General features: G+C 45.9%; 1 protein-coding gene, 1 long non-coding RNA gene and 1 pseudogene across 2 annotated transcripts; 1 reads left to right on the forward strand and 2 right to left on the reverse strand.

The window, feature by feature from the left end:
• Positions 1–38,521: 38,521 nt before the first annotated feature.
• Positions 38,522–71,817, reverse strand: NLRP12 (NLR family pyrin domain containing 12). Its single transcript, XM_004470227.5, has 10 exons — positions 71,465–71,817; positions 66,238–66,318; positions 56,703–58,398; positions 52,430–52,600; positions 50,599–50,769; positions 44,850–45,020; positions 43,774–43,944; positions 42,466–42,636; positions 39,674–39,844; positions 38,522–39,134 (listed from the first exon to the last, which is right to left on the reverse strand). The coding sequence occupies exons 1-10, from the start codon at positions 71,739–71,741 to the stop codon at positions 39,047–39,049; spliced, it is 3,168 nt and encodes a 1,055-aa protein (XP_004470284.2). The 5' UTR covers positions 71,742–71,817; the 3' UTR covers positions 38,522–39,046.
• Positions 53,241–53,753, forward strand: LOC111766995 (ubiquitin-ribosomal protein eS31 fusion protein-like; annotated as a pseudogene).
• A 13,980-nt stretch (positions 71,818–85,797) lies between the features above and the next one.
• Positions 85,798–116,670, reverse strand: LOC105747264 (uncharacterized). The gene is made up of 3 exons (XR_001119343.4): positions 116,484–116,670; positions 88,545–88,663; positions 85,798–85,985 (listed from the first exon to the last, which is right to left on the reverse strand). It is a non-coding gene; the product is annotated as an uncharacterized lncRNA (long non-coding RNA).
• Positions 116,671–128,989: the final 12,319 nt, after the last annotated feature.

Consider the following 128,989-nt stretch of genomic DNA (forward strand, 5'->3'; position numbering starts at 1 on the left):
TCGCCTACCATCTTATTCAGCCATGCAGTTTTCTCTCTTCATACTCTGAGTTTAACGTGGGCAATCGGTTTGTCCAGAGGCAGATGGCACCTCACTGGCGGAGCTGGGACTCCTCTTAACGAAGGAGAGGGGACCTGGGTCCCCACCTCCTATCTTAAGTGAGGACACATTGTTAAGGAAGTAATGTTCTCCCAAGGCAGAAAAAAGTGAATATTAAACCAGAATGTTAATATATCACAGGCAATTCAAAAAGATGTAAAGCAAGAAATTTCACCCAGTTCTAGCCAGGCAGATTATGTACGCATGTTCTCAAGATGAACTACCCCTCAGGGTGAGTATTTGACAGCATGTTAATTGCTTTAAGCCAACGGAATAAAACTCTGGGACAGGTAAGATTGTTAGAATTTGGAGCCAGAGTCCTAAACTTAAAACAGCCCTGGAGATGGAGGAAATAAGAGCGCTATTTTCCTAGACAGATTTCAGAAATGGTTCCCAGCACCTTGAGAGAGACTTTTGGGTTGAAAACTGGCAAAAGGGTTAAGTTTATTTTATTAGAGAAGTGAGTTTACAAAACAAGCATGCATCAGGATCCCCATACATTCCCCCAGCAGCAACGCTTTGCATTATAGGAACATTAGTTGGAAATAAACAGAGGAGATACTACATAGCCCATAGTATTTTTTTCCATGAACCACCCTATTAACATCACGTATTGATAACATTTGTTATAGTTCATGAAAGGAAGCTCTAGTATTTGTACTTTCATGTACATATATATGTTGCAGTAAAAATAATGAAAAACACTTCAACCATTTTGATGATTCAGAACAGAAAAGAAGGGAAGGGGAGAGAAATTACAAGGCCTGTTTTTATTGAGAAAAGTTTCCTGCAACAGCTACCCTTCTAAAGTGTTCGAATCTGGTGGTGTGTTTTTAGTGCTTTAAAAAGGTTGGACACCAGCACCACTGTCTAGTTTCAGAACCTCATCAATCCCAAAAGAAGCTTCACAGCCCCCACCGGCCGCTCCCCCAGCAGACCATCTGCTGGCTGGATTTGTGTGCTCTGGCCATCCCACGCAAGTGGAGGCAAGACACGCGGCTTTGTGTGTGTCTCCCTCAGCATCCTGTTCGTTGCTCTGTTTCTTTTAGGGGATGTGATCTCCTCACAGGAGGTAGGAGGCAAGTCCGGGGAAGCATGTGCCCAGGAGAGTGATGCGGAACGTGCCACCCGGGAAAGTTAGGGTGCAGATGGCTCCCCTGGAATAACCTTGCCTTCCCCAAAGAGGGCGGAGTGGGGAGCACCTCTCTGGAGTCGCCTTGGGGTCTGATGGGACCTGAGCAGGCACTTTTGGGGGAGAGCGAGCAGCCTGGGGTTTCTACGCACCGCCTCTCTCAAATCGGCAGTCTTTAGGATGCTCAAGGGCCTGCCAGAAATCAGACAAAAGCGTTCCTAAAATGAATTTGGGGGGAGCCGCGCTGCCCTGCGCCATGCCCTTCGGTGATTTTTCTTGTGGTTGGTGACTGAGGTCAGACCTCAGGTGGGACCGGCATCACCATGCTGACCGGACGGCCGGGGCCGAGTGCACTTAAAGTTCCTGCGGCTGAAGCCGGGAATCTGCCTCCTCCCAAGCTGACCCACCCGCGGCTCCTCCACGCGCTTCCTGGGCTAACCTGGCTGATTAGGCAGCCTGCAGAGCCGCTGACGGCTGGCTGGCATCGTCCGCTTCTGTTTTTGTTGTTGGACATTATCTTTTAAAACGTCAAGAATGTATGGATGCGGTGAGGAACCGTGATAGCTTGCACATATAAAATCACATCCAGAGGATTTTCCTGAAAAAAAGATATGACAGTGGAAATCTCGAAGAATTCCATCCAGTGCGTTGAAGTATCCAAAATACCTGCTCCCGTTTCACTGATTCTTGTTTATGAATGTTATGGAACATGTTTCCATGACATCTGGAGTTTGTTAATCGGTATGTTAACCCTTGTAATTAAAACGGCCATCCTGGGGGGTAGGGGTATATGGGACCCTCTTATATTTTTTGAACGTAACATTTTAAAAATAAATAAACAATAGAGAAAATAATCAAAGCCAAAAACATAAAAATAAAATGGTCGTCATGAAAGAAAAAACAATAATAAAATAAAATGAATTTGGAAGGCAAGTAGATGTAGCTCAAGAGGTTGAGCACCTGCTTCCCACGCACGGTCTTGGGTTCAATCCCTGTTACCTACTAAAAACTAAAAGAATTTGGCAAATGTAGAATCACACAAGTTTATTTTTCTCTCCACACCCTTTGGGACACTAAGATGAAGCACTGTGAATTTCCAAGAGGGAAAATAGAGGATACAGCATTTCCCAAAGTCGTTTTCTGTCATCCTACCTTTTAATAAATAAGTGGATATATTAAATTGAATTGGTATCAAAATTTCAAAAAATTTTTAAATGAACATTGACAAGTTTCACTCCTATACTTGTCTCAGCCTCAGAACATGTTTCCCCATCACGGCTACAAACTGCAAATACAGGCCGTACAGGTCACTTTGTTCATTGGTGTCCTGTGAAATTGCTTTTCTCCATCCTACATGCACTTTTCTGCATCTTAATTTTATTTTATTCAACGGCATATCCTGGAGATCTCTTTCCAAATCAGAACAGAAAGAACTTCCTCATTTTGTAGAGTTGGATACTATACCAATTTATATACATATCAGAATTATTTCCTTAGGCCCCTGTCCTAGGGTTACTGCTATTTCAAACAATACCACAATGAATGGCTTGTGCCCACTTAATTCCATACATGTGTAATAATAGCTATCAGATAACTAGTTGGAAATGGTCAGTGGATCAAAGCTTTTGTAATTTTATATCTTATTTAATTTTACTCTTACTATTTTCACTACAGGCATACCCCGGAGATGCTGCAGGTTCAGTTCCAGACCACTGCAATAGAGCGAATATTGCAATAAAGCAAGTCGTGTAAATGTTTTGGTTTCCCAGTGTATGTAAAAGTTATGTTTGCACTTTGCTCTACATGTGCAATAGCATTGTCTAAAAAAAAAAAGACATCCCTGAATTAAAATGTGACACAGAGACACGAAGTGAACATATGCTGGTGAAAAAATGAGTTAGACTTGCTCAAGACAGGGTTGCCACTGAATTTCAGTTTGCAAATCAAGTAGTATCTGCAAAGTGCAATAAAATGAAGTATGCCTGGATAGCAATAAGAATCACTATTCTCGCTCTTACTATTTTATCAGTTTTAATATTATTAAAGTATTGAAGTATGGCTACTATTATTACTTGTAGTAATACTACTACTCTTATTTGAATTCCAGTCTTGCAGACCTCTGGAAGCCTCTGTGCCATCCACTGAAGGTGCTGCCTTCTCTTTTAAGTGGAATCCCTACACCAGCGCTTCCTTGCCATTTGTTTGGCTCTTGGCAGGATGGAGGTTTTCCTGCACTTTCTCTGGCCACGGTTTTGGAGATGCAAGGCATGCCTTTGGCTGATAGTTACGGACTTCCATAGGCTTGAATTAAGGATACAAGGCAACTGCAACTCAAAACCCCAGCTGGTACCAGCGCCATGACTTTGGGCAAATCCCTGGACCTGTCTGCGTCCTCAAGTACACAACGAGAACAGCAATAGCTACTACCCTTCCTCCCTGTGGGGATAAAAAAGGTGAAAGCCGGCTCATTAAGCCGCCTCCGGACTCCCCATCTCTGCGTGCCAGTCCCTAAACTAAACGAGAACAGAGGCGTGTCTGGCCCCGGCTGGGCCTCTGGCTCCCAGCCCCAGGTTGCTGAAGAAATGTTCAGGGCTAGTCAGATTCATACCAACTAAGGTGTCAGTCCAAAAGGAAACCCCAGACACATTGGACTTTCTGGAGCTTTACACCTCTTTCTCAAAGTCAGTGTACTTTTGGTCTATCTGGTCCTTCTCTAAATTCACGCTCGTCAAATAGAAAATCAGGGCCTAGTTAAATGAGACTATTTGAAATAATTCCGGCAAGGAGTAGGGGGAAGGGATTATTGCAGTAGGGTGAATGAAATGCACCGGCCTTAAGATCAGCAAGTGTCTCAAGGGTCAGGCAAAAACGACTTTTCTTTTAAAGAGGAGTAAAGAATTGCTGGGGGCGGGGTAGGATGAAAGGATAGTCTGATCAGAGTCTAGATTAGAGGAACTTTTTATGGTGAAGTTGATGTGAGCTATGGGTGGGAGGCTCTTTATCTCTGGAGATAACCTCAGCTGTCGGTCCTGACTTGGTGTGGGACGGTTAGAGGCTGCAGTCCTGCCCTTGGTGACCGTGGCAACGACTCCAGTCCAGGGAGGCCATTTAGCAATGCAAACTCTATATACCTCCCAGTCAGTCCAGGGAAACTGATGGTGGTGATGCCGAAGCTTAAGGGAACTTGGACTTGGTCTCGAATGGGAAATATAAGATAGCCTGTGCATAAATTCAAAATCATCTAATTCTGTATCCAAGTGTGCCTAGTCTCTAGAAATCCAGTTAAGTGATAAGCGCTTTGAATGTTCAGAAAGGATGTAAGGCTGAATGTGTATTCAAAGTTGCATCCAGATGGAATGTGGGCAAGATGCTAATTCAAGCTCACCTGAAATGTGGGCGATATGTTAATTCAAAACCTATCTGGTACTCAAGCAAAGACTTAACTAACAAAGAAAGTAGTTTTCTTTGATAAAGGCACCATTTGACTCCCCACCCTGTGTAAAAGGAACTTGAAAATCTTGTTCGAGTTTGAAACTGAAAGCTCCTGAGTTGGGCCGGCCGTCGATAGACTATTTTTCCTTCTCAAAATCATTTGTGAGTCCTGGCCTTTCTTATACGCAAATAATTGAACCTCTCAACTTCTACAACAAAGTAGCCCAATTTCTGGGAGGACCCCTTTGAAGTTCAAAGACCTAGAGAGAAGCTTAACTGAAGTTTGCTTAACTAGTTTTTTGTGTCGACTGATCAGTGGCAAGCAGTTCAGCTAATCATTTATCAGACAAAGAACGGGTACTAGGGGTCTCGTCCAAGCCACGTGGGGAAGAGTGCGTCTTTGCAGTAAGCCTCTTCTGGGACATCGGGTGGGAGGATTTCTTAAACGACTTTGTTTTCCAGGGTCCTGGGGCTTGTCACCTCGTGGTGTCCAGTCCTGTTAAATGGGTTGAGAACTGGGTCCTCAGACTGCCCGGGAATAGTCTCTGGGTCTCAGTGTGCCCAGCTGGTGAATTCTAGGTCAGTATCCGACTTAAGATACTTCATTGACTCTGAATAAGATAAAGTATCTTATTCAGTGTTCACTTATGTATTCATCAAATATCATTGAGCACCGATGGAGCGGCCAATTCCGAGGTGTCCCCTGCTCTGTGGAGCTCCCATTTTGGGGAGCAGGATCCCAACTGGAGCCTCAGTTCTCCAGGGCCCAGTTATCCCCTCCTCCAGCCTTCCTTGGAATTCTGCCCTTGAGAGTCTCCCGACTCTGGAATGTTGTCTGGGGATCCGAGAGCCATCTCTTTGAAAAGGAATTGCCCAGGCAGATAACACTCTTATCTTCCTGTAGTATCCAACTTCAGCAGTCACCCAACTCCAAATTACAAACCTATCTCCAGGCCTAAAAATAGGATAAATTCCCCATTTTATTGTGAAAACGTGACTGTGAGTTGTATGCCCTGAGGTCTGTTAAAGAGGGAGATTTCATTCTATTGTTGCACTCCTTTTAGCGACTGCCTCTGGAGACCCGGTCCCAGGTTAACGCTTATTCAATAACAAGGTGGCTTTTATTTCTCGTCTACCTCTGTGGGCAGGTTTTCTGGGTTGGGAGAAGATTTTGCCATTTTGCCACGGCCTTCTAGAGAATGCTTCTGTAATGTTCCGCCTGCCTGTGATCTGGATGGGCCGCGAACCGGAAGGAATGTATTTCCCCTGCTTACCATTGAATTCGGAGAGGGCAAATAATAGTTTTCAACTAATAATCCTTCCAGTAGAATAATGTAATTGTAATATATATAATGTGTTCTATAATGTAATTACATTATTATAATTAATTATTTTGATGTAATAAAATAATTAAACCAGTTATTCAGTGCCGAGTAAAAAGAATAAAGTTTCGTTAATTCTTTCAAATGTTTAAATATTAAATTATGCATGATTATTAAATCAGTTATTTAAGTAAATAACTTATTAGTTAATTAAAGAATAATGAAAGACTTCACCAGCCTCTTCAGGAATACCAAGTAAAAGAGAATTCTAGAAACCAAAAAAGAAAAACCCAACCTAGTAAATTTTCAACAGAAAATGAGGCCGTGCCCCACCCCCTTCCCCTCTAGGGTTTCTGCTGTAATTAGAAGAGTTTTCCATTAACTGATCTTTCGCTGCTCTTTGTCATTAAATATTTCCTGCCACAAGATCGACAGAGCCTGTTCTTTGGCGTGAATGGTATCTGCAGCCTCTTTTCCTGAGTCTGAATTGCAGGATCTTGCCTTGGAATCTAGTCACTTTTCGTAGCTGTCTCCCCCTGCTCGGCCCTCAGCTCGGTTTCGGTTCTCAGTGATACCCCTTTGCCCCAGGCCTGAGCCCCTCCCTAGAAGCCACTTTTTAAATCAGCCTCTGTCCGGTGAACTTTCTATGAGGATACAAATATCCTCTATCTGCACCGTCCAAAACGGCAGGCCCTAGTGAAGCATGGCTACTGAGCACGTAAAATGCCGTTAGGCTGAGGCAGGCTTGCCAGAGTCAGTAATGAAAGGTACAGTTAAATCTGAATTTCAGAGGTGCGAGCACTATTTGGGACATATATTAAATGATAGTTTATTTAAAATATAGTTCTACATTTATTTATTTATTGAGCAGTTGTAGATTTACGAAAAATTATGCAGAAGTAGAGTTCCCATATAACCCCCTCTCAAACGCAGTTTTTAACGTTTTGCATTAGCATGGTACCTTTGTCATAATTGATGAGCCAATCTTATAATAATAACTAAGCCCATAATTTACATAGTGTTTACTCTTTGCAACGTACAGTTCTATGGGTTTTAAATATTTGCTGTTAACAAATTAACAACATAACATCTCCCATTTTGGCCACTTTCAAGAATACAGTTCAGTGGTGTTAATTACATTCACAATGCTGTGCTACCATCACCACCATCCATCACCAAAACTTTTCCATCACTCCAACACAAACTACCCAATTCTGAAATTTAAATTTAAGTAAGCGTCATGTATTTTGTCTGGCAATCCCAGGTTTTGGAGCTGAATTTATAATTTTAGTAATTTAAATTGATTTCAGTGTGAAGAGTCACATGTGCTAGTGGCTGCCATATTGGAGAGAGCACTGTCGATGGTAAAAATATTTTAAAATATGAGTCCAGATGACCTGACCCAGAGCAATCAGCATTGGTTTCACAACGCTGACCAGAAAAATGTCTGAGGGCCCTCCTCTCCCATAAACATAAAAGAGATGTTTAGTCTCAACATCCCTTTTGCATGAACTCTCCAATTTTGTTTTAACTGGCATTCCACCAGTAAAACATTTTTGAGCATAGAACCCTAATGCACTGTTTAGCAGTGCAGGTTTGGCAACCCCCTTCCCAAGCCGCCCCTGGACTCTCTTAGTCCAGTGTAAGGTAGCAGACTCTGCCGAGTCCCCCCCAGGGAACCGGGGGTGCCGAAAGTTCTGGAGGAGACCCTGGGAACGAAGTAGAGGAACTCCGCACGGCGGATGGGTAAGTCCCCAGGGGGCACAGTGTAGGGAAACCTTGACACTGGAAGTCAGAGGGGAGCCTGATCACCTCCCAGGAAGACCCGAGTCCTCCCGGGAAGGGAGGAAACCATCTTCTCCAGGTCTGGGTAAGAAAGGGCAGGAGGGTGGTTGTGTATGTAATTGAGAGGTGAGAACATGTGAGACGCAAAGCACCTTTGCAGGGCGAGTGCGGAGTCCCAGTCCGCAGTTCTGTAGAGATCTCATACGGTGAGAGGCAGTGGAGGGGCTCTGTTAAGGGCACTTCATCCGAGATGGGGGTGTGTACTGTCCTGCCATACTAAAAGGCTCTCTAAGTCCCACGAGGGGAGCAGCCAAAGACAGACAAAATGAAAGGCTGAAGGTGTGTTGCCAGCACCAACGCAGGGCAGGAACATGGGAAACACACAAAGTAGGACCCCACTAGTTTGCCTGCTGAGAACCTGTCCCTGAGCATTCCACGGGGACGTCTATGGCATAAGGTTCCAACCAGGAAGACTCAGAACCCTTTGTGAGCTAGAATGGTCAACTTTCAGCATGGGCCAGGCCCTGGAGGGCACCTTGGACCCCGGATCGTCTGTAAGGTTTACGATGTGGTGACCAGAAAACCAGGGCACCCTGACCAGTTCCCATACATCAGTGCCTGGCAGGACGCTGTGACTCAAAGTCTGCCCTGGTTGAAGAAATGTATGACTAAAGAAGCCAGGATTTTCCTAATTCCAAGGCCCAGGGGTGCTGTCCAGGGGACCAGATCAAACAAGCTTCAGCAAAGGGTCTAGAAAAAGTGAGCTCGAAATCTAGACCCGGACCACCTACTCTGAAGGGGTCAGATGAAGATGACCTCCTGCCACCTTATGCGGTTACTCCTACCATGCCAGTGCCAAGAGTTGAGGACAAGGCACCTTCTCCACGTAGTGCAGCCTCATCGCCTCTACAACCACTGTCTCCACCAATCTTGTCCCCTGGCAGCATAGTGTCATCCTCCCAGGCACAAGCACCGACAGTCAGTCAGGAAAGAGCCCCTGAAAGATGACAGCTGAGACCACGGGGAGCCCTGGAAACAGGTGCAGCAGGGAGGATGGCCGCCCTCAGCTACCTTTCTGTGAAATCCAAGCTCCAATTTATTATGACACCGATGGCCAGCTCCAAGGAGGAAACCGAACGTTGGTGTACCAACCCTTCACTACCAACGACCTCTTTAACTGGAAAAGTCACACTCCATCATACTCAGAGAAGCCTCAGGCCATGACAGATCTCTTCCAGTCCATCATACAAACCCACAGACCCACCTCGGCCAACAGCAAACAACTCCTCATGACCTTACTCAACTTTGAGGAGAGAACACGGGTCACACAAGGAGCCCCAACCTGGCTCCAAGAGTACCCACCTGTGGGAGCCCTGGACAGTGACCAATATGCCTGCACCCCTGATGGGATCCCAATGATGCGACCGAGCTCAACCAACCAGAAACCTTCCACAGGGCCTTAGTCAAAATGTTCAGAACTGGGAGCCAAAACACAGTAAATGTGGCAAAAACCACCCAGGTCCTCCAGACTCTTGATGAAAGCCCTGCTCAGTTCTATGAGTGGTTATGAGAGGCATTTCATGTATACACACCCTTCAACCTGGACGCCCCTGAGAGCCAAATGATGGTCAACAAAGTATTTGTCGCTCAATCATCCAAAGGAAGCTACAGAAGTTGAATAGGTTTGCTGGTATGAACATCTCCCAGCTCATGGAGATGGCCGCCAAGGTCTACATCAACCGCGATGTAGAGACCAAGAAGGAGGAAGACCAGAAAATGAAAAAGAAGGCTGACCTTCTTGAAGCAGCAATAGTCAAAAGAAGTGATCCCATGCCAAGAAGTGTGAACCAGGACACCCAAACCCCAAGGAGGGGCCGCCCACCCCTAGGACAAAATCCGTGTGCGTACTGCAAGGAGGAAGGACACTGGAAGCAGGAGTGCCCCAACATACTGCTTGACTTCATTGCTTCCAAGAAGGTGGCCAAAACATTGGCCAGGAAAGCAAATGAGGCACCACAAACTAAACTCTGGGCTCACATAAATTCAGAAGGAAAGCCTGCAATCAACTCATCGGACTTGCAGGAATAGAGGGTTCTGCTGAGGACTATTAGGACAGTTCAGGTTCCCACTCTCTTGGCCCCACAGAGCCTATGGTCAGAGTCTGAATTGGGGGCTGCACCATATATATAATGGCTGACACTGGAGCCCAACACTCTGTGATGACCAGGCCAGTAAGGCCATTATTGAAAAGGCAGGCCACTATCGTAGGGGCAACTGGTAGAAGCACCCAGCAGCCGTTCCTCCAAACCAGAACCTGTAATATTGGGAGTGAAGAAGTCACTCACGAGTTCCTGTATCTCCCGAGATGCCCACTCCCCCTGCTGGGTCGGGACCTGCTGTCTAAACTACAAACTCAGATTAACTTTGACGCCACAGGCCAATCCACGCTATCACTTGGAACATCAAAGCCTCCAACAGTGGCACTAACCTTCCTTCTGCAGGAAGAATGGAGACTGTTCTGCCTCAGTGAAGCCAGACAATCAAAGGCTGCATAGCTCCCCTTTGAAGATGTGCCCAAAGTATAGGCAGAAGGCAACCCAATGGGGATGGCACACACCATTCTCCCAACTGGTGTTGAAATAAAGCCCACTGCCAGCCCGGTAAGCATAAAGCAATATCCCATTCCACATGAAGCACAAGAAAGAATTCGGTTACATAGTCAAAGGTTGGTAAATGAAGGCATACTGAAGCCGTGCCAGTCCCCATGAAATACTCTTCTTTTCCCAGTTAAAAAGGCCGATGGGGATTATCACCCAGTCCAGGACCTGCGGGTGATCAAGTCACCAGTAGTGACCCTACATCCAGTGTCCCCAACCCTTACACTCTCCTCAAGGCTGAGGAGACCCCAAGGATGCCTGGACCCCAAGGATGCTTTCCTCTGCATTTGGGTGGCACCCTGGAGTCAACCAATCTTCACCTTTACATGGGACAATCCAAGCTCCGGCAAAAAGCAACAACTCACCTGGGTACAGCTCCCTCAGGGATTCAAAAATGTGCCCATTATTTTTGACAAGCACTGGCCAAAGATCTTAAGTCCTTTGAACCGAAAGCCATAATTGTTTCCTCCTCCAGTATGTAGATGATCTCATCCTCAGGAGTTCCACCTACCAAGACTATGCCAGTGGAACCCATGCCCTCTTAGAGCATTGGCAATAAAAATGTTATCAGGTGTCCAAAAGGAAAGCCTAACTCTGCCTACCTCAAGTCAAATATCTGGGTTACAGGATAGCACAGAGGATCTGCAAATTGAGACCTGAAAGAAAAGAAGCAATCTGCAGCCTCCCTGAATGGAGTACTCACCTAAATTATGAGAATTCCTTGGAGCAGCTGGATTCTGCCACATTTGGATCCCCAATTTTGGAGTCATCACATGCCCTTTGTATGAAGTCACAAAGGAGGGAGATTGTGAACTCCTGCTCTGGGAGAGCCCACAGAAAAATGTTTTCACCGCTCTCAAGTGGGCTAATGGAAGCACAGAACCTCGGGCTTCCAGATCTCAGTAAACCATTCTACCTCCACATCCATAATCACCAGGGCATCGCAGTAGGCATACTCACTCCATACCTGGGTTCCTGGCAAAGACCTGTAGTCCTATCTGCCCAAACAATTGGATACTGTAGCCCAAGGCTGGCCCTCCTGCCTGCAAGCTATAGCTGCTGCAGCAATGCTAACACTAGAAGCCATGAAATTAACTCTTGGGCAGCCTATGATTGTTTAAGTTCCTCACACAGAGGTCACAATCTTAGAGACCAAAGGAACACACTGGCTTACCAACAGCCTCCTAGTTAAATATCAAACCCTATTATGTGAAAATCCATCTGTCCAACTGGAACTCGTAAAAACTCTGAATCCTGCTACTCTCCTACCTGTCGAGCCAGGGGTTCCAACCCATGACTGCCTAAAAACTTTGAAAGAAGTGTATTCCAGCAGGCCGGACCTCCCTCCAAGACCAACCACTACCGAATCCCAGCATGGAGTTCTTCACAGATGGGAGTAGCTTCATTCAGGGCAGTGATCAGCAAGTGGGATATGTAGTAGTTAACCTCCAAGACCACAGTAGAGGCCAGCATCTCCCGTATAACACCTTGGCGCAAAAAGCAGAATTCATTGCCCTCACCCAAGCCCTACAACTTGCAGCTGGAGCCAAGGTTAACATCTACACAGACTCCAAATATGCCTTCCTTACCCTGCACACACTGGAGCCTTATACAAGCAAAAAGGTCTCATCAACTCAGGCGGTAAGGGCATTATATACAGCACACAAATTCTAGAACTACTAGAAGTGGTTTGGGAGCCCACCAAAGTAGCTATAATGCACTGCAAGGGACACCAAACAGGCCACAGCCCCATCGCTCAAGGGAATCAGAGGGCAGATGCTGAAGCAAAAAGAGCAGCAAGCGAGGGACAGCCACCCGAAAGTTTGGCCACTGCCCTCATTTCCCAACGTTTAAACTACCAAAAACTCCAGTATACATAGTCAGCATTTGTTTCTCAGTCTCTAAATTATTAAACGCCACAATATACACAAGCCGAAAAAGAATGGATACTCACTGAGAACAGGATCCAGGGAACAGATGGATGGTGGTCAACTACCTGATCACAGAACAGTCATGCCCCAAATATTAGCCACAACCGTGGTACAAGACTACCACGAAGGGACACACTTGGGGAAAACCCATCTTAAAGAAGTATTAGAAAGATTCTTCTACATCCCAAGTCCGGCCGCTATCATCCATGCTGTATGCCAGCGGTGCATGACATGTGCAAAAATAGCCGTTGCCAGGGACCCACGGGAGACCCAGGAATCCAACAAATTGGCAACATGCCTCTTGAAGATCTAGTAGTTGATTTCACCAAAATGCCATGATCCAGAGGCTACAGATACCGCCTAGTCCTCGTCTGCACCTTTTCCAGCTGGGTAGAGGCCTTCCCCACCTAAACTAAGAAGGCTAAAGAAGTGGTCAAATTTCTGCTCAGGGAAATCATCCCTCACTACGGGCACCCCTCTCAATTGGCTCTGACAATGGACCCTCCTTCATCTCCAAGATCACCCAAGAGATTGCCAAAGCACTGTACATCCAATGGAAACTGCACACCGCTTACCATCCTCAAAGCTCAGGAAAAGTAGAGCAAATGAGCTGCATAATAAAAACATATTGCTAAAATCTGCCGAGAATCATGGGTGCAAATGCTCCTGAATGCCCTCCTCCAAGGTCGAGCCAGCCCAAGCTGAAAGCTAGGCCTAACCCCTTATGAAATCCTCTTTGGGAGCCCCCTCCCTCCTGCTTAATCCAAAATATAGAAGGGGACCTCAGTAAATGATATAGATGATATAGCTCAGTAAATGATCAGCTTAGGAAAAACCCTATAAAACCTGCATCACTGGCTCCATGAAGGGGTCCCCATTAGCCTGAACAGCTTCATATACTCATACCAACCAGGAGACGCAGTCTGGGTCAAAGACTGAAAATCAGTCCCCCTAATCCCTTGATGGTGAGGACCCTGTCTCGTAATTTTATCCACCCCCATTGCAGTTAAGGTGGCTGGAATCACCCCGTGGATACACCACAGATGGGTCAAACAAGATGACCCAGAGCCTTTTTTTTTTTAAGGTTTATTTTATTTATTTCTCCCCCTCCCTGTTCCTCCCATTGTCTGCTCTCTGTGTCCATTTGCTGTGTGTTCTTCTGTGTCCGCTTGTATTCTCATTAGGTGGCTCTGGGAACTGATCCTGGGACCTTCCAGAGTAGGAGAGAGGCGATTATTCTCTTGCGCCACCTCAACTCCCTGTTCTGCTACATCTTCTTACTTTCTTTCCTCTGTGTCTTTTGTTGCATCATTTTGCTGTGCCAGCACTCCTACATGGGGTGGCTTTCCCACAAGAGGCAGCATTCCCACGCAGGGTGGCACTCCTGCGGGAGCCACATTCCCACACAGGCCAGCACTCCGCGTGGGCCAGCTCACTGCATGGGCCAGCTTACCCTCACCAGGAGGCCCTGGACCTCCTATATGGTAAATGGGAGCCCAATTGGTTGAGCCACACCCATTTCCCTGCCCCAGAGTCTTGGACCTGTATTCCAGACACCCACAACTGAACCAAATTCATCTTAAGAAAGAACAAAATGCCAAGCCCTGCTCCAGTCACACCTTGGAAGCTGACTGGTCCATGCACAGCCAAAGGTTGAGGATGGAACACCGAGCTCTGCTCCAGTCACACCCGGGAAGCTTACTGGTCTGCGCACAGTTGAAGATTGGAAGTCCAGTCCAACCTCGATTAGAAATGTCCCATTGCCTCCTCCCCCTAATTCTAACCCTGACCCTCCCTTGGTCCCAGGTTGATACCAGAGTGTGAGCCGTGTATTCAGCAGGTGCAAACAGGTGCCCATGTCAATAACATGTTAATATATCATAGCCATTACAACTGTAAGGGCCATACCACCACCTGCCAGGTTCAAGGAGTCTCCTATAGTGTCTGTAACATATCTCGCCAAATAACCTGCTTTGTCCCTGAAGCCCCAGCAGTCTCCCATCAGTGGGAAATAAGAGTGTCTAATCAATACGGGAAGCCACTTAATTCTATCCCAGTCACAAGCCCAAACCAAAAAGTGTCCCTCCTATTGGATGCCTGTCAAACCATAAACTCTGGTAAATGGAGCAATCGTGGAGGGCTCAGGTGGGAGCGAGAGTATACTAATAATGATGAGTACCTGCTCCCAAGGAATCACACAGACTTGTCAAGCACTAAGCCGTTCTATTGTCCCTACTGGACCTGTGTCACATGGGCAACCTGGCATCCAAATGGGGATGCCTGGTACATGCCCAGCAAAGGGCATAAAGCCATCCTCAGCAAAGGAACGGTACGACCCAACTGCTCCCTCGGACAATGTAACCCCTTAAACCTTATCATCCTAAAGACTTCCACCAAACTTAGGGGAGGAATTCAAATGGGACTCCTCATTTACCGTAAAGGAGTAGATTCAAGAGTTTATGTCTGGGTCAGATATAAAGAAACTTCCTTCCACAGTCAGACGCATTCCGCATTCCATTCCTTCTATGATGAAATAGATAAACCCTTTTCCATTCTGCAGGTGGCAAAGAACTTCTTCATAAGCCTAGCTGAAACTATAGGAGCAACCCTAAATGTCTCCTCATGCTATGTATGCGGAGGCAGTAATATGGGACCAATGGCCCTGGGAAACTAGAGAATATAATTACAGCCAACCATGTAACGAAACTGGCCTCCCAGCCATCCCCCAAGATGGTATGGGGTCCTTACAGACTTCTGTTATAGGAAGATATTGTGCTTCAAGGGTATGCCTAAACTCCTCTATATCTGTTGGAAACCTAACATGTATAGGGGAAGGTTTCAAAATCACACCACCAACAGAATGGGTCCTGGGGAAAATGCAATGGATCCGACTTCATTGTCATAAATTGTACTTTCCCCAAATTAATTGCAGTGTGGAACTCCACTGCAAAAGGCCCCTTTACTGCCCCAAACTGTCTGTACTGGATTTGTGGAAAAGTCATATTTTGAGAACTTCCCCAAAATTGGTGTGGCACTTGTATGCTTGGTACGATAAAGCTCTCCTTCTTCCTTATTTCCCCAGCAGAAGGAGAAAAGCTAAGCCAATCAGTGTACCAAAACATAGAAAGGGAAAAAGGGCTGTAACTACCTGGGCAGATAATGAATGGCCCCCCAAATGCATAATCCAATACTATGGGCCAGCAACTTGGGCAGAGGATGGCATGTGGGGTTACCAATCCCCTATCTACATGCTCAATCAAATCATCCACTTACAAGCCATGGTGGAAATAATAACTAATGAAACTGCCCATGCTCTAACCTTTCTAACCCAACAGCAAACCAAATTCAGAAACACCATCTTGCCCTAGACTATCTCTTAGCAGCTGAAGGAGGAGTTTGCAGAAAGTTCAATCTCTCTAATTGCTGACTTGAGCTAGACAGCACTGGAAAAGTTATCAATGAGATTATGAACAAAATGGTAAAAATTGCCCATGTTCCAGTGCAAACCTGGAATAGTTGGAATTTAAGTAATCCTTTTTGAAATTGGTGGTTAATAGCAGAAAATTTGAAACTTCTAATAGGAATAGTTGCCTTACTTGTAGGAAGATGCACCATAGTCCTTTGCCTCCTCCCTTTCATCATAAACAAGGTACGCACCCTAATAAATAGTATGGTAAGAATACAAACAGCTGCCCATCTCATGGCCCTGTATACATACCAGCCAGTCCAGGGGGACTCTAACAATAGTGATGCTGAAACTTAACGGATTTAAGCAGGCATCAAAGGGGGGAATGATATGGGCTGCGTATGTATCCAAGCTCATCTACCAGTGTGTATATTCAAGCTTATCTAGTTTCCAGAAAGCCCCCAAACACTGAAAAGCTGAAACATAAATCTTTCATGCCAAATGCTCCTTAACCCCACTCCTCCCATACTCTCTTGTATAAATGCAACCTGAAAACTCTGCCCGGGGCTCAGTCTTTGAACATAAGTCTGCTGGGCCCAGCCAGCTGTTAATGAAACTTCCTTTTCAGAAGAGTCTTGCATCCTGGTCTTCAATACTGCAATCACCAAATCCTCTCGACTGCTACAACACTCCAACCCAAGTTCTCAGGTATCTTTTCCTCTCCAGAAGTTTCCAAGGTTTTTCCAAAGGGTCCTTTTAAATAACATGTTGGCGAGCAGCAAAAGAACTAATAGATAAATGGGACTTCCTCAAAATTAAAGCCTTCTGCACCTCAAAGGAGTTTGTCAAGAAAGTAAACAGGGAGCCAACACAGTGGGAGAAAATATTTGGCAACCATATATCTGATAAGAAACTTATAACTTGCTTATATAAAGAACTCCTATATCTTGAAAATAAAAAGATAAACAACCCATTTAAAAAATGGGAAAAAGATTTAAACAGACACTTCTCCAAAGAAGAAATACAAATGGCCAAAAAGCACATGAAAAAATGCTCCAAATCTCTAGCTATCAGGGAAATGCAAATCAAAACTACAATGAGATACCATCTTACTCCCATAAGATTGGCAGCTATGAAAAAAACAGAAGAATACAAATGCTGGAGAGGATGTGGAGAAATGGGAACACTCATCCACTGCTGGTGGGAATGCAGAAGGATCCAACCATTCTGGAGGACAGTTTGGCGGTTTCTCAAAAAACTAACCATAGATTTGCCATATGACCCAGCAATACCACTGCTGGGTATATACCCAACAGAACTGAAAACAAGGGCACAAACCGATATATGCACACCAATGTTCATAGCAGCATTGTTCACTATCGCCAAAAGTTGGAATCAACCCAAATGCCTATCAACAGATGAGTGGATCAATAAAATGTGGTATATACACACAATGGAATACTACTCGGCTGTAAGAGCAAATACACTACAAACACACGTGATAACATGGATGAATCTTGAGAACCTTATGTTGAGTGAAGCAACCCAGGCATTGAAGGACAAATACTACATGAACTCAATGATATGAAATAAGAAAGCTGCCTCAGAGAGCTAGAGACTGAACGATAGGCTTACAGGAAATCGGGGGGTGGAGGAAGGATGTGAGCCGACGTCTGCAGGGATGGAATTTATGAGGAGCTGGCGGTAAGTATGAACACAAAAAAGAGATAAAATGGGGGTAAGGGGTTGCCTTTGGATGGGGCTTTGCGGGTTTGAGGGGGGCTGGGGACGGGCGGATGGGTAATATTGCCCAAAAAGTGGGGGGAGGGAAGGGTAGCATACGAACATAGGAGAGTGTCAGGTGTTGGTCGAGAGTAAAAGGCTGAGAAAATCGTATCAAAATATAATTAAGAGAATTGCCTGTTTAGGATGCTCGGAGGGGATGGTCGGATGCGGGACGGGCTCCTGGGGAATGTCTGAATGCTCATTTTGCCAGAGTGGGTGGTACCATTGGGTAGAGACCCAAGTAATGAGAGTGGGGGTGGACCCACATCCTGGGGAAGACTAATGCCATCAGATAGAGGGAACTGTATCTCTCGAGAGAAAGGGTGGCTCCCAGGGCATTGGGGTAATTGAGCAAGTTAGGCCCTGAACAATGTTGCAAGTGTCTCTGGATGGGTATCCTTGGGAAACGGAGGCTGGCTGTCACTGTGGGCACCAAGGGGATGGGAAAATGGATGTTAAATGTGTGGAACCAAAGTAAATGTGGGGTAAGAGAGGACTTTCACGAGAGTACACAAGGATGGATATAAAACATGTAATATTACACTATAAACATATAGGGGATGACAGACTAATAAAGTAAACCATAATGTAAAACATAGGATAATTAAAAATTTAGAAAACTGTATATCCTAAAGTATGGAACACAATGTAAGCACAGATGTCACCTTGTTTGAAAGCTATTGTCTCAGAGTCTGTACATCACTTTAAGTAAATATGATATGACTAAGTTATAAGAATATCGCTGTGGAAAGGAAAAGGTTTAATGGTAGATGTGGGGGAGTACTGTATATTGTATATATGAATTACTGTGGTCTAGGGCTCTTGTGAAGAGAAGTTCAATAAATAGGGGAAAAAAAAGATAGGATGTAGAATTTTTCCAAGTCAACATGTATTCTTTATCTAACCTTTAAACCCATCGCTATATCCCATTTTACTAGTAAGGGACCCTGACATTACACTGGACTTCAATTTTCAGGAAGTTTTGGATCACAGAGTGGTTCAACAATGGCAGCGGAAGAATACTGGTATAGGATACTATTGACAGGTGATATATGGCTGACAGCGAGCTGTACAGGGCATATGCCCAGGGTGCATGATAATGTTTGAATATACTCATAGTGGCAACAATTAAAAACTACAGCTGGGGGGGTACTGAGTTCCTGGCCGGGGGTGCTCTGTCGTGGTCCCTAGGGGAACAGCGGCAGTCCCCCAGGTGCAACGGTAAGGACCAGGAAGGAATGAGGTTCCAACAGTGAGAGCATGATAATAATGACTATGCTTGTGAGCCCATATGCCTGAAATAAGAACAAGGCCTAGAGCAGCACTGTGCCTGGGAATTTCCTCCTGACAGCCTTCATGTTACTCAAATGTGGCCAGTCTCGAAGACAAACTCAGCATGTAGATGCAGTGCATTCCCCCCAGCATGGGACATGACACCCGGGGATGAGCCTCCCTGGCACCGAGGGATCACTACCAAATACCAGCTGAAGATGGAACTAGAAAATGACCTTGAATTAAAGGTTCAATGCGGATCAGCAGAATATCCCTGTCTACATATAATAACATGACTTTAAAATGCTGTTTGACCTAATGTAAGGGGGAAATGGAAAGCAGAAATGAGTTTATATGGCTATGAGTCTCTAAAAAAGAGTCTGGAGGCTGTCAGAAGGATTGCCCTTATGCACAGCTGAGCAGAGTCTAAGAGACAGATAAAGTAGATACAATCACCAGGTATTGGTTCCTTTGAGGGCTAAAGAGACCCACGGGTTCTATGGTCATGGCAGACGGGGTTCACTGCCATGTCAGATGGCCCTTCTTTGGAGCTGGTGTTTCTGAGTGATGGAACTGGACTCAGATGGGATCTCTTTTCATAAGACTTTCATCCTACTTTACTGGAATTGTAGTTGGTGTTGGGGTTTAAGATATATTTAGGGGATTTGAATCTCTGGACTGACAATAGGATAGCCAGGCCCTAAGCGTCAACAGACTCCAGCTCCTACAATCTGATTTATTGGACTCACCTCACTCAGCTAAGATGGAGTTGAAGAAGGACAACCACCACACCATGGAGCCTAGAGTGCCTACAACTGAAAGCAGGAGGATTGCATCCAGTATCCATGTGGAATCTGAGCCTCCTCCTGACATAGAGGTGCAACGGACACAACCAATCCAAGGCCCACAGAGAAAAGGTGGCATTGCAGTGGGAAAAGTGGACATGGTGGCTGATGGATATGGGGAGTGGCAGGAAGAGATGAGATGTGGAGGCGCCTTTGGGACTTGGAGTTGCCCTGGATGGTGCTTCAGGGACAATCACTGGACATTGTAAATCCTCCCAGGGCCCACTGGATGGAATGTGGGAGAGTATGGGCCATGATGTGGACCATTGACCATGAGGTGCAGAGATGCCCAGAAATGTACTTGCCGGGTGCAATGGATGTGTCATGATGAGGGGAGTGAGTGTTGCCGGGGGGGGGGGGGGGGGGGGGGGGTGGTGCGGAGTGGTGGGGTGGGGGTGGTGGGGCTGAATAGGACTTCATATATATATATATATTTTAATGTAACATTTTTACAAAATCAATTAAAAATAAATAAATAAATAAAAAGAGAAAAAAAAAATAACATGTTGGCATATACCCACCTTGTCTTAGTACACAATTGTAAGTTCTATTTAGCATAATGCTTAACAACATGAGCTGTAGATTGACTGGCCCGTGTCCTCAGCCTAGTCCTGGTACTTCTGAAGCAGGCGTACAAATGCTCTTCTGTAAGGGCATATTTCAGGGCTTGCCAGTCAAAGGGCTTTTCTCTGTGGTTGTCACCTGAATGCAGCCAGAGACAAAGGGCAACAAATGAGCATGGCTGTACTCCAAGAACTCCTCAGTCCCCTGAAGGCACAACCACCAGGAGGTCTCCAATTCTAGCACTAAAATCCCTGCTTAGCATGCCCCCCCCAGCCAAGAACACTCTTGGTGAACCGGGTCAGTGGTGTGTGGTGTGCGTTCATGGGGCCTCAGAAGTTAACAGGAATTTCTTTTTTTTCTTTTGTAAACACTGGTGGTCTTTGTTTTAGTCTTTGATATCAATTTTAAGAATGGGAGCTGGAGATCATGTAGACTTGATATTACAGACAGATGCTTAATTAAATTTTCTTCAGTTTTCAACATTCCTGGGATTAAGATTTGAACAGAAAGGTAAACTTTTATTGGATTTATTTTTCCCCATATACCAGTATGTTTTTTACATTATTAGCAAACTTGAATTAGAGTGGTACATTTGTTATGACTGATGAGAGAACTTTTCTCACCATTAAAAAAAAATGGTTTTATTTTGAAATATTTTAAAATTTATAAGATATTTACAAAAATACTGTAAACCACATACAGAGAATTCCAACATATTCCTGGGCCACTGGATTCCCAGGTCAACCAATTTGAATATTTTGCCATATTTGCCATATCTATCTTTCTTTCTTCCTACTTATCTATCTAATCAATCCATTTTCTTAACACTTGAGTGTAGGTTGCCTACATCATTCTCTTTGAACATTTAACATCGTCAAGTGCATTTCCTAAGAATAAGGATATTAAACTGTACTTGTGAGTTCCTCTGGGCAGAGAGCCTCCCCATACTTAAAAAAAAATTTCCCCTACATTTTTTTTTTGGATGGGCGGTGTACTTTGTTCTTTTCCTAGTTCGTCCAGGTATGCTGTTGGGTCTATGATTTTAGTTCTCTCTCTCTCTTTTTAAGATTTATTGACTTATTCATTTCAAAACTCCCCCCACCCCACCCCCACCCAGATGGTTCTCTTGTCTGTCTGCTCATTGTTTGCTCCCCTACACCAGGGGGCACCAGGAACCCAACCCTGGACCTCCCATGAAAGGCGAACGCCCAAGGGCCTGAGCCACATCCACTCCCCTCCCCCCATTCTTTTTTTACCCCTATACTTTTAATGTAACCTTTCTGTAACTAAAAACTTCTCTAAAAATAGTTTATTTTACAAAAAAAATTTATTTATTCACACCATTAAAGCCAATCCATTATATGGTATCTGCTGGAACAGCTAAGTAAAGTAGAATACCCATTTACCCCTAAATATTACATTTTCTTGTCTTCCTACCTAAAACAAAAGTTCCAGCAGGAGAATATTTATAGTCAATTCATTAGCTTAAAGCTGTGACATGAAATAGCACATTTTGCCAATTGTGCTATTAACTATAGTCAGTGATTTGCATTAGGGTTTGTGTTGTATAATCCAAAGGGTTATTTTTTAAAAAATTGTATTCTAGTAACATATACCACCTAAATTTCTAAATTTCCCCCTTTTAATCACACTTAAATATATAATTCAGTGTTATTAATTATATTCATAGTGCTGCATTTCTTATACACATGATGTACAGGATGCTGAAGGAAATGCACATAAAGGAAAAAAACAGAATAGAATTCACAAAGATGTGTGATAAAAGATTTTAAATGGCAGCTGTTTCCTCAATGCCCAGCACACAGGAAGCAGGCTTTAACTCTTATCTCTTATTATGATCAATCTCTGAAATAGCTTGCAAAGGTTTCTAAATTCTCAGTTTGTGTTACTAAAAGCAGAGGTTTACTTTTGTGTGTTAAAATATATTACTAGCACAATTCAGAATCAGATGGCAAAGTTCTGGTTGCCAGGAGCTGAGGCGGGGCGGCGGTGGGGGAGGGGATTGGGGAGAAAATGCTTATTGGATACAGCATTCCGGTTAACGAAAATGCTTGTATCCATAGAGTGAATGGTAGTTGCTCATTATTGTGACAATACTAAATGCTAAGTAATGGTTCACTCCAAAATGGTTGATGCAATGCTATATGAAGTTCATCTCAGTGTTAAAAATTATCATCATAAACATAGCATATCCACATGGAATTCCTGTTTCTAGTGTTCTCCCACATTTTATTCCAGAGTTTTTTTTTCAGTTGACAGAGTCACACATTTATTCCATCAATTTTTCAAGAGTTAGCTTTGGTACCATGTACACTTTAACCACTCTCAGGTACATGTTCAGTGCTGTTAATTATATTTGTTCTGGTGTACTAGTATCATCACCATCCATAAGAAAAAATTTCCATCACCCCAAACAGAAATTCTGAATCCCTAACTCCCCACCCTTCCCCTGGGCCCTGGTAGTCTGGAATTTTCTTTCTGGGATCATTTTTACCCAGTTTTATTGCAGCTCTTGGACCAAGTCTAGCCTATTTTAGGCGATCAGTCTATATTTGTTAAGCGGTATATATTAAATCTCTGGGAGCGTCAGGGAACAGAGGTAAATAAGACAGGCAGGCAGGAGCCTTCCCTAAGCACTTTAATCTAGGCTGGAAAGAATCCGGCCCTTACTTTTTCTTCTTAAACTCATTCCAAACAGTAAATTTGAATAAAATGGTACGATTCCCTTCCTTCTACCCACCCAGTGGGCCCTCCATTAATACTGAATGCTGGGATAAGAAGAGTAAATACAGTACTTGAAAGGATTTCAAAACGATTGTTGAGATGGTCCCAAAGGAAACTCTTTTTATTGCTATCTGCAAAGAACCAGAAAATGCTAAGTGCTGCGGGGGAGGGCGCAAAGTCTGAGGTGATTATAATGATAACAAGCTCCAGTGACTTGCAAATAAGACCCATCTGGTTCTAGAAGAAGAATTCCTGATTAGGCCCAAACTCTGTCTATCCATTCACGTACTCCCCCAACCACCTCAGGCTATGGAAATTATTTGTAAGTCTTTGGAATTTCTGATTCCTTTTGTTTCTATTCCAAGGAATGCTCTTTGAGCCTCTAGTTTGTGGCGCTGGGGAGATACAGTGAACTAGATGCCCAAACTTCTCCATGCCCGTCCCCTAAAGTTTGGTCTAGTGGGTAGTCAAGTTATCAGACAAAACTTAAGAGTTCTTCTAAGTACAAATATGAGGAGTGCAACAAAAAGGATAGGATTTGCACTTACTTGAAATACTGAGAATATGCAAATTCGGAGACAGAACAGGGACAAGATAGAGGTGGGGAATGGGGAGTTAATGAGTAGAGTTTCTGTTGGAGGTGATGGAGTTTTGGTAATGGATGGTGGTGATAGGAGCACAACATCATGCCTGACGTTAGCATCATTGAATTGTATACTTGAAAGAGGTGAAAAAGGGAAATGGAATTTGTATATTTGATACACAATAAAAAGTTTAAGCAGTTAAAAAAAAAATGCTGCAGGATGCCATCAGAAGTGCATGGAGAGTGTCCAGAAAAAGATAGGAAAGAGCCAGCAACGCTGAGACCGTAGCAAAGACAAAGCTAAAGTGAAGGGAGAGAGCTTGCCAAGCGCTGGGAGGTACCAGGGTCCTGGTGGCTCAGGTCCAAGGGAAGCGAGAGCAAACAGGTTAGTAGTTAGTGCTAAATGTGCCCTGCTGGGCATTCTACAGGAACCTTGACGAGACTAAATCAACCTTAACGAGACTAGACCTTTGGAAACTGGTCTCTAGACCATGGTTTGGCTCTACTTGAGGGTTCGAGTCCATTCACTCTGGCTGTGTTTTCTCGGGCAAATAACTTCATCTCAGTTCCTCCACTGGGCAAATAAATGGACATGATATTTGGAGAGTCAACAGAGAAAGAAGAGGCTGACAGCATGGAGCACAAAGTAGTCCATCCATTCACCTGAGAAATAAATGATATTTATTCACCATTTGCTTTGTACCCAGGGCAGTATTGGGGATACAGCAGAAAGCAAGGCAGATATGGCCTCCAGGTGGGTCGACTAGAGCAGGAAAGTATCTACCTACTCAATACCCTTTAGCTCCTTAAGACACCGCAGGCACCAGGTCTAAGTTAACTAGACAGAACGTTGCTGCTCTTAGGAAGTTTTCAGTTCCATGCAAGAGGCAGGAAACACAAGTTGACAATAAACAGCAACAAGTCCAGGGTGTTTCTGGAAGAGGAAGGAGGCCCGGCAGCAAGGAGCGTGCATGACGTTGGAGTTGGGTCTCTTTGGGCTGGAGGGTGAGCCCTGGCCCAGTGATTGTTCTGAATGAGTAATGGGAATAAGGGGCGAAACCTGATGTGTCATTATAAGACCATCACCTTTGACTGTTGTGTCCAGAAAGTAGTGTCGAGGTGGATGCCTGTGTATATTCACCAACACTAGGTGCCTTGATGATGGCTGTTAATCCCGTCACCCTTAGGATCAGGGCCTCTGACCCTCCACGGAAAATGGTGCCAGGAGAATATGGCCCTCTAAATGCTGTCTCATGGAAAATTTAAAAAAATCCTAAGCAGTAAGTTTTGGTTTTCACTTCACTGATGAGGGAAGTAAGGTTTAACAAGGAATGCCCAAGTCCAATCACAAAGTCAGTTAGGATTTTAAATGTGAATGGATCTTTCTCTTTCCTAAGTCACTCCTTATTTTGAGCACTGATGGGTTTTACAAAGATTGCATTGGATGTAAAAGGTCAAGGAGCTTTCTATTCTTTTATATAGTAATAAGAGTTACTCTCAAAAATGTTCATAGCATAGTAAAACCTCATGTGAAATATGAATACGGGTAATATTGCATTTATAAGACTTTTATTTGAAATATAACATTTGAAACTGAACAAATGTTATGTAGGTTAATGTTATAAGAAGTCAATATCAGGGAAAAACAAAACAAAACAAAACATGCTAAATGAAAGAAACCAGACAAAGTAGTACATATTGTGTGATTCCATTTATAAAAAATGTAAATATAAAACCATTATAAAAATGGATTTAGATTAGTGGTTGTATAGGCTGGGGAAGGACAGAGGGATTGAGAGGTGACTGCTATGGGGTATGGAGTTTTTCCTTTTAGAGAAATGAGATTGTTCTAAAATTTTCCGTGGTGATGAATGCACAACACTGTGATTGTACCAAAGCCATTTCTTATACACTTTAGATAGATCGTATGGTATGTAAATATATCTCAATAAAACTGCTTAAAAATGTTCATTGCAGGATTATTAACAAATTATTACAAATTAATACAAAGTGAAAACATCAACAAACTACACAGATTGAATTAAATCATGGTCAAATACTCTGGATTACCATTCAGTCATTAAAACACATTTTAAATACTTTTCCACAGACATATTGACCTTTTAAATACACAGCAAAACAAAAAATTTTGGTGTGAACTCAGTTTAGAATTACATGGAAGGTGTATACATAAGTCAAAGACATTGCTTTTAAAACATTTTTATTGTGGTAACATATATAAAGCATACCATTTCATATTGACTTTTTGAATATATATACTAATAGATATATTAGTAATGTCAAGTCCATAGTATATATTAGGGCTCACTCTTAAACAGTTCTATAGGTTTAAAATTTTTTAAATCATTGTAACATATATACAAGATAACATTTCATATTCATTTTTGCTTTTTTATATTGATTTTTAAAGAACACAGAAGTATAATCATAGGAGATTGAAATAAAACTTAATATTAACCTTTATATGTCTGTGTGCCTGTTTGTTTTTTTCTTGTTCTGCCCACCACTCTATTGCTAGACCTGTATTTTCCAGACCCCAACCCCAGATGTACAAACGAAAATGTCTCCAGACACTGCCAAATATCTCTTGCAGGGGGAAAACCACCCCCCACCTACCCCCAGTTGAAAACTGCTGCTCTAAACTGTAAACTCCATGCTCTTCTTATTCAGCTTTCTAAGCTAAAGAAGTAGCAAAGTGTCTCCTATGTCTTACTTGCTCCATAAAGAGTATAAATAATCATACTATATAAATATCTGTTGAAGGAATAAATGAGTCCCCAGGTGGTGGAATTTCTTTCTTCTAGGTATTTTCCAAGTTGCTCACATTTGTTCTGATAACAGGCAGTAAAATAAAAAATGTGAAGCTCTGCGGGACCTTGATGAGCTAAGGTCAAGGTGGGGCAGGGTGGGCCTGGTCAGAAGCCCGGAAGCCAAGTGGAGAGGGGGAGGGAGGGAGCTGCCTCCAATCCTTTCAGAAGCCGGAGGGGATAGACCCTATAAAAGAGTCCCGCAGAGGCAGGCGCCTGGGTCCTGAGTACCCGAGCGAGTCGCTGGTGTTCATGGAGCTGCCTGGTAAGTATGTGCTGCTGCCCTCTTTTGCCTCTTTCTGGCCTTTTACTTGGCTTCTTGGATCTACAGTTGGAGAGCTGCCATCTGCCCGTCTCATCTCATCCCTCTGGATTTCCCCGTTCTTCACCCATCTTTACAGTACAGGCTGTCTCCTCTGTCCAACAGCTCTGCTTGGTTCCTGAAGACGCAGTTGGTTCGTGATGCAGTTGGACATGGGTTTCCGTGGTGTCTGATGCCTGCGTGTGTGGGGTGCTGAGTGCGTGTTGTAATCCTGTCGGGAGGGATGCAGGCCGTAGTCGGGCTTTCTGCGTTGGTTGGATCGCCTGGGACGGCTTAGTGTGTGGGAGTATTGAATCGCCGAGTGAGTGCTGGTGTTACCCCAAAACTGCTAAATCATCTAATCCCAGAAGGTTGCCGAAGGGTTATTGACGAGACGTTGGAAGACCTCTCAACCTGTGGCACTCAAACTATGGGGGCACTTTCTGTTCTATGCTGGAAAGTGTCGCCGATTTTTTGAGCGCTACCGGTTGAAGAAATGCCTGTGATGCCACGTGGTGGCTGGGTTATTTCGGCGGCACGGAAACTCCCGCCTGTAGCTTCCGACTCGGGTCTCCGGTCTAACCTGGAACTAACTGCCCAGCCTGTGGTCCTCAAATGTGGAGGCACTCTTCTGCTATCTAAATGGAAAGTGCTGCCAAATTTGGGTGTCACCGGTGGACACTTTTACATCAAGCAACCAAAGTTTTTTCAGATTTTGCTCATTGTCTTAAAGTGATAATTGATTGTGGGCTATATGGGTGGGAGGCTCTTTGTCTCTTTGGAGATAAGCTGTCGGTCCTGTCCACACTTGGGGGGGGGGGGGACTTGGGGGGGGGGGGACTTGGGTGGGAAGGGTAAGAGGCTGCAGTCTCGCCCTGGTGACCATGGCAATGCCTCCATTCCCGGGAGGCAATTTTAGCAATACAAACTATATACACAACAGTCAGTTCAGGGAAACTCTGGTGATGCTGAAACTTAAGGGAACTTTAACTTGGCCTCGAGTGGGAAATATAGCCTGTGCATAAATTAAAAATCCTCTGATTCTGTATCCCAAGTGTGCCTGGTCTCTAGAAATCCAGTTAAGTGAGGGCTTTGAATGTTCAGAAAGGATGTAAGAAAGACTGAATGTGTATGCAAAGCTGCATCCAGACAGAATTGTGGGCAAGATGCTAATTCAAGCTCACCTGAAATGTGGGCGATAATTACGTTAATTCAAAACCTATCTGGTACTCAGGCAGACTTGAAACTAACAGTATAAGCACTATTTGATAACCTGTATAAAGGGCACTTGAAAATCCGAAAATCTTGAGTTCGAGGCTCGGGTTTGGAACAAAGCTCCCAAATCCGGCAGGCTGTCAATAAAAATCATTTTTCCTTCTCAAATCATTCCCGAGTCCTGGCCTTTTCTATATGCAAGTAATTAAGCCTCTCTATTTTAAGCACTCTGCTATATTTTAAGCACTCTGCTAATTAGGTATTTTATTACCACATGCATGAACAAATAAGTCCGTTTTATTAAGTCACTATCAATGTGATCAACTAAGGATTTCCCAACCAGGATTTCTCTTGTTCCCAGAGTTCCTTGGGGGCGGGGGTTAAAAACAAAAAGTGTGGGACTATTTAGCATTAAAGTTCTAACACCCTAAGCAAGTTGTTCGTACACAGTTAAAAACTAGTCTCAATTTTAAATTAGAGTGCTTGCTTAGACCTTAGCCCGCAGTACTTCGAATTCATAGTTTGAAATAAAGGCAAATTAAAATGACAACTGGGTCATTTTCTTGGAAGGGGGCAGAGGGCAGCTTATAATTTGCTCTCATTTTTCTAGGCCTTCAGTATGTACAACTGCCGTGAACGAGGGAATTCCTACCGCCAGTTTACTTGCGGGTCCAGTTAGCTCTGGATTGTTTTTCCTTAACCATGTGACTCGCGGAGAACCCTCTTTTGCCATCTCCGCTTCTTGGCACAAGAGGGCACCATTTCTGGTTGCGGTATGAGCCCGTCTGCGCATGCGCCCAGTGCCTCGTCGCACCTGCGCGGTAGCCTTCCCTGGCATGGAAGGGCGATTCAGTGAACCCCAATGGTTTCTACCACCCTGAATTACTTTGCCGTCCCCGCCTCCCTTTGTCCCTAGCCCATAGAACTTGGTCAGGTCCCCGAGTCGAGGGACACTGGTTTGGGCGCGGTTCCCTTGGCTGCTTCACAATAACACCCCAAAGCCCTTTTTTCCCCAAGGCTCTGCGGCCCCCTTTTCCCAGAGGTTCTGGTCAAGAGCTTCACATTTTAGGCTCTTGGTGAAGTTTAATTTCAAAAACGAGTTTGGGAACCAACCTGGGTGAGCGAGCTCGTTTGGCGAGTTTGGGAACCAACCTGGGTGAGTGAGCTCGTTTGGCGCGGCTTCTGTTGTGACTTCCAAGGGTGGATTTAGTTTTCAGCTCTGGCGGGCGCGCGGTGTAACTGAAACTATGGGAAATGCTATTTAAAAATACTCCATGTGGCTGCGGTCCTTTAAAAGTCCTGCTGGGTAAGTGGAGCCTGTTTAGGTGTAAAACAATGAAAAAGGAAAGGATGAGATGCCTTTGCAAGAAAGTCTTGCCCCAGTAGAAGTTAGAAAGTGAGGAGCAGTGGCTCGCAAATGGGTCTGGGTCTCTTACGTTGGAATACTATATTACAATTAGAATTATAGGTCAGGGAAGTAGGAAATCAGGGCTTTATACCTGAACTTCAGGGAAAACGAAAAACGACTGAAGGCACTGCAGCTCCAGCTACCCCTGAGCAGGGTCCCCAGCTTGGCCAGGGAAGTAGCCAGAAGTAGCCAATCCCCAAGCAGGAGCTCCTGCCCTCTTAAGTCTGGGCATCGCCAGAGGGTGTGCTTTAAGCCCCTCGGACGAATGCAAGTGGTAAAGGTGTATGCCCATGGTTTCAGATTTGTCCTTGCCATTTGACTAGATGTCAGCACGTGCTAAGGGTCTCCCTGACTTCCGGGGAGTGTAGGCTGGTTCTGGGAGTCCAAGGAGGCGGGGGTGCCTCTGCGCCCTCCTGCCCCCGCAGCCCGCCGCCCTGGCCCGCCCTCCTGCCCTGGCCTGCGCCCTCCTGCCCCGCAGCCCGCCGCCCTGGCCCGCCCTCCTGCCTTGCAGCCGGCCTTCCTGCCCCGCAGCCCACCGCCCTGGCCCGCCCTCCTGCCCTGGCCTGCGCCCTCCTGCCCCGCAGCCCGCCGCCCTGGCCCGCAGCCCGCCGCCCTGGCCCGCCCTCCTGCCTGCAGCCGGCCCTCCTGCCCTGGCCTGCGCCCTCCTGCCCCGCAGCCCGCCGCCCTGGCCCGCCCTCCTGCCTTGCAGCCGGCCCTCCTGCCCTGGCCTGCGCCCTCCTGCCCCGCAGCCCGCCGCCCTGGCTGTGCCCTCCCTCTTCCCCCCCCCCCCCCCCACAGACCCCCGGTGCGCCCCTGCCAGGCTGGAGCACTGCGAGCGGTGTTCTGGGCACGCAGAAGGGGGCCAGGAAGGCAGTGAGGTCCGACGAGATTGACGCGGTGTGCAGGAGTCGGAAGCGCACCCGGACAGTTTCTTGCGCGCCTGCTTGGGGCGTTCTGGACCTTGGGCACCCCGGTAACGTGGTGCTGGTGAGCGGGACCTTAGTTACCCAAGGGCTCCGGCCGTCGGGAGGAAGTTGGAGAAGGTGGCGGGGCCGTGGCGCCTCCTGGCGGAGCTGCTGGGCATGGCCATCGCCGAGGCTGGGCTGCGGCGCCCGGCTGCGCGCGACCCGGCCTGGGTGAGGCAGGAGCCGCCGGGGCTCGGGGCCACCTCTGCCACGTGCAGGGTAGAGGGTCCCTGGAAGCGGGTTGCCCGATTCTCCTCGGAAAGCAGTCGATGGGGAGGGGGGAGCCGTTGCTTGTGAGTACTAATGTAGCAGTTAAGAGAGGTTCAATTATTTGCGTATAGAAAGGCCAGGACTCAGGAATGATTTTGAGAAGGAAAAAAGGTTTGACAACCGGAAGGACTCAGGAGCTTTCTGTTTACACCCAAGCCTCGAACAAGATTATCAAGTTCCTTTTTTATACGGGGTAAGGGCTGAATGGTTCTTTGTTTCAGTTCTCAATAGGCTGGAATTAGTATATATCTTCCACATCCTAGGTAAACTTTGAGCATAGACTTCATACATTCTAGATAAGCTTTTGGCACATTTGGTTTGCATTTTCCCTGAATATGTAAAGTTTATAGAGGTTGCATTGCTAAACTGTTTCCTGGGACTGGAGTCGTTGCCGTGGTCACCAAGGGCAGGACTGCAGCCTCTTACTGTCCCACATCCACAGGTCAGACAGTTTAGGTGATCTCGGAAGAGATAAAGAGCCTCTCACCCTTAGTAGCCCACATCAGCAACCTTTTTTTTTTCTTTAAGATTTATTTCTCTTCTCAACCCCTCCCCCAGTTGTCTGTTCTCTGTGTCCATTTGGGGTGTGTGTCCATTTGGTATGTGTTCTCCTTTGTCCGCTTCTGTTGTCAGCAGCACGAGAATCTGTCTCTCTTTGTTGCATCATCTCGAGTCAGCTCTCCGTTTGTGCAGTGCCATTCCTGGGCAGGCTTTCCCTGTGGGTGGCTTTCCTTACGGGGCACACTCCTTGCTCCCCCACGCAGGGACACCCCTATGCAGGGGCACCCCTGTGTAACGGCATTCCTTGTGTGCATCAGCACTGCGCATGGGCCAGCTCCACACGGTCAAGGAGGCCCCGGGGTTGGAACCGCGGACCTCCCATGTGGTAGACGGTCGCCCTATCCACTGGGCCAAGTCTGCTTCCCTAACCCTTTTATTGTAACACCACGGCAGCCACTCAACTTGATTTTTTTTTAAACAAAAATCAGTTTTGAAATTAATAAAGCATACAGTTCATCCAGAGTGTACAATCACAAAACAAAACAAAAAGAGTGTACAATCACAATGGTATTTGGTATCATCAGAAAGGGCTACCCCTCATGAACCCCTCGTGTTCTAACTGGGCACTAACTTGACCTATGGCCTCTCTGCAACCTGAGCCCCATTAAACTGATTTACCCCAGTCCCATCTATAGTTCTAGCCAGACTCCCTACTAACGTGTTAACATGTCTAACCTTTAAGCACTCCTACTAATTCGTTTTTTAATGTAAACATTTTGAACAGACAAGGAGAAAAATGGGAAATTTCAGAGCAATGAATTTTCAAATTAAATCTGATCCATTAACCATGACCCTTACTGAGACACAGCATTATTAATACCCCAGAAGCCCCCTCGTGGCCCTTTCAGTCATCACCTTCACTCCAGGCCATTATCCTCAACTATATTACCATAGAGATTAGTTTAGCTGTTTTACACTTGGTATGAATGGAACCATATGATGTGTTTTATTCCTGGCCTCTTTCAGTCCATTGTTTTTGAAGGCCATGTTGTAGATAGTTTGCATTGTTGTGTTCCATCATGCAAATCCCTACTAATTCTAACCCAGCCTGGCCCCAGTATAAATTAGAATCTAAGTAACTGGCCAGAGAATAGTTATCCTAAAATGCCATATTACAACTAAACCTGTACTTTTTAAAGGAAGGAAAGTAGATGAAGTCCCATGTGTACAATTGTCCATGTATTTTTTCAGAAAAAGGATTTGCAGAAAGTGAAATCTGAATTCAAACTAGAGCGGACCCTGACCCCTTTTTAACTCTCCCACCGCCCAAATAGCTCCCTCCATAACTAAGTTGTACATAATTTTCATTTCTCCTTCTGACCCAGTTCTTTGCACAAGTTTGAGAAATTCAAAGCTGCAAGCACACTAGCCTTAAATTAGTTCTTGAAAAGGTGGTAGTGAAAAGAAAGCTAAAAGAAAACACTAATACAACACCGTATTAACCCACTAGAACAGAAAACCTTTTTAATTGCCTCTGAATAATGAGGGGTTTAGCTAATCCAAGGACAAGCTCCTGCTTTCTTTCCCCGCAGAGTTTAAATAACACTGAGACAGAACGTAAAACATTTGGGAAAGAAAATCCAGATCTGAGCTGAGATTTTAAGTATGGGACAGCTGATGATAAAGCCAATTTGGAATCATTCCTTTGAAAGCTTACTAACCAGTCCCAGCCTGCCAGCCACCCAAATCCCTATCTCCAAATTCCTTTGTTTAAATCTAATAGCCCTCACCTCTTCCCTGGGAAACTTATCTGAGGAAAACAGTCTAGTCTTCCGAGGCTAGCTTGCTTTAACTTTTCCCTAAGTCCCCTTGTCTACTGATTAAATCACGTGAGGCAGTCTTGCATATTTCAAGAGCTCTGTTGAAATTGCAGCTGAATGCTTAATATTTCCAATGTGAAGTTTTTATAGAATTAACTGATAAAAATGCAAGTGTTGGGAAGCGGACTTGGCCCAACGGGTAGGGTGTCCACCTACCACATGGGAGGTCCAAGGTTCAAACCCCAGACCTGACCCATGGATGAGCTGGTCCACGTGCAGTGCTGATGCGCACAAGGAGTGCTGTGCCACTCGGGAACCCGTGTAGGGGAACCCCATGCACAAGGAGTGTGCCCCATAAGGAGAGCCACTTGGCACAAAAAAATCGCAGCCTGCCCAAGGAGTGGGGGTGCACACACGGAGAGCTGATGCAGCAAGAGGACGCAACAAAACAAGACACGGATTCCGGGTGCCACTGCCAAGAATAGAAGCAGTCACAGAAGAACACGCAGTGAATGGACACAGAGCAGACAACTGGGGGAGGGAGGGGCAGGCAGGGAAGGGGAGAGAAATTAAAAAAAAAAAACTCAACTACAAGTGTCTCACCAAGGTTGAAATTCTTGATACCCTCTAATAGGTTCCAGAGTTTAGGATGGTAGAACCTTTAAGTAAGTAAAGTGCCTTTCAATGCAGGTGCCTTACAGTGTGAATCCTAAGCTGCCCTGGGCTTTTCGGTTGTTCACATCACATCTGATAATTGGAAAATGGATAAAAGGGCCCTATATCAGGGCCTCTTTTGTCTACGTTAAATACGGTGGTCCTCTAGCCGTAGCCCTGGAAACAATTCAAGTAGTGGAAGTATGATCCACTTAGGGCAGTATGGGGGAAGGGCTGGGTGGAGGACTGGCTGAGGTATAGGTTTGGAGTTGATTGCTACTAAAATTTTGAGGATTGAGGGTAATAAGCACAATGAATGTTGAAAAATAAGCCACATTTTGCATATATTTTTCCTGTAAAGAGAGTTTTCAATTACTGTGAAGTTCCCAGGGAATCCCCAGTTTGGAGTTGTTTTTGGTGGTAACCTCAATAGACAAGTTTATTGGATGGCGGTGGTTGAAAAAATCCAGCATTACCAAATTTCAGAAGTTCCATTAAGTAAAGGGAAATGTCCCTGAGCTATGGATTCTTCCTGGATTATGCTTGGGACAGTTGTATATTTTCCATTACTTTATAGTATGCTTGGTTTATTTTTTTAGGCGGTACCTGGGATTGAACCCAGGGAAGCGAGCATTCAATCCACTCATACATGGGAAGTAGGCACTCAACCACTGAGCTACACCTACTCGTTGGGGTTTTGTTTGGTTTTTTTTCAGGAGGTATGAGGGCTAGAACCTGGGAACTTGTACATGGGATGTAGGCACTCAAGTCACTTGAGCTACATCTGCTACCTGCTAATAACGCTTTTGAGATCCAACATTTTGGAAGTTTCTTTAACTTGCAATAGAGGAGAAATTGCTAAACGTTACAATGTTACCAAAAGTTTTGGCTATAATTAAAACTCCTGCACATTCTTAAGCAAATATGAAGCAAATATGAAGGAAAACACTGGTAAACGACAAATTTTTTTAAACATTTATTTTATTTACACTCCCCCCTTGTGACTTGTTCCATTCTTTGCTGTCTCTTCTCTGTCAATTAGCTGTGCGTTTTTTCTGTATCTGCTTGTCTCCCTTTGCTGCGTCATCTTGCTGCACCAGCTCTCCGTTGCGTACAGGCAAGCCTGCCTTCACAAGGAGGCTCTGGGACATGAACCCAGGGCCTCCCATATGGTAGATGGAAGCCCAAGTAATTAAGCCACAGCCGCTTCCCAAGCAACGACAATTTCTATTCCTGTTTCTGTGACTTGAGATACTGGGGCCTGGGATTGAGCCCAGGGTCTTGTGGGAAGCCAGCACTCAACCACTGAGCCACATTGGCTCCCCTGAGTTGGCTTTTTCATTTGTTTTGCTTGCTGCTTGTTTTTTAATTTTAGGAGGCACCCGGAATGGAACCCAGGAACTTCCATGTGGGAAGCAGGTGCTCAACCACTTACGCCACATTCACCCCCCTATAGTGACTTAAACCAAAAACAAATATTGGGAAAAAATAGGAAAATATGGCTGCTTTGATATGCCTGCAATTAAATCCTAGCTTTAGCCCTAATAGTAAACCAGTCCCCACTACTTGCCTCCAGAAAACTTGGATATTTCTTACTGTAATACTGATAGAAGCTAAGGAAAGCAATACTTCTGGAAACCATTCCCTAAAATAGCAACAACTTCAGAACTGTCTGTGTTAAGTATAAGCATACAGTTTTTTTTTTTAAGATTTGTTTTTATTTTTCTCCCCATCCCCTCGTTGTTTGCACTTGCTGTGTGCTGTCTTTAGTAGGCACTGGGAACTGAACCCAGGACCTCTGATGTAGGAGGGAGGCACCTAATCACTTGAGCCATCTCCATACTCTTCAAGCATACAGTTTTATTCTTAAATATGTTCTCCCTAATTTTAAGTCTTAAAGATGAAGTGTGTAAATTTAACAAAATTGCATTATTTGGTAAACTATTAAGGCTGTTTAGTAAGATGCTTATAAGGACAGTTTCAAAAATCTTTTTTTTTTTTTTTTGGGGAATGGACTCGGCCCAGTGGTTAGGGCGTCCTTCTACCGCATGGGAGGTCCGCAGTTCAAACCCCCGGCCTCCTTGACCCATGTGGAGCTGGCCCATGTGCAGTGCTGATGTGCGCAAGGAGTGCCCTGCCAAGCAGGGGTGTCCCCACGTGCAAGGAGTACGCCAGTAAGGAGAGCCGCCCAGCGCAAAAGAAGTTCAGCCTGCCTGGGAATGGCGCCGCCCACACTTCCCGTGCCACCTACGACAACAGAAGCGGACAAAGAAACAAGACGCAGCAAATAGACACAGAACAGACAACTGGGGGGGAGGAATTAAATAAATAAATAAATCTTTTTAAAAAAACCTTTTTTAAAAAGGTTTATTTTTTATTTATTTCTCCCCCCACCCCCCCATTCTCTGTGTATTCTTCTGGGACGGCTTCTATCCTTATCAGCAGCACCAGGAATCTGTGTCTCTTTGTTGTGTCATCTTGTTGTGTCAGCTCTCCATGTGTGCGGCGCCATTCCTGGAGAGGCTGCACTTTTCTTTCGTGCTGGGAGGCTCTCCTTACAGGGCACACTCCTTGCATGTGGGGCTCCCCTACGCGAGGGACACCCCTGCATGGCATGGCACTCCTTGCATGCATCAGCGCCCGTGCATGGGCCAGCTCCACACGGGTCAAGGAGGCCTGGGGTTTGAACCGCGGACCTCCCATGTGGTAGTTGAACCCCGTAACCACTGGGCCAAGTCCGCTTCCCAGTTTCAAAAATCTTTATGCAAAGATGTGCTTTAAGGAAAAAGGTTTATTTTGTGGAAATGACTGGTTTGTGAAAATACAATGATAATCTTTCATCAGTATATTCATGGAAAACTAGAGTTTGGTTTTCACTGTTAAAATGATGGAAGTTTTCTCTGATTATTCTGCTCTTAATGAGGTACAAGGTTCTTAACCATCTGAGAATTCTGCCTAGACTCTTGTCATCAGAATATCTGATGTTTATCAACCTTTGTTTTAGAAAACAAAGTCTGACTTTAAAAACTAAATGTTTCAGTGACGCAGATCTCCTATTTATGTTCAAGCCTGACAACCTATGACATTTTGCCTTCTCAAACTTGGTCTTTTAAATTTCAGACTCAGGTTTTTCTAGGGGCCTCTGGAGAATTGCAAAGGATTGGTTCTTTCACCTTGTACAAAGAGGTGCTAGAAGTAGCTGGGTTCATTTGATAAGTTATGAGTTGCATGGGAAATGTCATTAAAAGGGATTTCTAACCTCTTGAATTTGTGAGTGAAACGTATATATATTATTAGAGGTTTAATTGGTGTTTTCACTCCATGAAACATCCTGATACTGATTTGCATGATAAAACTGTTCTACCTGTAAAATTAATCCTGTTAAAAACCTTACGCCCCTTTTTGGACATCTTTAAATGGACTTGACTTAGCAACAGGTTTATGGGGTATGAAATGTGTCCTTGTATGTTTTTTTTTTGATGGATAGAGGCTCCTGTGCTTCTAGCTAAGAATCCCCACCTGGGAAATTTCTGCTGGTCTCTCCCAGTTTAATCATGATGTCAGGAAGCTTTGGGGTCTCAACCATCAACCAGGGGTTTATCTGTACCTACCATTCTCAGTTGTCAAAGGTAAAATGGAACAAGTGGTATAATTAAAACTTTCAACCTGGAGGACATTACATTGAGCAAAAGCAAGTCAGACACAAAAGGACAAATACTGTATGATTGCATTACTATGAACCAAATGTATTGTGTAACATTGGTTTAAGAATTTGCTATCTATTCAGTACATTTAATTGAGAAATGTTTTTATTAAAAAGATAACAAAAAAGTTTCATAGGTCTTCCTATGAAAAGAAACTCTAGCTCTTCATAAAAGGAAATATACTAAGAAGCCAAGCCCTTGATCTTGAACTTGAGACTAATTTATGTAATGAAATGAAACTATAACTCTAATTATAATGCCTAAGTCACTTCCTGAATACCTCCTTGTTGCTCAAATGTGGCCCCTCTCTAAGCCAAGTTGCAAATCTCACACCCTGTGTGGGACATGACTCCCAGAGTAAGCCTCCCTGGCACTGAGGGATTAATAGCAAATGTTGACACAGCAGTGCTTTTGGAGAAACATGGCTTGATCAAAAGGGTGAAAAATAGAAGTGTTTCTATGGCTAAGAGATAGCAAATGGAGTTGGAGGTCATACTGGATGTTACTCTTGTGCAGGTGTCAGCCAGATACCACAAACTTGCTGCAATATGCAAAACCTCAAGCAACAATATATGGTTATAGTCATTTGGTCTTTATTAATGTATAATTTTCATTAAGTTTATTTTTCAAGCCTCTGGATTGTTCCTATGCTGGTTGATACTTGAAACCCAGGAGAACTAGTCCTTTTAAGAACCAACAACCAGGATCTCCCAGCTACAAGCAACAATTCCATTCCTCTGTCCCTCCACATGCTTGAAGCAGCCAAAACTGGTCATCGCCCCATATCCTGTATGAACAAAACTGAGACTGAAGCAGACTTAATGTTATTTTATTATAACCAGATACTTTCTTAACCCTTCCTATTGCCTCCCTACAACCCTTATAATCAGTTTACCCCAGCCCCACTGTAACCAGACTTCTTAACAGCAGTTGTGCAAAGGTTACTAGACTTTAGGTAACCAAGTCTTTGAGGGGCTCAGTTATTAACACTTAGGATTTCAAGGGACAGTTATGTGATAGTGGGTGGGGCGTTCATTGATGCCCATAGGAATAAGAGGTCTGGATGGAGAATATCCAGATGCTTTCTCATCCATCTCAATTTCCTATGCTTTATGTTCCTAGGAACTTAATTCCCCACCGGTCACGGGGCAGGTGTTAAACCGTGATCCAATCCCAGTGAGGGCACACTGGTAAAAATGTCTTCCCCTGAGCAAGGATGGCTAGTAGGGTCTTTTTTTTCCCCCTCTGGTTGCTTCATCGTCTTTTTGGTGCACCTCTCCCCACCAGTCTGGGATACTTTTTTCCTTTTTTTTTTTTTTTTTACCAGAAGGTCCTGGGGAACTAACCCAGGTCCTCCATCTGGTAAATGGGAGCTCAGCTGCTTGAGCCACAGCTCCTTCCTTGTAAGATCTTAAGGGGGAACTTGACGAGGAGTCCCCAGCTCCTTAGGCAGTTTTGTTAGTCTGGGTACAGTGGCCACTTTGGTTGGATAATCTTGGGGCTTTTATATACATTGTTTAGGAGCATCTTTGGCTTCTACCCTCTGGTTGTCAGTAGCATCTCCAAATATTGTCAAATAGCCTCTGGGAGGTAAAATTACACACCCACTACTGCAAGATTTAGAATTTTACATTCCATGTTGGCCCTCTTAATCATATTCTCATATCTGCTTTTAAGTTCTGAGTCATGCCCAGTAGCACTAAAGTTGGATTACGCTTTGGTTACTTAGATCTCCCGCAAAATTATTCTCAGTCTGTATGGTTTGGCTGTTCAAAACTATCTTCTCATTAGGGTTTTTGTCTTGAAGCAGCAGAAGTGCCAATCAGCAGCCAATATCTAAGTAAGGTTTCTTCACACGAAGTTTTGCCAGCTCTCTGTGGGTCATTATATTCAAGTCCATTCCAAATAACCTGAGGAGACAGTGGAGAATATAGTTAGCTTTGCTATCTTGTGCATACATCCATTAAGCACTGCCAAAAATTCGTCATCCAGTAGAGTGCACGGTGTCCCAGTTGGAAAAAGGGAAAGGTAGCACCTTGACCTAGAGCATATTTTTGTACAGAGCTTGTTAATTCTTTCCCCTTTAGAGACATATGTAGAATTTGGCAGTTTTATTCCTTTTTCTAGAGGCAGTTAATAAATGTCCCCACCCCTGTTACTAGTAGATTTGTCAACTGATAAATGTTGCCGTGCCCTTACTAGTCTAACTTTCTATGCTGCCAAATTGCCTGTGATTTATTGCTTGTTTCGTGCTTATTCAATAAAAATTTGTTTTGCTCTGTCTTCTACCTGTGGAGAGTTTTTCTGGGTCTGGAGAATTTTTTTATATATCTTCCAGCACTATCGTTTTAAGCCTCTAGCCTGGGCTAACACATTTAGTTTGCAGTAACTTATACCAAAGGCACTTCCTTCCTTCTAGGATACCCCAGAGAAGCAGGCGCTAGCTCACCAGAGGACTTGGAGTTTGCAGCCAGGATGACAGAGCCCCTTGCATAGCAGGTGGACACCCCTGTCCCGCAAGGCATTGTGGGTCAGGTAAAGCTCCATCAGGGTCTGGTTGGCCTCCAGGGTGGAAGCGAGGTCCTCACAGGCTTTGGCGGTGAGGCCACAGCTGTCCAGCCTGTTGCAAGTATGAGCGGGTGAAGCAGCATTAGACATTGTCAAGGTAGTTGTATAAAACCACTTAGAAAACCATTCCCTAATATGACTAAAATGGTGATGGAAGGCGTTTTAGAAAGGCACTTCGTGTTCCCCCAAATTCACATCTCCATCTAGAATGGGTACCTGCTGATTTTGCAGTCCATTCTCCCGGTCATTGTACCCCCAATTTGTTTAAAGTTTTTCTTTAAAGTGAGCGTCAGAAAATTTCCCAAGGGAACCACATCAAGTATACAGTTCAGTGCTGTTAATTCTCATCCATTGTCAACCCCCCACCCTTGAAATTGTACCCCACATTTTCTTGGACACTTCCGAGTCAAGCCGTCTCACCTGGTTGGGTTAATTTGGCCTGATGCTAGGGATGGATGTGAGCTCCAGGCTAAGTCAGTGGGTGCATCCCATATCCCCACCTCCCCAGAACAGATGGGGTACCAAATGTAAGTGAATCTAAACCACACTTTTCTGAACCCAGCAATTTTCGATTACACAAGTCAAGGGCTCTCTCAAAGATGCCATTATGAATCTGCCACCTCAGAACGCTGAGAGCAGGCCATCTGATTTTGATTTCTATTAAGTTCCCCCTCCCCACTCTCCATGTCCATTCACTGTGTGATCTTCTGTATCTGTTTCTTTTGTCTTCTCATTTTTTCTCCTAGGAAATACTGGGATTTGATCCTGGGGACCTCTGATGTGGAGAGAGTTTCAGCTCTGCCACCTCAGTTCCTGGTCTCTGCTGTGCTTCATCTTGACTCTCCCCTTTGTCTTCTCTCTATTGCATCATCATCTTGCTGCATGACTCCCTTGCACAGGCACTGGCTCACTGTGTGGGCACTCTGCTGCGTGGACACTCAGCTTGCCACGTGGGCACTGGCTCACCGTGCAGCAGCAGCATCTTGCTGCATGACTCCCTTGCACAGGCACTGGCTCACTGCGTGGGCACTCTTTGCTGCGTGGACGCTCAGCTTGCCACGTGGGCACTGGCTCACTGTGCAGGCACGCCCTCTCTTCTCTTTCATTGGGAGATCCAGGGATTGGACGCAGGTCCCAATGGTAGGCAGAAGCCTTATTCCATGAGCCACATCTGCTTCCCTCTATGCTGTATTAAAATTATGTTTCCTACATTCACCTCTATTAAAGGGAATAGGTACATTAGTTGAGGACTGACAGTGGAGCAGCCTGCTTACAGCTTCATTGATTTTTATCATTGCTTTCTCCTGGCAGTCCTTTGGAATAAAAGTATCACAGCTGGAGCTTTAAATTGAAATATTTTTTCTTTGTTTGACCTGAGGCCCCAAGGCAATAGATGCCAGCTTCCAACTGAAGGTGCAAAATAACAAACAAGGGGTTTACAAGGCAGACAAAAAGTCAACATGGCGATGCCACAGCCTGCATCATGGGCACTAGATGGTCATAAGGATTTTGAGGAATTTTATGCTATAATAATATGTACCAAAATAAAAATCCAAAAGGGTTAGGGTGAGCTGTGGAGGCCTTTGCTGGATTACTAACCCACGTCCCACCCGGGAAGCAGGACAGTGGGGGGCCTCCCGTGGGATCACCCTGAAGAGCCAGCGTCTGGACGCTTGGCGGGTGGGGGTATTAGCCACGACGGGTCTCACCAGCACCAGTCACGGTGGCTCTAAGCCCACCTTCCAGCGCTCCAGCGCTCCAGAGGAGCGGGAGTCCCGGACAGGACTGAAGACGGCCAGTGCCACATCACCTAAGCCCGGGCTGGATGCCGGGCTGGTATCAGGAGAGGGGAGGGAGGAAGGGGTCGTTGATAGCTAAGCTGGACTAGCTTTACTGAGGTTACTGAAATGCTGTGGACCGCCCAGGTGAACATCAGGGGACTGCAGGAGATTGTACAAAATGTTTATAGCCAATGACTGCAGGAAAATAAAAAAAAAAAACTGATAAAATGAAGTAACTACAGAAAGCTTTTGTTCAAAGTAACCAGTAATATTGATGGATAAAAAAACAAGGAAAACCAAAGCCCTCTCCCAAAATCTTAGCTCCCCCGATACTTCCAAACAAACATCAAACTTGATTTCCATTAGAATGTAGTTTCCCTTCACAGTATTAAATCAGGAAACCAAGACATAGACATATAAAAAGAGCAATGGAAACAATTATTGAGCTTCATCTTCTGGACAAGAATGCCCAGTTGGTGTCTCAATAAAAATGGCAGTTTGATGCTTCACATTTGCCCTTTTTGTCCTCACTAAACCCGCCTCATCTGAATCCTCCCATTGCATTAGAAATGTCAGTTCTCCACCGCTGTCTGTGGCACCCATTGTGCATTCAGGAAGAATGAAGCAATTTATTTGGATTCCTCCAAGGACAAGTGATGAGGTAAATCAGAGCATTCCCTTTCCACCTCTATTCTCTCTGTATATGTACATTTTTATATATTTTTTTGGAGGTACCGGGTACTGAACCTGGGACCTCATGTGGGAAGCAGGTGCTCAACCACTGGGCTACAGCAGCTGCTCCTGGTGTTTTGCACAGTGACGGAGGGATAACCCTTAAATAGGACAAGAACACCCCACCCCCACCCCCCCAGTGACCACCCCAGCCGCTGACCACAGTTTCTGGAGCCTGCAGGTAGGGTGCTGCAGCCCCTCGCTCAGCAAATGCATGCCTCCGTCTCCCAGGTCGTTGAAACTCAGATCGAGCTCCCGGAGGTGTTGGTTGGTCTGGAGCACAGCGGAGAGACCCTCGCAGGCGGCGGGGCCAAGCCTGCAAATGCCTAGCCTGGAAAGACGAGGGGGAACAGAGCTTGTGGCGATCCTGAAGATCCTGAAGACGAGTCTGCAAGCAAGGTGCCGAGGTAGCACAAGAGTCAGGCTCAGTCTCTACCCTCGAGAGGGGAAAAGAAGGGAGGACGGAGGTAGAAAGTTGGAAAAATGAGGCAAATAGAGAAATGGAGAAAGGAGGGAAGCAACGTTGAAAAAAAGAAAAAGGAATAAGATTTAACATGTATTGAGCATTTGGAACATGCTTAACCCCCCTAATGAGGAGAAAAGTTCAGTTTAGAGACATATTACACGCACCAGAGTTTCAAGAACAGAAATTTGACTAGCCGTAAAGATGCGGGCAAACAGGAACTTTCTTAAATTTGCTGATGGGAGGGCAAAGGACTGCGGTTCCTTTCCTGAGAGCAATTTGGGGTTATTTTGAGATATCAAGTGTACAAATTCAGTCTGACCCCAGATGGATGCCCCAGAGAACCGTACAAGGATTTCAGAAGGACACGTGGACAAGAATATTCATTGCAACACTGGGGAACAAATGCCAACAAGTTGGGAACAACCCAAAGAACTCAAGAGGGAGCTGGATAAATGACATTAGATAATTAATGGCACTGTAGTACAAACCACAGCCTCCACTCTGGAAGCTAAAATGAAAAAGGTTTCTGAAAATTCATAGCCCCTCTCATACACAAAAATGTTCTTTCTGCATTTTCTTTCCCTGTCATTTTTTCACTCAGGCACCTGGTGGTTTAAAAATATATGTATTTTTAAGCACTTCTGAGCCAAGTCAGACACTAGGCACTGGAATAGAGTTGATTCAGTTCCTGCACTGCCTTTCGAATATCACACACCCCACAAATTCTGATAAGTGATATCAAGGAGAAATATGAGGTTCTCTAGGACGATAAAACTAGGAACACAGAAATAGCATTTGTTGTGAGACCTAAAATAGGAACCTGGGGCAAAAGAGGGACAGCAGAAAGTCGTTGTGGGAAGAAATAGCTGCCTGTGCAAAGGCCCTGTGGCAGTAAGTCTTTGAAAGGGGGCTGATGTGGCTGGAGCTCGGAAGGGAGGCGGGGAGCATGGCCCAGGGAACCCACAGAGGAGCAAAACTGACGGTGAACAAAGCAGGGCTCACCGAAGACTCTGGATCTTGCACTTAGGATGCCTGAGGCCCTCGCACAGCAGCAGCACCCCGGGGTCTCCCAGTTCGTTGAGGCTCAGGTCCAGCTCGCTCAGGCTCTGGTTCACCCCGAGGGTGGAGGCGAGATCTTCACAGGCAACAGCTGTGAGGCGGCAGATCTTCAACCTGCAGAAACCCAGCCCCACAAACGTTAGTGTTTCCTGTCCTACGCTAATTTTATATCCACCAGTCGTAAAAGTAAAGTGCCGTATTGGTAGAAAATCGGGAAAATACCTAAAAAGGTTTCTGTGGCAGTGGCGTGTGACCCCTTGGCCTCCAGACAACCCCACCCCGTACACTAGGAACGCGTTGGGCGGAATTCACCTCAGCTCGAAGGGGGAGCTGATTGGTATGACGGTGACCCCATCTGCCTGGGTTTCTAGAGGGACCCATGACCCAGCCCTGGTCAATGACATGGAAGAGTCTTCTGGAGACTTCCGAGGAGGCGCCCCCTACTTTTGAGAGACAAGGCCAGGGGCAGCCAGGCTCATCTCGGCCAACGTGAAGGAAGATGCTGGCCGCCGTCTTGGAGTTAGAAATGAAAGGAACCTGAGGAGCGAGCCAGAGGACAGAGCAGGACAAAGAATCTTTATGGAAGCCTGCCTTGCCTATTTCCAGTCCATGAGCCTATAAAATTCCTTATCGCTTTAGCCAGTTCAGACTTATGTTTCTATTCCATGTCACTGCAAGCATTGTAACTGCTGCCAGCATAAAGGAGAAATTAACTATCACCCGTAACCTCACTATCCAGAAATGACCTCCGTTGATAGCTACAGTTATCTTCCCTGATGCATAAAGGGGAGACCGTGAGATGGAGCCCCAACGTCCGCATGTGAGCATGTGGATTCAGGTGTGCTTGAAGCCAGCATACTGCTGGACTTCCAGCTACATAAGCCGACAAATCCACGTTTTGCTTCAAGCACCTCGAGATGGGTTTCTGCCACTGGCAACCCCAGGAGTTTCTGTGGATGCCCGGTCACTCCCTCAGTAAGAGGAGAGTCGCCCATCAGGTCGGCCCACGAACAACTCACCACAAGGTCCGGAGCCTGCAGACGGGATGCTTCAAGCCCTGGCACAGCAGCCGCAGCCCCCAGTCCCCCAGGGCATTGCCCGTCAGGTCCATCTCCACCAGGTGCCGGTTGGTGCTGAGCACAGAGGCCATCTCCTGACAAGCCCCGGCCTCCAGGTGACACTTCCTCAACCTCGGGAGGAAAGAGGGAGCCATCTCACTCTCTCAGATGCCCAAGGCTCTTCCCCTGGCCCATTTAACCACCCAGCGTGAACCCGTTCATGTGGCTAAAGCTACAGAGATGAGCACGACCTAGTCGTTTCCATCACAAGGGGCTTCCCGTCAAACAAGACAAGCAGGTAAGGGGCTACAGGTCAGTGCAGGTCGTACCAGGAGGCAGAAAAGGGCCTTCACCGCAGAGTTAAGAGCGGAGACCTACAACCTGAGTTTGAATCCATCTCCACCACCCACTTAACTGTGTAATCTCAGGCAAGTTTTGCTTTTTTTAAAAAAACTTTTTGTTGTAATAACATATACAACTAAAAATTTCCCATTTTAACCCCTTTCAAGTGTCCAATTTCGTGGTATTGATTATATTCACAGTATTGTGCTCCAATCACTAACATCCTGTACTCCAACTTTTTCATTGCCTCAAACAGAAATTTTATACCCAATAAGCAATTACTCTTTTTTCCCCTATCACATCCCCCAGCCCCTGGTAACTCAGACACATTTTTATCAGGTCTCAATTTTATGTTTCCTGTGCTGCCATGCTTGTTTCATTACCTGTAAAATAAGGATGATAGCAGTACCTACCTCGTAAAGTCGTCGCAAGGATTAAATACTCTAGCAAAAGGAAAAGATATGGAAGGGACTGACCCACAGTGAGAGTTCAAGAAATGTGACTCTTGGGGGAAGCGGACGTGGCTCAACTGATAGAGCATCCATCTACCATATGGAGGGTCCAGGGTTTGATCCCCAGGGCCCCCTGACCCATGTGGTGAGCTGGCCTATGTGCAGTGCTACTCCATGCAAGGAGTGCCATGCCACGCAGGGGCGCTCCCACATAAGGGTGCCCCACATGCAAGGAATGCGCCCCGCAAGGAGAGCTGGGCCGCATGAAAAAAGCACAGCCCGTCCAGGAGGTGGCACCGCACACACACAGAGCTGATGCAGCAAGATGATGCAACAAAAAAGACCCAGTTTCCCAGTGCCGCTGGATGATGAAAGTGGATACAGAAGAACACAGAGCAAATGGACACAGAGGTGGGAGGAAGGGGAGAGAAATAAATAAATCTTTAAGAAAAAAAAGAGAAATGTGACTCTTGTTTATTATAACCGCTGCAATGGAGGGGCCACTTAACTCTCCAGTTAGGAGAGGCTGCCAGGAAGCTTTGCGCTGCTGCTTGTAGGGTAAGTAGGAGCTCACCCAGAGGAAAGGGATGAGTGTGCATTGTTGGCAAAGGGAAGTTGCTCAACAAGATCTCACTGGGACTCCAGCAGTGGAAGAAAGTGTATCACTGATGTGGAGACGGTGGCCACGGGAGTTGCTGAAGGCAGGGAGAGGGAGGAAGAGGTGTGATATGGGGGCATTTTCGGGACTTGCCCTGAATGATATTGCAGGGACAGATGCAGGACATTGTTTATCCTGCCATAACTCACTGGATGGACTGGGGGAGAGTGTGAACAACAATGTAAACTGTGGTCCCTGCGCTGAGGCAGTGCTCCAGGGTGCATTCACCAAATGCAACGAGTGTGCCTCACTGATGAAAGGGGATGTGGATGTGGGAGGAGCGGGGGTGGAAGGGGTGGGGAGTGGGGTATATGGGAACCTCTTAGGTTTTTTAACGTAACGTTTTGGGTGGCCTATTTATATTTTTTACAAGACAATATTAAAAAAAACTTTTTAAATCTCCCTGGGTGGTCCGCTCTGGGGTCCTGACTACCCCAAAAGAGCATGGTGTGGTGTCCGGGTGGACAAGTGGAGTCAGGAATTTGGCCTCCAGAAAGTGGTCCGGCCTTTGTCCCGGCTCCAGGGAAGTAACCTCTAAATCCTTGGAATTCCCCGTGATCGTGGTGGCTCCAGGCCACACCTGGTAGTTTCTCCTAAGGTGATGACCAAGGCTGGGAGCAGCACACCAGAAGAGCCAACCATGTGATTAGCGCGCTGGGGCTTGGAGGTCATACCACCCTCACACATGGGGAGGGGAGAGGGGCGAGGGGTCGAGCTCAAACCCTCGGGCACAGAGTCCATCAATCACGCCCATGTAACAGAACCCCAGTGAAAGCGCTGGCAAGCTCCCCTGATTGGTAATACAGTACACGTCAATGTGACCGGTGGGTGTCTCATCCTATGTGTCCAAATAAATCCTATATGGACTAAAGATTTAAATGCAAAAAATGAAGTTCTAAGAGTTCCATAATAAAATATGGGTGAACATTTAATGGTGGAATCAGGAAAGGTTTTTAAAAAATCATAATATCAAATCACTAAGGAAAGGAGGAGGGAAGAATGACCACATAAAAACTAAAAACCACTGGGTGGCAAAGAAATTTAAAAGGCAAGGGACAAGCTTGGGAAAGGCAAGGGGTATGCTGGCATTATGTAACAGAGTAGTAAATATATATAAAGAGGGCTTACAAATTAGTAAAAAAGGACTACTATCTCAATAGTGAAAAGGCCACCGAACATAAAGAAGTAATTCACATTAAAAAAAGCTCAACCCCATTTATCAGAGAAAAGCAAATGAGACCAAGATGGTATTTTTCACCTGTCAAACTGGCAGATGAATCAATAGCTAGTACTTACTGAGCACTTTCTGTGTGTGAGACACTGTTACTGTTTTACCTTTAAGAGTTGCCACCGCTCTTACATATGTAAAAATTCATCAAGCTGTACATTTAATTTAACATCTGTGCACTTTTATGCATGTAATAACTTAATTAAAAATTTTTTTTTGATGTACCAGAGATTGAACCCAGGACCTTGTACATGGGAAGCAGGTGCTCAACCACTGAGCCATATCCACTCCCTTGTTTTGTTTTTAAGCAGTTTACTGTCCAAGCTATTACCAAGTAAATCACTATTATACTCGGATGGTCCATCTCTGCCCTTGCTGTGTCTGATTGCTAGGTGTAAGCTGATGGCAGTCATCTGGTCCTATTCCTACTAAGATGATGAAATGTTCTCTTCAAACACGTGGGGCTCCATTTTCTATGGCTTTATGACCGTTATGCATCAGAATATTAGATTTAATGGTCCTTAAGCAAAATTTTCATTCTGGGTCAATCTTCCATCTCTTCCCATAGTATTTTTTTTTTTTTAGATTTATTTTTTTATTTCTTTCTCTCCCCCTCCTCCTCCCCCCAGTTGTCTGCTATCTGTCCATTCATTGTGTGTTCTTCTGTGTCCGCTTATATTCTTGTCAGCAGCCCGGGAATCTGTGTCTCTTTTTGTTGCATCATCTTTTTTTTTTTTAAAGATTTATTTATTTTTATTTATTTCTCTCCCATTCCCCCCCACCCCCCGCCCCAGTTGTTCTCTTTGTCTATTTTCCTGCGTCTTCATCTTTTTCCACTTCTGTTGTTGTCAGCAGCTTGGGAATCTGTGTTTCTTTTTGTTGTGTCATGTTGTTGTGTCAGTTCTCCGTGTGTGCGGTGCCACTCCTGGGCAAGCTGGACTTTCTTTTTTGTGCTGGGCTGCTTTTCCTTACAGGGCACATTCCTTGCACGTGGGGCTCCCCTATGCGGGGGACACCCCTGCGTGTCACGGCACTCCTTGTGCAGATCAGCACTGCACACGGGCCAGCTCCACATGGGTCAAGGAGGTCCTGGGTTTGAACTGCGGACCTCCCGTGTGGTAGACGGACACACTATCTGTTGAACCAAGGCTGCTTCCTCCATAGTATTTTAATTGTTCATCAAGGATGATCCTTGTGAAAAAGTGCCTTGCAAAGTAGTTTGTATTATTGTGCCTGTATCCACTATGATGGTTTTAAAACGCCAAGAAAAATGGTCTCACTTTCATGTGTATTTCCTACAGGGTCTAGAATAATGCATTTTACTCAGTTGAAATAAACACTGTTTATTACAACATGTTTATAACACTGTTTAACAGTGTTTAAAACACTGTTTATTACAACATGTTTATAACATTATTGTTATAAATAATAAATACTGTTTAAACTAAAAAAGAAAATGGGGGGAGGACTAGAAGACTTCGTGTGTGAGACACTCCCAGATCTCACCTCCTCTCCTTCGTATCCTTTTCACTATAATCAAACTGTAAGCGTAAGTATAGCACTTCCCTGAGTTCTCTTGAGTTGTTCCAGAGAACTTTCAAAAGTGAGGGGTGGTGGGATACATATTTAGACATTGAGATCTGCAAATTATCAGCATTTGGGTATATTTCAGGTCCCAGGAGACAATGAACTTGCCTGGGGAGATCATGCAGATTAAGAATTTATTCTACAGGATGTTTAGGATGTATATATTATAGAATAAAAATTAAAAGATAAAGCATAGGACTGTGCAACACAGCAAGCCCTATTATAGACGATGGACTATACTTAATAGTGCAAGTATAAGAATGTTCTTTCACGAATGATAACAAATGTGCGATACTAATTACACGGTGTTAATAATAGTGTGGTATATGGGAAAAAATACACCTAGTGTAAATAATGGATGATGAAACTATTTTTATAATCTTTCATCAATTGTGACAAAGGTAACTACTGTTAAAAAATAGTGCAGGGAAGCAGACTTGGCCCAGTGATTAGGATGTCCGTCTACCACATGCGAGGTCTCCGGTTTAAACCCTGGGCCTCCTTGACCCGTGTGGAGCTGGCCCACGCGCAGTGCTGATGCGCGCAAGGAGTGCCCTGCCACGCAGGGGTGTCCCCCATGTAGGGGAGTCCCATGTGCAAGGAGTGTGCTCTGTAAGGGGAGCCGCCCAGCGCGAAACAAAGTGCAGCCTGCCCAGGAATGGCACCGCACACACAGAGAGCTGACACAGCAAGATGATGCAACAAAAAGAAACACAGATTCCCATGCCACTGACAATAACAGAAGCGGACAAAGAAGAGCACTCAACAAATAGACACAGAGAACAGACAACTGGGGTGGGGGTGATGGGGAGAGAGAGAAATAAAAAAAAAATAGTCCAATTATAAAAAGTGCTGTCATCAATTGTAATATGTTCCACACCATCGCAAGGTGGTGGTGGGGCAGTGTATGGCAATCCTGCGTGTTATGCATGATCATGTTGTAAACTCACAACTTCTTTAATAAAATAATACTAATGGGAAGCAAATGTACTTCAAGCAATTGGGCTCCCGTCTACCATATGGGAGGTCCAGGGTTTGATTCCCAGGGCCTCCCAGTGAAGTTGAGCTGGCCCACATGGTGAGGTGGCCCGAGTGAAGAGCTGGCACAGCAAGATGACACAACAAAAAGAGACACAGAGGAGAGACAATAAGAGATGCAGCAGACCAGGGAGCTGAGGTTGTACAAGAGATTGAGTACCTCTCTCTCACTCCAGAAGGTCTCGGGATCGGTTCCTGGTCCTCCCTAAAGATAATACAAGCAGAAGAATGCACAGCAAATGGACACAGAGCAGACAGCGGGGGGTGTGGCAGCGGAGAAATAAAGAAATAAATCTTTAAACAAATAATAATAATAATAATACTAAAAGAGAGGCAAAGGAAATTCCCAGGATGATAGCCTATAGTTTTAATTTTTAAAAAGTGTTCGTCAGGATGGAGACTCACTGAATCATCTGCAACCTGCATTTGGGGTGCCGGAGCCCCTCACACAGGAGTCTCACGCCTGGAAGCCCGAGGCTGTTGCTGCTAAGGTCCATTCTTATCAAATTCTTATTGGCTGTCAGGGCTGCCGCAAGGTCCTGACAGGCAGAGCTGGAGATCTGGCACCTCTTCAGCCTGGAATGAAGAAGAAAAGGAGAATCCAGGTCACTTCCTTGGAGGCAGTTCTGGGGATTCTCTCCCTTATCCTTTTTCTCTCTCCCTCTTATGGAATGTACCTGTTTTTTCCTTTTTCTGAAATGAAGGAAAAAGCCTCTAGTTTCCAGAGGCTGGGTTGGGGGAAAGGGAGGGACTGCTAATGGGTGTCTTTTTGGGGTGATGAAAATGTTCTGGAATTAGAGAGTGGTGATGATTGCACAACCCTGTGAATATACTTAAACCATTGAATTATACACTTTAAAGGGGTGAATTTTATGGTATATGAATTATATCTCAATAAAAATAATAAAAGCAACAAGAATAATATATAAATGGTTTTGGTGCTCTGCAGTCAATGAAATGCTCTCATAGAGGTTGCCCTTAAGGGAGGAATTCAAGGTCCCTCACTTTCCCTCTTAGGGAAGGAGGAGATGTCATGTCCCAAGCAGATCCCTGGATGCTCACTGGGCTACAATTGTGGGAGGGCATTGGGCCTTAAAAGCTCAGCACCAGCATGTGGCTATATCTTTACTCTTCTTCCTGCCAGGTACTCAAGATAGAGAGGTACCTTTTTTTCTTCCTTTTTGTGACTTCCTTCCAGAAAGCTGACTGGTCTTGGGTAGAACATGAGATTTGACCTGCCTTACTAAAATACCTTCATGGTAGTCTGGTGAAAATGAGATGTATGCAGGCTATGGGACTCAGATTTGGAGTTGGAAACTAACTGTGCCACAGAGTATGCACAGAATCTTGTTCAGATAACTTCACCTCCCTATAAACTGCAGTAAAATAGAATTGACAGTATTTACCCTGTTGAACTGATGAAAGAATTTGGTGGCATGGTTAATGTAGAGTACTTAGCATGGTAATCTACACACAGAGGAAGGGGCAGCAGCCCCAGAGGGGTCCTGTATCTGGTCTTAATGTTGTATTCCCAGTATTATTACTGTGCTGGGGATAACTGGGTTTAGCGCAGAGGTTCTGATGGAGAGGGGTAGGGTGGGGAGAGGGAATTGGTTCCCTAGGAGTCATGTAGCAATGTCTGGAGACGTCTTTGGTTGTCACAGCTGGGGAGGGGGCCTACTGTTATCTAGTGGAAAGAGGCCAGGGAGGCTGCTAGACATCCTACATTGCACAGGAAGCCCCCACCCAACAAAGAATGATCCAGATGTCAGTGGTGCTGAGGTTGAGAAACCCTGTGTTCTGTGTCAAACTGTGTCTCCCCAAATGACATATTCAACTCCTAACCCCCAATCTCATGAATGTGACTTTATTTGGAAACAGGATATTTGAGGATATGATTAGTTAGGATGGGGCCAGACTGGATTACGGTGGGGCCCCTAATTCAATGTGACTGGTATTCTTTTTTTTTATTTTTTAATTTAATTAAAATAAACAAATAAAATAAATAAAATTAATTAAAATTGATAATACACACAAAAGAGTTTTTAAAAATTGAACCTGGTATTATGGTCACATTGGAGGAGACTAGACTGGAGACAAAGAGACTGGCAAGGAGGAGAGAGAAACACTGAAAGGGAGAGAGAAGCCCGTCAAGGGCCATCCTGTGACCTTTGTGTCTCAGTTCCACAAGGAGATGGTGGGGTCCACAGGCACGCAGAGACCTGCCTGGACTCACCTCAGGTTCTGCAGCTGGCAGTTGGGGTGTCCGAGTCCCTCACACAGCAGCTTCACCCCCCGGCTTCCCAGGGCGCTGCGGTACAAAACCAGCTCTGTCAGGTGAGGACTGGCGCGAAGGGCCGCGGCGAGATGTTCGCTGTAGGCATCTGGCAGGATCGCCCTCTCTGGTCTGAAGGAAGGAAAGACAGGCCAAGTCTCAATCTACCAGTAGATTTACAGTTATGTGTAATACGTGTATCCTACTTCACAGTTTAGGAAGCACTTTATCTCAGTTTGTCTTCTGAATGACTGTGTTACTTGCTCAGGGTCACGTAGCTAGGAAGCAGAAGAAACCAGACTTCAATCCTTGGACGAGGAATGGAAAGTTGGTTTCGTCTCCCACATGCACTCTCACGGGGTGACGGGAGCAGCTGGGAGCCTGGGTCCTAACTAGGGGAGGCAGAAGCAGACGTGACTCAAGAGACTGAGCGCCCGCCAACCACACGGGAGGTCTGGGTGGGATTCCAGTGCCTCCTGAAAAGAAGACAAGCAATACAGCGCGCCGATGCAATGGGCTGGCACAGTGCACTGACGCAGCGAGAAGATGTAACAAGAGACTGACAAAGCATAATTAGAGACAACAAAGCAGGGAGCAGTGGTGGCCCCAGTGATTAGGGGCCTCCCTCCCACAAGGGAGGGCCCAGGATCAGTTCCCTGTGCCTCCTAAAGAAATAAAAAGAAGACCAGCACACAACAAACAGATACAGCAAATGCAAACTACGAAGGGGTGGGGAGAAATAAATAAAATAAATCTTTAAAAAAAAGAAATAAAAAGAATGGAGGCCTTCTCCGATCTGCCATCTGTGGTGGAACCAACACCAAGATGCAGATTTTTGTAACAACCCTGACGGGAAAGACCATCACTCTTGAGGTTGAACCTTCGGATACAATAGAAAATGTGAAAGCCAAGATCCAGGATAAGGAAGGAATTCCTCTGGTCAGCAGAGACTGATCTTTGCTGGCAAGCAACGGGAAGGTGGACGTCATTGACTTCAACAGTCAAGAGGAGTCCACTCTTCACCTTGTGTTGACTTCATGGCGGAGCTAAGAAAAGGAAGAAGTCTTACACTACTCCCAAGAAGAATAAGCATAAGAGAAAGAAGGTTAAGCTGGCTGTCCTGAAATATTATAAGGTAGATGAGAATGGCAAAATTAGTTGCCTTCGTAGGGAGTGCCCTTCAGATGAGTGTGCTGCTGGAGTTTCTATGGCCAGCCACTTTGACAGACATTACTGGGGCAAGTGTGGTCTGACGCACTGCTTCAGCAAACCAGAAGACAAGTAATTGTGTGTGGATTAATAAAAAATATGAACAACAACAACAACAAAAAGAATGGGGGCCCAGGCTGGGTGCATCAGGACAGACGGTTGGAGCCCTTCGGGAGTGTCTGCCGCTGGTGCAGGGGAGGCGGCACAGCACCAGCGCTCGCTCTTGTCCTCCCTGTCAGACCAGGGCTTCTCCACTTTAACGTGCAGAGGAGTCACCTGGGAATCTTCTGAACTGGGCAGAACCGGATTCAGCAGGTCCAGGTGGGACCCAGGTGCTGCCGGCGCCACCGCTGGCCGTGACCACAAGGAGCACAGGGCTCGGAGCTAAAGGATGCCCTCCCAGGCCACTCTCTCAGCACCAATTCTTGAACATTGCCTTGGGTCAGCCCCTCCCTAAATCCAGCCACAAGCTGAGATGTTAGGGTGACGCAGCAGCAGAGGCTCGGTGACCGGTCCAAGGTTTAGAGCAGGGCAGACAGGGCCAGGAGTCACTCATCTCCTGACTCCCAACTTGGTGTTTTCATTCCGATTTGCTTTGTTTCCTCGCTACTACTGCATATCCAATGCTACTAGACTGAAACTATTTAAGAAGGAAAGGAGCAGGCTCCCCTAGGACAAAATTAGCTCCTCCGTCATGAGGAGAGGATGAAATTTAATCAGACACGCCTCCATTTACATACATTTATATCACTTGAGGCCAGTTCTTTACCTTTTCCCATCCTGATTCCTCATGATAAAACAAGGAGGAATAACAGCTAATATCCTCCGAGCACCTTCTACCTGCCAGGACCTAGAGAGAGCCCTTTGTATATGTTACTGTCATTCAACCCATGCAATTTCCTATAAGGGACCTAATACTTTCATTGTTGAGATGAGGAAACTGACACTTAGAATCATTTTCATGGTCATACATTACATGAGGGATGGAGTTGGGATCTACAGTCTTCTACTTGATTCCCAAGACTGTCTCCAGCTTATTTTCCCAGTTGTGTAACTTATTAGCTCTAGAACTGAAGCCAGCTAGTAAGATAGGGAATCAATGGCTGGATCTGGAATCTGGCCGGAAGTCCACGTGGACATCAGTACCCCCAAGTTGGCTGCTGGAAGACTCTCCCCAAGATTCTGGCACTGAGAACAAGACTTCCTCTGGAAGCCGGATGCAGCCCCAGATATTCAATCCCAAGGACTTTATCACTGGGCCCTGCAAACAGCTGGGACTCCTCCCCTGCCATTAGCGAAGGGGTGGGATAATTAATGGTTTAAAGAGCAGGTGCAAGTCCTGAATTCACACTCTTGCTTTTGGACCCCTGTTCCTGCTCTCGCTGTTTTTCCTCTGCCATGTGGCCACGCAAGTAAAACCTGGGCATTTATAATCTATAATGGGGAATTGTAGTCTGTAAATCAGCCCACTTTATCACTTTTCAGGCCTTCCTCTCTACCTGGGACCCATAATCTCATCCCTCCCTGCCTGAATAAATTACTGGCCTAACTCACCCAACATGCTCTTGAAATTCATTTCTGCAGCACAGTCAAGCACCTAGACAAAATCTGGTAACAGAACCTTGGTCAAGTTATTCTACTGCCCTGAACTTCAGTTTCCTCATTTGTAAAATGAAGAAAATGATGTGTACCTCCTTGTTATGGAAGGAACCATATTTCCCAAAGACACAAGTTCAAGGCCTAACCTCTGGTCCTGGAAATATTGAAACGACCCCCTCCTAACCTACTTTCCTTCAAGGCGCCCTCCCTTCCTGGTTTGCAGACGTTTCCGTTTCCCTTTCTTTTAGGACTCCCACCTCCCCATTTTGTTTCTTAAGAAGCTTGCTTCACTGCAAGTTGAGTTCCTGTTTTCCAACCCCCACCACCCCCCAGCAACACCTGCTAGAATCAGCTCTAACCAGCTTTAACCGCAAGAGCATGCCCAGGTGGATGCAAACCACCTTTGCTTCATTCTGTTAGTAAAAAGCACGTCCCTAATTGCTTCAAGCCACCAGTCATGTCAACAATGTCTTTTGGGTCTTGCCTCCTCCATTCTTAGATTAATCTGCACTTAGGTTTCCCTCTTCCTAGAAGCCTGCCTCCCTCCTCCACTTCCTCTTGGCTGGCTCCACCCCTTCACCGAAGTAAGCAGAGGACTTTCACTGAGCTGACAGGAGGACCTGAGCATTAGCCCCACCCTCAGCAGGCCTTCTTCAGTACTGCATAAATACCCCAGGTCCTTGCCCGCGGGCGCAGCTCCAGTGACCCATTACTAACTCACTTGACGATGGCCCCTTGCTGACAATGGTCCCTTCCTTGCCTTGCCGGGACGATCTCCCAAGGAAGCTACATGCATTCAAATGCTCGTTCTTAGATCACTCCTGGGGGAACCCAGGCCCAAAGAAGGTCTTAGTTCAGATGTCACTCCCTTGGAGTCCTTCTTTGGCCATCCCCTCAGTGTTGCCTCTTCCCCTCCAAGTCACCATCTTTCCCGTGACTTGTTTTATTTTCCTCACAGTCGTTCTCCCCCTGAAACTACCTTTCTCATTTGTTTGCTTGCTGATCTCTTGGTTTCTTTACTATCTCTCTCCCTCCTCATTAGGATATTTGTTCCGGCAGGGACTTTGGCTGCCTCTCCCTGCTGTCTTCAGCCCACAGTAGAGTCCCTGCACCGTCAATAAAAGGCACCAAACTAAATTCACTCTGACGTCAGCCCCAGTTTAGGTCTGAGGAAGAGTGTTTAGGATGGGATCCTGGCCTTCAGCTCTGGCTTTGTAAGGAGGGTGGTCTGGTGTGTCGTAGGGAATTGAGCAGCCTCCGTGGCCTCTGCCCACTGGATGCCCAGAGCACCCCCTCCCCAGCCGTGACCACGAAAAACATCTCCAGATATTGCCAGATGTCCACGGGGGAGACGGCAAAATCAGCCCCAGCTGAGAACCGCTGGTTAAGAGCGTGAACTTGGAGAGGGGCCCCAACAGGTACTTACGACTGCGCCAGCAGCTCCTGGGTCCCCGAGGCCCATCGCACCCCTCTGTCCTCGTCCGCCCCGAAGGCAGCCCCATTCAAGTGCAGCACCAGGACACCGCTGCAGTGCTTCACGCAAAATGAGGAGACCATGTGCTCCATCTCCGTGGCGATGTTGCTGACCACGACCACCTGGAAGTGGCTCAGGGCCTGCTGGATGAATTCCTCCTCCTGGATCTCATACAAGCAACTGAAGAACTCCAGAGAGCCTTGCTGCAGGGTCGAGCCCTCGCTCTGAGCTTTGCTTTGGATCCACTTCAACAGCTCCGTCTTGATGTGCGGCGAGACCTTCCAGCAAAGACTCTTCTCCAGGTAGCTTCTGGTCTGCTCATTCAAGAGTCCAAACAGGAAGCGGACCGTGAGTGCCAAGAAGCTCCGCTCGGACAATCCGTACTCGGCCAACAGTCTGTCCACATTGTGCTCTGGGCCCGGCCCGCCATCCCTGTCGTCTAGGATATAGTACATGGCAGCAAAGAATTCCTGGAAACTCAGGTGGATGAAGCTGTAGAACTTCTCGCGGTTGATGTCCTTCTGGAAGATGTTCATGTTGAGGAAGGCAGAGACGTCCGCCCCGTCCAGGCCGTGTTTCCTGAGGTCCTGCTCCTCAAACAGGATCTTCTGGTTCCAGAGGCCATCTGCTGCCAAGGAGCACAGCCCTCTCTGGTTGGGCGGGGGCAGGTGAGTGGGGGTCCCTGGCTTGGGCTGCATCAGACTCAGAAGGTAGAGCGTGTACACAGCTGTCGTGGTCCTGGAAGTCTGTCTCAGAAGCTCCCCATCCTCCAGCTGCTGCTTGAGACAGGTGCAAATCACCCAGCACACCAAGGGGACAAAGCACATGGTGAAGAGGGGCTCGTTGTTTCTCACAAAGCTGAAGACCTGGGCGGCCTGCTCCGTGTGGCGGAAATACTTGTAGAAATACTCCTTCCTTTCTGCCTCGGAGAAGCCCAGGATCTCCACGTGCCGGGGGTGCTCCAGCAAGCGGTGGAGTTTCTCCAAAGCCGTGGGCCGCGTGGTGATCAACAGGGACAGCTCAGGAAGCAGCCTCTTCTGAATCAGGCTGCTAAGGAGAAGCTCCGTGGGCTGTTTCTCCTCCCAGTGGAGGCACCCGGAGCCCTGAGGATTGTGGAAGGAGGGTTTGAGCTCATCAAAGCCGTCGATGATGAAAAGGAGGTGCTCGGGAACCCCGAGGAGCTCCTGGGGCGTGCTCAGCTCGGGCCAGCAGCTGAGGATGAGGTCTAGCAGGCTCTGCTCAGCTCTCTGGTTCATCTCCCTGCAGTTGATGTAGAAGAGATAATCAAACCTGCCTTGGAAGAGCCTCCCTTCGGCCCAGTCCAGCATCACCTTGTGGGCCAGCATGGACTTGCCCATCCCGGCAGCCCCTTGTAGGACCACCGTGCGGGGTGGCTCTGGCCGTTCCTCGTCTGGCTGGAAAAGGGTGTCCACCTGGATGGGGCTGGCCTGATACCCTACAGTTCTTGCATGTCCCCGGCCCATGGCCAGAAGCTTCTGCTGGGCCCGCGTGGGAGTCAAGTGTTCCTTCACCAGGACGAGCCGTGTGTACCGGTGGCTGATGTTGACACATTCTCCCAGGCGGGCATTGCGGTCTTCCATCAGCCGGAACTTCCTCCGGACGTAGTCCCGGTAGCTCTCCTGTGGACCTACGGGAGAGGAATGAAGGATCTGTGGAGGACCCATCAGCAGTCTTCCACGGACTCATTCATTCAAGCAAACCATGGTCTAGTGTCTATTTGTTCTGAAAGACCCTGGGAAGACTTCTAGATGGCGCTTGAGAACTTGGTAGCTGGTGTGAAGGGTTTTCTTTTCCCATGGGAAGCACAGGCACTAGGTAAGGCTCACCAAGGGCAATGGACCCGGGAGCTGGCTAGAAATGAAAAATCTCTCTCAGGCCTTACCCCAGACCTACTTAATCAGAAACTGCATTTCTAAAAAAAATAGCTGTGCTATTTGCATGCACACTGGAGTAAGAGTAACCTCCAGAAGGACCTCCCACCTCTATTGAAAATCTCTTAGCCATAGAACTTCTTGGCTGTGCCCCCTTTGAAAAAAAGAAAAGACTTTGGTCACTGAAGGTGGAGAATTTTTATGTTCTGTGAATTCTTTGCTTAAAGTCTCTGTGGGAGGGAAGCGGATTTGGCTCAACTGATAGGGCGTCTGCCTACCACGTGGGAGGTCCAGGGTTCAAACCCAGGGCCCCCTGACTCGTATGGTGAGCTGGCCCATGCGCAGTGCTGATGCACACAAGGAGTGCCGTGCCACACAGGGGTGTCCCCCACATAGGGGAGCCCCGTGTGCAAGGAGTGTGCCTTGTAAGGAGAGCCGCCCAGTGCGAGAAAAGCGCAGCCCACCCAGGAGTGGCACCTCACACATGGAGAGCTGACAGAGCAAGATGACACAACAAAAAGAAACACAGATTCCAGGTACCACTGACAAGAGTGCAAGCGGACACAGAAGAACACACAGCGAATGGACACAGAGAGCAGACAACTGGGGCAGGGGAGAAATAAATAAAAATAAGTCTTTAAGGGAAGCAGACTTGGCCCAATGGATAGGGCGTCTGCCTAACACATGGGAGGTCCGTGGTTCAAACCCCAGGCCTCCTTGACCCGTGTGTAGCTGGCCCATGCGCAGTGCTGATGCGTGCAAGGAGTGCCGTGCCACACAGGGGTGTCCCCCGCGTAGGGGAGCCCCACGTGCAAGGAGTGTGCCCCATAAGGAGAGCTGTCCAGCGTGAAAGAAAGTGCAGCCTGCCCAGGAATGGTGCCGCACACACGGAAAGCTGACATAGCAAGATGACGCAACAAAAAGAAACACAGATTCCTGGTGCTGCTGATAAGGATAGAAGTGGTCACAGAAGAACACACAGTGAATGGACACAGAGAGCAGACAACTGGGAGGGGTGTGGGGAAGGGGAGAGAAATAAATAAATAAATCTTAAAAAAACAAAGTCTCCATGGGAAACCTTGCATGGCACAGATGTCTGTGAATAAACTTGTGGTTCTCAAGCAGGGGTGACTGTGTCCCCCAGGGGACGATTGACAATGTCTGGAGACCTTTCCTGGTTGTCACGAGTGGGGGCACTCCTGGCATCTGACGGTCGAGGCCAAGGATGCTACCCAACATCCTACAAGGCCCAGGATGGCCCCCAGTGACCAGCGTTCTGGCCTAAAATGTCAATACTGTGAGGCTGAGAAACCCCACCTGGAAAGAAACCCGTCGCTTTGTACCTGGACGTCACGAAAGGCCCCTAGTATCTGCCCCAGGGAAAGTAAAAAAAAGAAGCTGGACTTCTCTGCCCACCTTTGCAGAAGCTCTTGCCAGCTGTAGGGCCCGTGGCTGCGGGCGACACCCACACGTGCAGCCCATCTCCAAGCAGGCCCCTCCCGCTCTGGGGCGCGGGCTGACCTGCCCGGGAGTAGACCCCCACCGCAGAAAAATGGAGAGGGAGGATGAAAGCTGGGAGTTATGATACGGTATTTGATAGGAAACCAAGGGGGAATAAAACCCTGTGACAAGCTGTCTCTTATGTCCTAAAATTTCCATCTATGTACGGTGAAAAGAATCAAAATAGATTCTGACTAAGGCAGGCCCTAAAAGACAATTATATATGGGCCTAGTATGAACCCTGGAGACCCAGTGAGGAATATTCTTTACACTATCCCTGACTTGTGGAGCAGCAAAATTGGAAATACAAACAGCAAATAGATTTTTTTTAATTCTTTCTTTTTTTTTTTTGAGGAGGTACCAGAGATTGAACCCAGGACCTTGTGCCTGCAAAGCAGGTGCTCAGTCACTGAGCTCGGCCAATGAGTAGATTTTTAGTATAATTACTTCCCCATATTGCACAGGATATACTTATACCAAAAAAAAAATGTTCACTGGTTATCTGAAATTCAAATTTATCTGAATGGCTTTCATTTTTATTTGCTAAATCCAACAACCCTAGGATTGCCGCCCATCACAAACTTCTGAGCATATGACAGTTCCGCATCGGGTTACCTAAGTGACACCTCAGTCTCTGGAGTCAATTCGCCCTGAATTAACACCCAAGCACCACTGCCGCCCTGGTGTGTGCCCGCAGGCGAGTCACCGCACCTGGCCCCGCCTGCTTTCCCCACTGGGTGGAGTAGATGAAATCGAGATGGTGCCCAGGAGAGGGAGCTGCTCTTCTCTGTAAGGTTCCCATTGGTATTCTAAGCCAGGGGCCAGCAAACTTCCCGCGAAGGGCCAGACAGTAAACATTTTAGGCCTGTGGGTCACATGATCTGTTACCCCCACTTAACTCTGCAGCTGTGCTGCTAAAGGCATAAACAATAATAAATGGGGTGCAGATGTGGCTCAAGAGGTTGAGCGCCTGCTTCCCACATGGGAGGTCCCGGTTCGGTCCCCGGTGCCTCCTAAAACAAAAACTCCAAACAACAAGCAAACAAAAAAACCAACTCCGGGGAGCCAATGTGGCTCAGTGGTTGAACACCGGCTTCCCACATACGAGGTCCAGGTTCAATCCCTGGTACCTTGAAAAAGTAAACAAGTGGGCGCAGCTGTGTCCCAATAAAACAAAAACAACAGAAATTGGGCTGGGCTTGGTCTGCAGGATATAGTTTGCCCACCGCTACTCTAAGCAATAGTGTTCTTTCTATAATCCATAATAGCTTATTACAACTAAAATATCATTACCAAAACTGTTTGTGCATTCATCTGATAAATATTTATTAAGCACCTACTATGTCACACACTCCAAACACTCTTCTCTGGACTGGGATATAGCAGTAAAAAAACATGCAAAACCTCTCCCCTCAAGTAACATTACATTCTAGTGGCAGACTCAGAAAAGAAATCCAATTAATAAGGCAGTGTAATATAATGTAATATAATCTATTCTGCTATATCCTTATGATATGCTGTTATAACACATGTGCTATATAGAACTCATTAGCATAACATAAAAAGTTTAATGATAGGTGATGTGGCATGGCATGCTATAATAAATGATAGAATGATAATAAACATAAGACCTGACACTGAAAGACATTATACTCTACTAAGTTATGCTACACCATACACTATTATATGTTAGAATACCGTAGCACTGATAAGCACTAGGAAGAAAAATCGAGCAGGATAAGGAAATAGAAAGCAAAGGGTTTTTAATGCAAGGTTTTGTGTCATCTCTTAATTTTAAAAAAGGTAATTACAAAAAAAAAAGAAAGCAAAGGGATGCTATTTCTACAAGGGCCAGTCGGGAGGTCACTCCAAGATGACATCAGAGCAAAATGACAGGAAGAGTCAAGGGTTACCTGGATGCCCAGCAACGCGAAGGTCCTGGGGCAGAGAATGCTTAATGCTTAAGGCATGGGATGGGGGGGGGGGTGGCTGGAGGGAGGTGAGCAATGGGGAAAGTGGTAGGCGATGAGATGTAGGCAGGGCTCAGAGCCTTTCAGCTCCCAGAAGGATGAGATTTTATGCCAAGTGCAACGGGAAGCCAATGGAGGTGAGAGATGATCTGACCTTTTAAGGTGATTGTTCTGGGAACTGAAGCGCGAATAGAATTTAGGGAGCACATGGTTACAAGCCGGCGCTGGGAATGCCACCAGCCAGGGCGCATGTCAACAGCGAGCGGCACACTTTCTGGAAATCGGCCATTGTCTCCAGCCTTGCACCGCACCCATACCTTCAGAACCCGGAGGAAATGAGAGCCCTGGGCTGGCGCCCGAGCTGGGCGTGGAAATAAAGCAGAAGTCTGGGTGGGGGCGCAGTGCGAGCCTGCCACCCGCAGCTCTCCAGCTCCGCACCAGCGGGACAGTAGCACCGCACAAGGCCTGCCAGGGGACCTTTGCTCAATCCTGGAAAGGGGAAGGTGACCTTGGGAGCTTGGCAGCAGCACGGACCATCGGTGGAGCCTTGCCCGGGGACCTCGCTGATGCCCCTGGAGACCAGACGGCCATCACCTTCCACTGTTTCCCCCACAAGGTATGCCCAAGTCCTTTCCTGTACCTGTGGACCCCACCTGCCTTGGAAACAGGGTCTTTGCAGAGGTAAATAGGTAAGATGAGGTCGCTTTGGATTGGGGTGGGGCCCTCCACCCATCATGACTGGTGTCCTTAAAGAAGAGGCTCATGTGGACAGAGGGAAGAGGCTCATGGGGACAGAGGGAAGAGGCTCACGTGGACAGAGGGAAGACGCTCACATGGACAGAGGAAGGAGGTTCAAGTAGACAGAGGGAAGAGCCTCACGTGGACAGAGGAAGGAGGCTCACAGGGACAGAGGGAAGAGGTTCACGTGGACAGAGGGAAGAGCCTCTCGGGGACAGAGGAAGGAGGCTTATGGGGACAGAGGGAAGAGCCTCAAGGGGACAGAGGAAGGAGGCTCACATGGACAGAGGGAAGAAGCTCACGTGGACAGAGGAAGGAGGCTCATGGAGACAGAGGGAAGAGGCTCACAGGGACAGAGGGAAGAGGCTCATGTGGACAGAGGAAGAAGGCTCACGTGGACAGAGAAAAGAGCCTCACGGGGACAGAGGAAGGAGGCTCATGGGGACAGAGGGAAGAGGCTCACGTGGACAGAGGAAGGAGGCTCACAGGGACAGAGGGAAGAGGCTCACGTGGACAGAGAAAAGAGCCTCACGGGGACAGAGGAAGGAGGCTCATGTGGACAGAGGAAGGAGGCTCATGGGGACAGAGGGAAGAGGCCATGTGAAGACCGAGAGGTTGGAGGGAAGCCCAAGTTGTTTTGTTTTGCTTTTTAATGTGGGAAAATGCTTATATGGTAAGTACCAACAGGAACATAAAAGTATATATAGAATAACGTCTGTGTAAACACACCGAAGGCGTAGGCTCTGAAATGTCTAGGAGAACATTTAACCCAAGCCAGGAAGCCCTTGGGGCTACCAGGAGGCAGGGAAAGGTGCCCCCGGGGGCTTCCAAGAGCGCCGGGCTCTCCTTTAAGATCCCCGTTTCTAGGACTGCCGTAGAAAAGTACCAGACCCTGCGTGGCTTCAAACAGCGGGGACTGAGCCTGGTGGGGGCCGGAAGACCCGATCCTGGTGGCCGCAGAAGCACGGGTCGGGGCGCCCAAAGAAGGCCGAGCAGCAGTAGAGGCGGAAGTGGGTTCTCCCCGGAACCTGCAGAGCGCAGACCTGCCAAGACCCTGATTTTAGCCCCCGAGACCCCCATGGGGCTCCGACCTCAGAACCCCAAGGTAGTAAGTGGGAACTGCTTCAAGACCCTGACCTGGGGCGCTTAGTCAGACCCTGGGGGTGCAGGCGTGTTGGAGGAGTCCACCTTCTAACCTCCCACTGGGGCTGCAGCGGGCGAGGGAAGGAAAAGGAGGCGTCCAGCCTGGGTCCAAGGATTCACTACCGAGAGGAGAGGACGGCAGCTGTCGGGGCGACGCAGGCCGCGGGGCAGGGTTGTGAAGTAGTCCTCTTTCCCTGTAATCGAGGTCGCAGCCTCAGCACTGCTGCTGTTTGCGGGGGGAGCATTCTTTGCCATGGGGGATCCGTCCTGTCCAGTGTCGGATGTTTGGAGGCACCCCCAGCCTCTACCCACCAGGCCAGGAGCTTCCTCCCCAGGCCTGACGACCAGAAAAGACCGCAGGCGTTGCCACATGTCCCGTGGGGGGCGAAAGCCCCCACCTGAGAACCGCTGCCCTAAATATCCTTACAGGAGGGAAACAGACTCTTACAGAGAGATGAGGACACTGGAGCTCCAAACGCAGAATTAAGGCTGCCCAGCTGGTGGTGGCAGAAACGGGACTCAAGCCCGGGTCCTCTGGCCACAGAGTTCTTACCCTGGGCCGTTAATCCCTCCCACGTGCTCAGCACATTAGATCCCCATTGTCCAGTGTGGTAGCCGCTAGCCCGGGGGGCTGCTGAGTGTTTAAAATGGCACTGGGGTCACATTTAAAAATGGAATTTTTAATTTAGGTAGTCTTAATGAATGCACATTTACATTTAAAAACTGACATTCTGTTCAGTGATGAAAAACTCCCAGGCCTATTTGAAGTAGGATTGATCAGATTTGAAATGATCTATTTTGGATGTATTGGGCTAAATAAAATATTTTGTTAAAATTCAGTTCACTTGTTTCTTTCTCCTTTTTTTTTTTTTGTACATTTAAAATCATATATGTGGTTTGCATCCTCTTTTTATTGGACAGTACTGTTGGAACTTCACAAGTCATATATAGTATTTCATTTGATGCTTCCAGCCCCCCAGGGAATGAGTATCCAGAGAAGGATTTTATAGGTGGCGAAACTGAGACCCAGTGAGGGGCAACCTTGTCTAAGAACACACGTAAGATCTATGACAGGGCAGGGATGGGGATCCACGGAGCTGGAGTCTGGATCCAATGCATTAAAAATAAAACTTTTTAAAATTATTATCTTTTTTTAAAAAGATACATAGATCACACAAAACCAGTGTATTTTTATGCTGCCCTTGAAAGAGGATCCAGAAGCATTCTTGTGGTTGACATTGTTGGTGTCTACCCAACAGCCCTGCTTCTTTCCCACCAATAGTCCTGATTCGCCTGGGTAGTGGGTATGGACGTCTTGATTCCAGTGAATGCTGCCCCTTCACAAGCCCCAGGGGATGAGTTACAGTTTTGATAGACTATCCCCTTTTGGCAGTGGCTGGTCTGCGGTTGGACCTGTGACCTGCTCCTGGCCAGTGAGTTATGTGGGTATGACAGCAAAGGGGAAGGAAACTTACCAGAAGGATTTTTTTTCCCTGATAAAATGCCGTCACCTGAGGAAGAGTATCTTTTCCCTCCCCTTCTGTCAGGGATGTGAGATGCTTTGGTGGCCATCTTGTAACCATGAGATGAGAAATCTTAGACCAAAATGCCAACATGGAGATTGACTGAGTGGAAACAAAGGAAGAACTTGGGGCTTTGGTGATGTCATTAACTCACTACACTAGTTCTGCAACTGTCCACCCCAAGACTTCTTGTTATATGTGAGCATTAAATGCTTCATTTACTGTCAGTTAGGCGGCGGACTTGCCCCAGTGGTTAGGGCGTCTGTCTACCACATGGGAGGTCTGCGGTTCAAACCCCGGGCCTCCTTGACCCGTGTGGAGCTGGCCCATGCGCAGTGCTGATGAGCCCAAGGAGTGCCGCGCCACGCAGGGGTGTCCCCTGCGTAGGGGAGCCCAATGCGCAAGGAGTGTGCCCCATAAGGAGAGCCGCCCAGCGCGAAAGAAAGTGCAGTCTGCCCAGGAATGGTGCCACACACATGGAGAGCTGACACAACAAGATGACACAACAAAAAGAAACACAGATTCCCATGCCGCTCACAACAACAGAAGCAGACAAAAGAACACACAGCAAACAGACACAGAGAACAGACAACCGGGGTGGGGGGGGAGGGGAGAGAAATAAATAAAATAAATAAATCTTTAAAAAAAAATTTACTGTCAGTTAGGTATTCTATTAGTTGCCGTCTAATGCATTTGAACAGATGTATGCCTGGTTGCTCACCTTTCCTTGGCGTGCCAGAAGAGACTTCCATAGGACATCCTGACTGTCTTCTCAGTGAGGACAGGCCACCAGGTGGAGCATCTGGAAGAGAAATTTGGGGAGATCAGTTAGCACCTATCTGGTTAGCGATCAATAAAATTGGCTAGTATTACATCAAAATGCCTCCACGATACCCCACTGTCCATCCACACCCCAGGATGTTCTACAGTCATCCCACATTCACTATGCTGAAAACTGAGCTCTTCATCTGATGGACTGGATATAAGGGGAACTCAAGAACGATGCCGTGGCAAAACTAATTGAAGGTGGTAGAAGTAAAAGTAGTGGATACCTCTGAAAGGTTATTGATTTGGTAGAGGCCCTAGGGGACCTTCTAGGGTGCTGGAAATGTTCATTTCCTATTAGATGGGTGATACATAGGTGAAACAAGTAAATAGTCATTGAGTTGTACACAAGAGATGTGCACCTCACTTCCTATGTGTATTTTGTACATTGACTAAAAAATAAAGCCTAAAAAGACCAAAAATAGCATCTAGGTTTGTCTTGGCTTGAGCAACCAGATGGAAGTTGGAACATTTATTAAGATGGGAACGATGAAGGGAGAAGCAGGCTTGGTGAGACAGAAAGAACAGCCAGTGTTTCCTTGCCATGTTCATTTGAGAAGACCGAGAGACATGCAAGTGAAGACGTTAAGTAGGCAGATAGACAGATATGTCTGGAGTTCAACAAATATAAATGTGGCTGTCATTAACATATAGATGGTAGATAAATCCTCAATACTAGGAAGTATCATCTAGCGGGAGAGAGAGAGAGACCAAGACCTGCATATTCTACACTGACAACTAAGTCCTGCTAATTCTATATTTTACCTATAGCTTAAATTAAATCTTCCTTTCTATTCTCAGGGTCACTGCCTTGTGCAGGACCCCACATCTTCATTCATTCATCCATTCATTCATTCATTCATTCATTCAAGAGTCATTTTTATAGGTTACTCCTGGACAAACTTTACTAGCCATTATGGATTCCACAATAAGATAGAGATGAATGACTTGACAAATACATGTTTGTTATATGAAGAACCCCAGATTTGTGAGAGAGATATCCAAGTAAACAGATAACAATTAAAATGCAGGGTAATATAGTGTATGGTTCCATTTATATGACGTTCTAGAACAAACAGATCTAGTCTATGATGGAAGAGACTTGGAATAGTGGTTGCCTGGAAAGGAGGATTGACTGGGAAGAGGCATAAGATTTTCCGGAGTAATGGTAATGTTTTATATATGGATGGGGGCTTAGGATATATGGGTCTAAGTGTAAGTGTTTGTCCAAATTTAATAAATATCCACTTGGTGCATTTCACTACATGTACATTTTGCATCAAAAGGAAAAATGTACATAATGGTTTGCAAGCTGAACTACTCAGAGGAAAAGTACAGGTGTCTGCAGTATACATTCAAATGTATCCAAAAATAAGATCGGGGAAACGGACTTTGGCCCAGTGGTTAGGGCGTCCGTCTACCACATAGGAGGTCCGCGGTTCAAACCCCGGGCCTCCTTGACCCGTGTGGAGCTGGCCCATGCGCAGTGCTGATGCGCGCAAGGAGTGCCGTGCCACACAAGGGTGTCCCCTGCGTAGGGGAGCCCCACGCGCAAGGAGTGCACCCATACGGATAGCCGCCCAGCGCGAAGGAGGGAGCAGCCTGCCGAGGAATGGCGCCGCCCACACTTCCCGTGCCGCTGACGACAACAGAAGTGGACAAAGAAACAAGACGCAGCAAAAAGACACAGAAAACAGACAACCGGGGGAGGGGAGGGGAATTAAATAAATACAAAATAAATCTTTAAAAAAAAAAAAAAGATCGGTTGGTGGATAGAGAGAACAGTAGATAGTTGGATAAACATGTGGCAAAACAAGTAGAGTAGAATACCAATAACAATCTACATGCTGAATACACGGGGCGTTCGCTATGAAATTCTTTCACTTGACCGTTGCCTAGACATTGTAAAGAGCAGGTGGGGACCACCCAGCCTGTCAGAGGTCTTGTCCAGATATTTGTTGGTAGAACCAATTCTCATTGCTGTTGGGCTCAGCAGGCTTTCAAGAAAGAGAAAGGGTCTGTTCCTTCCTGGACTGTGCGCCCACTCCACGCTGGCCGGCCTGCCTCCATCTCCCCCGCTCCAGGGTATTTCTTCTTCTACACAGATCTGACTTGTCATTTACGGACTCACTTAAAATCTTGTGATGGTTTTCCACAGCCCAGGGCAGAAACTGCCATCAAGGGAGCCTGTCTCACCTTTCCGCCTCGTCTCTTGGCCCTCGCTGTGCAAGGAATGCGAAGGTCCGTCTCAGAGCTCGGCCTCTGCTAACCCTTCCCCACGTTCTCTCAGGCCTCTGCGCTGCATTTTCTGCTCTCTCTGCTGGGGATTTCCTGCCTGCCTGCCTTCCCCTGCCAAAGTCCTGGTGAAGCCTCAGTCGTAGTCCACGTGACGCCTTCTCCAAACCCCCAGTGCCTGACCGTGCTGCTCCTGGGCCTCCCCGGCCTCTGCGTACCGCTTCACGGATCTGCCCACAGCGGCTAGTCACCCCCGTCCACGCCTGCCCTGCCCCTAACTGCAAACTCTACAAAGACACTGGCCCAGCATCACCCACCACTGGTCTCTGCCCACCGGAAGCCCCAGGGAATTGATGAATAAGCCTGCGAAAGGAAGGGATGGAGTGGTTCTCGAGTCAGTAGAAGAGATTCTTGAACCTGGGAATTGGTGTGTGCTGAGACTGGGATTCCCTGTTAACTTACATGTTGACGGGGTTTACGGATCATCTATGTACACTGGATTATGTCTGGGAGCTTGTGCCTCTGCCAATCCTAGGGCCCATATTTCTGCATGTATTCATTCCACAACTAGTTATTCAGCACTTACTGCGTGCAAAACACTCTTCCGTTTACTGGGTCTGTAGCAGCTCACACTGGCTCATCTGAGGATCCACATTCCCTTGTGCCCCAGTCTTGCTGTGTGGCCTTAGGTAAGTCTCTGTAGCTCTCTGGGCCTCACTGAAATGAAGGGATGGCTCAGCGCTCAGAAGCACCTTTCCAGAACTATGGTCCACAGTCCTCTCCCTCTCTGTGCTGCCGCCCTCCCTCACACCCTAGATTGTGCCTGAGTACAGGATCCCTTCCTGCCGAGTGCATTGCCCAGCACAAAAGAACAGAGGAATTTTTTTATTAAAAAAGAGCAATCGGGAGCAGAGGTGGCTCAAGCAGTTGAGCTCCTGCCTCCCACATTGGAGGTCCTAGGTTTGGTTCCCAGTGCCACCTGAAAAAACAAGAATGAACAACAAGCAAGGCAGATGAGAAAACCAACTCAGGGAAGCTGATGGCTCAATGGCTGAGCGCTGGCTTCCCACATACAAGGTCCCAGGTTCAATCCCTGGTGTCCCACACCTGCCAAATCAGAATCTCCAGTGCTGGGGTTTACAACAAGGTGTCCCAGGTGATTCTCATGCGCATTAATGTGTGAGAACAACTGATCTAGTCCAATCCCTGTGGTTTTATAGATGAAGAGACAGAGGTTCAGAGAGGTACAATGTGCAGCATTGCAGGGGTAGAAAAGAGCAAACCTAGACATCTGGTCACTTTAAGAACACTGGGCTGCCCCTGATAAATTAAAAGGACACTTAGTCCAGGGGAGGATGTTCACCAAATGGTTATCATTGTTAACTCTAGGGAGAAATTTAGGCAGAAAGAGGAAAAAGGAGGGATTTGATTTTTACTCTATACTCCTACATTACTTGCATGTCTTAAAGCAAGACATGAATCAAACGTAATCCTATAAAAGTATAAATTAATATATTACTGATAGCACTTTGGTTTTCATGTAGCTCCCTAAGCAAAAATCTGATGCAATCTCACATCAGATGCCCATGGACCACCCCAAGCCCAAGGCACCCCAAACAGTCTCCAGGGATGGGGTAAAAGAGAAGAGGCGTCACGGACGTCAGCCTCTGACCAGGCCTTACGGGGTTCGCAGCACGCATTTACTAGCTCCGGGAGCCAACTGTTGATCCCTAGAGATTGTGAGCCCTGAGACGTCCTGTTGGTAGTCAGAAATCAGCCATCGCAGGAGCATTCACACCACGGAAATTAACAAAGGCTACGAACTAGGGCCTTTTTTTGTCTTTAAGAGCCTGTTTTTTCTTGTTGTTGTTTGTTTGCTTTGAGGTACCAGGCTGGGGGTTGAACCCGGGACCTCGTGTGTGGGAAGCCGGCACTCAACCACTGAGCCGCATCGGCTCCCCCGAGTTGGTTTTCTCTTATGCTTCGCTTGCTGTTTGTTTTATTTTTTGGGAGGCACCGAGAATGGAACCCAGGGCCTTCTGTGGGGGAAGCAGGCACTCAGCCGCGCCAGCCACAGCCGCTCCCCAGGAACCCGTTGTGGAGCATTTACCAGCACGCCACAGCCAAGATACCCTGACCGGACACTGAGGCTCGGAGAAGTGACTGCAGAGCCGCCTAGTGGCAGAGCTTGATTATCCAGTCAACCATCATCAAGGCTTACTGCTCCTGGCCAGAACTGAACGCTGGAGTCATGCAGAATCACAGAGACGAGTCAGAACTGTCCCTGCTCTTGAGAAGCCCAAGTTCTGGCAGAGAAGATGGGTGAGAAATCACATTAAGAAACAAAGCTCAGGTGCCGCCTCTACCCCTTCCAACAATAGATGGCACTGTCTGAGCATCGTGTTACGTGCTTTCTGTGTATTACCTCACAAACTTTTGTCTGAGGGCAAATCATCTTTTTCCTGAGCCTCTCTTTTCTCACTTCCGTAATAAGGATAACACCTACCACTCGGCATTTTCGACACTGAATGTGTTGACAGAAGTATCGTTATGCACAATGGATGTTTTATAGGATAAAGGATGTAATCAAAGAAACCCAAGAGTCCTAAGGAAGTCCAAAGGCCGAGGGGCCGAGGGTGGGAAACAGGGATGGGTAGTGGTGGGGGTGGGGTGGGGAGAGGAGAGAATTCACAGAATAAGCAGCGCCTTCAAGGTTTCGATGGGTAAATAAGAATTTTCCAGGCAGAGAAGACAGAGGCCAGGTGTTAGGCAGAAGACACAACATAAACAAAGACCAAGGTTGGGGGGGTGGGCTGTAGAAGCCAGGGTTATCAAGACAGAGACCTGACTTCGTGGGTCCAAGCCTGGACCCCCCACCCTCTCCTTACCCCTCACCAGGTGCTCTCTCTGTCCTTGCTCCCACAGGTCCTTCCTGTTGATTCGATCAAAGATGCTCAGAGCCAGCAGCCAGGCGTCACCGGACCCTCGATAGGCCACCAGGAGCTGGGCCATTTCCAGGGGGCCAGCCATCTCCAGGCGCCCCCAGGGGATCTTGCCTTCCCCCAGCTCCGCCAGGCACCCCAGGTACAACTTGAACTTCTTCAGCTCCACGGCCTCGAGCTCCTCCAAGTACGTGATCAGGCGACAGATGACACACTCTGCCATCCCTGCCCGGAGCTCTGGGCGCGGGGTGCCGGGACCCCGAAGGAGAGGAACTGGAGGCTAGGGCGATTCTGCACACGGCACACGGGGCCACCCCAGCAGGTGTCCCATCGGATCCTTTGCAGGCAGGAGGGAGGGCAGCTCCGGGGCTAGCCGCCTGCGGCAAGCGGCGGCAGGAACGAGGGACGGGAAGCCCTTTAGTGAAATGTGCTTTCTCACCCTTCAGCTCTGCTCACCACTGGAAGTTCCCTTTGAAGAGCAGGAAGTTGGGGGCAGTTAAGAAATCACAGGAGGGAAGCGGGTGTGGCTCAACTGATAGAGCATCCGCCTACCATATGGGAGGTCCAGGGTTCGAACCCAGGGCCTCCTGACCCGTGTGGTGAGCTGGCCCACGCGCAGTGCTGCCACATGCAAAGAGTGCTGTGCCGCACGGGTGTCCCCTGCATAGGGGAGCCCCAGGTGCAAGGAGAGCTGCCCCATGCAAATAAAGCGCAGCCCGCCCAGGAGTGGTGCTGCACACACGGAGAGCTGACAGAGCAAGATGACGCAACAAAAAGAGATGCAGACTCCCTGTGCCGTCGAGAATGCAAGCGGACACAGAAGAACACAGCAAATGGACACAAGAGAGCAGTCAACGGGACAGGGGTGGGGGGGTGGTGGAGAGAAATAAATAAAATAAATCTTTAAAAAAAAAAGAAATCACAGGAGTCATTCTCTTCTGCTCCCTCTTCCCCGCTCCCCTGACAAAACAGCCACTCTCGTTCCCCGCTGTGGCCCCGTTTTCCCTGCCTTACCTGTGTCCGTGGTGGACTGTGTCATCAGTCGGGGAGGACTAGCCACCCCAGCCCGTTGGCATCAGGACTCAATATGTGACCAGGAAACGTGAGCGAACGTGGCCGTGCCGCTTCCTGGAGCAGCTTTTAGAGCCTAGACTGAGTGAGCTCTTTTCTCCTTCCCCTCTTTTCCCCGGACCCTGAGAAGATGCTCCCTCGCTTGGGAGCAGGGGCTCTGCCGCGGTGGTCACGTTACGCGTTCTGAGATGGGGGGTTACCCTGGACTAGCCGGCACCCCACAAGGCCCTCCTACGAGGGAGCAGGAGGGCCAGAGAAGACGGAGCTGGAACAGGGGTGGCCGGGGTGTGGTCACCGCCAGGGGCCGTGAGCCAAGGAGTGAGAGAAGCCTCTGGAAGCTGGGAAAGGCAAGGAAATGAGCTGTTGCCCAGACCCTCCAAAAAGAGCTCAGCCCTGCTGACGCCTTGACGTCAACCTGCTAAATTCCTTTGGAAACTTCTGGCCTCCAGAACGGGACGATAATACATTATTGTTGTTTTGAGCCACTGAGTTTGTGGTAATGTCTTCAAGCAGCAATAGGAACGAATACAGGCTCCTTTTCCAGCTGAAAGAAAACAGAAATCAGAGTCATAGCCCACTGACTTACAGTGGATTTGTAAGGGAGTTGTAAATACTGTTGCTATAAGTCATTAAGATGGAGGGACCGTTTATTACTGAGCATTCCTTAGGGAAAGCTGAGGGACACAATGTTTTAATAATTTCTGGAAAGCAGTCAAAGCAACATTGTCTCACTTAGGAAGGCTTGCACTGTAATTAGTAATCCCAGCTGTGAATGCCTTAAACAGTAAGGAAAAACAAACCACAGCTATGGATGAGTTTCATAAGCATAATGATGAGCAAGAGAAGCCAAGCATAAATATGTGCATAAAACCAGGCTGTATAATTCCACTTATATAACGTTTAAAAACATGTAAAACTAAAAAATAGTGTTAGAAGTTAAGATCTTGATTACCCGTGGGAAGGGTGGGTGGGCGGGCACTGGAAGGGACCCCAAGGGGGCCCTCTGGGAGACTGGCCCTGTTACGTTTCTTCATACTCTGCTAGTTACAAGTGTGCTGCTTAATCTATGAAAATTAATCATGTGCGCTTATGGTTGATTGTATAAAATACAATGACAACAACAATTTGGGCAAGAAGGGGATTTATTGTTTCACTTTTTTATTTTTTTTGAGGTTACCAAAAAAAGATAGGAAGCCAATACTCAACCACTGAGCCACAACTCCCCTGAGTCAGTTTTTTCTTTTTCTTTTGCTCGTTGTTTGTTTTGTTTTAGGAGGCACCAGGAACCAAACCTGGGACCTCCCATGTGGGAGGCAGGTGCTCAACCGCGTGAGCCACATCCGCTCCCCTGTTGTTTCATTTTTCATGAAGTCTAGGCACAGAGTTCCCAGAGGTTTAGTAATTCACTGGCTCAGTGATGTCTCCTTGACTTTCATGCCTGACTGACTCTTTTTTTTTAAAAGATTCATTTTTTATTTTTCTCCCCTCTCCCCCATTGTCTGCTATCTATGTCCGTTCACTGTGTGTTCTTCTGTGTCCACTTGCATTCTTGTCAGCGGCACCAGGAATCTGTGTCTCTTCTTGTTGCATCATCTTGCTACATCAGCTCTCCGTGTGTGTGGTGCCACTCCTGAGCAGACTTTCTTTTGCACTGGGTAGCTCTCCTTATGGGGTGCACTCCTTGCGCATGGGGGTCCCCTATGCCAGGGACACCCCTGTGTGGCACAGAACTCTTTGCATGCATCAGCACTGCGCATAGGCCAGCTCATCACACGGGGCAGGAGGCCCTGGGTTTGAACCCTGGACCTCCCATGTGGTAGGCTGACGCTCTATCCGTTGAGCCAAATCTACTTCCCTCTGACCCTCTCTTGTCTTCAAGATGACCACAGAAGCTCCAGGCAAGACAGGCAGATACCATGATTTCCAGTGAAAGAATAAAGACTTTTTTCCCTCGTGTATCTCTTTTTAGGACAATAAGGTTTCCCAGGATCCCCCATCAGACTTCTCACATCTCACAGACCAGAACTGGATCATAAGGGTCCTAAACCAAATCTTGGGTGGGTTTGTGAACCACAAGGCTCAGGAGAGAAAGATGAAATTTTGGGCTCAGCCGGCAAAGAGAAAGGACAGATGGCCATTGGTCGGCAGGCAGTGGCCCCTGCTATAAACACTCATGGGCTCTGGAACCAGAAAGACTCGCATCTGTGACCCAGTTTTATCACTTCACCACCTGCTCTGGTGACCTTGGACTCCGCCCCACACCCCCTTTGGGATTCTGAGTTTGATTTGTCATATGAGGTTAACACCTGGTAAAATTTTAAATTCAGTGCTTTTAAATTAAACATCTCTTATTCATTCATTGATCCCTCCCCCCAAATTTTTTTTTAAAGATTTATTTATTTATTATGTCTCTCCTCTTCCCCCTGACCCCGGTTGTCTGTTCTCTGTGTCTATTTGCTGCGTCTTCTTTGTCCACTTCTGTTGTTGTCAGCAGCACAGGAATCTGTGTTTCATTTTGTTGCGTCATCTTATTATGTCAGCTCTCCGTGTGTGCGGCACCATTCCTGGGCAGGCTGCACTTTCTTTCACGCTGGGCTGCTCTCCTTACGGGGCGCACTCCTTGCGCGTGGGGCTCCCCTGTGCGGGGACGCCCCTGAGTGGCAGGGCACTCCTTGCACACATCAGCACTGCACATGGGCCAGCTGCACACGGGTCAAGGAGTCCCGGGGTTTGAACCATGGACCTCCCGTGTGGCAGGTGGACCCCCTAACCACTGGGCCAAGTCTGCTTCCCCCCGAATTTTTTTATTAAGCACTTACTACATGCCAGCCTCTGTGCACATAAAGATTTCCTATCCCGGTGGAGTTTATAATTTAAGAAGCTGTTTGCACTCAAAGTTTACATGAAGCTTTCTCAGGCATTCCTCTCAGCATCCCTGCAGAAAGCCTGCAGACTTGGCTCTTTAGCCCCGCTGGACAGATGAGAAAAACCAGGACTCAGAGAAGAGCAGGATGTGCCCGAGGCAGTGAGTAGGAGAGCCAGGATTGAAGCCTCATCACAATTATTCCTAAATTCGGGTGATCGACCTGAACTGATAGCCCATTTCACTTCATACAACTTAGTCCCCTTAGCATGGCCTCTACCGTCCACCAAGGCCACCCACCCTCAGGGCCTTGGGACATGCCAACCCCTCTGCCTGGAACACTCTGTAATGCTCTCAGACCTCACGTGACTCTCATCATTGAATTCTCTGCACAGTTGTCCCCTGCGCAGAGAACCCCCAACAGTGACTCTGCCCTGCTCACTTTCTACTCACATTCTCCTTTTTATTTTCTGTATGGCAGTGATCACTTTCTGAAGTTACCTAATTTGTCCATTAACGTGTTTACCGATTAACTTGCCCGAGTTCTGCCTCCCTGAGTAGAATGCGTCCCCCTTGCAGGTAGGGAGGTTGTCTTGTTCACCTTTGGTTTGAATCGCCATTTTATTCCCAGGAATGAAAACCATGCCTGCACTATAGTAAGTCATGAGCTGATGAATGGATGGATCCCAAATACCTGTAGACGTTTATGTGTCCCAAGAAAAGATAAGATGTTATGTACCAGAAATCGTCCAAGTGAAATCTGCTTGGGAGGAAATAAAGAATATTTTGTAAAAGCCCTTGGAATGGAAGATGAGACCCGAAAGCTATACCTAAGCATAAGGAAAGAAACTGGGGGAACTTTTCCAGAGAAAATGGGGAGAAGAGAAGCTCATACTGGGGAGTGATTGCCAATGACTATGGGGGTTCTGCTGGGGAGATGAAAGTGCCCTAGAATTAGACAGTTGTGATGGTTGTACAGGTTTGTGACGATATTAAAAACCGTTGAAAGGTACACTTTAAAAGGGTGAATTTGTGGTATGTGATTTATAACTCAATTTAAAAACATGTTTGTGTAAAAAAATGTCACGGAGTTGTCCTCGCTGACCTGACCCGGGTTTTCAGCATAGACTGTGGAGAATCTCTTTGCCCAGCTGTCTTTGGGTTGGTTTCATTCCAGACAGCCTCTCCCCGTGCTATGGGCGCTAACGGTCATCAGCATCTCCAGGCACGCACCCACCAGCTCAGCAGTCTGGAAAGGACAGTGTAACTCCCCCACAGTTCTCCTGGACAGCGGGTTCAGGCTTCTGCCCATTTCTGTGGCTGATTGTCAACCAAAGCCTGGCCCCAGCGCTGGACTCCACCTAAGGCAGGTGGGTTGAGAGCAAGGGAGGAGGGTTCCCCGAGAGGAACACAATTCCCTAACTAGAGAATGGCACGTAGAGGCTGAGACAGAAACGGCCCTGCCAATCAACGATCAACGCGGAGGGAGGAGATGGAGAGGAGAGAAGACAAGGCCGGCGCAGCTGTAACCAGGAAGTCCTGGTGACATGTCTACAATTTTTCAAAAAGGTTTTTTGACTTTATTGTGAGTGTGTGTTTTTTTTAATTATGGTAATAGAATTCCGTTTTAACTGCTTTCACCTGTGCAATTCAGCGATACTAATTTCCTTTCCAAAATTGTGCCACCACCACCGCAGCCATTAGGAAAATAGAAAGTGTGTACCCATTGAGCATTCATCAACTCCCCATATCCCTCTCCGCCCCTCCCCTCTTGCTGAATTTACTGTCTCTTTGAATTTTCATATTCCAGGTAGTTCACAGAACTAGAATCGTACAGCGGCCTCTTTGTGCTGGGCTCATGTCCCTCAGCATGACGTCAGGGTTCATCTGCCCGTAGCTAGTACCAGCACCTCATTCCTTTCCACGCTGAGTGACATTCCAGCCTGTGGACGTGCCACACTGTGCTGCCCACTCGTGTCGGGGGACACTTGGGTTGCTCTCACCTTTTGGCTCTCTGCAAATATTTTTAGCGGTGATGACCGCTCTGCGGATCCTTGTCATTTTTGCGATATAAACCCCTCCTCCGTCTCCCCTGTGAGGTCTTCAGCAAGCTCTGCCTTCTCAGGACTGTGTTGTGTGAGTGGGTGTTCCTTGAGCAACTCCAAGAGTTCCTTTCTTTTTTATAAAACACAGAGGACGCACATTTGGAATCAGAACCAGGAGGCAAAGAAGGCCTTAAAACAGGTGATTATAATCCTCCAGGAATTTGTAGGAACCTTGATGGGGGTAATGTCATTTAGCAGGAGTTTTAACAGGATTTTCTGCAATCTTCAGGCTCAAGGAAGTCCTGGTTAACCTCAAGTTTAAGAAAATCACCTGGGGAAGCAGATTTGGCCCAGTGGTTAGGGTGTCCGCCTACCACATGGGAGGTCCAGGGTTCAAATCCCGGGCCTCCTGACCCGTGTGGAGCTGGGAGCTGGCCCACGCGCAGTGCTGATGTGCACAAGGAGTGCCGTGCCGTGCAGGGGTGTCCCCCATGTGGGGGATCCCCACGCTTAGGAGTGCACCCCATAAGGAAAGCCACCCAGCACAAAGAAAGCACAGCCTGCCCAGGAGTAGTGCCACACACACGCGGAGAGATGACGCAGCAAGATGACACAAGAAAATGAGACACAGATTCCCTGTGCCGCTGACAAGTACATAAGCGGACACAGAAGAACACACAGCAAATGGACACAGCAGACAATCGGGGGGGGAGAGGAGGAGAGAAATAAATAATAAATAAATAAATCTTAAACAAAAAAAAGAGGATGCACTAGAATAAAAAATCTGTCCATCAACATAAGAAAACTGAAAAAAAAAATTCACCTGAAATCGCACCATTCAGATGGGGCTTCTTTCACATAAGACAAAAATAGTTTATTTCATGATTTGCTTGATTGGGTCCCAGAGAAACTGTGATGATCCATACAGTGCAGTTTACATTTATTTAGCTATCAAGTGATCTGTGGTTTAAATAAACCGGTTTTGTTTTCTCACGTAACAGATCCGGAGGGAAGCTGTCCAGCTGTTTAATGATGCTCTCAGGAACCAGCACTTTCTCTATCACTTGGTGCTCCCAGCCTTGGCATGGACTTGCTTCCTCGTGTGTGCTCAGACGGCTGCCACAGCTTCCGGCATCCCAGCCGTGTTCGAGGCACAAGCCGGTAGGCAATGGGGACACCATTTTATCAGGAAAAGCAAGTGCCTTCCCAGGAGGCAGCAGATTTCCACTTACAGCTCATCGCCAGCCAGCCCCTCCCCTAAGCCCTATCTCCTGCGGGGACAACGACCAGGATTAGAGCAGGGGTTCTGAACCAGGGGTCCACGAGCTTGAATTGAAATTTAAAAACCACATTATTCTTGTGGGGACATGTTGGTCAGGTGTGATATATTCATTAAATAAGACACAGTGTATGGAGTTAGTAAGGGGTCCATGGAACAGAAAGGTTAAGAAGCCCTGGATTAGAGGTTTGCAAAGCACCTGGCATAGAGTTCAACAAGCAAATGATTTTCTTCAGGTCCCCCACCTTAGTCTATGTGTGTCTGCCCTATTTGAGCTGTTTCCTGACACAAGGCTGGTCCCAACCTCCGGTTCCTGAATCTGACTTCACAAGTTGGTCATGATGACAAACTCTGAAATTCTTGGTATTGAAGATCAGGTCTGCGACTGTGTGATGCAGTGGAAAGACCACACTTCCTAGAGTTTGACAGACTCAGTGGCGTGACTGTGGCAAAACCACTTCCCATCTCTCACTTTCAGTTTCCTCAGTGGAAAATGGGCATAATAACACCTACTCCACGGTATTGAGGTGACAATGGAAGGATCTAACATAATATAGGTCCCTGATGGGGAAGCCGACATGGCTTGACTGATAGAGCATCCGTCTACCATATGGAGGGCCCAGAGTCTGATCCCCAGGGCCTCCTGGCCTGTGTGGTGAACTGGCCCACGTGCAGTGCTGCTGCCACGCGCAAGGAGTGCCGTGCCATGCAGGGGCGTACCTGCATAAGGGAGCCCCACGCGCAAGGAGTGTGCCCCACAAGGAGAGCCGCCCAGCGTGAAAGAAGCGCAGCCTGCCCAGGAGTGGTGCTGCACACATGGAGAGTTGATGCAGCAAGATGACACAACAAAAAAGAGACATAGTTTCCCAGTGCCGCTGAATAATGCAAGCAGACGACACAGAAGAACACACAGTGAATGGACACAGCCGACAATGGTGGGGGGAAAGGGGAGAGAAATAAATAAAATAAATCTTAAAAAAAAAATAGGTCCTTCATAAATGGTGCCTGCTGAGCCAATGGACGGCAGGTGCAGGTTGGTTGTGGCTCCAGTGTAACAGATGTGCCATCACCATGAAAGCAGAATCATGCCAGCCTTTTACTGTGTATTCTCAATGCCTGGTCCATAGAGGTTCCCCAATCAAGATTTGAGCAAATGAATTAAGTGGATGGATGCATGAGTGAGGGCATGAGGGGATAAATGAATGAATTTGTACCAGGCACTGGACACTTGCCTACATTATTCCCTTGAATCTTCACTTCAACCTTTGAGGTAGGGACTGCCTTGTGCCCGTTGACACAAGAGAAAGTAGACTCACAGGGATGACCTGTTCAACAGTCCACGGCCGATCTGGTACGAGGCAGATAGAGGGCTACACTCATCCAAAGTCAGGGCTGTGGTCACCTCCTCGGTTCTTAGCTGACGGTAGAGATCATGATTATCAGGGAAACTTCAGAACATAATATTAGTTTTTTTATTTTTTTTTAAAGATTTATTTTGTTTATTTCTTTCCCTTCCCCCCGTTGTCTGCTCTGTGCCCATTCGCTGTGAGTTCTTCTGTGTCCACTTGCATTATTGGCAGTCCTGGGAAACTGTGTCTCTTTTTGTTGCATCATCTTGCTCCGTCAGCTCTCCATGTGTGCGGTGCCACTCCTGGGAGGGCTGTGCTTTTTTCACACGGGGCAGCTCACCTTGAGGGGTGCACTCCTTGTGCATGGGGCTCCCCTATGCAGGGACACCCCTGTGGAGCACGGCACTCCTAGTGCACGGCAGCACTGCACGTGGGCCAGCTCATCACATGGGTCAGGAGGCCCTGGGGATCAAAATCTGGGCCCTGCATGTGGTAGACGGATGCTTCATCAGTTGAGCCACGTCTGCTTCCCAAGAACATAATATTTGAGTGTGGGATTGAATTCCTCCCTAAACGTCCTCAATTAGAAGCTTGGTGGGATTTGGGGGGAATGAGAAGCCATGAAACTGTGTTTTCATAAAGCCCTCCAGGTGATTTTGCTGAGAAACGCTTCTCTATGTTACTACCGTCTTCTGTGCATAAAAGCACAGGGCAATTACTACTTATCTAACAGAAGAATTCTCCTTTTTCACATTCTAGAAGAGACCTGTTTTAGTCGAGGAAATACTTTGTGGAGTCACTTAGGCACGAACCTGTTAACAGCAGGGATTTTGCTCTGCAGCCTGAGGTGTGCTAGTTTGCAGCTGGAGCTGAATCATTCAGGATAAAAAAGGAATTTTAGAAGCCACGGGGGAAAGGCAGTAGGAGAGGAGAAAGGTCTTGTCAGAGGGCCAGAGAGCACCTGGGCTGGGTTTATAGCGATGACCGATGGGAATTTTAATAGTTTTATTGTGTGTTGTATGGTAAAAACTCACCTCTGCCCCATCATGAGTAACGACCACATATTGTGAGGCTGGATTTGCTGTTAGAGGGGAGATGATGAAATTCTGGGTCTTGTCTCTAGGTGGGCTTGGGTGGGATCACCTTCTCCCTCGTGGAAGGTCACACCTGAGTTTTATATACATGCTCAGTGTCCCAAAGAGAGGACACCAAGAGCAAACTCCCTCCCAACCCTCCCAGCACTGCCACCACCATCACCAGCTCCAGCTCACAGCCAACCGGCCACAAAAAAGAAATCATCATCCCCAGCCCACCAACGGGGAAACTGAGGCTCAGAGTGTGTGATCTACACTGTGAAGGTAGAAAACGATGGAGTTCAGATTCAAACTCAGGTCTGCCTGGCTCCAAAGTCCAAGCTCCTAAGCCCTTTTCAAGTGGAAGGGCACTTACAGACCCTGCAGACCCCTCCTCAGATTTGAAAGAGGGGTAAACAGAGGCCCAAGGAAATGAAGTTACCTGCAGACCATCGTACGGGATCCCAAAGCTGCCAGGTACAGCCAGCCAAAGTCCTCCTAAGCAGGGCTCCTTTCTCCCATGTGGTGGGGACACCCCACCGGGGCCTGAGTACAGGGCTTGTGAAACTTCCTCCCTGCTGTGTCCTCACTCTCCCTGACCACAGACCCCGCAGGAAGCTCTCAGCAGGGCTGGACCCTCCCATGCTGCGTTGCATGGACGTTCAGGCAGCTCAGCCCACCAGGCTCCCACCACCCCTGCCCTGGCCAACCAGGATGACTTGGCAATTCGCTGGGGACTTTATTTTACTTTTTTCTTAAAGATTTATTTTATTTATTTCTCTCTCCTCCCCCCCCCCCCCCCCCCCCCCCCGCATTGTCTGCTCTGTGTCCATTCGCTGTGTGTTCTTCTGCATCCACTTGCATTATCAGGCAGTGCTGGGAAACCACGTCTCTTTTTTGTTGCGTCATCTTGCTACGTCAGCTCTCCCTGTGCGTGGGGCCCCTCCTGGGCGGGCTGTGCTTTTTTCACACTGGGTAACTCTCCTTGTGGGGTGCACTCCTTGTGCATGGGGCACCCCCATGTAGTGGACACCCCTGTGTGGCACGGCACTCCTTGCGCATGGCAGCACTGCGCATGGGCCAGCTCCACACGGGTTAGGAGCCCTAGACCCTCCATATGGTAGATGGACGCTCTATCAGTTGAGCCACGTCTGCTTCCCTCACTGAGGACTTTAAAACTCACCATCATGGAGATGGGAGTGGCATGGGAAGAAAACATATTATATTCCTAACTTCCCAGACCAGGCCATGTCCCCCTATTAACAGACCCTCCCGGAATCCTGTGTTTGTCCTTCACAGGACTTAGCACGAGATAGTTTGAAATTATATATTATTATAGCCATTTATTATAGCCCAGTTAAACCTGAGATAATGAGAAAAAAGCTTATCATCTGACAAAGGTAGATTTATTCCATGAAAAAGATGAAGAGAAGGACGAGGGGATGATTTGGGCCTGGAGCTCTGAGAATGGAGGAAAGATAGGGAAACGGATGTAGTTCAATTAATAGAGCGTCCACCTGCCATATGGAAGGCCCAGGGTTCGGTACCCAGGGCCTCCTGGCCTGTGTGGTGAGCTGGCCCACACACAGTGCTGCCGTGTGCAAGGAGTGCTGTGCCACGCAGGGGCCCCCACATAGGGGAGCCCCACATGCAGGGAGTGCTCCCCACAAGGAGAGCCACCCCGTGCAAAAAAACAGCCCACCCAGGAGTGGCACCGCAGACACGGAGAGCTGACGCTGCAAGATGACGCAACAACAAGAGACACAGATTCCCCAAGCTGCCGAGAACGCAAGAGGACAAAGAAGAACACACAGCGAATGGACACGGAGAGCAGACAGTGAGGGGAGGAGGGTGAGGGAAGGGGAGAGAAATAAATAAAATAAATCTTTAAGGAAAAAAAAAAGAAAGATGAATTGGAAAGAGAGTTATAAAATAGAATTTGAATATTAAAAAATGTGGTCTTGGGTGTTTAATCATTTGTCTCCCTGCTACATCGTTCTCTTTATTTCTTGTCTCCTTTCATTCTCTCATTTACTATCAGAAATAGTTCCACCATTCTGAGGGAAAGAATCCCTCTCAATCACTGCGGGTCAAAGGATTAACTGATTCGACCCTTCGAGAAAACAGTTGCCAATTATAATACATGACTCTTTAAAATATTGATGTTCTTTTACTCATAATTCCATTTCAGTCAGTAAGTCATGAGGAATGATCTTAAATATGGAAAAAGTGCTATGTACAATAATGTACTAAATAATATTACTTGTAATAATCGAACTGTGAACAGTCTAAATGTGCCCAAATACGGGGCTGATGAAATAAATCATAGCTCATTCTCACAGCAGAATGTAATGCAGTTATTCGGGATTTTGTTCACAAATGAAATAATTACAATAGTGTGAAAAATGCTTGTGATGCAATGAGTGAAAATATGCAGAGAATTAGACATAATATATGAGAACAATTGTGTCGGGAAATGCAAAATATTATGCTTAGAATACTGCAAAGAAATAACACAACAGAATATAAAGAGCTATGTTTTGAGTTTGTCCAACTAGAGGATTTGTTTCTCTTCTTTTGACTTTTTAAAGTTTTCAGAGTAAAAAAATAAACCATTCTTCTATAATAACACTTCTAGAGAGGTCTGGCGATATGGCAATCTACAAAGCAACCAGAACTCTATCAAGCCTGTGAAATCTCGACATCCCCAACTGGTCCTAGCAAAGATCAGCTATATACTATGTTAATTAAGTCTATATTCTTACCCATTTATTTATTCTCATCCTTTCCTGCTTTCTATCTGGAAAGCTAATTGCCGGACAAGAGCCAGTGTAAACCCCACAAACTCTTTGAAAATGCCTTTCTTGTTTAATAGTGTAATCCCTAAAGGCTTTTTAACTTTTAATCCTTAAAAAAAATTTACTTGAACCCCCAACCGATATTTGGCTACAGGAAGTTCAGTTCCATTCAGATTATTTCCGAGGTTCCTGGGTTGGGGAAGGAGCATCCCTCTCCTGATCACAACCTGACAGGTCTTAGCATTTTTTATTTTTTATTTTTTTAGGAGGTACAAACCCGGGACCTCATAAGTGGGAAGCAGGCGCTCAACCACTGAGCTACCCCCGCTCCCCTCTTACTATTTCCTTTATTTTTTTTAGATTAAAAAAATATATATCTCTTCCCTTCCCCCCAGTTGTCTGCTTTTTGTGTCCATTCGCTGTGTGTTCTTCTTTGTCTGCCTGCATTCTTGTCAGCGGCTCCAGGAATCTGTGACTCTTTTTGTTGCATCATCTTGCTGCGTCAGCTCTCTGAGTGTGCGGCGCCACTCCTGGGCGGGCTGTGCTTTTTTCACGTGGGGCAGCTCTCCTCACGGGGTGCACTCCTTGCGCATGGGGCTCCCCTATGCAGGGGACACCCCTGGGTGGCAGGGCACTCCTTGCACACAGCAGCACTGTGCGTGGGCCAGCTCCACATGGTCAGGAGGCCCGGGGTTTGAACGCTGGACCTCCCATGTGGTAGGCGGATGCTCTATCAGGTGAGCCAAATCTGCTTCCCCTACTTCCTTTAACTGCCACATGATCTCTTCAAGCTGCTCCATCTCTCTCCAGTTGCTTTCTTCCAAAATGTGCCACAGCTTCCCTTCATTCCTCAAGCCTCCCTCATTTCCTAAGCTGTTAATTAAAGCTTAACTGAAAGTGCGTGCAGGGTGAACATGGAGGATTACAGTGCAGAACAAGAAGCCACTTAAACCTAATACCAGGGAAGCAGACTTGGCCCAGTGGTTAGGGCGTCCGCCTACCGCATGGGAGGTCCACGGTTCAAACCCCGGGGCCTCCTTGACCCGTGTGGAGCTGGCCAATGTGCAGTGCTGATGCGCGCAAGGAGTGCCCTGCCACGCAGGAGTGTCCCTGCGTAGGGGAGCCCCACGTACAAGGAGTGTACCCCGTAAGCCCCGTAAGGAGAGCCGCCCAGTGCGAAAGAAAGTGCAGCCTGCCCAGAAATGGTGCCGCACACACGGAGAGCTGACGCAGCAAGATGACGCAACAACAAAAAAAAGAAACAAGATTCCCGGTGCCACCGATAAGGATAGAAGCAGTCACAGAAGAACACACAGCAAATGGACACAGAGAGTAGACAACTGTGGGGGGGGGGGGGAGGAAGGGGAGAGAAATTAAAAATATATATATATAAAAAAACACCTAATACCAGACATCTCTGTTTTCACAAAACCCATTGAATTTAACCCATTCCTTGCAGTGTCCCACTGGTTACCGTCTTTCACTTAAGCCTTTGCCTTATACTCACTAAGTTGTTAGACTGTTAGGGCTCATTTCTTCCCCAAGCAAATCTCACTTTCCATGTTCTGTTCTCAAATTTCAGGATTCCTGAGTGGCTGCTATCTCTAGGACCCAGCCCATTTTGCATTGTAACAACTTCTCCACCACAGAGGGATACATTTTCACTTTTCTAGGCACAGCAGTTCCCTCCCATTTACCTTGACTTCCCCTTTCAGGTTATTTCTGGACCCAGTGTTTTACAGCTCTGTTAGTTAGGGAATAACCATGATGAGCTGCTATAACAAAGAAATTCATATCACAATGGCCAAGTAAGATAAACCTTTACTTTTCTCTCACGTAAGAAGTCAGAATTTTATGGCTGGTCCAAAGTAAATAGGTGGTCTACAGTTAGCTTTTGTTCCACAAACTCATCCGGGACCCAGGTGATAGGAGCCAGCTGCCATCCTCAGTAGGTTGCTTCCATGCCTTGTCCTAAGGAGGGTGCCCCAGCTGTCACCATTTTCCAGGCAGCAGGAAGAAGAAAGTAAAAAAAAGAGAGCAAACAATTTATTTATGAAACCATGACTCAGAAATTGCATAGATCATTCCAATTCCACCCAATCCTCCAAAACGTTGTCACATGACCATGTTTTGTGATGGGAGGCTGTCCCATCATTTGTTCAGATAAAATTCAGTGTTTTTTTCCCTCCCTCCCCCTCTCCCTCCCCCCCATTGTTTTTCCTGTCTGTGTCCATTCACTGTGTGATCTTCTGTATCTACTTCTCTTTTTGTCTTCTCATCTTTCTCCTCTAGGATTCAGAGGGATTCAGTCCTGGGGACCTCTGATGTGGAGAGAGGTTCCCTGTCAATTGTACCACCTCAGTTCCTGGTTTCTGCTGCGTTTCACCTTGACTCTCCCCTTTGTCTCTCTCATTGCATCATAATCTTGCTGCATGACTCACTTGTGTGGGTGCTGGCTCACCGCGTAGGCACTCAGCTCACCACACAGGCACTGGCTCACCACACAGGCACTCAGTTTGCCACCCAGGCACTCTCTTTTTCTTTCCTTCTTTTTAACCAGGAGACCCCAGGGGTTGAAGCTAGGTCCTCCCATATGGTAGGCGGAAGTCCTATCACTTGAGCCACATCCGCTTCCCTCAGAGTGTTCTTTTACCAAAGTAGGCACCAGGTAAGTAGAATGATTAGCAGCCTTGTCCTTATTGTCAAAAGGCTGTGTTTTCCTCAGCGAAAGAGCAATTCATTTCATCTTCCATTCTCCTAGAATGCAGAACTAACCACAATCAGCTTTTATTTCTATTAATATACTTTATTTTTCAGGACAGTTTCAGATGTACAAAAAATTGAAAAGGTAGTATAGGGAAGTGGATGTGGCTTAGGCAATTGAGCCCCTGCCTACCACACGGGAGATCCCAGGTTCATTTCCCAGTACTTCCTAAAGAAGATGAACAAGACAGTGAGCTGATGCAACAGGCAGGCATGGTGCACTGATGCAACAGAGACACAAGGAGGAAAACATAATGAGAGACTAAACAAAGCAGGGAGAAGAGGTGGCTCAAGGGATTAGGCGCCTCCCTCCCACTTCAGAGGTCCCAGATTTGGTCCCGAGTGCCTCCTAGAAAAACAAGGAAGACGACAGACAGAGCAAGTGCAAACAATGAGGAGGTGGGGAGAAATAAATAAATAAAAATAAATCTTAAAAATAAAGGTAGTATACAGGGAAGCGGACTTGGTCCAATGGATAGGGCGTCTGCCTACCACATGGGAGGTCCATGGTTCAAACCCCGGGCCTCCTTGACCCGTGTGGAGCTGGCCCATGTGCAGTGCTGATGCGTGCAAGGAGTGCCCTGCCACGCTGGGGTGTCCCCCGCATAGGGGAGCCCCACACGCAAGGAGTGCGCCCCTTAAGGAGAGCTGCCAGCGTGAAAAAAAAAAGTGCAGCCTGCCCAGGAATGGCACCGCACACACGGAGAGCTGACACAAGAAGATGATGCAACAAAAAGAAACACAGATTCCAGGTGCCTCTGATAAGGATAGAAGCGGTCACAGAAGAACACACGGTGAATGGACACAGAGAGCAGACAACGGGCAGAGGGGGAGAGAAATAAATAAATAAATAATCTTTTAAAAAAAAAAAGGTAGTATAGAGTGTTCTCATATGTAGCCTACACAATTTCCACTGTTATTATTTAAAACATCTTATATTACTATGGTACACTTGTTATAATTAATGGACCAATATTTATATTATTAATAACTAATATATATAATATATAGCTAATAATATAAAGTTCTTAATTTATTCACACTTCCTTAGTTTTCCCTAATGTCCTTTTTCTTTTCCAGAACCCCATCCAGGATACCACATTACATTAAGTTGTCACGTGTCCTTAGTCTCCTCTTCTCTGTGACAGTTTCTCAGGCTTTCCTTGTTTTTGATGACCTTGACCGTTTTGAGGAATACTGGCCATGGATATTGTAGGGTGCTCCCCTACTGGAATTTGTCCAGTGTTTTTCTCACGACTAGACTGGGGTTTTGGGTTTGAGGGAGGGGGACCACAGAGGTAAAGTGCCATTTTCATCACATCGTTCCCAGGGTACGTACCATCAGCATGACTTACCAGTGTGGATTTGACCTTGATCACCTGTCCAGGTCACGTTTCTCAGGTTTCTCTACTGTAAAGTTACCACAATCAGCTTTGAAACTAGCATTTTTTCCCCTCCTACTAAAGTGGGAAAAAATTCCTTTAAAAATGAGAACATGAAACAGAGGACGAGCAGCCCTCTGGAAGGCTCATGCCCTGAGTTTCTTAGAAGAAAACCGTCTCCCTTGACCAGCACCTCCCTGCTGACTTTTTTTTTTTTAAGATTTATTTTTTGTCTGCCAGACCTGTCACTAGCAGGACTTTTGCTTCATATGGACTAAGTTAATATGGAAGAGGTTGTTCAGGAGAACAGAGGATTTTGTTTTTCTTCTTAGAACTATTAATTTGTTTGTTTATACTTTTGAATTGTGCTACAATATAAGTTTTGAAAAGTGCATGTCGTTACCATGCCATTCGCTGAGTTTTCACAAGTAGTGCACATTCTTGCAACCAGCTCCCACATTGAGAAGGACGATGGTCAGCATTCCATGCCCCTTAGAGTCACCAACTGTCCCTCCAGGGGAACTGGAGAGAGGGAGAGAGAGCAGGTGTTTCCAGCTGGAGCAGAACTCTTGAAAATTCCGAGCTACTGTGAGCTACTGTGTCACATCAATTCTCTATCCTAAATAGGGCTAGTAAATGCTTCCCTTCTCCTCATCTGAATTGCCCTACTCATCGATCTAGACCACGCTCATCCAAAAGAAATATAACGTGAGACACAAATGCAAGCCACGTATGCGATTTTATACTTTCTAATAGCCACATCAAAAAAAAAGTAAAAAGAAACAGGTGTTATTAGTTGTTAAATAATATGTTTTATGCAACTCAGTACATCCAAAAATTATCATTTCCACATGCAATCAATATAAAATTGGTTGTTTGGGAGTTGCTTTATATTCCTTTTTCCATACTGAGTATTCAAAATCCAGTTTATTTTGCATACTCACATCCTGTATTAGTCAGCTAAAGGGGTGCTGATGTAAAATACCAGCAATTGGTTGGTTTTTATAAAGGGTATCTATTTGGGGTAGGAGCTTACAGATAGTGGGCCATAAAGCATCAGTTACTTCCATCACCAAAGTCTATGTTCACGTGTTGGAGCAAGATGGCTGCCGATATCTGCGAGGGTTCAGGCTTCCTGGGTTCCTCCCTTCCAGGGTCTTGCTTCTCTCTGGGTTCAAGGTTCCTCCCTTCCAGGTCTTGCTTCTCTTTCCTCTGTGAGCTGACTTCCTGGGACTCCAGCTTAAGGCTTCACCACCAAACTCCAACATCAGAAACGCTCAACTCTGTTCTTGGCCACGCCTTTTATCTGTGAGTCCCCACCCTCCAAGGGACGGGGACTCAACACCCTAATCAAAACTCAGTCATGCCCAGGTACAGATCAGATCACAAACATAATCCAATACCTACTTTTGGAATTCATAACCATATCAAACTGCTGCACATCCCATTTCATATCAACCACATGTCAAGAGCTCATTAGCCTGAATTCCACCACTACCTTATTGGCCAGGTCGGGTCTATTCTGGGACTCCAGCACTTGCTCTCCCAGTATTGTCCTTCTGCTTGGGACACCCTATCCAGGAACTAAGAGCCATCCAGTTAAGATCCACATTTAATGCATGCACAGGTTTTAAAATTTTTTTGGATTAAAATAATCCACAAGTATTGCGCATTTATCTAATAGATTCTGAAAACACAGAAATGAAGGACACACTCATAGTCAAGTGGAGGTGAAAGGGCAGGCATCCCAACAAATGGCAAATGCTGAGCTGTAATAGAAAAAGGCACAAGGCAGAGCTGCTTCTCAAAGGAAATCGGGATTAGTTTATTTCTAACAGAGAGGGGAGCAGTCCAAGCTGAGAGAAGAGGATGCACAAAGACCTCGAGGCCCCTGGATGGCCTCAGGTGCTGAAGGAACAACAGTTTGTTCCATGTCACTCTAGTGCTTAAAGACATAACTGGGGATTGGGTGGGAGAATTCTAGATCTGATCAAGAGGGGTCTTGGGCCATGCTGGAGAGTCTGGACTTCAGAGAAAGGACAGACTTAGATACACCTTTTGGAAAATTACTGGTGGCTGGCAATGGAAAATATGAAGGATGGAGGGATGGAGACTGGGAAATCAGGAAAGACCAGGACAGGCTTCGAGGAGCCTGGTGCAGTAATGACGGTGACACACGATGAATGGCGGAGAGTGAGAAGAGGAGGACACAGGCTTGAGAGGTAGTGTAGAAATAGAATCACAAGACTCCTGTAGGAGTGATGAGGGAAGGGAAGGGATCGAAGACCCATCTCCGTCTCCGTCCTTGTCACCGGGTTGGGTCCTTATGGAGAGAGGGAAGAGAAGGCAGAGCTGAGGCAAAGAGAAAACGTTCATTTTGAGAAATGGTGAGGTTGAGAGTGCTGGGGAATGGGGAAGCTGAGCTCTGGGAAGGGATGGGTGCTAAGAGTCCAGGTTTTTTGAGTGTAGCAAGAGTTGACATATGTAAACGGTGAATATTTCCCAGCTCATATATATATTTAAGGAGGGACAGGAAAAGCAGACACTTAACCACTGAGCTACATCTGATCCCCTGCTCCCCTCTCAGATTATTTTTGTATGTTAACAGGTGTGGGGTTTTTTTTCCCAAGAAAAATGTAGCTGACTTGGAATCTTTTTGACTGAATTATTCTTCTGTTCTCTGTGTTCTACACAAACACAATGCTCATCTTCCACCTCATATGCATGTATTATGTAAGTGGGTAAGTGCATATGTATGTTTATATAAATGTATTTATGTATGCATGTATGTGTATATTGTCACTAGTAGCTTAAGGGAATTTCTTTTTTAAAAATTTTTATTGTGGTAACATATATACAATATAAAATATCCCATTTTAACCACTTATATGTGTACAGTTTAGTGCTATCAATTACTTTCACAACTTTATGCCATCCTCACCATCCATTACCAAAATGTTTTATTACCCCAAACACTCTGCACCATTTAAGAATAACTCCAGGGAAGTGAATGTGGCTCAAGTATTTGGGCACCTGCCTATCACATGGGAGGTCCCAGTTCAGTTCCAAGTGCCTCCTAGAGAAGACGAGCAAGACAGCGAGCTGATCCGACAGGCTGGCGCTGCAAGATGATGCAACAAAATGACTCAACAAAGAGACACAAAGAGAAAAGACAACGAGAAACACAACAGCAGGGAGCAGAGGTGGCTCAAGTGACTGAGCACCTCTCTCCTACATGGGAGGTCCTGGGTTCAGTTTCTGGTGCCTTCTAAAAAGAAGATGAACAGAGAGAGAAAGAGCACATAATGGATGGACACAGAGCAGACAGCAAGCTCAAATGGGGGAGGTGGGAAGAGAAATAAATAAATAAAATAAATCTTTAAAAAACAAACAAACAAACAAAAATAACTCCAACTTAGGGACATCAGTCAATGGTTATCAAACGAACCAACAGATGGAGTCCTGTGAGTGAACAATGAACCTCTCACTAGAGGAGAAAATGGATCATTGTTGAATGAGAGAGAAAAGGAGGTTCAGAGGGCATGAAAAGTGAATAAATAACTGATGGAAATTCTCCCTATTCAGACACTTTAGATTTCCGGAGCTCCTTGACAGAGCTACTACAATGCTTTCTATCAGAACAAAAAACAAAACTAAAAGAACAAAGGATCCTTATCTGAGGGGCTGGTCCAGCCAGATTTGACCTTGATTCTGCAGTCCATTACCTCTGTGGCTCATGGAAAGCGGCTTCCCCTTTCTGAGCCTTAGTTTTCTCCCCTCCTGTTTGTGAGAACCAAACAAATCCATGGATTTGAAATGATTCTGTAAATTATCACGTGATACACATGTGACAGTTATTTTTTAAATAATCGCAATTTCGGTCTCTGTTGCCATGTTTCACTTCCGTGGGTTCCATCCAGCTAAAGATTTAACACCCAAACGTGGATTGATAGGACCCTGGACCGGCCAGAAACGAGGCTACCCTCCCCCAACTCTTCAGCCCAGAAAACTGAGGGCCTCTCCTGGCCTCGAAGACCATTCAGGGAGCAGTCGCCCCCGAACCGCTCCTCCACAGCTGCTCTAGTGCCTGCCGGTGGAAGCGGGAGCTGCCCCCACTGATCCTTCTCCACAGCCTTAGCCATCTCCCTCCTGCTCTCCTTCAGCCTCCAGGAGAACCGCCTGAAAGACATCCCCGGAGCTGGTAACGTTTGGCTTTCCCTGGAATTTTTTCAGCCTCCTTCATCACAAGGATCAAAATTCTGATTCTGGAATTTTTCCAGGGAAGCATAAGATATAAAATAGAGATAAAAGGAAAAGGTACGCAACGAAACCAATAAAAATGACAGAGACTGGTAACGGGAATGGACAGGGACAGAGACGGACACCCTAAGACAGACCTTGCTGTTTGTGCGTGCTCTCTGCTCTCTGCGTCTGTTCATTGTGTGCTCTCTGTGTCTGCTCATCTTTTTAGGAGGCACCTGGAACTGAATCCGGTACTTCCTGTGTGGTAGGCGGGCACCCAACTGCTTGAGCCACATCTGCTTCCCTGATCATCCCCCTCTAGAGACTGATTAACAATTTCTTTCAAACTTTGCTTAAAGAAAATTGTCTGGGGGCTAAAGTTTTGGGGGGAGGGTCTTTTTTCTTTCCTTGCTTGTTGTTCCCCCAAGAATGGGGGATGACCAGGTTGGATTCAATTCATTTTCTACTCTCTGGCTTATTTTTCAGCAGAGTGACAACAGTCAAAGTCACTGGAATATGGGGGTTGGTGATTATTATTATAATTTTTTTTTACTTTTCTTTTTTTTTCTTTATTTTTTTAATGTTACATTCAAAAAATATGAGGTCCCCATATACCCCCAACCCCCTCACCCCACTCCTCCCCCCATAACAACAACCTCCTCCATCATCATGAGACATTCATTGCACTTGGTGAATACATCTCTGAGCACCGCTGCACCTCATGATCAATGGTCCACACCATAGCCCACACTCTCCCACAGTCCACCCAGCGGGCCATGGGAGGACATACAATGTCCTGGAACTGTACCTGCAGCACCACCCAGGACAACTCCAATCCCCGAAAATGTCCCCACATCTCATCTCTTCCTCCCACTCCCTACCCCCAGCAGCCACCATGGCCACTTTCTCCACACCAATGCCACATTTTCTTCGATTACTAATCACAATAGTTCATGAATAGGATATCAGTAAGTCCACTCTAATCCATTCTCTATTTCTCCATCCTGTGGACCATAGAATGGCCGTGTCCGCTCCACATCTATACCAAGAGGGGGCTTAGATTCCACATGGATGCTGGATGCAATCCTCCTGCTTTCAGTTGTAGGCCCTCCTGGCTTCCTGGTGTGGTGGTTGACTTTCTTCACCTCCATATTGGCTGAGTGGGGTAAGTCCAATAAGCCAAAGTAAGGAGCTGCAAATCTGTTGAGGCCCAGGGCCTGGCTATCACATGGTTAATTTTTCTAAAGTAATATGTATTCTATATCTAACCTTTAAACTCATCACTATATTCCATTTTACTATTAATGGAACCTGGCAATATATTGGGCTTCACTTTTGAAGAAGTTTTGGAACACAGACAGTTTCAGCAATGGCAGGGGAGGAATACTGGTGTGGGATGTTATTGATAGGGAACATATAGTTGGCAGGGAGTTCTCCAGGGTACATAAAAATGTTTGGATATTTTCATAGTGGTTACAATGATAAACAACTGAGGGAGTGCTGAGTTCCTAGCCAGAGGAGCTCTATCACAGTCCCTAAAGGAACAGCAACAATCTCCCAAGTGCAATGGCAAAGACCAAAAAAGAAGGAAGGTCCAATAATGAGCCCTTGATACTAATGACTATGCTTGTAAGCCTGTGCACCTGAAATAAGAACACAGCCTAGAACTGCAGGGTGCCTAAGAGTTACCTCCTGAGAGCCTCCATGTTCTCAAATGTGGTCGGTCTCGAAGCCAAATTCAGCATGTAAATGCATTGCCTTACACCCAGCATGGGACAGACTCCTGGGGATGAGCCTCCCTGGTGCTGAGGGATTACTACCAAGTACCAGCTGATGATGTAACTAGAAAATGACCTTGAACAAAAGGGTCAATTCGGACCAGCAGAATATCTCAGTCTACATATAATACCAGGAGTTAAAAATGCTTTTTGACCTGAATCAAGGGGGAAATGGAAAGGACAAATGAGTTTATATGGCTATGAGTCTCCAAGAAGACCTGGGAGGTTATCAGAGGGGTTGCCTTTATGCACACCTCAGCAGAGTCCCAGAGACAGATAAAGTAGATACGACCCCAGATATTGGTTCTTCTGAGGGTTGCAGAGACCCACAGGTTCTATGGTCATGGCAGATGGAGTTCAGTGCCATGTCAGTTGGCCCTACTTGGAGTTTGTGTTTCTGTGTGATGGAGCTGGACTCAGATGTGATCTTTGCCCACAAACCTCTCCTGTTACTTTTACCAGAACTGTAGTTGGTGCTGGGGTTTAATGTATACCCAGGGGACCTGAATCTCTGGTTGGTGATTATTTAATCCTCTTGGGTCTCCAAGGTTTAGCCTTGTAAGAATCACCATATTGTTTTGAAATATCTGCTGTAGCAGACAAATGTAAATGTTTGGCTGCCAGTTACATCTCCTTTTGTGACAACACCCCAATCTCCATTTTGGGGAACTGCCTCTTGCTAATGTGAGACAAAAACTACCGATCGTCCCTCCCTGCCTCTTCTCTCCTCCCAGGACTCTCTTTCTTAGCTGGGTACAGGACCACCCAGAATGAAGACGACATTTATCAGTCCATTTTGCAGGTATGGATGGCCATATGCCCAAATTCTAACCAACTGGATGTGGGCAGCCGGAAGTGTATAATTGCCAAGTCAAGCCCTAAAAGGGAAAAGATGAACCATCCCTTCCCCTTCTCCCACTTCCTCTGTCTTGCTGCCTGGAATGTGGTAAGAGTGGTGAGCCGTCAGGGGTCACACCTGTCCCCATCCACTTCTTTGCTGCCCTTTTATTTTTTTACTTATGTTTGAAGATTTATTTTGTTTACTTATTTCTCTCCATCCCCTTGTTGTTTGCATTTGATGTGTTTGTTTGTTGTGTGCTGGTCTTCTTCTATTTATCTATCTATTTATTTATTTCTCCCCCCTCCCTCCACTCCCTCCATTGTCTGCTCTCTGTGTCCATTCACTGTGTGTTCTTCTGTGCCTGCTTGTATTCTCATTAGGCAGCTCTGGGAACTGATCCTGGGACCTTCTGGAGTGGGAGAGAGGCGATTACTCTCTTGCACCACCTCAGCTCCCTGTTCTGCTATGTCTTCTTGTTTTCTCTCCTCTGTGTCTCTTCTTGCATCATCAACAAGCTCTCCACATCAGCTGGCACTCCTGCGTGGGATGGCTTTCCCACACTGGGCAGCACTCCCACAAAGGGCAATACTCCCATTCAGGGTGGCACTCCTGCACAGGGTGGCATTCCCCTGTGGGCCGGCACTCCGTGTGGGCCAGCTTGCCCTCACCAGGAGGCCCTGGCCATAGAACCCTGGACCTCCTATACGGTAGATGGGAGCCCAATTGGTTGAGCCACATCCATTTCCCAGCTTGCTGTCTTGGTCTTCTTCTTTAGGAGGCACTGGGAACTGAAAACAGACCTCCAATGTGGTGGGTGGGAGCGCAATCACTTGAGCCACATCTACTTCCTCACCTTCCGTTTAGACCCCGCTGTTGTATGGCTATTTGATAAGGAGTCAAAAATGATAAGCACAGAGAAAAATTTAAAAGACTTTGAAATGGACCAAAAATAATACTGGGTGTCTTCAGAAGAAATAAGCACACCCTTTAGATTGTCTGATTCTATGGGGTTTCTGCACTTTGTATTATCTTTAAGCTATTTACGTCTCTTTTATTTTTATTTTTTAAATATGTATTTATTTATTTATTTCTCTCCCTTTTCCCCCCACCCCCCCTGCCCCGCCCCGCTTGTCTCTTCTCTGTGTCTATTTGCTGGGTCTTCTTTGTCTGCTTCTGTTGTTGTCAGTGGCACGGGAATCTGTGTTTCTTTTTGCTGTGTCATCTTGTTGTGTCATTTCTCCGCGTGTGCGGCCCCATTCCTGGGCAGGCTGCACTTTCTTTCGCGCTGGGCAGCTCTCCTTACAGGTGCACTCCTTGCACGCGGGGCTCCCCTACATGGGGGACACCCCTACGTGGCACGGCACTCCTTGCGCGCATCAGCACTGTGCATGGGTCAGCTGCACACGGGTCAAGGAGGCCCGAGGTTTGAACCGCAGACCTCCCATGTGGTAGACGGACATCCTAACCACTGGGCCAAGTCCTCTTCCCTATTTCTCTTTTAAATTGTAGGAAACTAATAATCACGTGAATAGTTTTTTTCCATATAAATGCAAATTAATGGTGTTATAGAATGTAATTATTTCCTTGTGGCTAAACATGTTTTGCATTTATTTGTAAATTCATCTCAGCCTCTATGTTTTTTTTTAATTCTTCTTTGAACTGATTATTATATTTTGCAGTTCTCTTATTAACTGATGAGTTAAAATCTTTGCCATTGTTCATTTTAAATTTATATGACTCATGATTTCACACTTTAAAAATATAATCCTTTAATATGAAACTTAAAAAACATGAATTAGCCTTGTAGAGTAAATAGAAACCATAGTCACAATGGGATTTAATGAGAAAACTTGGAAGTATGTTGTCTAAAGTGCTCTGAGAATTAATTTACTGTGATATTTATTTATTGTCCTTTTTAGCTGGGTAAGGGCGTTTAGGTGAGAGAATGTCTATATTCCAGTATCTGGAGAAGCACAATGAACAAGGAGCCCTGTGAGAAATTTGTCTGCCGAGTCAAGTATTATTTAATGTTAAAATCACGCATACCCTAAGCATTAGTTAAGATTTTCCCAACTGCATGGAATAAAAACTCCATCTGGCAGTGACCAGTTCCCTGGCTCTGCTGGAAAACAACACTCTCTTGGGTGAAATGCCAACTTGGAAGCAAAGCAAAGGTCTGAAAATTACAAGTTCTTGTCCCAGCTATAATGGTGCTATACAGGAAAGAGGTAGGGGGCAGAGGATAGAGTTCAGTGGGAGAGAAAATATGGAGCTAGTGCAAGTGACGGAAGATGGAGGTAGCAGAAACCAAGCACCAGAGTCAGAGAGGAAAGACTCAGGTTGTGATGAAGAAAATTTAGGGTAGGAGTTACCCTGTGATGAGGCAAAGCAGTAGGGTGCGGTGGTGAGAGAAAGAGCACACAGACTGAGGAGCATCGGGGAGGAGCTGCAGTAAACTGTGCAGGGCCCAAGAGAGAGCATGGGGAGAGAGTGTGCTGGGCAGGGAGAGAGTGGGAAATGAATATGGAAGGAGAGAGCATGGCTATGGGGAAGAGAGAGACATGTATGGAGGAGACAGAGCGAGGACCAGGAAAAAGGGGGATTGGGAAAGCAACAGTAGCAGTGGAAGGGAGTAAATGGTGAAATGGAGAAATATTGTAGTCAAGAAAAAAAATGTTGGGGGGAATGCTTGTAAAGGAGGAAGAAGGAAATTGCACAGCTGGGTATAAAAAAGATGGCTGCCAGAAGAAAATGCCCAGGTTAGGGAATGGGAAAGAGAATATGGGGGTACAAATGAAATGCTCCAGGGAGGATTTAGAGAGAGGTTTGGGCTAAGGGACCTGAGAAAAGGCATGGAGATGGAGGAAAGGAGTGTTGACACAGCACGGGGAGGGGAGCAAACGAAATAGCTCAAAGGAGAAACTGTGCAGGAACTGGTGTGTGTGTGAGCTTTAGAATTTTTCTAAATGAGTTGTTCCGTGTAAATAAAGTAAAAATAAATTACATTAGAGCAGAGCACTAGCAAGGACCAGGTATGGTCTCTTAACCAAGTTTGTTTGGGCTCTCCGACCACCTTTTATTTTTACCCCAGGACTAGGCTAAATTTGGTCTAGACCTGCGCTTGCAAACATAATAGTCACATGTGACTGTTGACTGTGGAAATGTGGCAAGTCTAAAGATATGCTGTAAGTGTAAAACGCACAACAGATTTCAAGGACTTAGAATGAAAAAAGCAAAATATTTCATCAATGCAATTACATTAATTACATGTTATAGTAATACTATTTTTTAATATATTTGGCTAAATATAGTATTAAAATTATTTTCATCTGTTTCTTTTTACCTTTTATAATGTGGCTATTAGAATATTAAAAATTACATATTTGACTTGCATTATATCCTACTGAAAGACTGGTTTAAGCAGCAATTTAATTCAATCAGGTGTAGTGTCAACAATGCAAAAATAAAAACAGCTTTGACCAAGTTCACCCATGCATAGATCATGACATCTATACTTTGAACTTCCTTGGCTAAGACCACTGGTAGCACGCCATCAGTTACAAGACGCATCCCACTTTCAGAAATGTTAAAAAGTGTTCATTTTAGAAATGATGATATGTGGTATTAAAGGAGTTAATATATGTGAAATTCCCAAGAGCTAATAGTTAGTATTCAACTAATGCTTGCAATTATTTTTTGCTGTCCTGGACCCACATTCTTTCTCTTTCAGTATATTACTCAGAATTAGCTGTGGTTGCAAAGATAGAAAACCGAAGCAGGCATCACATAACTACAACAAAAGGTTCACGTCATTGGAGTGCAACAGATAAGAAAATATTAAAATGATTCTATAAACCCATATTCTAGACCTTTTTAAAAAGTCATCCTACCCGACATAGTAGTATGTTCATGATTCTGGCTTCAAATAGACAACTAGTGATTGCCAAATGGAGATAAGATTGTAGAAAAGTATTTCACCTACCGAGTTCTAGGAAAGATCCTACTGGTCAAAGTTAGTATAGAAATTATTGGGACTGGTGCTAGCTGTACTGATTCTGTCTCAGGTCCCACACATGCCTGTACTCAAGAGTGCTCACGAGCATAGCAGGGAAGGTGATTGCCCTCTTTTACAGAGGTGTAAACTGAGGCTGAAGTTACATAGGTCTATGGGCAAGTTATTTCTCTCTGCCTGCTGGTGAACGGCAACTGAAAATCATCAACAATTTCATCTTTAGACTCATTGTCCGGAGGTCAGTTAAGGGAAGGAAGTAAGATAAACCCGGACTTCCGTGGATGGTGATGCTCCCGTCTGAAATCATTTCCCTGTGAGACAATGCAGAGCGCTCTCTTTTATAAACTGTTACATAAACTGACCGTAGAGCGACCCGGAGCGGGCCTGGGTCCCGACTGCGAGGGGCTTGGAGCACCAGCAGAGGGCGCTGAGATGCGGGAAGTGCTCGTGAGGAGCCTTGCAGGAGGACGCGAAACTAACGGAGTGTGGCACTATAACCTTCTTTTTTCTATTTTTTTTAATTTTTATGTTGCACTCCAAACTTTTAAGTGACTCACCCGTGAGTAAATTTTAGGAAGTGAGAGTAAATAGAAATATCTCAATGAACAACAGTGTTAGATCATTCAACAAAGTAGCCAAGATTGTGCAACTTAGTAGGTCACTGAGCAAGGCAAGTTAGAGACCTTTGTTCTCTTACGAAAACTCTAATTCTTATGAGGCAATCAGTGAGCTTATTATATTTTCCATATATTCTCCATGCTAGTTTTATTGTATCTACATTGTGAGTGCATTTGGCAATTATATACTATGCCTGGCATTGTCTAGATTGAATGATCTCATCAGCAGTCTCTGTGCCTTAAGTTTCTTTAGTCACTTCTTGGTTTGCTCATTCTCTAGTATATTACTCAGAAGGGGTAGTGTATAGGGACAACAATTCCTCAATTAAAAAAAAAATTATTTATTTCCTTATTCCTGACCGCCCCCCCCCCAAGATGGCTCTCCTCTGCCTGCTCATTGTTTGCCTTCTCCAGTCTGCTGGCTTGAGCATCTGCTCGTTTAGGCATCTGCTGGTTGCAACATCTGCTCGTCTTCTTTAGAAGGCATCTGGACCCTCCACGTGGTAGGCAGGTGCCCAGCTGGTTGAGCCACATCCGCGTCCCTTTTTTTTTTAACATCCATTCTTTTATTTACTCAACTTGCACTTATTATTTTTTTGCACTTTTTAAAAATTAAAGTTAATAAATTACAATGAACTTTACATTAAAAAACATAAGAGGTTCCCCTATACCCCACTCCCCACCCCACACCCCACACCCCATCATTTTTGTAAATTGTATTTTTTGAAGATATATACATCACAAAAACAACATGCATTTATTGAGGACCCAATATGTGCTAGTCACTGCTGAACAACACTCTCCAGATATCAGTCTAGTGCAGAAAACAGGCAAGTAAAATGCAATTTCAACAGAGTATGAGATGTGCTGCAATGGGGATGCACAGGTGGCCATGGGAGCACAGAGGAGGGTCCTATGCACTCACACACTTGTCATGGGAGATTTTCCATCAGAAAAAAGGAAATGCAACTCTTCCTGGAATTTTAAGTGGGTTTTAATTCAAGGAACTCAAGAGATCTAGAGATTACTCACAGACATTTTTCAGAGTCCAGAGAAATTCTGTGACGTTCCCGAGATCACACAGCCTTCCTTAGGCATACCTCATCACGAACCATTCTTGATTGGACTAAGGCACAGCTTACCTAAGGGTTGTATATTTCTTTTTCTGTAAAATGAGCATAAAACCTTGACTTCATATTTGGTCTGAAGATACAGTTTCTTCATCAAGGCTCTTCCCTTAAGGTCTTAAATGTTCATAACTATTTATGTGTGTCCTTGGACAGTTTGGCTGGATTTAAAACTGTGACTCACTTTTTTCCCCTTAAACCACTCTTTTCTGGAACATAAGACACTATTTTAAAAAAAATCTGACACCAGTCTGATTTTCTTTCCCTTCTGAGAAACTTGGTCTTTAGCTTGGATGTCTGAATAATTACTTTCCTCTTTTTAAAATATCTAGGGGAGGGGATGTAGCTCAAGTGGTCGAGTGCCTGCTTCCCATGTACAAGGTCCTGGGTCCAATCCCAGTTATTTCCTTAAAAAAAAATCTAAATTTCCTTAGAATATATCTAATTGCTGATGCTTCTTGGTTAATTTTCCTAGTTACATTCTACATCCCTCAAGATAAAGGTTCAAATCTTTAATATTTCAGTGAAGTTTATTAGATCATGATTTATATAATTTGTTTTGTTCCATCATATTAATTTTCTTCTTCAGCAATTTCTACTACAGTATTTGGGATCTTCTTTCTTTCTCCTTTTTATCTGTCAGTTTCTCTTAAATATATTTTATCTCTTCATTCATGTCTTATTTTCTTTCTCCTTTTTGTCCTCAATTCTACTCACCATACTTTCTATAGGACTGTTCATTCTTGTATAATCATTTTTGAAATGTCTTTCTCAAAATTTCTGGTTCTTTTCTGGCCCTCCTGAACTCTCTTTTCAGGTCTTCTTTTTTCCCCACACATCTTATTTCTGAGACCTTTAATAAACTTGGCGTTCTTTCATAACTTCTTTTGCTGGCATAATTTCCTTTAGCTCATTTTGTTAGTTGGGTTATATTTTTCCTTGGCTTTGTGGCCTTTTTTTTTTTTTTTTTTCCGATGTGTCTTCATTTCCTGTGGGCATGTTGTTGAGATCATCCTTCTTTTTCCTTTTTTTTTTTTGGTCTTATGATGTCTTTGTAAGGAATTGAAACATGATCTTTTCTCGCTAGCTCCTGTTAAAGGGAGCTAGATTTTCCTGTTCTTTAGGCGGTGATTTCCCCAGTGGGGCATGAGAATGACTTAATAGAGAGACCTAGCTTCACAGCTCCAGGATTTTTTTCTTGTGTTTATAAGAAAGTACCTGAAACACGGCCTCTCCAGGTCCATTTTCTAACTCCTACCCAGATTATCCCTCTCTCCTGCCCGATCAATTTGTATTCAAATCCCTGAGTATCACTTCATACATGCCAGGGAGTTTTCACCAAGTATTTTCCTCTTCTTCTTCATTTTTTTAGAGGCACGAATAATTGAACCCAGGACCTCATATATGGGAAACAGGCGCTCAACCACTTGAGCTACATCCACTCTCCTCACAGTATTTTCAAGAGCCCAGACACCCCAACACCTTCAGGTCTTCTTTTAGTATCCTACAAATTTGTATCCACAAACTGGAGCAGGTAGTCTCTCCCAATTTCATTTCATTTTTTAAAAAATATTTTTTAAATTTATTTTTAAAAGATACATAGATCACATGAAATGCTACATTAAAAATATAGGAGATTCCCATATGCCCCACTCCCCACACCTCCCACTTTTCCCACATCGACACTTATTTCTTTAGTGTGGTACATTCATTGCATTTGGTGACTACATTTTGGAACACTGCTACACCACATGGATTATAGTTTACATGGCAGTTTACACGGTCCCCCAGTACATTCAGTGGATTATGGCAGGATATATAATGTCCTGCACCTGTCCCTGCAATATCATTCAGGAGTTTTCCAAGTCCCCAAAATGCCCCCTTATCACATTTTTTCTTCCCTATCCCTGCCCTCAGCAACTCCCGTGGCCACTGTCTCCACATCAATGATATCATTTCTTCCATTGCTAGAGTCACAATAGTTCTATAGTAGACTACCAATTTCATTCCTTGTTCTCAGATCCAGTGGTGGAGTAGAGGCTCACTCCTTTCCCTGATGCTTGGAACCTTCAGAAGTCTCTTTGTCTTCCCCATTCTAGCTCCTGACTACTAGGAGGTTGAGCCCACCTGCTTGTATTCTAGAGTTCATGGGATACCTGATCACCTGGTTTTACTGAAAGTGCTGTCTGTAAGCATTTTCCTTTCTTGTGCTTGTTCTATTTTTTTTTTCTTCATGAAAGAATTAGGGAGATTCCAAATCAAGTCACTCCTATCTTTCTCTAAATGTATTTATTACTTCTGGAAAATGTTTTCATTATTTTATTCACTCACTCAGTCATTTAGTTGTTGAATGTGTACCCTTTCATATATGTATGTATGAGTCAATAGACAAATATGTACTATGTGCTTACAAGGTCCAAACAGAAGCTAAGGATATATGACAGATGCCACATGGGCATTGCAGAGCAAAATAATTTCATTTTCTCTACCAATCCAAAGTTCAGGAATCAGAACACATACAGTTGACGAGCAGCACCCTCAGTTCATGAGCTCTTTCTAGAACCATTGTCACTGCATTCTGGACATCTGGGTCTTGAGCCAGGCAATAAATCAGATTGTGGCTCTCTCCAAGGCAGGCCCAAGTCTATCCAATCTGTATCTTCAACCATGGTCCAGCACAAGGTCTAGCGTACAGGAAGTCTCCCTAAAAGATGACTGAATTAAGAAACTAATCAGGGATGTGGATGTGGCTCAACTGATAGAGTGCCCGCCTACCACACGGGAGGTCCAGGGTTCGATCCTCAGGGCCTCCTGACCTGTGTGGTGAGCTGGCCCACATGCAGAGCTGCTGTGCGCAAGGAGTGCCCTGCCACATAGGGGTGTCCCCTGCGTAGGGGAGCCCCACGAGCAAGGAGTGCACCCCGCATGGAGAGCCGCCGAGCACAAAGAAAGCACAGCCCACCCAGGAGTGGAACCGCATACATGGAGAGCTGATGCAACAAGATGACGCAACAAAAAAACACATTTTCCCAGTCCCGCATGACAAGAATTCAAGCGGACACAAGAAGAACACACAGTGAATGGACACAAAGAGAAGACAATGGGGGGGAAGGGGAGAGAAATAAATAAAATAAATCTTTAAAAAAACACACAAAAACACTAATCAACCACTTGAGGAAAACTAAGGGTTTCCAGCCTCGGCACAGGGGACTCTTGGGCCCGGAGGATTCTTTGCAGTGGGCTGTCCAGCTGGGCAGTGTCCCTGGCCTCTACCCGCCATGTGCCAGCACCTCTCTCCCCCACCACTTGTGGCAACCAAATCTGCCTCCAGACCTTGCCCACTGTCCACTGGGGAGGAGAAAATCACCCCCAGTTGAGAACCACTGTCTTAAACTTAATCGGAGTCACTTATTTATTTCACACACAGAATAATTTTGCCAGGAGAAATGACTTGGTATTTGTTCCCAACTCCACGGTCATCGATGCAGCCTTCTATAAAGTTTGACAATTAAAACTATGCCAGCAAGGTATACCCAGTTTGCTTAGCAAACTCACCCTCCTTTTACAAACATGGTTTACAGCTTTTGATTAACAGAATTGTGTCACCATAAACATTCTAGTAAACACAGCCGCCCGTAACTTACATAATTTCTCGGCGTCAAGTTTATAATCCTTGGAACAATTGAAACTAATCTCCAAATGTAAGAAAAATATGGTCTTTTATGACGGAAGTTTATGGAATAAATAAATATTGACTTTAACATCTTAAGGCATTTGGAATGTTAACATTTGCTAACTGTTTTTCTTCGCTATCTAAGCAAACACCAATGGCTAACCAAGTGCTCGCTTGTGTCAACAGTTTCTCTACTTAAAGACTTTTTTCCTGAAGCTCTGCTCATTAACTGTGAGTTGAAACATGGTCTCTGGTTTCAGCTATAATTTTGATCAATGATAGGATTTACAATCTTTATTTACTTCTTCTGTTTTAGATTTTTATTTTATTTATACAGTCCTCCCATTGCTCGCTGTCTGCTTGTCTTCTTTTAAGGAGGCACTGGGAACTGAACCCGTGACCTCCCATGTGGGAGGGAGGTGCCTAATCGCTTGAGCCACATCCGCTTCCCTGTTTACTTATTTCTACTGGATTAATAAACCCCGAGGTGACAGCTGGAAATACGCTCGTGATGGGGACTAGCCTTGCCTGGTGTGTCTGGTATTCACCAAGCTTGAAAACCCACGATTTCTAACAACGACGGGGCACTTACGCTGTGTTAGGCAATGATCTAGGTATTTCACATGCCTCGATTCATGTAATCCTCACAGTAATGCCACGAGATATACACGATTATCATTCTCAGTCTACAGGTGAGGAACGGAAAGGTGAAGTAACCTATCCAAGGATACTCTCAATTATCTACTGTGGTGCGACAAACACCCCAAAGACAAGTGGTTTAAAATAATCATCATTTATTTTATTTTTTCACCTTTTTGTGATTTTTTAAAATTAATTTTTTAAAAAAGAAGCCTTATATTACATAAATGTTACATAAAAAATATAAGGGATTCCCATACACCCCGCCCTCTCCCCCTCCTACACTTTCCCACATTAACAACATCCTTCATTAGTGTGGTACTTTTATTCCAATTTATGAATACATATTGAAGAATTGCTACTAACCATGGAATATATTTTATATTATAGTTTACACCTGCCCCACACAATTTTATAGGTTATGACAAAATATATTATGGTCTGTATCTGTCATTGCAATGTCATGCAGGACAATTTCAATGTCCCGAAAATGCCCCTATATGACACCTATTCTTTCCTCTCCCTTCCCTCAGAACCTCTGGTGTCTACTGCCTTTATATCAATGATAAAAAGTTCTTCCATTGCTAGAATAATAAGTCCAGAGTAGAGTAATAATTAGTCTACTTTAGTCCGTTGTTCATTCCCCAATCTGGAGGATTTGGGGATAGTGATGCCCACTCTGTTTCTAATTGAGGGGGGGCTTAGATCCCACGGAGCAGATGGATGGGACTGTCTTGCCTGCAGTTGTAGACCCTCTCTGTTCCTTGGGATGGAGGTTGTCCAATCGTGATTTATTAATGTTCATGATTCTGTGAGCTGGTTGGGCTCAGCTGGAAGGTTCTTCTGCTCTATAGGATATTGACCAGAGCCACTCAAGCAGCTGCATTCAGCAGGTGGATGGGGCGGGCTGGAAGGTCCAAGATGGCCTCACCTGGACGTTGGAAGCCTTGGCTGAGATGGATGCAACTGGGATATTTCATTCTCCACCTGTTGCCTTATCCTTCAGTAGTCTGGCCCAAGGTTCTTACCTGGTGTTTGGCTCCCAAGAGAGCAAAACAAGCTGCAAGGCTTCTTAGGCCTGGAGGTCACTTCCACTGCTTTCTAAGGATATTGTAATGCATGCCAGGGATTTTAGAGGCCATGAAAGAAAAAGATATGACCTCTAGATGGCACTGTTGTAAAACAAGCTATTTATTGGGATGCCACTGTGGCAATTTGCTAGGGAAGGGCTATCTCTCTCAGTGGGAGACCCAGCCAGAGGCTACCACTCAAAGGATTCTCTGAAAAGAAAACAGAGCTTGGGAAACTCCTAGGGGAGAAGGGAATGGGGATTGCTCAATCAACACATCAGGAAGTCTCTGGGTTATAGGGCACAAAGGGGCAAAAGCAGAACTTAGACCAAGGCTTTTTTTTTTTTTTTTTAATTTTTCTGTAATCTAATGGCCAGGTCTTTTAACGTCAAGGTTCGTATTATATATGGCTAACAGGTGTTGGGTGAAATTTTGCTGGATAATGGATACACAAAGAAGATTGGCTATCAATGACTAAAAACTGCCTATTTGGGCCATTTTTAAAGCAATTGGATGTGTAAGAATTTGAGTTTGGTGCCAGTGGGCTCTTGGGGCTACTGGTCCAGGGTGCCATGAAGAAGTAAACAACCTGGGCTAAAACATGGAGAGCATCTTTGGCTCATTTACATAACAATCCGTCAAAGCAAGTCCTAGGACCACCTGGGCTCAAGGTGGGGGAAAAGCAAACTCCACCTCTTGATGGGAGGAACAACATAAGAATACAGATGTGGCAGGAATTGTTGGCCACCATCCTTCCAGGCAGTATGTAACAGGTCTTTAGTTGATGGAACCAGGGTTTGAATCCAGGCTGTTTTCATAGTGCCATTGTTTCTAACCATGACGCTATTTTCATCGCCCTTTACACGTCCAAAGGCGTGTCAAAGGACGTTCAGAAGCAGAGCTCCCTCCTCTGACGTGCAGAATAAAGGCTATGGACGAAGTTTCTGGGGACCAGCCTCAATAAGTGAAGTTAAATGATGGGAGCAGATGTCAGGAAGCCCTGGGTTTGAATCCTTCCTCTGGATGTCTTTCTGTCTGGATGTGATATCTGGAACTCCAGCCGCCATCTTGATTCCCTGATGGGAGAACACCTGAGCCTTAGCTCCCTTCCCTGTGTCCACCTGACAAGCGGAGGGTCCCCTGAAAAGGTGTATTTATGCATGCGGGTATAAGAGCCAGGCAATAGAAACTGAATCGATGTGTCTGTCCCGGAGAATATCTGATTCCATAGTTCTTTGATTGATTTAGTGAGTCGTGACTGCCTGACCCCCAACTCCTCAGAATGTGTGCATGTTAATGATGTACAAAATGGGTTTCCCATTGAATGTTTACAGACCTATAATCTCTCAATTTATGTAAATGTGCCTGAGCACCTTGGCCCAGAATCCCTTGCCTCTATCCCAATGAGTATCTGAATCCTTAATCTCCTCAATAAATGTCCTTGTCCCTCAAAACGCCTGAGTCTATAATTTCTGAATGAATTTCTTTTGCCCCTCCCAATTTCTGAATCCATCATCTCTGGATGAATCTATTAGCCCCTTTCATGTGTGAACCCTTTATCCCCTTTAAAGTGTCATCCCTCTGTTGGAGTGGCTGGATCAATAATGACCTCAATTATTTCTCTCCTCTTCCTGTTGAGTGATCCCATAATCTGGTGAATGAGCTTATCTGCCAAATACTTTGCCCGTCTTTGTAATTTTCAGAATAAAGCTCTCTATACCTTTCATAATCTAACTGTAACAATTAGTTATTGTCCCCCCAGTCCCAAACCCATCCATCTACGCTCTGCGTGAGTGATGCCAGGGGATCTCCAAACTATGTTTCATTTTTTTCCTCTGGCTTTGCCCACAGGAGGTATAAGAAAGGCAGTAAGCCTAGAATCGGGGAGAAGAAGTTGCTCTTTCTGCCTGTGAATCGTTCCCCCACGCTGCTTCTTCACCTTGGCAGCCGCCGTGCCTTCTTGCAGCAACACCTGAATCCCATTTTCCAGTTTTCCAACTCTGCAGAACCAGCCTTGTGGGTCCTCCGCCAGAGACACTGGTACAGCCCAGCAGCACCGCCTCAGGGTGAGTTTCCGTTCCCTGGGGCTCCTTCTCTGTGTTTCTAAGCTGTAAGAATCCCAACTTCTTCCTTCTGTCCCCTCAGCTCCAGAGCTGGTCACTGCTTCCTGCAGGCGCTGCCTCCACGATACCTCAGAGCAGGGGGTCTTAACAGGGGCTCGTGAGCCTGAATTGAAATCCAGAGAAACACTCTTCTTGTGGGGACGTGTTGGTGTGGGTGTGATATATTCATTAAATAATGCGCAGTATAGTGTGGGCTTAGTAAGGGGTCCATGGTTTTCACCTGACTGGCAAAGGAACAAAAAAGGTTGAGAACCCTGCCTTCGAGTATGCGTACCCCTTCAGCTGCCTGGCTAACACCGCTTCCTGCCTCGTTCATAGTTTCATATTACGTTATCTGCTCAACACCCAGACCAAAGCAATGACCCTGGCTGAAGCCAAGCCCGACGTGGAATGATTTGTCTTTCAGACACTCTGCTCAAGTCCCCTCACTTGATTTATTCACCGTTAATTACTGTGTCAGAGTCAATAGTAAGCTGGAGTGATATTGTCGTAGAAGACGAGAGAGGTTCAGTTATTTGCGTATAGAAAGGTCAGGACTCAAGAATGATTTTGAGAAGGAAAAAATGATTTACTGATGGCCGGCCAGACTCAGGAGCTTTCTGTTTCAAACCCAAGGCCCGAACAAGATCTTCAAGTTCCTTTTTTTTTTTTTTCTGGTATTTTTTTTCTCTATTTTTTTAATGTTACATTCAAATAATATGAGGTCCCCATATACCCCCCACCCCCCTCACCCCACTCCTCTGTCCTTAACAACAACCTCCTCCGTCATCATGAGACATTCATTGTATTTGGTGAATACATCTCTGAGCACCACTGCGAGTTCCTTTTATACAGAGAGGAAGGGCCAAATGGTTCTTTGTTTCAGTGCTCAATAGGCTTGAATTAGCTTATACCTTCCACATCCTAGGTAAGCTTTTAGCTTGGACTTCATACATTCTAGATAAGCTTTCAGCACATTTGGTTTGCATTTTCCTTGAATAAAATTAGTTTATAGAGTTTGCATTGATAAACTGTTCTTCCAGGACTGGAGTCGTTGCCACGGTCACAAAGGGCAGGACTGCAGCCTCGCATTGTCCCACACCCACAGGTCAGGACACACACAGCTTAGGTTATCTACGAAGAGACGAACAGCCTCCCACTCATAGCCGACATCGTTTCCCCCCCTTATGCCGAAGCTTAACCTGCTAAGCTTTGGCATAATCATGGTTGGCGTTATGAGGTGGGTGGCTGTTTGTTGTTTTGATTGATTATTTTACTTATTAATTTTCAGTGAGAACTTAAAGACAGAGTTCCTGTTTTTAGAAGTTTTTGTTGTGGACAGTAGAATCCTGGGGGTGGGGACCCCTTGCAGTTATCTTGGGGCCTCTGGTGCTCACGTGGATTTCCAGTCAGACTCCAGATCCATCTATTAATTTTATTTTACTTTTAAAGAGTTTACCCTTTTGATTTTAAGAGGGTGCTGAAGGGAGATGATTTCTTTTCTGAAACTGCTTCCTGCTGGCCATGGGCTGTAGTCATTGCCTAACAAGGTGTAAAACTTTTATTTTAACTGGAGGAAGATGGATCTGGCATTCTGTATGAAGCTGGATGAAGTTTTCACATGGTTAATAAGATGTTCATTCTGAAAGAAACAAACTTAATTAAAATTTTGGAATACCCGGTTTTAAAAGAGGACATTGGATTACAGAGGTAGACAAGGTTAGGTGCCTATAAAGATGGCACCCCTCTTTAAAAGCTGGTGGGAACAGTGTATATATATATATATATATATATATATTTTTAAGTTATTTATTTTTAGAGAGAAATTGCAACAGATACTTAGCTTTGTTTTGAAGACGCATTTCAGGTTGTTTAATGATTGGCACTTACATGCTCTGTTAGATGCTCCTGGTGAACTGGCACCTTTTGGGCAGTTGGTTTTATTCAGAATTAGTGCACTAAGTTGGAAATTTTTTAGTTTTAGCTGTGAGAGTGATCAGAACTACAGAATAAAGTTTTTTTTAAATTTTGGTTTTAATTGTACAATTTCTGGTAATTTTGACTATTCGATAGGTGACCCATTATTAGCAAGCAAGCCTCATTTTTGCTACACAATAGAGTACAGTAGAATAGTAAATTGGCTGAGCCTGGCTAAGACTGCCACCTTATTTTATAGACATGTTTATTAATTATTTAGAAAAAGAAGTTACTAGGAATTTAACATGTCTAATATACTTTTGTACTTGATCCAGAATAGAAAAGATAATGTTATAATTATTAGGAATATATTTAGTACAGGATAAAAATACAACACTTAATATTAATTAATGTATTACTTAATGCGCAAGGATTCTGAGTTGCATTTAATTGTTTTAAATTTCAGGTTTGTAAAGCTTTACATGTTATCTCGCCATGGGAGCAGGTCATAATGCCAATTGTGTTTAAGTTTTACTTACAGTATCCTGGTATCATGGCTCCACTTAGCATGTTCTTCACAGAGTGATAAGTTGTAGCATCGTTGATCCTAGAGAGAGTTTCCAGTATTCTACCAGCCTGGTGCATAGTGCTCTCTGGCACCATGGAACAGTGCCAGTCTGGAGGCGATATCCATTGTACGCTTGGCTGTACGGAGTCATCCTTGGCTGCTGCAGGAGCTTGAAACTGCAACGTAGTTTCCATCAACTTCAGGAGCATAACCAGAGGCTGATATAGCAAATATTTTTATTTGAGGGGTCAGTGACCAGCCTAGCTAATAATTCACATGGAGAGGCCACCTGTAATGTATTCAAGACCTGGTTTGAATGCACAAGAAAGTTTGACAATGTTAAAGTTTCTTCCTTGTTTTTATATATTTTAAACATTTTAATGCAACACATCATATATTAAATGACTTCGTTTACTTATACAATTTTACCATGGTGATAATAGTAGATATTTTACTTTAGTAATAGAGGAAAAAAACTATTTTTCATTGTTAAAATGGAAACGGAAGATTCCCAAAAGAATCAAGATAACTTTTCATTACTATTTACTTAAATATACACCTTGTGGTGGTCTTTAGGCAGGTTTTATTATCACAAAGTTATTCTTTGCTACTAATACCAATCCAGGTTTTTAGTTAATAATGACTTTTAGAACTAGAACTATTTAAACACTTTCAGTTTGGAAGATGTTGTTACAAACCTTTTATAATTGACCACAACTATATAGACTAGTTAATTTACATTTAAATAAATTTATTAAATTACAATTGCCAACCAAAGAGGTTTACTTTATTTATTTTAGAGAGCATATCTACAATTTTTTAGCTTAATTTCATTAACATGAACTTACAATTTTCATTACTCCAAAGATTTTGTATATATGTTGTAGAATTTGAGAGAAGTTCAATTATTTGAGTATAGAGAGGCCAGGACTCAGGAATGATTTTGAGAAGGAAAAATGGTTTATTGACGCCCGCCGGACTCGGGAGCTTTCTGTTTGAATCCCGAGCCCCGAACAAGATTTTCAAACATCTTTTATACAGAGAGGAAAGGCCAAATGGTCCCTTTGTTTCAGTTCTCAATAGGCTTCAATTAGCATATATATCTTCCACATCTTAGGTAAGCTTTTAGCATGGACTCCAGATATTCTAGATAAGCTTTTAGCATATTTACTTTTTGCATTTCCCCTAAATACTTAAAGTTTATAGCCCTTGCATTGTTAAACTGTTTCCTGGGACTGGAGCCTGTTGCCATTGTCCCTAAAGGCAGGACTGCAGCCTCTTACCGTTCCACACCCACAGCCTTCAGCTTAGGTTATCCCTGAAGAGACAAAGAGCCTTCCACCCATAGCCCACATCATATATAATGTTAATTTATTTAATGGGTAATTTCTAAACTAAGGGAGATTACACTTAAGCTAAATAAAACTGAAACCATTATAGTTTATGCAAGGAGCCCTTTCCCCCCTTTCCCCACGGGAAGCCAAAACATCTTTTTTTTGGTTTAAGTTTTGAAACTGTGCATGATTTTAAAAGCACACTGACTACCAGTTTCTGAAACACATTACAATCACATATCTGTTTAATCGTAATCCAGGAAAGATCTTTCCATAGCTTTTATGGACCTTTCTTTACGTATTGAAATTCAGCAACAGAACCACTAACCACTTTTATTTTAAGGCTGTCAAAAAGTTTAAAGTGGGAAATTATAGGGCAAACTGATTTTTAATTCCTCAGCCTAGTAGATAGGTTTAATCTGCCACATCTAGTCCCACCTTCAAAGCTCTTGCAAAGAGAAGGCCCTTTCTCAGTAGTTTCTATAAGCAGATTTCTATATGACCTTTTCATCCTGCTTAGTCTAATTTGGGCTCCAGAAATATTTATTCACATATTTAACTGCATATTTAATTTTTAACAATTTGAATAGAGCTCTTTTAAGAATTTTCATTTGTTAATTTGATATTATTATCCTGATGTTTAAAGATATACACTGAGCAAATCGGCAGACACAAACAGAATTAGACACGGAAACACAAATCATTGATGTTACTTATAATTTGCATTATTTTATATACTGTTCCAGAAATAATATTACTTAAATAACTTCATATTTAACTCCAACAATTTGAGCAAATAGGCAGACATGAATAGTTTGGCACAGAAACATAGCTTACTTAAAACTTTCATTTTTACAAAATAAGTGACTGGAAAACATGTCCAAGACTCCTGAAACTTTTTCATAATTTGCACTGTGACTATGCAGTTTTGCACAAGAATTTTGTTTCTTAATTAATGGCTTGTAACCAAATATTTCCAATGCTTTAACACAATTTTCTTTTGTTTCAAAACCTTATATTTTACATTGAATTTCATGAGAGAAAGCAGAGTTGCTAATACCAATAGGACAAGAGACAGAGATATCTTACGTCTGCTTTTCTCTGGACTATAGGGACAGAAGCAGTTATGAAATAACCATAAGCAAAGGCAAGGAGCAAGGCTAGGCTTGAAGTGACCATAAACAAAGGTAAGGTTAGCCCAGAATTTACACTTACAACAATAAGTTCAAGCCAAACTCACCCAGTTATAATTTCAGTTATTTTCCTTCCGCTGTTTTATAATATAAATGCACTTATAAATGATCTTAACTCTTAGTTACAGTTTTCATTACGTTTTAAACTTAAGGTGAATTGGATACCTTTATTAACTAAGCTACAAGTTTTATTAGTAACAAGCCTGTGAAGTTCTGCCTTTTCCTAGTAACGGAACAAATTTTCATCTGCGAGTTATACATTTAATTCACCAGCAAGAGAGTATTGGCATTTAAAGATTCATTTTCTAATTACTTCGTAGGGTGAATTCTTAGGCACCAGCAGCTGACAAAAGCCAAACACAGATTTTTTTCTCTGTAGTTTCACAACCCTGAAGTTCCCAGCCAGACCATTGAAAAGGCTATCAAGTGATTAGAGGTCTCTTGTTTCAAGCGATAGCCTCCTTTCTTCAGACAAGTTTACAGTTCTAAAACATTTCAAAGTATTTCTACATAGTCTCACAGAGAGAGAGAAATTCAGAAGCAGAAGAACCTGGGCAGAACGCAAATTTATTTTGGCCTTTGACACCCTAGGGAGGGAACTTTACGGCTTTTATTTTGATCCTGCTTTTCACCCCCTTCACCTCCCCCTTCCAGGCAGTCAGGTGCACAACAAACAGGAATGTGGCTTATGAATAGAAGGTGTGGACTCACTGGAAAGGGGCAAGCCGCTTCCCCCTTTCCAGCTTTCCACCAAAATGGGTGGAAGGAACCTACTCAAATTCACTGCCCTTACCAGGGACCCAGCCACCCTGACTGGGGCAGCCCCAACAATCCCAGGTGTGTGGCACAGACACAGATGACCCCCAAGGCCCGGCAAAGGGGCAGACCTGAGACAAACAGAGCATGCGCAGCAGAGCATGTGCAAACATGCAGACTCCCCAGTTTTGCCCCATAATCGATTCACCCCCTAGCCAATGGCAAGGGAGGGCTCCAGCTCAACTAAATTCCACCACTTTACATAACCACACAACTCCAACACCAGCATTGAGCTGACACAGACAGAAGCTCAAAGGTCACTAATCTGACCCACAAGTTTTATATATATATTTTTTTCAGCACGGCTTCCCCGGCAGCCATCACAAACCTTAGAAAGAGAGAATGCTTAACATTAATATCTGATATAAAGCAAATTCATTGACAATTCAGCACCACAACAGAAGATTGCAGCTAGATCTTTTTCACTGTTTAACTTTACACCCAGACCAAGCTTCACTAGAAAAGCTGATTCATTTTTCTACAACCAAGTTTTTCAAAATCCAGACCAATTTCCAGGACGTTAGGACTCGAACCTATAAACGTCCTTTCCCATCATAATCAAGCCCCTACTCTTTCAGTGGAGATAAGACCAGTATTAGATTCTTTTTTTTTTTTTAAGATTTATTTATTTATTTCTCTCCCTTCCCCCCCCCCCCCCACCCCGGTTGTCTGTTCTCTGTGTCTATTTGCTGCGTCGTCTTTGTCCGCTCCTGTTGTTGTCAGCGGCACGGGAATCTGTGTTTCTTTTTGCTGTGTCATCTTGTTGTGTCATTTCTCCGTGTGGGCGGCACCATTCTTAGGCAGGCTGCACTTTCTTTGGCGCTGGGCGGCTATCCTTATGGGGTGCACTCCTTGCGCGTGGGGCTCCCCTACGCGGGGAACACCCCTGTGTGGCACAGCACTCCTTGCGCGCATCAGCACTGCGCATGGGCCAGCTCCACACGGGTCAAGGAGGCCCAGGGTTTGAACCGCGGACCTCCCATGTGGTAGACGGACACCCTAACCACTGGGCCACGTCCACTTCCCCAGTATTAGATTCTAACATGCAGTTAGACAAACCCAAAACACCAGGCTTTTTCCCTTTTTTCTCTTTTTTTCTAGACCTGAAGAGAATGGCTTCCCCCCAAATTTCTGGAGGTACTAGGGCTCTCTCAGGAGGTGACTGACCTCCCACCCTAGCAATTAAAGCTAGGGTTCTCCTGACCATGCTCCCCGGGGAGTCTTACCTTCCTCCGTGTCCAGAGTTCTTTTTCATTCCCAGAATTTCCCTTCAGACCTTCCATTGCCCTAGATTTTCATTGGGAAGACTCTGGTGGAGCCCACATCTTTTCTGGATTAAATTTAATCCAGGGGCGCCCTGATGATCGGGGTTCAGCCAAGTCCTCCTGGCTTTCTCGGGGATCTGGTGGGGCAGCAAAAATGCTACCATCTCTGGCCTTCGTTTGCAATCCCGGGAGAGCCCCCAGAAATGTTGTGGAAATGAGAGAGGTTCAATTATTTGTGTATAGAAAGGCCAGGACTCAGGAAGGAAAAAATGATTTATTAATGGCTGGGGAGCTTTTTGTTTCAAACCCAAGCCCCGAACAAGATCTTCGAGTTCCTTTTATACAGAAGAAGGGTCAAATGGTCCTTTTGTTTCAGTGCTCAACAGGCTTGAATTAGCATGTATCTTCCACATCCTAGGTAAGCATTTAGCACAGACTTCACACATTCTAGATAAGCTTTTAGCACATTTGGTTTGCATTTTCCCTGAATATTTAAAGTTTATAGACTTCACATTGTTAAACTGTTTCCTGGGTCTGGAGTCATTGCCATGGCCACCAAGGGCAGGACTGCAGCCTCTCGCTGCCCCACACCCACAGGTCAGGACAGACAGCTGAGGTTTCTACAGAAGCGATGAACAGCCTCCCACCCATAGCCCACATCAACATCTCAGTCCCTCCCAGGATGGGAGCCAAACCCCCAAATGAATACACTGCCTGTCAGAATGCCTAGCCCTAATCTCCTGAATTACTCATGTTATTCCCAGAATATTCTGGGGTACCTTCCTGTACCTGCATGCCCACATAACAAATAATAATGTAACCACTCTAAAGAGACAAGCTACTTTCTCGTGACCTTTTACTATGGTCCAGGCAGCCTTCCAAATCCTTTCGAGCTGAGCCCCTATCCCTGGGCCTTGGAGGCCACGACTCCCTTCCTCAGTCTGGAACTCAGAACGCTCAAGCCAGCGCCCAGCGGCGAGCCTCTCCGAGACCTCACAGTGCCTGGCAATCTATTCCTCGAAGGCGGATTTGTCAGGGCCTGGGATTTCACCATCCTCATGAGCCAGGCGTGAGCGTGCTCCTGTTTCATGAACGCTGGCAAAAGGCGCAAGACGCCTGAGTCAGAGGCGAAGGGCTTAATTACTCACAGCACGGCGGGCTCCGCGCCTCTGCTGATTCCTCGCGTCGCCCAAGTCCCGCAGGGGGGAGGCCGTGCACGCAGTGGGGAGCCTCAGAGCAGAAGAAAGCGAGCCTGGGAGAGCCCGCCTCTTACAGCAATGCTGCCCTTTGTCCCGGGGAGACAGTTTCTCACCCGTCAAGGTTGCTTGCTGCAAACTCAACCCTGAGAAATGGCCAGAAAGAGTGGGCAGGGCCTTATGTTCTTGGCATACCCTGCAAAAAAACATGTGGAAATGTTCGGGGCCCGTGGTAGAGTTCCTCTCCCAACAGTATTAGCTGGTATACCTGACTGCCTTGCCTTGAATGGATGTCTCTAAGTCATCAATATACTAGTGGGATTTTTTGTGATCTATTTATCTTTAAAAAAAAAAAAAGACAATAAAAAATTGAAAATTTTAAAAAAGAAAAAAAAATTACTAGTAGGAGCCTCAGATTATCTCAGTCAATATGACTGAATAGGTTTATCCTTCAAGTGTGAGCCTATAATTCACTTAATAGACTAGCTTTGAGTATTTATATGTATGTATGTATATGCACATAATTCTCAAAAATGCTCCATGAAATATATTTTAGGTACTCGCCGCATATGGGGCCGGAGCTTCACTGATTACAGCATGAGTGACAGCTGTCAATTAACCTCTCAAGTCATGCAGCTGTTCATAGGTAGCCCTGCTGGGATCCATAACCAATTCTTGAGGATCTAATTTCCAAATGTATCTCCCCCAGACGTACCAATTCTCAGCTTTCTTTCCCACTTGCCTCTCCCTTATTCATTCTATTCTAACCACACTGTCCATTTAGCTCTTTTTAGAACAAGCTAAACCCACTCCCACCCCCAGGCATTGGCATTTGCTATTCCCTCTGCCTGGACAAAATTACTTGATTTCTCATCACCTCCTCCAGACCTCAGGTCTAACACCGTCTCCAGAGAGACCTTTCTGACCAATGTACATGATGTCCCCATGCTCTCCTTTACTTTCCTTCATTGCATCCATCACTGTCTGACGTCATGGTTTTTTTTAAAGATTTATTTATTTTTATTTATTTCTCTCCCCTTCCCCCACAACCCTGGTTGTCTGTTCTCTGTGTCTGTTTGCTGCGTCTTCTTTGTCCACTTCTGTTGTCAGCGGCACAGGAATCTGTGTTTCTTTTTGTTGCGTCATCTTGTGTCAGCACTCTGTGTGTGGCACCATTCCTGGGCAGGCTGCACTTTCTTTCGCGCTGGGCGGCTTTCCTTATGGGGTGTATTCCTTGGGCGTGGGGCAGGGTACTCCTTGCGCGCATCAGTGCTGCACATGGGCCAGCTCCACATGTGTCAAGGAGGCCTGGGGTTTGAACCGTGGACCTCCCATGTGGTAGACGGACGCCCTAACCACTGGGCCAAGTCCGCCGCCTGACATCATAGTTGACATTCATTTGTTCGCGTGCTTAGTTCTTGGTCTCCCCATGCACAACAGGGACATTGTTTTCTTCACTGCTCTGTCTGTAGTGCCTATAATAAGAGGCAATGTGCTCGGTAAATACTTGTTGGATCTCCTCAGTCGGTCTACTTAGCTCTGTCTCCCTGGCTTCCCACCCACTGAACACCACCACCATTTTCCCCAAGGGCCCTGCTCTAGCCTCACTTGACTTCCTGTCTTTACTCTTGCCATCTTACTATCTTTTCTCCACACAGCAGGATCCTTTTATAAACAGAAATCAGATTACATCCTTCCCAGTTCAAAAGCCTCTGGTTTATTCCCTCTCCACTTTGAATAAAAGCCAGGTTCTTTATCATGTCCTAAAATGCCTTCCGTGATCTGGTTCCTGCTAGTCTTGTCAGATTCATTTCCTATCTCCGTTCCACCATCTCTCTCATCTTCAGATGCTTGAACTGTGTCCCTTTTATTTACACCAACGCATTCCTGTGTTTGGAATGTCCAGCCTTCCCCAGGCTCCTAAAGGCCGCCTCTTCAGATGGCCCTTCTCTGCCTGCTCAGTCTAAAGCAGCACCCTCATATCTTATCCCCAGGTTCCTCATAGCTTATACTTTTTGCCCTTTAACGATCTGGAAGCATCTCACTCATGTGTTTTCCTGGTTTAAGGTCTGTCTCTCTCCATAGACTGATGCCCTTAAAGGCCAGCAAGGATTGTCTGCCTTGTCCACTGCCATGCCCTCCCCGCGACCGTGACCAACAGTTCTGGAACGTCGTACCTAGTCAATAGAAGTACCTTCTTCATCCATATCTAGAATAAATGCACTTTTCCATCACCACCCCCTAGAGGGAGATCTAAGCTTGCAAGAGCCTTCGGGGCCCAGCTTCTCTTGTGAAACTTTGCCCAATTTCGTAGCTGAACCTTGTGTCTAAGAAGATACAGAGAGAGATCACAAGGGGTGAGGGCCCCTGTTTATGGCCCCCGGTCGGCCTCAACTCTCTTACTCCAGAGCCAAGTTTATCTGGGAAATGACACATGGTTCTGGAAGCCTCCAGTGATCCTGGTTCCAGAAGATCTAGAGAGGAAGTGGATGTGGCCCCAGCCCTGGAGCAGCTTCCAGTCGGCCTGGGTGGACATGGCCTGATTCACAGATCCCTGGTTCCCAGCAGTAGGTGCTGGGATCGAGTCCACGTCCAGGAATCCGGACACTTGGACTCAAATTCAGATATTCCAGCTGCATGTTCTGGGACATGTAAATAATCGATATCTGTTGATCGCTGCCTTTATCTTTAGAATAGTCTTTCTAGTGACAGGCTCGCTCAAGTCTCCTCCAGGCACTGGGCGAAAAATAAGCATCTGCCTTCATTTGACATCATTAGGCTCCAGCTGGTCGGAATGCAATTATGTACCTAATTTCTGATTCAGGAAAAATTTGCATGGTAAATGGAAAACTGTACAGAACTTTTTTTTTTTTTCATTTTTGCCTATTTTATTTTTAGCCCTTGGAAGCTTGCTTCAAGGAAAATACATCATGTCATAAATATTAGATATTTGATCATTAGCATGAAATTATTATTATTTTTAAAATTTCTCTTCCCTTCCCCCGCCCCCAGTTGTCTGCTTTCTGTGTCCATTCACTGTGTGTTCTTCTGTGTCCATTTGTATTCTTGTCAGTGACACCCGGAACCTATGACTCTTTTTTGTTGCGTCATCTTGCTGTGTCAGCTCTCCGTGTGTGCGGGGCCAGTCCTGGGCAGGCTGCGCTTTTTGTGTGTGGGGCGGCTCTCCTTATGGGGTGCATACCTTACGCAGGGGGCATCCCTACGTTCCACAGCACTCCTTGCGCGCAGCAGCACTGCGCGTGGGCCGGATCACCACCCAGGCCAGGAAGCCCTGGGTACTGAACCCTGGGCCTCCACATCTGCTTCGTAGACAGGCTCCTTTTGCATCCTTCCAGCGTTTTTGCAAAGCCTGGCAAACTGCAAAATATATTTTCATTTTTCAAAGCCTTTTTTCACACAAATGATGGCACACTTCTCATCTGTTCGGCATCTTGCCTCTTCTACTGGACAATAGATCCTGGAGATCTTTCCATGCCAGTAAAAATTTAGCTTCCTAATTATTTTTTGGATGCGTATGTTACTCCCCCCTCATATGGCTTTATTACATGGTTTGTTTAACTGATCTCCTATACGTGGGTATTAAATTGCTACTAAACTGAATTGTGCTTTTGAATTGATATTTCCGAATTTCAATATATCTCTCTTCTCACCACAATTATATGGCCCACTTCTTTCAAAGGTCACAGAAGTTACCCTAGCAACAATTGGAAACGATCACAATGGGTTTCGATATGTGAAATGGTAAAAAAAAAAAATTGTGGTATGCCTATACAATGAAATACTATTCCACAAAAGAGGAAACAAACTATTGATATGCCCAACAACTTGGACAGATCTCAAAGGTATTTTGCTAGGGAAACGGACTTTGGCCCAGTGGTTAGGGCGTCCGTCTACCACATGGGAGGTCCGCGGTTCAAACCCCGGGCCTCCTTGACCCGTGTGCAGCTGGCCCATGCGCAGTGCTGATGCGCGCAAGGAGTGCCCTGCCACGCAGGGGTGTCCCCCGCGTAGGGGAGCCCCACGCGCAAGGAGTGCACCCCGTAAGGAGAGCCGCCCAGCGTGAGAGAAAGTACAGCCTGCCCAGGAATGGCGCCGCCCACACTTCCCATGCCGCTGACTACAACAGAAGCGGACAAAGAAACAAGACGCAGCAAAAAGACACAGAAAACAGACAACCGGGCGAGGGGAGGGGAATTAAATAAATAAAAATAAATCTTTAAAAAAAAAAAAAGGTATTTTGCTAAATGATGGGGCGGGAAAGCCAATCTCAGACGTTTACATGCTCTCTGATTCCGTTTATATGACATTCCTAAAATATCAAAATTATGGCGTTGGAGAGCAGATGAGAGGGTGTCAGGAGTTAGGGGAGGGGAGCAGGTAGGGAGACCTTTGTGGTGATAGGCACATCCTGACTCTTGATTGCAGGGGTGGTTGCCCTAATCTAAACATGATAAGATGGCATATCACTAAACACTTTTCACCAGCATTAATTTCCTGGTTCTGATATTGTGCTGTAGTTACATAAGATACAACCATTGGAGGAAACTGGCTGAAGCGCACACGAGACTTCACTATAGTGGTTTTTTTTAACTTCCCATGAATCTATAATACTTTTTAAAGATTTATATATTTGACTTATTTTCCCCCTTCCTCTCCTCCCACCCTGCTAGTTTTGCTGTCTGTGTTATCCTCTCTTCTCATTTTCTCTCCTCTAGGTTTCACTGGGATTCAGTCCTAGAGACCACTTATGTTGAGAGAGGTTCCCTGTCAATTGCGCCACCTCGGTTACTGGCTCCTGCTGTGCTTCACTCTGACTCTCCCCTTGTCTCTCTTTTGTTGCGTCATCATCACTGGTTCACCACGTGGGCCTCATGCAGGCACTGGCTTGCCACATGGGTACGCTTTCTTCTTCTTTTTCACCAGGAGGCCCCAGGGATCAAACCCAGGTCCTCCCGTATGGTGGGTAGAAGCTCTATCACTTGAGCCACATCCACTTCCTATAATATTTTGAAATTAAAAAAAAAATATATATATATATATATCTAACCTCAGAAGACCTCAGTATATCTTATTTGGTAATAAAATTACCTATTTGCTGATCCAATATGCATACTGAGCAAAAGAAATCTTGTCATTGGGGTGTCAGCTCTTCCCAGGTCAATGAAGGGAATTTCTTTTTTTTTTTTTAAAGATTTATTTTTATTTATTTCTCTCCCCTTCCCTGCCCCCCCACTCCCCACCCCTGCCTCGCTCCCCCCGCCCACCCCAGTTGTCTGTTCTGTGTCCATTTGCTGTGTATTCTTGTTTTTGTCCGCTTCTGTTGTTGTCAGCGGCACGGGAATCTGCGTTTCTTTTTGTTGCATCATTTTGCTGCGTCAGCTCTCCGTGTGCGTGGTGCCATTCCTGGGCAGGCTGCACTTTCTTTCACGCGGGGCAGCTCTCCTTACGGGTGCACTCCTTGTGCGTGGGGCTCCCCTACGCAGGGACACCCCTGCGTGGCAGGGCACTCCTTGCGTGCATCAGCACTGCGCATGGGCCAGCTCCACACGGGTCAAGGAGGCCCAGGGTTTGAACCACGGACCTCCCATGTGGTAGGCGGACGCCCTAACCACCCGGCCAAGTCCGCTTCCCAGTGAAGGGAATTTATGAGGCTCCCCCGTGATGTGGCAATGAGGAGCTGTGTCTGCGTTGCCGTGTCAGGGCTAGTAATACCACCTCACGATTACTCCCACCAGGGTGTCTGTCTACTTGTGGGGCTTCCATACATTTTACCCTCACGTTTGAAAATAGCTAAATTCTCCTTAAATTACCCAATTTGAATGTATTATCTGTTTCCTGCCTCAAACTTGACTGATATATTTAGGTATCTGAAACCATACAAGAATATCAGGGTGATATGGGCTTTGTATACCCTGAAAGCCAGATCCAAGTAGGCAAAACATATGTCCACTTGGAGACGATAAAGCCTAGAAAAGTCTGTAAGGGGGTTTTGGACATGGAAAGGCGTTTTCCCTCCCAGTTCCCACCCACATTCCTGTCCGCATCCCTTTCCACAGTGTTTCCAACCCCCACAGTCCCCGAATCTCTTCAGACACTGACAGGCACCATGACAAACTCAGTAATCTCTTCTCTTTTTCCCATATCGGAAGAGACTCTTTTAAGTTCTAGGGCTCACTTTCACAGGGCTCAGGGTTAACTCCTAATTAATGAGCATTCTCCAGAGGCAAAGAGAAAAAGAAGTTTTCTCCCTTTATTGCAATTCCTTTATGCCTAAGTTATCTCCTTTCCTTTCTCAAAAATAACTTCTGAGAACATAAACTCTTAATTTTAAGACAGTCCAATTTATCACTTTCCATTTGTACACGAGCCTTTCATGTCCCATTTAAGAAATCTTTGGGAAAGCGGATTTGGCCCAATGGATAGGGTGTCTGCCTACCACCTGGGAAGTCCAAGGTTAAAACCCAGGGCCTCCTGACCTGTGTGGAGCTGGCCCATGCACAATGATGATGCACACAAGGAGTGCCGTGCCACACAGGGGTGTCCCCCACGTAGGGGAGCCCCACAAGCAAGGAGTGCACCCCTAAGGAGAGCCGCCCAGTGTGAAAAAAAGTGCAGCCTACCCAGGAATGGTGCTGCACACACGGAGAGTTCCCGCAGCAGGATGACACAACAAAAAGAGATACAGATTCCAGGTGCCGCTGGCAAGAATACAAGCAGACACAGAAGAACACACAGTGAATGGACACAGAGAGCAGACAACTGGGGGCGGAGAGAGAGAAATAAAAAATAAATCTTAAAAAAAAAATCTTTGCCAATTCCCATATCACAAAGTTGTTTTTAACTGGCTTATTCCCAAATCCTTATTGTTTTATCTTTCACAGTTACACCCACAAGCCTCTGGAAATTTATTTGGGCTATGGTGTGAGGTAGGGGTCACTGACTCCTCACTACTTAAAAATGGGTCCATCTTTTCTGCACCGCTGTTGCAATCAAGTGGCTGTATATGTATGTATGTTTCTGATTTCTGTATTCTGTCTCATCAGTCTACATATCTGTTTTTGCAACAATACCACATTGTCTGCCTGTTATGATAATACTGCACCATGACAATACCACAGCACCACACTTGATGCCACAGACCCTGCCTCATTTCCCACCACAGTCCCTTGCTCTCTCTGGCTCCGGCCACATCAGCTTTCTTCCCTCATGCATTCACGCTTGCTCTTTCCCGTGACTTCCTTAGAACCTTTGGGCGGTGGTGGTCCTCATCCCTCAATTCTCAGCTCAAATGTCGCCCCCAAAAGGTCCTTCCCAGCCACTCAGCCAACGCAGGTCCCCTGCATGCCCCGTCTGTATTTATTAATTTATTTTAAGAGGTTCCAGGGATTGCACCCAGGACCTCCTACATGGGAAGCAGGTGCTCAACCACTGAGCTACATCCGTTCCCCAATGAGAGTTAGTTTTTTGTATGTTTGTTTTGGGGAGGTGCTGGGGATCGAACCCAGGATCTCAAACACAGGAAGCAGGCGCTCAACCACTTGAGGTACATCAGCTCCCCCACACACACTCGTCTTTTAATTTTCTTACTGCACCTCTTCTATTCAAAAACATCTTCTTCGTGTGCCTGCCTGAAGAACACGTCTCTCTGCCTTGAAGGTGAGTGCGGGGCGGCTGGGAGCTTGCGTGTCGTCCGCGCTGTCCCCTGCTCTGGGCACTGCGCTTGCCATTCCTTTGGAATACGTGGAGAAGAAAGCGTTACCCTGCTCCACGTCCGGGATGGATGCATTTGCCCTTCTTGTCCCCTAGAGGGCGACTACCGAGGGGGCGGCCCCCGCAGGGCCTGGCTCCGCGTGCGGCCCTGAGTTGTTTTTCTGAACTTGGGCTACGCCAGTTAATTTTAGAGAGCCCTCACGGACTGAAAGCCTCGGTTCCGCCCTAGATGAACTGAAAGGAGCTGCTTTCACAGACGCCTCCTGGGCTCCGGCCCCATGCCGGGTGACACAGGGCGCCAGAGGTCATGGACAGGTCGCTGCTTGGAGGGGGCCCAAGCGCGCTGGGGCGGGCTGGGGAAGGACCACGGCCGGGCCGAGCTCCGATGCCCCGCACCAGGGACTGGGAGATGACGCCGGCTGACACCGCCGCCTTCCATCCACGCTATTTTTATCTAGGAAACTGTGAGATTTCTGGGATTGTGCTCGCTTCCCATTGACAGGGTCCCTCTGGTCTGCTCCAGGAAACTTGATAGAAAAAGGCATCTGCATTCATTCGGCCTCAGAAGGCTCCTTGCCTGGCAGATTATAAATTGTTCTTTAAAGAACATACATAGTTATAGGTTTGACTTGGTAATATATTTACCATGGCAGAGAATTCAGAAAATACAAAAGGGTAGACAATGAAAAATAAGCCTCTCGCCCATCCCAGTTTTCCAGTTGCCTGGTTCCCCTCCCCCTCTGCTCTCACCAATTTCTTCCGTATCTTTTCAGAACCATCCATTGGTGTGCACATATATTCAGAGAGAGAGAGAGAGGCATACACGTACACAACCAATAATTAGCATATACTGATGAGGAGACATTTTTCTAAGTATGTTACATGCATTGAGTCATATAACGCACATATAATTTTAAAATAGTGACTACATTAAAATATTTAAAATTAAAAATATTTCATTCCCACAGCTATACCACGCACTTCATGTTTTATCCTCATCAGTTTTTTTGTGTATCCTTCTGGTGTTTATGCAAACATAATAGAATAGGAATACATTGTCTTATGTTACATTTATCCCCCACAAAAGCTGGCATCTCAAACATTTCTGCATCTTGTTTTTTTTTTTTTAATTAATTTTGTTTTCATATTTAAAGAAGCTTTAGATTACATAAATGTAACGTAAAAAATATAAGGGACTCCCATATGCCCTGCTCCCTCCCCCTCCCACACTTCCCCACATTAACTACCGCCTGCATTAGTGTGGTACGTTTGTTACAATTGGTGAACCCATGTTGAAGCATTGCTACTAACCCTGGACTACAATTTACATTACAGTTTACATTCTGTCCCACAAAATTTTGTAAGTTATGACAAAATATACAATGCCCTGTATCTGTCAGGCCAAATTTGTCAGGACAAATTCAGTGCCCCAAAATGCCCCCTTATTACATCTATTCTTCCCTCTCCCATCCCTCGGAACCTCTGGTGGCCGCTGCCTTCATATCAATGATAAGAGCTCTTCCATTTATTTATTTGTTTGTTTGTTTATTTCTCCCCCCTCCCTCCATTGTCTGCTCCCTGTGTCCATTCGCTGTGTGTTCTTCTGTGTCTGCTTGTATTCTCATTGGGTGGTTCTGGGAACTGATCCTGGGACCTTCCAGAGTGGGAGAGAGGCGATCATTCTCTTGCACCACCTCAGCTCTCTGGTTTTTGCTAAGTCTTATTGTCTCTCCTCTCTGTCTCTTTTTGTTGCATCATCTTGCTGCGTCAGCCTGCCCCGTTGACCAGCACTCCTGTGCTGGGCAGCACTCCTGCATGGGCCAGCTTGCCACACGGGCCAGCTTGCCTTCACCAGGAGGCCCTGGGCATTGAACCCTGGACCTCCTATATGGCAGATGGAAGCCCAATTGCTTAAGCCACATCTGCTTCCTGCATCTTGTCTTTTAGACTATATCCTGGGGAGCGGATGTGGCTCTAACAGTTGAGCACCTGTTTCCCACTTGGGAAGCCCCAGGTTCAGTTCCCAGTGTCTCCTGAAAACAAAGATAAACAACAGGCAAACAACAACAACAAAAGAACCAACTCAGGGGAGCTGATATGGCTCTGTGGTTGAGTGCCAGCTTCCCATGTACAAGTTCCTAGGTTCAATCCCCAGCTCTGGTACCTCAAATAAAAAAACACACATAAATATATATATCTTAAAGATTGTTTCATTTAGGTAAATATGGCTTCCTAATCTTTTTTTTTTTTTAATGTCCTGATTTGAGTCTTTTGTGGACCTCTTAACCCATTCCTGTGCATGTAAGCCAATTGTATGTAGAACCTTTTGGTGAGATTCAGTTAAGAGACCTTTTGATTACATCACTTTTGATTAGTTCCCATCGGTGAAGGGCCTTTGATTAGATTGCAGGGGCCAGGGTGGTCTGGATCCTTTTCCTGGAGTCTTATATAAACTGAGGACTGAAAGCAGAGACACACAGAGAAAGAGAGCTGCCATTTTACCCTTTCATGTGAGAGGACTCCAGGATTGCCTACAGCTGCAGAAAGACAGAGAAACTCTGAGAGGCTGAGAGAGAGGATGGGGGCTGGAATCAGTGGAGCACCCTGAAGCTGTGGGAGAGGCAAGCCATATGCCTGACAGCCCACAGCTGAGCTCAGGGAGAAAGTGAGCCTGGAGGAAAAGGCACAGACCGGCTGCCATTTTGTCTCACCATGTGGCAGGAGTCCAGGATCTGCCCGCAGCTGACCTTTGGTGAGACAGCATCTCTGATGAAGGCTCCTTTTTTAAAGATTTATTTCATTTCTCCCCCCCTCCCCCATTGTCTGCTCTCTTGTGTCCATTCGCTGTGTGTTCTTTGTCTGCTTGCATTCTTGGTTGCACCAGGAATCTGTGTCTCTTTTTGTTGCGTCATCTTGCTGCGTTAGCTCTCCATGTGTGTGGCGCCACTCCTGGGCAGGCTGTGCTTTTTTTGCACGGCGCATCTCTCCTTATGGGGCGCACTCCTTGCACGTGGGGCTCCCCTATGCAGGGGACACCCCTGCACTGCACGGCACTCTTGCGTGCATCAGCAATGCATGTGGGCCAGCTCACCACACGGGTCAGGAGGCCCTGGGTTTGAACCCTGGACCCCCCTTGTGGTGGGTGGATCTCTATCAATTGAGCCACATCCACTTCCCTTTGATGGGAGCCCTGATGTGGACATTTTCACAACCTCAGAATTGTAAGATTTTACCCAAATAAATTCCCCCTATAAAAGCCAACCCACTTCTGGTATTTTGCATTGGCAGCCTTTAGCAGAGTAAAACATTTGATATGCATATTGTTCCATCATGTCTATGTACCATAGTTTACATATACAGTCCCCTACAGATGGAGACTTGATTTATTTCCAGTTCATAAGTACATTCAGCAGAGGAGCTGTGCAAATTAAATAGATTTCCTTTTTCACACACCCCGCCCTCCCCCCAAATGCAGCCTACATCCTCAAAGCAGAAGACTTTGGTGTAATTTGCTTAACAACAATAGTCGCCATCTGTTAATCCACTCTGCCTTGTGAGAAAGAGGAAAAATTTTGCATGGGTGCTGAAACCTCCTCTCACCACAGGAAGGGGAATTCCTGAGGGTCTCCTGCTGTGTGGCAATGAGAGGTTGTTACTTACTGTGAATGCAGACGACAGAAGTTGCCCCTGGATTTCTAAAGCAGAGAAGGAGTGTATTGGAAAGACACTGAGTGAGTCACAGGGTGCATGGGAAGACTGGGGAGCGAGGCTCAGGAATTTGTCAGGAAGCCTTGAGGCGACAAAGATAAGAATGCCTGCGGGCACTCCACTAGCACGCCAAGGTCAGGGGTGGCCTCTGGCTCCAGCACCACAGGACCCTGCTTCCACTGCAACTCACCACTGACCCCTTCGCCCTTCCTGCTGCACCCTGGTTTTCCTATTTCCTTGCATTTTTCCTGCCTAATCCAAAGCCCCAGGAAGAAATATCCAATGGCATATTCCTACCTACCTGGGAATGGGGAGGTAGCAGGTCTGGCTCCCTTAAGCTTCTTTTTCTTTTTTTTTTAGGGAGGTACCAGGGATCGAACCCAGGACCTTGTACCTGGGAAGCCAGTGCTCAACCACTTGAGCTACATTTGTTCCCCTCCTTAAGCTTCTTAATGAGTTAGACATTGGCTCCCACCAATGTGCCCACAGTGAGAAATTACCCCAAAATTAGCTGGAGATTTAGAGGCTGAGAAGCCCCCAAAATAGCAAATGTTGTCTTCAAGGTTCATATATGCTCAAGTCCTACACAGGGCATTCTGAAAAGCAGAAGCTTCAGACTTCCTGACACTAGAGACCAGATAAATTCATTCGCAGGCGCCGTGGACCCTGTAGGCCACAGATGTTTAACACATTTAGGAACTAGCTATGCCTATTTTATGTGGTGCTTTTAGAAAAAATTAAGAGAGATTAAGTTATTTCAAGCACCTTTTTACATATATGGGAATGATATGATTTTTTTCTCCCTGCTTAGCTCTGTTAATACGATAAACTTCATTAATGGTTTCCTAAGTTTAGCCATCCTTGCATTCCTTAGTCACGATGTATTATGTTGTAGTATGCTGCTGGAATCTGAATGCTGATACAGTCAGAAAGACTCTCAAAATCTGAGCACTCCATTCTGAACATAAAGAGCTCACACACTTAGCGGCACACATTGAGCTCTTGGACTGTGGCTAGTT

The sequence above is a fragment of the Dasypus novemcinctus genome, chromosome 18 (genome assembly GCF_030445035.2).
Source record: "Dasypus novemcinctus isolate mDasNov1 chromosome 18, mDasNov1.1.hap2, whole genome shotgun sequence".
In the NCBI taxonomy this organism is placed as follows: Eukaryota; Metazoa; Chordata; class Mammalia; order Cingulata; family Dasypodidae; genus Dasypus; species Dasypus novemcinctus.

Bases quoted from the DNA above. Each gene is read 5' to 3' on its own strand.
- NLRP12 (XM_004470227.5), bottom strand. From the start codon at position 71,741: ATGGCAGAGTGTGTCATCTGTCGCCTGATCACGTACTTGGAGGAGCTC. The intron at 50,770-52,429 runs GTGAGTCCAGGC...TCTTCATTCCAG, and splicing joins TGCCAGCTGCAGAACCTGAG to GCTGAAGAGGTGCCAGATCT. The intron at 45,021-50,598 runs GTGAGTCTCCAT...TTTCCTCCCGAG, and splicing joins TGCAGGTTGCAGATGATTCA to GTTGAGGAAGTGTCACCTGG.